The sequence below is a fragment of the Lepisosteus platostomus genome, chromosome 8 (genome assembly GCF_059453375.1).
Source record: "Lepisosteus platostomus isolate fLepPlt1 chromosome 8, fLepPlt1.hap1, whole genome shotgun sequence".
Classification (NCBI taxonomy): Eukaryota; Metazoa; Chordata; class Actinopteri; order Semionotiformes; family Lepisosteidae; genus Lepisosteus; species Lepisosteus platostomus.
The window spans coordinates 37494999-37624104 of NC_142618.1; the positions used below are offsets into that span (position 1 = coordinate 37494999).

The following is a 129106-nucleotide window of genomic DNA, read 5'->3' on the forward strand; positions in this document are numbered from 1 at the left end:
TTGTTGCTGAAAGCAAAGAACATCTTACAAAAGCTCGTCAAGTAGAAGTCTGACTGTCGTGTTCTGGTAAACATTTCTCTTTTTGATCCTCTCAAGCTGCTCTTCTGTCTGCCATCTGTGTTCCAATCTCACCTAAACAACATTTGTTTAAATTGGCATTTTGTGGGATATTATATATACATTGATGTATTTTGTTTCTTTCCTTTCTGTCTAATAACATTTCCCCTGGGTTCTATTTTATTGTATAATTTTGAATTTTTTTTAATGAACGACAGTCAAAAACTAAATTATCGCTATTAAACAAAATATTTGGATTCCTAATTTTACCAAATATTTGTATTCTTAATATGTGTATGTTTGCAAGGGGATAGGCTGTATTTCTATCCTACATGTTGAGACATGTTTAAATATGCTTTAAAAAACTGCATTTTCTGAAAATATTGCACAAGAGCAGCACATGTACTACAGCATCATAGAGACCATGGCAGATTTCTCTCAATTATATGTCATTTAATGCTTTTCTTTCCTGCCATTGTGTAAGCATATTAGTTGTGCAACACTTTGTTTCCCAAGACATGTATGGATTTTGTTACCAAGGGTTTGAGTTACACAGTCTTGAGTATTTGTTTAGAGGGAGTGTGTACTATTACAAGTCAACATGCTCATTCAGCACACAGCAAGGTGACATTGAGTTCAAAGCTTGCTTGATTTGGTGTTTATGTCGCACACACAGACTAGTGGTCTCACTATAATATAAAATAATAAAAATCAGACTTCAATAATGGCTGCCTTCATTTCAAAAGTCATAAGATTTTGGTTGGGTTTATTATGTTAGTTCACTGATAAGAAAAATGAAGCTTTAACATAATTAAAAGAAGATGCAATAAAATAGAAGTATGGTTTTGCCTTTCTAGATTTAAACATTTTTAAAAACCAAAAATCACTTCATGAAGTGAAAACACCACCATTTTACTTTACAAACATACAATACTAAGATACTTTAAGATTCATCACCTAACACTGGTGAAATTTATCATGTATGATTTAAAACTGATTTAAAACTTCAAGTGATCCCAGTTTTTTTAGTTCAAGTAAACCACTACTTTGGGACCATGTGTTCAATCAAGGAGTCGCTAGGTTACTAATGCCACAGAGTGAAAAAATGGGTGTGGGACAGCAGGTGTCAAGGACTTTTAATTTGCAATGAATGGCCAGTGTCTCCATAATAAGTTGCTGCATCTGTTTTTGTTCTCCAAGCTTCGCATTGATCAAAGGTTCTCCCTGCTTAGACACTTATTAATTACCACAGTACAGAGGAGACATGTGGGAGTGAAGTCTAACTGGGAGGGGGCTCCAGAACAGGGTAAGAACTAACAACCTTGTTACACCTGTCTATATGCATACAGCCAGTTTATTAATTAACCCTGAGTCATTAGGGAAAAACTAAGGTTGCTGCTGGAAAAGGTGTTAGTGGGACCAGCAGGGGGTGCTCACCCTATGGTCCATGTGGGTCCTAATGCCCCAGTATAGTGATGGGGACACTATACTGTAAACAGGTGCCGACCTTCGGATGAGACGTAAAACCGAGGTTCTGACTCTCTGTGGTCATTAAAAATCCCAGGGCGTTTCTCGAAAAGAGTAGGGGTGTAACACTGGCGTCCTGGCCAAATTTCCCATTGGCCCTTTCCAATCATGGCCTCCTAATAATCCCCATCTATGATTTGGCTTCATTACTCTGCTCTCCTCCCCACTGATAGCTGATGTGTGGTGAGCGTTCTGGCGCACTATGGCTGCCATCACATCATCCAGCTGGATGCTGCACATTGGTGGTGGTGAAGGGGAGACCCCATTACCTGTAAAGCGCTTTGAGTGGAGTGTCCAGAGAAAGCGCTATATAATTGTAAGCAATTATTATTATTATTATTATTATTATTATTATTAGCTCCCACCACACCCAGGAGATCATAAGAACATTTCCACACCCCCACAAGGACTCCTGGGCCCTTCATAAGCCCCAGCCTGAGGATCCACCTGAAGGACAGAGACAAAAGAAACTGGGGGAACACAGACTGCACCACTGGACACTGCAGAGGACTCAGACACCAGGGACACCACAGAGAGCAGCAGAGGGGCTTCCTCCCTCCATACTGGACACTGGACTCGGAGAAATCTGATGAGGATGCCTAAGACTTCACAGAGTTCTTTCTAGGTGTGCTGGGTCACTGACCAGGGGTGGTTTCAGGAAAAGACCCAGGGACTGCTCCTTTGGGAGACTGGGTTTTTGGGTAACTGGGGTCAATGGTATTCATGTGGTCTGTGAATGTGTGTCACTTAGAGATACTTTTAGTGTAATGGGTTCAGAGAGAATTATAGTAACAAAATGGATTGTTACAGTATGTAAGTTGGAAGTTATATACGTTTTGTCTGGTCTGTGGGTGCACTGATGGTTCTGGGAGATATAAAGAACCTGCGGCAGGGAAGAAATGAGTCCTAGTGCCCTTACAATTCCTAGGTGGAGTAGTCTGCTACAAAACTAACTTCTTAAAGCAGTTCCTACCTTTAGGGGACACCATCCATGACACCATGTGTTCAAAGTGTCGCTTTGGGTCTGAGCTCAATAAATCTTTCACATGTCAGTCCATCAGAGAGTAAGGGGTTATCTGACCTGCAAGAGGCCTGCACTCCTGCTGTAATTAGCTGTTTGCAAACGAGGGCACCAGCTGATTCTAAGCAGACTCCCTTCATAAGCCCTTTCTTCCTCATCCTTTTGCTGTGATCAGCTTTAAGGGGGGCATTAAGGGGGGTTAATGGACTTAATGGGCCCAAGGTTTGTCAAAAACATAAATAAAGCAATTACATAAACAATTACAAACCAAGTCAAGTCAAATGATAGCCACTGTGTCTCTCCTCATGAATTGTTCCTAAGCACCTTTTCTGTAGTTTACAGTGAGCATGTCACTTGCCACTGACCATCTTTATTGTGTCTGGCATCACTCTGCTGCAATGTTTCCAGTATCATTCACTGCTAATTATTAACCTTTTTCACAGCCTTAAAGCTGCCAGTTTTACACCCTGGTAAAGGCAAATAGAAGTGTTGTGAAATATAATCAAAGCATTAGTAAGCATGTGTAGACCTCAGCGTTGGGGGAAGTTGGTTTTGTAAACAGCGATCAGCTGCAGCTACAAGTTCCCAGTATAACGGATTGCTTTTTAAAATTAACAAGATGTTGGGGTAATTAATTTTTTGGAAATATTTACAGTGATATTTGTAGAATTTGTAAAGTTAAAATATTGCATTAGCTCTTAAAAAATAATTTCCCACAGCCTCTTATTGATATATAAAATAATGCCTTTTGTTAACAACTTGTAAATGAAACGGATTGCTTTTAAAAATAAAATTTACCCTATATTGGTAGTGACGTATCGTGTGGAGACTGACCAGCAATACCCAGCTCGTAAACCACTGTAAACCATGGTTTAACAAAATAAATACGCAGTAATAGCATGGAAGAATATTGGTGAGCTTCAGAATTTCCGAGATAGTTTTTTTCTAAGGATTTAATATGGGTGAACTTTTAAAGAAATACATTTAGTAAGATGTGAAGTTTTAGCCTCGGTAAACCATGAAGTGGACAGTTTGTAACGGAGCATCTGAGTTAAGAGATCGCAGAGAGTGCCAGGTGATAGGAGCTCCGAGATGAAAGTGGTGAAGGAGGAGATGATCTGCGGTTTGTTGCAGATTTTGCCTACTATTAATCTGCTCCTCCCTCCTGTAGTAAATCAAACGTTGAGTTGGAGCTGCTCACCAGGAGGGAGATCTTGTGTGTCCATCTACAGATGACTGGCAGTGTTGTCTGTCTGAGGGATGTGCAGCATTAAAACAAAGTCCTCATAAAATACAAGAGTTTTCTATAAATAGAAATACAGTACTATAAAGTTTTTATTTTCTTTACAGACTCCACCCCCAAACACATAAAATGAAACAATTCTTAGCACTACAGCCTAAACACTGCATATCGTCAGGTAGAGCTTCTCATAAATTTATATGTAGACATATTTCTAGTTGCTCTATTGTAATATCTAGAAGTCTTTTACAATTTTATTTTTATTGCTGTTGCTACTTTGATAGTACTGTAAAGACTTTACAGACTTTATGGTCATAGACATCTCCCAACATGATTTTCAAAAGCATGTACTGTATTGTACATCCAGATACAATGTCTGTATATATAAAAATAAGTGATTAACTGCAGTTTCCCTGTTAATGCTGGTAGCTTCACCTGAAGGTGAAACAGAAGAGTCAGTGAAATGTGCAGATATAAGTTTACTTGTGGATGTGCGGTGCTAGAAGAGGTACAGTAGGTGATTTTTCCATTTTCACAGGTTACACTGGTACACAGTGCACTCTTCTGGTGAGTATACTGTAAATACTGGTACAAAATCAGTTAAAACATTTTAATTTCTCCGACACTTAATCGATCTTCTTGGCTTTCAAGAGTCTTTAGCGTCTTATCTTTATATAACTACTTCAGCAAGACGAGGATGCTGGTGATCATGAGAGAAATTTCCACATTGCGCATTTACCGCAAGGTTGACCAGATCAGCTGAGCTCAGATGATAAATTAAATGCTGCTTTGGAACAATTAATTGAGAGTTCATGTAATTATCCTGTGGTGTACTTCGCTATTGCTAAGAGTTAAACCAATAATATGCTTGGGAAGTATCTGTTAAATGTAATCAAAAAATACATTTTAATACTACAGCCTCCAATTGCATGATTTCGTTTTTTTCTGTGCTGCTCTCCAGGGTTTGAAGTTCCTAATAACATTTTATTAGAGGACAGAAAAGAAGATCATATACAAAATAAATTCACTAGATGCTCATTTATTGATTAGATTATTGTTGAGGGGTTTTGATGCTTCTTGGATTTAATTTAATTTCCCTTTTATTATATAAAGGGGGTACCAGGCGCAAGTGATGGTTGGGATTTTGGGGTGTTATTTTTACTTTGTTGGGATTTTGATTTTTAAGAACTTTAATGAACACATCCTGGACCGGACACACAGACATGCACACATTCAAACATTCACACCAGGGTCGATTTTCTCAGACTAGCATGTCTTTGGACTGTAAGAGGAAACCGGAGCAGCTGGAGGAAACCCACACGAACATGGAGAGAACACAGCATCCCAGGGATTGAACAGAGGCCCTAGTGCTGTGAGGCAGCAATGCCAACCACTGCACCACCACACCACCACACCACCCACAATGTATATCATGATACATAAAATTAATAGTTAATCACTCAGACATTCCTGCCCCTCATTCAAGTCCTGGAGCTTTAGCTCGATACCAGAGTGCCTGGAGAGTGGGTCAGCCGGCCAGCTAGACAATATACAGTACAGTACAAGACAGTGGAGATCAGGAAGCTGGGAGCTCTTTTTTTCACACCTGAAGAAGGCTTCACAGCCAAAACGTTGCGTTTTCTTTCTTCTTTTTTCAGCATGGAATAAACCTATTGTTCCTTTGCAGCCTACGCATGCTATCCACCTGAGCTCTTTTTTCAATGCCCTGCAGACAGCAGACAGCGGGGCAGAGGAAATATAAAGGAACCACTTTGTATATTACCACGGTTTGGGACTGTCAGGATGGAGAAAGGTACCAGAGAAACAACTGAAGTGCTGCGCTGAGATTGTTTTTCTTCTTCAGGTCAGCAGAGGGAAGCATGTCTGGATGGTCAAACAGAGCTGATTCACAAATGTGGTGCTGTTGAAGTTTTTTCATCTGGAACAGAATGGGAAGTGACAGGACTGTGCTCCTTTTTTTCTTCTATTTGCTCATGATCAGGTTTTTAATTTGTTTGTGTGTACTGCGATACTTTAGTGTGGTTGGAAATAGCACATCAGAGTAAAAACTGCAATTATGTAATGTGCTCTTCTGTGCATGCACTGGTAGCTCTAGGTGATCCAACAGCCTGTGTTGGGTGAAAATCACTTGATGACGCAATGGGCTTTAACACCTGCAGATGGTCACTGCTATCACTTTAACATCCACCGATTAAAGAAAAATGAGAATTTAACTTTAGAATATATTAGATAGCCTAAAGCTAGCCTGTGACCGTATATACATGATCTTGTTTTACACGAGATGCTTAAGATGCATTCATGACAAATGCAGCATAATTCAAAATCATGTAAATTATAAACTTATTCCCCATAGGAATACATGCAAATAGTAAGCAATGCATTCCAGCCAGAAAGGATGCCTGGCAAATAATTGAATGTGAAATCCAACAAAATCTCAAGATAAGACAAAACTTCATGAGCAATTGCATGGGCATGCATATTTAACTTACAGTACATTATTACAGCATTGAGGTGGAGCTCCTCTTAAACCATTGTGTAGTCATAATTTAACCTGCTAGCTGGACCACAATGGGAGAACCTGGCAGCAATTCAAGACAAAATACAAGAATACCCCCCACTCCAAGAGTGGTGATCACACTAACCCCCTCATCAGGGTAACGGGATACACTAATCCACATTCCATTACTTCTGGGGCCTTTGACTTCAGAGTTTCAAGTTCACCAAGTTAATCCTGTTGTCCTCACTGCTAGGAGCCTCCAACCCCCCCAACCTGGAGCCTCCTGCTCCTACTCCATTAGGTCGCTGTTTCATACTCAGTGTCTCCACTCCCAGGTCCGCCTCCAGCCCTGACGTCCACTCCTGACTCCACCAGGTTGGGTTGCACAAACACTACTTACATCACCAAGTCTCTTCCACACTACACACCGTGCAAAGACCCACCACACTGTCCCTCTCCAACACGCTCATGCCCTTAGGTTATGAACTCACAGCTGCCAGCGCACCTCACATCGTGCCCAGCCACCACTTCACTATCTCCCAGAGGGTGCAGCTAAATAGACCCCACTCGCTTCCAATACCAATGTATTACCAGGGGGAGGGTCCCTCTATCACACAACCCACTTTGGTCCCCTCACACACACGAACTCACTGATTTACTCAAACGCGGCGGCAAGCTCTTCTAACATCGCCACAACTAGTAGCGTCTTACACCCGCTACTGTCATGCTTCAGCCTGGCACTCTCGCAGCAGAGCCTCCGCATTTGTACTTTCCCCCTTTAAACCACTTCTACACCTGCCGTTCATTCACTTATTCCCGTCAGGTGTGGTTTCCACGGCAACGCGTCTTCCTTAATCCGGGGCTCTGCCCCCACACCAGACACTCCCTGCATTGTGCCACATTACTTAACCAGATACAAATGAATCTTTTTTAAGGAAACCAAGAAATCAGACTCTTGTCAACATACACGTGATAGCCAAAATAAAGGAAACACCAAAATAAAGTATCTTAATAGCATGTTGTGCCACCTTGAGCCTCAGGACAGCTTCAATATGCCTTGGCATAGATTCTTCAAGTCTCTGGAACTCTTTTGGAAGGATACAACACCATTTTTCTGTGAGAAGTTCCATCATTTATTGTTTTGTTGATGAAGGTGGATCTCAGGGGCCGATTGAGTATTAGGGTTAGTGTTCAACTGGGTTGTGATTTGCTGACTGGGACAGCCGTGGCATACTGTGTGGTCTACATTTTTCTCATGCCCATCAAACCATTCAGTGACCTCTCATGCGCTGTGGATGGGGACACTGCCATCCTGGAAGATTCCACCCTCATTAGGATAGAAATGCTTCACCAAAGGATGAATATGAGCATTCAGAATGGCTTTGTATTTACGGGCATTTACCTTGCCCTCTGCTATTCCATGCCAGTGAAATGCACTCCAGACCATATCAGGGGCATCTGAACCATTGAGCATGGGAAACAAGCACTTGAGCCTGTAGGTTTCTTTTGGGATTCACCACACATGTACTTGTCTGCTTGTTGAGATCAGGCTGAAGAGTGACTCATCTGATCATATGACATATTTCTCCTGCTAAGTAAGCCACTACTTATGTTCCTTGCACCAGTTTACTCACATACAGTAAGTGGATTTTTAGATGTTATAAGGAGTTCATGCACTGCAACCTGAACACAGTATCCCTCTCTGTTCTTGATGGAGTGTACTTGATGAACTGCCTATTCACTCCTTAGATTGAGATTTTCAGTCAACTGATTCAGAGTTGTTTGTCTGAGTAGTCTCTGTCACCAATAATAACCCCTCTCTCAAGGTCACTTAGATCTCTAGCTAAGGTAGCCAAAAGAGTGGGCAACAAGGCCTGCCCATTACTGTATTGTTGCCCAACTCACATGTCCTCTAGACATCAGTGCCAAAAACGCATATCCTGGAGCTGCATCTAAACCTGTGGAAACAAAAGAAGTGGGAAATATATCGTCACAGAATTTAGATTTATTTACCTCAACAAATCATCACAACATTGTGCACAACCTGTTCTTCTGAAGTTGTGTCTGAATGCTTTATCTCCATTTTTAATGGCTGGGATTCTTCAAAGTTTTTGAGACCTGATAACATGTGGCTGCAGATATTGCTATTTTAAAACAGACACTTGATACTTGAACCCACCAGAAAGTGTGTGTGATCCATAAATGTCAGGTTAATGCTTTGACCCCAAGAGACAGCCAATAAAATAATCTTGTGACCTTAGGTCATATGATTAATGCTAACCTTTTTATGCAACCTTTTAGCTTTTTTAGCAAACTCACTAAAAATTAGAGACAGCTGTTGAACTCCTTCAGGCCCATATTGTACAGTAGACCTTTTGTTGGTTCCCTTTTAGGAAAGATTGAGCATATCCTTTCTTTCACAAAGAGTCTGACCCTTTCCTTCAGGATGTCTTATCTTGTTTATTACTCTTACATTTGTCTCTGATTTTCTGCACAGTGTTCATTTCTGTGTATTCTGTGAGCTCTACACATGTTCTCTCATTTTCAAGGCCATGCATCTGCAGCTGTGAACCAGCACTGAGTGTTCTTCATTTACTCCATCATGATTACACTAATGCTTGTCTTTCTAACACACACTGACGAGGTATGCTGTTCCTTCACCCAGCTGGGAAAATAATTTGCAACACAGCTGGTCTGTCCAGCCCCTGTGGTGACTTTCAGTCTTACCCTGCAAGGCCTACATGCCCAGAGTGGACAAGCTCAGAGAGAGTCTAAGAAATGCTCTGTATCTTACCACTCTTAATCTCCCTTAGCTTTCATAACACCTACTGACCTACACCTTTAAAATGTTCTGAAAGCTGACGGCTCAAATCCTATGTCCTCACTTCGCCTTAAAGTATCTATTTTATGCAGTAATCTTTAGGAAGGCTTGGGACACTCACTCACAAACAGGGTGAAACGGTCTTAAGAACACTGAACTGCATGCTAATTAGAAGAAAAGTAGTTTTAGCTTAGTGGCCTATAGTAAGGACTGGACAAACCAGACCTCAGGTAGAGAAGGTGAGAGACATTCAGGACTGGCCAGCCCTTAGCACCAACAAAACCCCTAGCTATTAATACTGCAACAAACACATATACATATACCATATACCAGGGGACTCTGCTTTCACACAACTATACTGAGTGTCGCAAGAATCTCGTGCTCATATTGTCTGACATTAACAGTCCTGAGTCATGTTGCTATGAGAGAACCATGATCTTACATATCATCAGCCAGACTCAGTGTGATTTCTTTTTCCACAGGAAGGGAAGTGTTTCATCTGACGGATATCATTAGAGTCGACAAGGAAGGTACTTCATTTTAAGGAATGTGATGCCCCAGATGGAGGAAGATATGAGAAAGGTGTTATAAAATCAGTGAGTAGTAGAGTGGGCTGTGTGTCACTAGATCAAGGACAGAGTAGAAACTCACAATAACTGTAGCTCAACACCTCTCCCTTTGCCCTCTGTCACATTGTGGGAGTGGGAGGAGCCGCGATGAACAACGGTATTTAGTCAACGCCCCTACTGAGGGTTTGAAGTACTGGTGTGAGGTTATGGAGAACCAAAAATAACACAAAAAAGGGAAAACCAAGAATAAAAAGCAAAGACAAAAATGTGCCGCTGTGCACCATGACATCCAGGCTGGGCTTACCCTATTTAACAGGGTCCAGTCTGGAAGAGCAGGGTGCACAAAGCCCAAACAAATTCAAACTTGATGTGTGAAAATGGTCAGCCTGCCCAGATAGAGATGCATGACAGAACAGGCAAAAAGAATATAAAAAGAAGAAAACAATGGCCTTACGCTTGGGTACAATCCCTCTGGGACTGCCAGTGGAAGTTCCTCCCCTTCCAGGGGTTTGCTCTGCTCGTCCATTCGGGGGGTGTCAGTTTTTTTTTAAAGAGCCTTCGCAGCTGTGACTTGTCCTTAAGTAGCCAGAACAGCTGTGACTATTAAAATAACGCATCGCCCTTCATCCAGAGTTTTGCCTCCACACTGAACATGCCCCTGCGTAATGCCACACCTCTTCTTCTCCTCCATCACCTTTCATTTCTTTCCCAGTCAGGCTCTCAACCTTTTTTTCAGTAGTTCCTGTACCATTCTTCCTTTACTTATTTCCAATGATCTTCTATTCTCCATCTCCTGTAAAAAATATTCCTCAATTGCATAAAAACAGCCATTCATTCCTCGTACAATCGCTTCTATTTTCTCCAGCAGCTCTGTGACCTGAGTGGGTTGTCCCTGTTCTGGTTGTTGAGAACATCATACCTGTTTCCACATTTCTCCAACAGCCACTTGAGCTTCTGCCCTCCTCTATGTGCAGTTCAATGGTCGTGTCACGCCCTAGGTAAACAGTACTATTGTGTGTCTCCAGAATGTCTCATTGCTCCAGATGTTTCTGAACTAAACACTATTCTGTGATTGCATCCAGATTAAGCAACAGGAGGAGAGCATGGGGTCCCAAGGGGCATGGAGACACACTGGGATCAACCACCTTTTTAAGCCAATCTAGAGTAGCCTCTACAGGCCACTGCTGTTCATAGCTGTTCAAGAGAGAAATACCAGTCTGGTGAATCAATCTGCCTCTTCACACACTCCTTAGTTACTCTCTTAGCGTCTGACTTCTCTTTGCCAGGATATTGACATTTTTTCAAACCTGAGCAGGATAGCCCAGCAGGATAGCCCTGATCTTCGAGAGAAACTGTGAATCTCAGGGGAATCAGTCTCTCTGCCCTGTGTTTCTGCATCAGGGGTTCTCTTCCCTATAAGAGAGAAAGGCACAGTTAGAGCTAGACAGTCCTGAGAGCTCAGCTACACAGCTGCGCCACTGTTCCAGTCCAGCAGCTATATCACCCTACAACTCACAACCTCCTGTGAAAAACTAAGGTTGCTGCTGGAAGAGGTGTTAGTGGGGCCAGTAGGGGGCGCTCACCCTGTGGTCTGTGTGGGTTCTAATGCCCCAGTATAGTGACAGGGATCCTATACTCTGAAAAGTGCTGTCCTTAGAATTAGACATAAATCTGAGGTCCTGACTCTCTGTGGTCATTAAAAATCCCATGGCTTCTTGTAAAGAGTGGGGGTGTTACCCTGACCAAATTTCCCCCTGGCCTTTACCAATCATGTCCTCCTAATAATCCCCATCTAAGAATTGGCATCATTACTCTGTTCTCCTCTCCGCTGATAGCTGGTGTGTGTTGAGCGTACTGGTGCACTATGGCTGCCGTCGCATCTTCCAGGTAGATGCTGCACATTGATGGTGGTGGAGAGGAGTCCCCATTACCTGTAAAGCACTTTGAGGGGAGTGTCCAGAAGAGCACTATATAACTGTAAGGAAATATTATTATTATATTATTATTATTATTGTGATATTAATACAACAACCACTGATCACAACACCTGAGCAAGCTACTCAGTAACTTGCAGACTTATAATCAGTAACTTATAATGTTCCTGTTTTGCTCCTCACAAACAAGAGTCAAACTTAGTTTAGTTAGACAGTTAGCTTAGATCAAACAGCCAGCCTGCATCATCCAGTGCCAGTAGAGATTAACTATAGAGCTGGGTCACTCTCTCTCCACATTAATCCACATCTGTAGCTTGGTTAGAAGGTTTCAACCTTTCATGTCTGCTTGAAATGTACATTTGCAGAGTTCATGTGGATTGTGAAACATTACCCACCCAACAAAAGTGTGTCTTGTTCAGAATGTTGCACTTGTCTTTATCCCAGACTGTTTCTGATATTCATTTGCACTACAGCTCCCTTAGGACAAAGAACAATAACTATTGTTGGAATTACATCTGTAGTGCAATAACAACAATAGTTAAGTGTTTAATGGCACAATAAATCAACATGACTCTGAGTCAGCTCTTTTGTCACAGGGGTTGTGACTGCGTTCAAAATGAGATATGAGATATCTGCTTACTAAACAGAACATTAAAACCTATACACGACATTCACCCCTTGCCCAACTGATGAGTTAATGAGAATCACTGATATTTGTAATCAGAGCTGTATTTCTACCTTGTAGTCTAAGTTTTGATTTGGTCAGACCTCAGAAGTTGGGATAGGAGTTCTCCAAGGTAATTAAGTTTGGTGTTGTAAGTGTTGTAGGTGGCACTATCTTATAATCAAACTTAACATGACTGGGATCTATCTGTTCCCTGCTCTGTTCAGGACTAGCTACTAGCATGTAACATGAAACAGGATCATTAATCAACAACTGGAATTTCTATCACAGTTTGCAAAAAATACAATGTTTCAGTTTTCTTTATCCTTATTGATAATGCTGTTAGTATAATATTTGGAAATATAAATCTGTGATTTTACCCTAGAAATGTTTTACACTATCTGAATGAGTACCGTAGGGTTGAGGGGTTTCCAGTCCTGTTCCTGGAGAACTAGTCAGTGTGTCTGCGGGATTTTCAGACCTGTTTACAGCATCAGCAGACAAGCTGGAAGAAGCAGTTAAATTGATCCAATTAAGATGATAACAAGATGATTTAAGCCATTAGGAACTAAGCAGGAACAAAAACCCCTGATTGGGATTACCAGCCCTTCACCAAGTAATTAAGAAGAAGTGTTAATTAGGAGAAGATGTGCCACACTCGTGATCTTTTTGATTTAGATGAAATTCTCATTTTTGTTGTGATTAAAATCAGGAAGGTAAGGTGTGATAATTAATTTTTGTATTTCCAAAAGCAGGACCTAACCGAAAGGAACATTTTTTTCTCGGTTTTTAACATCTGTACAATTGAAAACATCTACCATTGTTTGGGCCTTAAAGTAAATGGGCTGTACAAACAGGTGAGGTGTGAGACTGGGATTCAGAATGGATCAGGAAATAATAAAGTCAGAGATGAGTGCCATTAGTACCAGAGTACTAATCTTAGCAACAGAGCTGGAATATGGCCTAAGGAGTCTGAGAACGGCAGAGACCAAAAGCAGAGCCTAGGGAAACACAGTGGATGGCTCTGGCTCTGCCCCTCACTGGAGGACTTACCTCTTCCTCGCTTCTTTAAGCAGTGTACTCCCATCATGGCCCCTACTGTGATACCCCCACATCTGAGTATCCCCACACTGGGGCCGAAGCACACGTCTGCCCCACCCACAGCAAGGCTCGTACCTTGACCCAAAGCTTGACCGCCCGACTGGGAAACGAAGGTGGGGCGGTCAAGACTTTGCTGATGCTGTCTGCTGCAACTCAAAGTGTTTATTTACACTGGATCTACTCTGACCGGACATGGTGCAGTAGAACATCTCCCTGGAAACATCCCCACAGGACAGTAGCTGTGGAACTAGTGCCAATGCATGGCAAGGCCACAGTGGTGAACCACACTGCACCACTCACAACCCTGTGAGGGTTACTGCCATTCAGGACCCCAGCATTCTGGGCATGGATTTCCTGCTCTTCACAGTGGAGCAGCTTAACTTGAAGACCTTTGATCTCTTCCTGCCTTGTACTGCATGCAGTGCAACAGGTGATAATTATCACAAATTATTATTATTATTATTATTATTATTGTACAACATACCATTTGCCTTGACAACTGTCAGTTGGAACATGTTGCTTTGTGAGTATCAGGACAAGGGAAGAAGCTAGCAGGACAGCCAAGATACTAAGTAACGTTTCCTTCCTTTCTCAGGTTCTACAAAAGCCTCATTCGGGTCACCTGAATGAAGTTTGTTGTTGGAATGTGATGGAAGGGACTGTTATTTCTTCAAGGTACAGTCCCCTCATATGGAGCTGTTTCTGTCTTTTTCTTCTGGTTGTTTAGGACTGGGTTATTAAATTGTTTTTTTGGCACGTGCACAGCGATACCTCATGATGGTTACCAGTAGCATGTTAGAATAAAACTGTTCTACCTGCAAACATCCTAGCAGTTAGGGATTTTAAATTTAAATTTTAAATTTTAAAATTAAAATATGTGGAAATCTACCCAAGCTTGAATACTATGGTTTTGGCTTAACTTAAATGGCATTTTTAGACAAGACAAGAGAGATTTGGATACTGTATATAACAATCTCCTTTCATATCTCTATAATTAAAATAAGTACAAAACCACGTCAATTTCTATAGCTCCATGCTAACACCTCAGTGACTACTGTATTAAATTACAGTCACTAGTTAGTAAGTTTGAATAGAGTGGAAGCTGTAATATGTCTCTGATGACTATATTTCTGACATTTGTATTGCATCCAGTCACAGTGTGAGTAGATAATGAAGCTTCTGTTTCTTTGGACAACTGGAGAAAAACTCAGTTTCCTCTTATAGGCTACAAGATCTGCTTCTGTCTGACATCTCTGTAGCAATGCAAGTTAAAATCAGTGCACAATAGTTCTCACGCTCTCCAATTTCTTATAATGCTGATGTTGTGTCCTTTTATTCAGATCCACGTATAAATTGCTTCGAATCAATGAAAGTTGAAAAAGAAACCTACTGGATCTCTTGTAGAAGAACACAACTTGGAATAATCTGAATTTTGAATTAAAAAATCATAATCACCAGGTGATCCATTTTAATTTTATTCATACATGATTTTAAGGAATATTTTCACAGGGATGAACACATCCATGAGCACATTCTTTCATATAGTCTGGGACTGATGTTTCAGATGTTTCAGTGTTTCTGGAAAAGATATGTGCAACATTTTGTCACTCTGCAACTTACATCTGGCAGCCCACTGAAGCTAAGCAGGAGTGAGCCTGGTCAGAACCTGGATGGAGACCTCCAGGGAAAAACTAAGGTTGCTGCTGGAAGAAGTGTTAGTAGGGCCAGTAAGGGGCACTTACCCTGCAGTTTGTGTGGGTCCTAATGCCCCAGTATAGTGACGGGGACACTATACTGTAAAAAGGCACCATCCTTCAGATGAGACGTAAAGCTGAGGTCCCGACTCTCTGTGGTCATTAAAAATCCCAGGGCGTTTCTTGTAAAACATAACATAGCATCCTGGCCACATTTCCTACTGGCCTTTGCCAATCATGTCCTCCTAATAATTCCCATCTATGAATTGGCTTCATTACTCTTCTCTCCTCTCCGCTGATAGTTGATGTGTGGTGAGCGTTCTGGTGCACTATGGCTGTCGCATCATCCAGGTGGATGCTGCACATTGGTGGTGGTGGAGGGGAGTCCCCATTACCTGTAAAGCGCTTTGAGTGGAGTGTCCAGAAAAGCGCTATATAAGTGTAAGCAATTATTAAATGACTGTCCTTAGCTATGGCACAGGATGTTCTACATAGGAACTTGAGTAAAGAGTAACCTTTGGATACACAGGTATGGGTATTAGAAAACTTTAAAAAAACGTACCTTGACTCTATCGCTTGGATTTGTAGCTGTGGAGAAGTTAGTTGTACAATTGAACTTGAACTTGAACTTGAACTTTATTGCCATATGTAACCGGTACTGGTACAATGGAATTCTTACTTACAGAAAGTCTCTCGATTGTAAAACAAGTGTAAAAAACAAAACAAAGTGCAAACAGTGCATCAAGACAATGTACAAACAAACAATAGACAATGTGCAAGTAAACATGCAGACAGTTTGAATGTAAACAATACAGACGTGTAAACAATGACTGGAGACGTACAATAAATAAATTACAATGAGGTAGATGGTGATGGTGTAGGTGTGGTCCGAGGGGGATGGCTAAATGTGTTCGCCAGTCTCACTGCTTGTGGATAGAAGCTATTGAAGAATCTAGTGGTAAGTGTCCGTATGCTCTTATATCTCTTGCCTGAGGGCAGTGGGGTGAAGAGCTCATGCCCTGGGTGGTGACTGTCCTCTGTGATGGCCAGAATTCTACCACGGCAGCGGTCCTCATAGAGCTGTTTAATCTCGGTGAGACCGCAGCCGATGATCTTCTGGGCCATATTGACCATTCTCTGCAGTGCCTTTCTTTCTCGCGAAGAGGTGTTGCCATACCACACGGTGATCCCGTTGGTGAGGACGCTCTCGATAGTGCAGCGGTAGAAGTTCACCAACACATGTATTGGCATCCCCCATCGCTTGAGGCACCTCAAGAAATAAAGGCGCTGCTGAGCCTTCTTCATGATAGAGTCAGTGTTCACAGTCCAGGTTAGATCTTTAGAGATGTGAATTCCCAAAAACCTAAAGCTGGTGACTGTTTCCACTTCCGTTCCATCAATTCTGTGTTAAGCAAAGAAAAAGTGAAAACAAAATTTCTGATGGGCATCTGCAGTATTCTGTGAAAATTCTGCAATCTTGAAAACTATATTAGTTTATAATTGGATGATATTGTTGGGTTTGGCTGTTTAGTCTGTTTTAGGTTGTTTTGTGGTTTAGGAGTACAGCTGCAAGGGTAAAAATGACTAAACATTAAAAGAAACGCGACTTCTTTAAGAGGGCGGGAAGAGGAGGTCCTAAGCTTGTGATTGTCAGGTTGTTTTTGTTTTGGGGCGTTGCTTTGGGATAGCTGGGACGCCCCTGCTCTTTCTCTGAAGTGAAGGCAAAGGAGACCTGCCCGGTCCAATTGCTGATAGTAGGCAGACTCAACACTGAGATCCCGCTGGAAAAGCCTCTCGAAATAACGAAGACAATAGGCGCTGGAATGGACTCCTCTCCGGTGAGATGCAAACGAATCGAATCGGTCGTTTTTCATTATCTCTATTCAGTAATTGGGATAGGCAGCGGCTTATAAAGACAGGAGACATGTTGTAGCCTCCTCTCTGTACAGTGCAGGATGGGGAATCCAATTGCAGGCCGTGGACTAAAAAGTTTGTTTTGGAAAGTGTTATGTCTTTACCGATCATACATACTGTTTTTCTTGATAGTTGAGTGGAGTATCAGTTGTAAATTTTTGTTTTGTTTTAAATCCAGTAAGAAAATATAGATGTTTTGGAACAAGTGTTCATATTGTTGAACGCCATTAAATGTATCATCGCTCAGGTTGTTAAACTGAAAATAATTTTGAGGTTCGTGTGCTTTAATGATAATATAGTAATGGACGTTAATCATTTTCAAGGTTTGTGTTTTTTTTCATGGCGTTTATTTTGCAACTCGACCGTAAATTATGGTGGTTAAGCAGTTTTTGTTTTACTGCTTATCACTTTCGTATGTGCATTAAAGTGGCCGAGATGTTGAAAAGCATAAAAAAACATTTTTTTTTCTTCGATTGAGACTTCATCAGTACAGCCTTGATGTACTGTCCCAAGACCGTGAAATAATGACGTTATGTATTTTTCTCCTTTTCCAAACGCTTTTACTGGTAAAGCTTGAGTGCTCATAGATTTAAGCTTCGTGAAGGTGTACTGTACGTTCTTCTTGGTAAATGTTGTAAGGAGGAGCACATAACGAACTAATACTGCACAGCACATTCAGCATTTTAGCAGTTATATTTTATTTTAAAATAGATTTTGTTAGCAATTAACAGTATAATATTAAAGATGTCTAATAATCATTTTTACGTAGCTTGTATAAAACAAATCAAACTATCCTAGTGAACCCTTAGGCTGATTTTGTCATTTGTTTCATCGTTATTTAACCCTGGTTAGAAAGAAACCATTGATGTACTTTGTCCTCCTGTAGGAGTTTAAAAAACTCAAAAGTAATTTGAGGTCGATCAGAGCACTTCAGCTCCAAAAGGAATTAAAATTGCATTGCAGTCCTGATTATTTATACCTTGTGTGTTTATTCCATGACAATAGTATGGTTGTGCCAAACGCCAGATTAACATGGATTTGACCACTGGGTATTTTTTCCTCCTGCTTCAGCTCCTGTGGGTTTGTGCTGTGCAATGTAGTGATGTGTTTCTTGTGTAACAGACCATTGGAGAGTTTTTCCACACACTCTGTGAGATGGGCTTCACTGAGATGCAGATCCAGGCTGCAATGCAAGCAGGACACTTTACTGTGCCAGAGGCTACAGAGTGGTGAGCTTCTCTTTCTTACTGATTTATGGAGTTGTGTGGTGTCCAGCATTATGCGTCATTCCTCATGAAAATGGCCGTACAAGTCCCTTATTACATTTAGAATAGAGAAAGTTACTGATTTTTTTTCTTTCTCAATCATACCTCTTTTAAAAAACATTTAATAAAGTGAAGAACTCGTCATATTGAAATGTTCAGTCTTGAAGCTGATGTGTGTGCAACTCCCCAAACACAATACCAAAGAACAATAGTAATGTAAACTGTCTGGGCCTTGTGTGTGTAAGAGCCCATTGTAGACAGACATTCATAACACTGATGGTTATACCCCTAGCACAAGTGCCTTGGGATATTCAGACCTTCTAATTGATTTGGATGTTGGGGATTTGTACTACAATTGAGTATTTATCAATATGAAAAAGATTCATTTAAATTAAATGTCTTGGTGATTTGAAGTGTAGTTTTTCAGCTACAAAAAGCATCATTGGAGTTGAAATCCTTCTTGGGTACAGAACAGCCTTCAAAGCTAACAGTTAAGATTTGTTGTGAATAAGCTTTTTGTTTTAAAGTTGTTTCCAAATAGCTCTGTAGTGAGTTGATTCCGGATTACTCAGGAGTCGCCAGTGTGTGAATGTGAGCAAATTTACACCCTAGCAGAAGACCTGGTGGACTAAGTGAACTGTAGTTCTCGTACTGGCTAGCACAATCACCTTTACAATAAGAGCCCTGACTTGGATAAAGAAAAAAATGTGAATTTCATTTATAATCATACAATAATCATTTATAATCATTTTACATCATACAGAATACACTTCTGGAAAATCTGGACGGCTGTTGACTTGCCATTAAATTGAAGGCCTGGAAACATCTTGGAACACTGAGGAAAAACGATTAAGCAGACATAGAAAAGTCTGCCAAAATGTAGGGCAGAATGTCCATGATAAATAATACATACGATCTCTGTAGAAACCATAATCGTAAGTGCAAAGGGCAAGACTAGAGACAAAACTACAAATCTGCCACAAGGAACGGAAGAGATTTTGGAAATCTGTGTTCAAGATCGAGCACACTGGCAGTGAGGATGCATCGAATAGAGAATTGCTGAGAAATCATTTCAAATCTATCAATGTAAAGTATTGCTGAAAAAGTATATTCCTTTATGTATCTACCAGATTGTATTAGACATGAAGCGTGGTTTATGATTTATGAGCATTAAAAATGTTACATGTAGGTAAGACAAACCTGGAAGAGGGAGGACATTCATCTAAATTGGAGCCCCAGCTCTGAATATGAGGATGCCATATTCTACCTAAACATTTTGGGGGAAATGTTTGAATCGGTCATAGAGCCAAAGGACAAACAAGCACATAAGAAAGGTTATAAAATGGAGAGAAGGCCATTTGGCCCATCCAGCTCATTTGGTAGTTAGTAGTTAATTGATCCAAGAATCTCATCCAGCTGTTTCATGAAGGATCCAGGGTATCAGCTTCAGTAACAGGTGGTTTAGAAAGCCTAGACCTTGGGTTGCTTGTTCTCCACTCCCACAATCCTTTGGCTAAAGAAGTGCTTTCTGTTCTTGGTTTTAAACACACTTTTCATTTGTGCCCTTATGATTTGTATTTCACATCGTCATTTTTTAATTTGAGATGTGGTAAGTAAAATGTAAAATAGGGCTTGGGAAGAAATCCCAAACACTATTACAAATTATTACAGAAAACTATATACACAACCCCATTCAGAAAGTGAAGAAAAGATGGATACTTTTTTGGAATCTCTCAGTTTACCAACTCTTATGGAAGATCAAAATAATATATTAAAAGCAACGATAACACCAGAAGAATTGAATTCAGTGATTACGAGCCTCAGAGCTAATAAATCACCTGGAACTGATGGTTTTAATTCGGAATGGTATAAAACCTTCCGAGCCGAATTAATACCAAATCTTCTTTCTGCTTGTAACTCGGCATTAATTGATGGAAAAATGCCCCCATCATGGAGAGAGGCTATCATCTCAGTTATCCCTAAGGAGGGGAAAGATAGATTAGATCGTGGATCGTTCAGACCAATCTCAGTCCTTAATGTGGATTATAAAATTTATACAGCAATACTGGCTAAAAGAATTGAAAAGATTCTCCCTCATTTGATACAGTATGATCAAACAGGTTTATTCAAGATAGACAAACCCATGATAACATTCGATACATGTTGCATATCACGAACCATATTCAGCAATATAATTTAGAAGCTTCTTTGATGAGCCTAGATGCTGTGAAAGCTTTTGACTAAGTTAGTTGGAAATACCTCTATAGGGTCTTAGGTAGGTTTGGTTTTTGTGAAAATATTATCAAAGGTATTCAAACTTTATATGGTAGACCAACAGCACGAGTTAAAATAAATGGTTATTTATCTGATAGAATAACTTTAGAACAAGGGACTAGACAAGGCTGCCCTTTATCTCAATTGCTTTTTGCTCTATATATAGAGCCACTAGCCCAGTGGATACGACAAAATAGCAAAATGAAAGGTATTTCTATACAAGGGAATGAGCACAAGATAGCACTATACGCAGATGACGTTTTGTTATATCTGAAGGATCCCTCTAGTTTATTTCTAGAAGTAATGAAACTCTTAGATAGCTTTGGCTTGCTGGCAGGCTATAAGTTAAATGTTCAAAAAACACAAATTTTAACTTTTAATTTCAACACTCCTGATTTTTAAAAAAGCAAATACCACCTTAAGTGGGACCAAAGTTCAATGAGATATCTAGGAGTCTATTTACCAAAAGATATTTCTGTATTAGCAACAATTAATTATGGACCCCTTATAACTAAAATTAAAGCAGATGTATTGAAATGGAACCTAATCCCCTTTATGAGTTTCAGTTCTAGAATTGAATCTGTAAAAATGAATTTACTGCCTCGATTACTCTTCCTATTTCAAGCTCTCCCTGTAGAAGTCTCTGCAAAAACAATTTTCAGAATGGGATAAGATGACTTCTAGGTTTATATGGCAGGGGAGAAAACTTAGAATTAGATTCAAAACATTGCAACTTTCAAAAGATAAAGGGGGTATGGCTTTACCAAATTTGAAGGATTATTATTATGCATCTCATTAATTCTTGTAATCCAGAATATCAAGCCAGATGGAAAGATATTGAATTATCCCTTGTAAATACCCCCCTCCCATTTAGGCATTATTAGGTAAAAGGAATTTGGACAAAATTACTGAAAAATATTAACTATATATAACTGTATATATTAACTATAAAAAATAACTAAGGACATGGAATACGATCACAAAAGGGTATAATTTAGGTGAAGCAGTAAAGATACTCAGATGGTGCGCCTATGATACAGAGTTTAAACCAAATAAATATGATAATAGATTTAAAATTTGGATCACAAAAGGAATAACTGCATTTTGTAATATAATGGATAAGAATCAGTTACAAAGTTTTCAGTATTTGAAGGAGAAACACAATTTGGAGAATTCAGATTTTTATAGATATGTTCAAATGCGTCACTATTTTAATGAGGAGATTATAAGGGGAGATTTAGATATTGTTAATGATTGGGTAGTGAAAATAGTTACAGAAGCCTACAAATCAGAATTAGGTAAAGGTATTATATCTAGATTATATAAAAGTTTCATGGAAAGAAATCATATTCTACAGAGTTCAGGTGGGTAGCTGCGTCAATATGCGTAGGCTGCAAAGGAACAAGTAATAGGTTTATTCCATGCTGAAAAAAAGAAGAAAGAGAACACAACTTTTGGCCGTGGAGCCTTCTTCAGGTGTGAGAGAGACAGGGCAGTAGGCAAAGGTAAAGTAGCGGGAGAACAAAGGTTGGGAGGGAGGAGGAGTGAGAGGCGGGAGCAGGGGACAGAAAGAGAGGCCAATCAAGAGGTGTGAAATGAAAATTCCAATGAATGGAGAAAATTAAAACAAATTTAAAAAAAATAAAAAATTTAAACAATATTCTACAGAGTATATAAAAGATAAATGGGTGAAAGAAAGTGAAGTTAGAATTTCGAATGAAGAGTGGCTTAAAATTTGTGAATTTCAATGGAGATGTACTATCTCACATTTATGGAGAGAGTTTTGCTGGAAAAACATTGTTCGATTTTTCATTAATCCGAGTCAGAAGGCGCACCATACTGAGAAAAACTCTAAATGTTGGAGACAGTGTGGAAACCAAGGTAATCATTGGCATATATTCTGAAATTGCCCTAAAATAAAGCTTTTCTGGAAGGAGTTGCATGAGGCCCTGGAAACTATATTTGAAAGGAATGTACCCTTTACATTTGAGGCTTTATATCTTGGTAAACTGGATTTTGATTGGCGGGAAACTGACGAATATTTGTTTGGAATCCTTATATCAGCAGGGAAGAAAGCTATAACAAGAAAATGGCTTCTCCCAGATTTACCAACAATGAATGATTGGATTGAGTTAATAAGGCAACTGCAACTCACAACTGGCAACCCACTGAAGCTAACCAGGTGTGAGCCTGGTCAGTACCTGGATGGGAAACCTCCTGGGAAAAACTAAGGTTGTTGCTGGAAGAGGTGTTAGTGGGGCCAGCAGGGGGCGCTCACCCTGTGGTCTGTGTGGGTCCTAATGCCCCAGTATAGTGACGGGGACACTATACTGTAAACAGGCGCCGTCCTTCGGATGAGACGTAAAACCGAGGGACTGATTCTCTGTGGTCATTAAAAATCGCAGGGCGTTTCTCGAAAAGAGTAGGGGTGTAACCCCGGCGTCCTGACCAAATTTCCCATTGGCCCTTACTAATCATGGCCTCCTAATAATCCCCATCTATGAATTGGCTTCATCCCTCTGCTCTCCTCCCCACTGATGTGTGTTTAGTGTTCTGGCGCACTATGGCTGCCATCACATCATCCAGGTGGATGCTGGACATTGGTGGTGGTGGTGGAGGGGAATCCCCATTACCTGTAAAGTGCTTTCAGTGGAGTGTCCAGAAAAGCGCTATATAAGTGTAAACAATTATTATTATTATAATAAAGGAAATATATATAATGGAAAAAATAACATTTTCACTAAAATTACAAATGAAAACATTTGTCAAATATTGGTTTAGATGGGTTCAGTACATTAAACCTTTGAGGTCGGAATTTGTTGAGATTCATAATAACTGAAATTTAATAAGGTACATTTATATAGTCTCCTCCCTTTACATATTCCTAAATGTATACATCTTCCTTCTTTTGAATGTATATAGTTTTGTTAAAAAGTAATTGTAAAATACTAGGGAAACAAACAGGATTTTTTGACTGTGATGTGGCCTGAATAATGGTGGTTTATATGTAAAATGGTTTTGTTTTGTTTTCTAAAAGAAAAAAGAAAATATTAAATAGGGCTAAAGAAAGAGAAAAGTGGCTAAATGGTCCGAATCCCCAAATCCGTGTCCTTTGAACTACATAACAGAAAAACTTCTTATCAGGGCCAAGACATCTGCTGATTTGTAAGTCTGTCAACAGACCAAATGGTACTGCAAATAAATCTAATGCTGCAAATGCAATGTCTATGGATGCAGAGTTAAAAGACTGTGAGTGGGAATCTGTGCATACTGCTGCTGAAAATGTGCAGGCATTAAAAATAAGTGCCCATTTTTATTACAATGAGTTTCTGCACTACTTTTACAAAATAAGTAAAAGAGACTGCAGTTCCTACTGTAACAAATAAGACAATTGCTGAAACCAAGAATGGTTGTGCAGCTCTCCAAAGACTCAGAAAAACCAGTTGGAGGCGACTCGAAGAAAAGTGGCATTGAGGCAAGTGAGATCAGGGGATGAACTGACCAAATTTTATCATTTCCTTTCACATTTTTAATTATTTAACTTGCCGACTCGATGCTTGTACTGGTGCTACTGTCTTAAATTCCAAACGCAAGGTTTTATAGACATATGATCCCACTGCAGGTTGTTTCAGTTGTTTTCCACAACTGTGTATTTGCGCAGTAATCTATGGTGTGAATGCTGCAAATAAGAAATCAATACTAACATCCTTGGAGAGCCCAGCATAAGGTCTAGGCTTTCTAAACCAGAACTATGGACTGTTACACACTGACCTATTTTGTTGATGTTAAAATAGATACAGTATACTGCGTGATAATCTAGTGTGCTCCACCTCAGAGCCCCCACTTTAGTTAGGGTGCCCAGAGCCTGGGTACTGAAATATTTATGGTTGGGCTCCAATTGCATTTAGTTAGGTATAGGTAAACTGTTTGCACTATGTGATCTTGAGACAAATTTAAAACAATATTCTACTGCATTTATTAAAAGTGATAATGTTGCAAGAAATGTTGCATTACTGTTTTTTGCTGGTTAAAAACTGCAAACTGCACTGCACTTATGTTCTGTCTGTCCCTTTTCTGGGGAGATATCGTCAGTAAGGCAATTACATGTATAAAACTCTAGCATTATCCCTAGAAGTTCTTCATTTTGTTCCCCTGTGACATACTGTAGGCAGCTTTGGATAGCAGTCTTTATCAGGAATGTTTTTAAGTGGAATGAAGACTAACAATATTTTGCTCAAGAGAAATAACAGAAAGCAAGAAATCTAAGCCATGAATAGGAGAGAGTTTTGATTCTGGGATATAATCCTTTTATGGAGCAGGTGTCATCAGCCTTTCTGGGGCTGACCTCACAAATGAGCTCCAGGAATGCATTGGCTTACACCTGCTGCCCTTATTCTCTTCTAATGCTGAACTCTGCCTCTTTCTGCTCAAGGCTCTTGCAAAGCGGGAGTCCAAGACACAAGCTGGTGAAGCAGTCCTCTGAACTGCCAGAGACTGCAATCTCTGCGTTCAACCCACCCAAAGGCCAGGATTCTCCCAGCACAGCTGGCACAGCTAAGTCAAACACAGACAGCAAGGACAGTAAAAGTAAGAAATCACATGATTCTTTTACTTTTTCAGGGAACAAGTATTTATGTCTAATTGCATGATGAGTGTTATCAGAAGCAAATAAGAATGCTGTATGCATCTATGATTTTAATTAGTATCCGCTTTAGATGTAGCGAAAAAATATATACTTCAATTTTCTGCACAATTGTGCAGTGGTTAGTCCTGGGCCCTTGAGCCCTGGGTTCTGTTCTTGGGGTGCTATTTTCGTGGAGTTTGTGTGTTCTCCCTGTGTTCACGGGGGTTCCTCCCACAGTCCAAAGTCATGCTGGTACGTTGATTGGCTTCTAGTGTAAAAAATGGCCCTGGTGTGAATGTGAATTGGATGAAGCAGTTAAAAAATGGAAGGCTGGAAAAAATACCCCTGTGAACCCCTGGAGTACAAGAGCTCATGCTTACAATAGGTAAAAAAGATGGGTCTTTCCAAGTGGCTTAGCCAGCCTGTGTGATGTCACTAGCTGATTGTGACCAGGAGTTCTCAAACAGTCACTGTGGTATGGCACAGTTGATTCAGCAAAGTATTGATCTGAGTCCCTAGTCTTGTACTAAATATATTTTGCCAGGTCTTTTTGATTTATCTATTTTTTTAATACGGCCATTGGTGCCAGGCTACTTTTTCTCCATCCCTTTGATGTATAATGGTTCCATTTGTGCTGTGAATTTGTAGAAATTTACCATTTAGCTAGAGCAAGGTTACAGGAGAAAAGGGGAGAAAAACAGGCTGTCCTTTGCCAAAATGAATTTGTCCATTCTAATCTTTCAAATAGGGCTTAGTGTAAGTTCTGAGAGAAGCAGGCTCTTACTAATGGTCTCATAATTTAAGGAATGTAATTAAGCTGTTTTCTGCTCTGTTATTTTGCAGTTTTAGTATATAGCAGAATGAGCACACTGCAGATCCAAAGACCTGTAAGTGTATTGTAATGTCAGAGTGTTCACACAGCTTTTTCCACTTTTTGGGAATAGTTCTTGTTAACCATATCGGATGATTCCACTGATTTCTCAGGTGAGAAAAGGCTCACTAGTCCTCTGTACTGTAGATGTGAAGATCTGAATTTTTAAACTTGTTGATGATGATGTGATAAGCAGTGAATATGACCACTGTTTCACTTCAGCTCACACTATTATAAAGCTTTTTAATGTGTGAAAAGGCATAATAATAATTGCTTACACTATACATATACATATAGCGCTTTTCTGGACACTCCACTCAAAGCGCTTTACAGGTAATGGGGACTCCCCTCCACCACCACCAATGTGCAGCATCCACCTGGATGATGTGACGGCAGCCATAGTGCGCCAGAATGCTCACCACACATCAGCTATTAGTGGGGAGGAGAGCAGAGTAATGAAGCCAATTCATAGATGGGGATTATTAAGAGGCCATGATTGATAAGGGCCAATGGGAAATTTGGCCAGGACACCGGGGTTATACCCCTACTCTTTACGAGAAACGCCCTGCGATTTTTAATCGGGACCACGGTTTTATGTCTCATCCGAAGGACAGCGCCTATTTCCAGTGTAGTGTCCCCGTCACTGTACTGGGGCATTAGGACCCACATGGACCGCAGGGTGAGCGCCCCCTGCTGGTCCCACTAACTCTTCCAGCAACAACCTTAGTGTTTCCCAGGAGGTCTCCCATCCAGGTACTGACCAGGCTCACACCTGCTTAGCTTCAGTGGGTTGACAGTTGTGAGTTGCAGAGTGATATGGCTGCTGGCCAAGTAAGTGTATTGGGATTGACATGATTAAATTTGGTTCCATTCTTTCATAGGTGTATAAATATTTTATTTTTCCTTCTAATTCATGCACAAGCTCTACGTACATGTTCCTGAAACCCATCATAATGCAAACATATTACACTCAGCCCTTTAATCTCTGTGAAGGCCCTGCTGACAAGAGCTTAGACTTCAATGTTGCTCAGTCCTGGCAGCTCCTTTTTGTCATTCCCCCCACCTCATGGCTGGGCTGCCCCAAACAACACCTGTGCAAGATTACTGTTACAGTGCTTGAGCCAGAGCATTGCTGTAAATGTGCCTTCAGAGAGCTGCATCATAAAAAAAGCAAATTGTAGCCATGGGCTATAGGCTCACCCTGCAGGAGAAGGAGTTCAGCAGGGTGTTGGTCACTGACGGAGTCTCTGTGGCCTGTGGTCTCAGCAGGTCCAGCCTCTCTCTCTCCGCTGGAGTCCCGGATGAAGCAGGACAGGAACGGCTTCCAGGACCAGCAGAGAGAGCGTGTGGTACAGGAGGCGCAGGAGGAGAGAAGGCTCCGGAAGAAGGTACGCCTGACTTTCTCGTCCCTCGTCCCTGCTGGCTGCCTTGGCTCCTTTGTCTTGCTGACCATCCGCTCTCCTGTCTGCTGCAGGAACGAGAGCTGGTGCTGAAAAGGATTGCTGACGACCGGAGAAACCAGCAAGAGAAGTTACAGCCCCACGGCCAGCAGGAGTCCTCTCCTTCACAGGGGCAGCATCTGGGGGGCAGGATCCAGACCAGTGTGGACAACCACTGTCTCCTTATGGTAAGAGTTTCAAACCTCCATGGTTTGAAAAGCTGTTTACAGCCAGGATAGAGACATTGCCAGGGTCTCAGATACTCAACGAGTCATCTTTGTCCCTGCTGTGACCTGTGCAGATCCGCCTGCCGTCGGGCGAGTCAATGAGGGAGCGGTTTCCTGCTGATGCTCCTCTTCGCAGTGTGGTGGAGCACATTTCGGGGCGCCACCCTTCTCTGGCGGCCTTCTCCCTTCTCCAGGGGTACCCCAGGAAGCGCTTTGGTGAAGCAGAGCTGGCTTGCTCCTTGCGTTCCCTGGGGCTGACACCAAACGCTGCACTCTGCATCCAAACCACACCCCCAGAAACCCCCCTGGAGCCCCCGCATCCTGCAGCTGGAGAGAGGGAAGAGCCACAGAGTGACCAAACCGGGCCCCAGCTGGAAGAGAGTGACGAGGAGCAGCTCTTGCCTCCCCCAGCCCTGCCTTCCCCACTGTGGGAGCGGGCAGTAGAGCATGCTGGGTTACCCGGCCTGGGCCCTCCTGTTCCTGGGCCTTCTCATCACTGGGGTTAGTCTCAAAGCTATTGGACTTGCGATTATTTTTGCTGTACACAAAACTGGGTTAGTCTTTCCTTTCCCTTTGCTATTAAACAGCAAATCAAACGGTTCAGATAAATGCAAATTAGATGTTTTTTAGAATGTATTTTCTCAGAGAGAAATCTGAATAGTGGGGTAACCAGCATAAAGTTGAAGTGGAGATGATGTGGTGTGTCAATAATTCTTTAGCAAATGTTGTGGCTGTAATATTTTCTCAGTAATATTTCTTTTGTAATTATGACACTGATAATAGTGCACTTGACCTAATAGTGCAGTTAACTTTTTTCCATTACGGAACATGTTTGGGTGACTTTGGCCTCTTATGTGTAAAAGTGTTTGAAATGTTGAAGCAATTAAGTAAGTTAAAGTTTACTGTATATTTCTCAGTAAGGTTTTCAAATAAACGTTTGGACAGTGTCTCAGTATTTATCAGGACCTATTGTTTTCCAGCTAGATTCTCATTGGAATTTTTATTTTCTATTTATATTACAAAGTATAATATACTAATATTCCTATAATTATATAGGAGGATTTAGAGCTCTCTGGATTTTGTTAATTTCCTAGAACCCTTTTCTTTGTTGTTGTCTGCTGGTGGCTAGGCTTGTTGATGGACAGAGGGATATGAGATAACATGGTTGAGATGGCTGGCACTGTTACTTGGGTGTTGTTTTGTCTGGCAGGCAGGGGCCAGAAGCTAGTGACTGGTGATGCAGAGCGGGAGTCCAGCTCGGGGGAGGACGAGGGGGAGAGGTCAGAGGAGGAGCTAGAGGAGCCACCGTTCCCCTTTCCTGGTAAGACACTGTTTGCTTGCCTTTGCCCTTTCCCTGTGGTAATTTACCAGCAGCCACTCAATCAGTTTTTTACTTTTATTTAGACTTTAACACTGTAATGTACATTGATGTGCATTCAGTAGAAGCAGAATAACATTCTGTAATAACTCAGAAGCATGTTGCAGGTTGTCTGAATAGGAAATGGGTTGATTCTCAACATTGCAGTATTTGTTCTGGGTATTGCAGATGTCTAGACTACTGGAGTGTTTAAAAGCCCCCCTTTCTTGTTTGTGAGCTCTGCAACAGCAATCTTGTACATGTCCAGTGTTAACCGCAGGCTTTGTCAGAGAAGCACAAGAAAGAAGAACAACTAATAAAAATGTAATGATTTTCATCAAATCAGAATCATGTCACAATTTTGTTTTCATAGTGCCTTTTCAAAATGTATTTCCAGGATTAATTTAAATATCTTAATCCTGGTGATTAGGAGGGTTGTTAATATCCCACAGATAGGGTTCCTGTGGTAATACAAAACATGCGGAAGGTAAAATTAGCATTGAGAATGTCATCAGACCCTTCTTTTATATACAGTATTAACTAAGTGACAAATGTGAGACAGCTCTAATCATATATTTGAGACATACAAAAAGTGAATGTAGGAAGTGTTAGCTTTTTTAAATGGTTGCTAGTGAATTGCCAGGATGGTCTTGAGTTTTTTGTGGCTGTGAAGGAGCTCAGTATAGCCAAGTTTGACCTTGCTGTTCCCAGCAGGGTTACCAGTGCTGCCGTTCATCCCCGGGAACCGGCCACACGCTGCAGTAGCACCACAGTATCGCTGGCCTGACCAGGGCAACCGGCTTCGGTGAGCAAATCAACCGTGGTCTTTTTGAGTTTTCTGGGCTTCTGGTATGGTTTTAGACCATGACTTGAGTATTCCCATATGTTGATTTTACTCTTAGCCTTCAATAGCATTTTAAAAGCTAAAAATATGAGCAACCTTGCATTCACCAGAATTACAAGATGAGTATTGCAATCCTAATGGAGGGTGTTATAGCAGGGTTAACAGATCCAGTGCCTTGCAAAAATGCCCCAGAGTCTCCACCTTTTGTTGCCATCTGAGCTTTGCAATCATGACACACAAGTAGGACCATACAGTTAAAATCTTCACAAGCTACTCCAAACTGATAAACCTAAATATTATAAATATAAATAAAATTAGATTTTAAAAGAAAATTACAAGATTCTCAGTTGCATAAGTATTTAACTTCTTTTCTAAATGGTTCACTGCCTTATAGCACTGGGGCTCTGGGTTCAATTCTGTACATAGGATGCAATGTGTGTGTGTACTGTATGTATGTTTGTTTGTATGTTCTCTGCTTGTTGATGTGGGTCTCCGCTGGGTGCTCTGTTTTTTTCTCCCACAGTCCAAAACATACTATATATTAATTTGTTTCTGGGTAAATTATCTGTGTGTCTGCCCTGTAGTGGACTGGCATCCCATCCAGGGTGTACCCCTTTTACACCTGTTGCTTGCTGGGATAGGCTCCAGCTCACCTGTGGCCCTGAATTGGAAGAAGCATTTAGTAAATGATGGATAGAAGAATAGTTTGAAAGGTCACGAAATGTTATGTATGTAATCAAAGTCATTTAATTTGCTTTTAGATTACCTTTATCTGTCTCCGTAACATTCCTCTGATAGATATTTAATTCCAAGCCACATAGTGACTAAGTGATATGACATATAAACCATGAAGACCAAACTGCTTTCAATGGCTTTTATACAACACCTGGATCAAGCTGGTAGAGACCTATTGAAAAAGGACTGAGTGCCAGTAATTGCTGGCAAATGTGCTTCCACCAAGACTTAGGGGGCTGAATACTTATGTTGTAAATTAATATTTATATCTTGGGATTTTGCTAAAATTCAGTCTGCTTTGCATATAATAGTGCTGAATTTGGTTGTTATGATTTTGAATAAAAATGGTTGATTTGAAAAAACAATATATTTGTGTTTAATTGCAGTATGATGATATTAGTAGGGGAGTGGATACTTGTGAGAGGCATGGTATTATGAAAGAAATTTAGTCCTATTTATGATGTTCAAAGTCTGAGCACTACAGAATAGTAATTAGAAGATTTTGCATGTTGTTGTCGTAGAGAGTAATTGGAAAATTAAGCATCCTCGTCAGAGGGCTCAGAAGTGATTGCTGAAGCCAGTTTAAGAGTAGGACCTTTTTGCAGCATGTGATGCTGAAGAGGTCATGAATGCAGAGTGGTCTTGAGAAGTGTGGGTGAGAGGTGGCTGTTTAATGTGTCAATTTGTCCAGGAACCTGGGGCCCCATTGTGTCGCTCTCTGCACACCTCCAGTCTGTGCTGCTGTTGCGAGGACAAGCAGCCTGTGCACCAGCAGCTGCACTGTCCAGTCCATCACTGGGGTTGCTCTCCCATCCATCCAGGACATTTATGACAGACGGTGCCTGAGGAAAGCTCTAAGCATCATCAAAGACCCCACACACCCCAGCTACAGACTGTTTGACCCTCTAACCTCTGAAAACGGTACCGGAGCATTCGGAGTCCAGACTACCAGACTCAGAGACAGTTTTTACCCCCGCTATTAAAACTATTAAACTCCCAGCCTCTTTCATCTAACCTACCCTCACAGTGCCTTCTCTCTTTATCAAAACTCAAACACACATTGAAATGTACCTCTACCTCACATGTCAAGAAGTTCACTCCCCATAATTTTCTGTCCTTTATTTCATTCTGTTGATGTATGATTTTGCACAACTGATGTTGTTTTGCACATTACCAGTTGTCTTTGTCTTTCTTTTCTTATACAATTTTATGTTGTTTTTTCTGTACTGCTTACCGTCTGAGAGCTAGCTAAATAGCATTTCGTTATACCATATACCTGTGTACGAGTATAATGATGATAAACTTGAACTTGGATCACCTGCAGCTGACTGTGGGCTGTCTGTACTTGTCTCAGGGAGGGAGCAGAGGATGTGCCTTTGCCAGCAGGGGGTGTGGACAGACAGGCGGTATCGGGGGTAGCAGGCCAGGCTGCAGTGGAGCGGCTCCAGAGGGCGGCACAGCAGGACGACTCGCCGGGCACTGCAGGGCAACCTTCCCCCCCGAAGAGGCCCTTCAGGACCCCCAGCGTGCAATCCCTCTGCACTTTGGCCACCCGTGCCACTGTTGCACTCATGACAGGTCAGGGGTTGTCTCGTGTCAGCCCACTACACCTACTCTGTCTGCCCGTGGAATCTCCTGTCTGCAGTCGGGCAAAAACACAGGAGCTGAAGTGTTGCAATCATACTTGGAGTTCCTCACTTTTGGAAGAATAATAATTACTAAGAATTGCAAAAGTGAAAGTGCATTAAAGATTTCTGCTGATTTCTTTTGCTATATATAGTGTTCAGGAGTACTGCTCAAATTGGCATTAGATGTGAATTTCATACTTTCATAAGTTCTCACTTTTCATAGTGAGAAGGCAATCTTATTTCAGAAGAAAACATGGTATATGTGCTTTGCCTAACATTAGATAGCCTGTAGCCTGACTTTCTAACAAGTCCTCTCTGTGCTGAGAATGTTTCAGCCAGTCTCCAGTTTCCACAGAACCTCTTTTGGTCTTTGCTTGTGCTGTATAGTCCCAAAAAATGATTTCCAATTCTCAGCATACTTATGGAAATTGTAGTTTCTTACCATAATACCCTCGTCTCATTGAAACTAATATCTTAAATCTTATTTTAAGTAAACAGGAGAATTAATATTTTCCAATTCCATGTTTTGTGAAGCATAAGGTGTACAAAGTAGAAACAAATGAATAGGTATTTCACATACACTGTATCTTAATGGGTGAACTCCTGGCTTACTTAGTGCTAATAGGAGTTAGTTACAATCTAGTGGTTAAATACAAGTAAACAGGGACTGACTTTGGGCAGCACTGTCTTTTTAATGATTAGAAAGTTTATGAGTTTGGTCTTTACCATACAGGTTAGTGAAAAAGCTCCAGGTACGATTAAAAAAAAAAATTCAGAGGACCTCAGAAAAGGAGTTGCTGAAGCTCTTCGGCCCAGAAGTGATTTTGGAGATTCATGGTCAGACAAATATACATGTAAAACATGTAAGACTATGGTGACTTCACCCAGTACTGGCTATCCTACCAAGAGCAACCCAGAAAACCAGGAAAAACCCCAGAGTAACATCTATGTCTGCAGTCCTCTCTCTCGTGGCTAATGTCAGTGGCCTCAACCTCCGGGGAAAAAACTGAATGCAAATGTTTGAGATAGGAAGGTAGCCGAGAATAAACCATTGCTCTAAAGAAAACTTTTGACACCTATCTTAGATTATTCAAAGACCGAAAGTCGATGCAGGAGACATTTAAAAAAAAGTGACAGGAAACATTTTATTGTTTCTCTAATTATCTTTTTGGTCTATATTATATGAGAATGTGGAGCAGTCTATGGGGTTCATAAACATTTATTTGGCACTGTATTTTAAACTCTGTGCAAATCTTTCTCCAGTTGAAATTACACTATATAGTTTCCTGTTTTGTGGCCTTTCTTATTGGAATCATCTTCTCATCTCGGTAAGTCCTCCGGTTGAAGTTAAAACCTTTTCCTCCCTATCCCAGTGAGAAATAAAGATATTCTTTTTCTGCATCTGTTCACACATTTGTTCTTGCACACACAGATACTGTATGTATTTCTGTCTCATGCCTAGGCTCTCTCTTTCTCAGCTCCTAGTATGCAGTACAGCAGCAGTCTGTCGTGTCTGACCCCGGAGCTGGCTGAACTTCTTCTCACCCACATGTCTCGAGAGCGTCTCCTGCGGCCGCGCTGCCTTGAGCTCTTCTTCGGGTGTCCAATTCAGAAGTTTGTACTCAACTGCTACCCGTATTCCACCAATGAGCTGCTCAGACAGCTGCGTGCCTTCACTACCCTCAAACACCTCAGCTTGGTCTCCTCACCCCTCATTACAGGTACACAGCAGGAAACATTTGCTGAGAGCAGAAAAAGTCACAATTTGGGCCCTGTGTAGTGTAAGTCTGCATAAATGTTTAAAGGTTTCTCTTCTTGATAGGAGCCTTAGGTGTAAGGGGGCGTCAATTAGTCACAAAGCTGCTGATATTGGACAGAACCACCTTCTGGTTTCCTAAAACAATACTGTCTGTGATTTGTTGGAATCATCCAGTATCTATTAATCAGTGTATTTTGCTTATTCATGTAATTAGTTAAGGTCTAAAATGGAATTAACAACAAACATGGCTCTCAAAGACTAGGGTTGTCTACCTTTGCACTATAGTTGGGTTTAGTTTATTGGGACCAGGATTTTTCAGGATTCAGTTACTGCTCACCGGTTGAAAAGAGGGCATGCTGGAAAATTGACATCTGTTTCCACTTAAGTGGCCTTAACTCACTGGTTGCTTTTGGTGTTGAGGTGGCTTGTGAATTGGACCTTGCCACATCAGCTGCAGTCAAAATTTAGTTATCATATTTCAGGGTATTTTCCAGCTTCCAGACTGCACAATCAAAATTAGTAAAGTTGACTACACACCAAAAGACCAGGCAATCTGCATGTGCAACTCCTGTGCTCATCACGCACACTAAGGGTACTATCGCACACAGTTGGGGGAAAGCTGTTTTGTGCAGTGAATATCCAAAAGTGATGACTGTTCTCTCCAAAACAGTCAACGATTGCAGGTCGACAAATCAGAGTTTGTGGAACAGCACTGTGTATTGAAATATATATTGAAATGTGACATTGTGTGAACATTTAACATTCAGCATCTGCTGATATTTTCAAAGATTAAGCACTTTTTGCTAATATTACTCAAGACAAAATGTTCCTATCTTCAATTAGCTGTATGCACACTGATAACAGATAGGGATTTGTAGTTATAGAGAGGGAGGTTATCCATGTCCTTTATTTTATGGGCTAGGCTTTACTTTAATTTACAAGCAGGTAGTTATAATGGAGTTTTTACTGATACTTATACTGTTACTGTACAGTGCTTTCTTCGTACAGTGCTTTATACAGGATAAACCCTATTTTGTGTTGGATCTTGGTCAACATGGGAAATCAGTATTGAGGGTTTGAGGTAGGCTGAAGTCTCTCTGTTTATTCCAGATTCAGGGCTGTCTGTCCTCTCCAGCCTGCAGAAGCTCCAGCATCTCAACCTGGCTGCCTGCAGCAAGCTGACTGATTCCTGTCTCCAGTATGTCACAGGTAAACTGGAACCTTTGTCTGCTGTTTATCACAGAAGCACTTTTGCAGCTGTCTCAGACCTTGAAATGGGAGTATCTTGGAATAACTAACAACCAGGAAGCATCCATACATCCAGAGCACTGTAGGCCTGTTTTGCCCCCTCTACCATAGCTGGTTCAGATCCTTTGATACGTAAAGTATTTTTTTATCTGTATACTGTACAGTATCACTTCCCTTTCCAAAAATTCCCTTTCCAAAGAATCCAAAGTACTCATTTAACCTTTGACTGAAGTGCAGCACCAACCTGGATAATATACTTTAGCCATTCTATGACAACAGTGCCACTACACTGCAGATCAGAAGAAGTGAAACATTGCTATTGAATAGAAGGGGAAATTTAGGGAGGATGGATTGGGAAAGCCCATAGTAGGCTTTAACTAGGACACAGGAATTAACACACCTTCACTTACAAGCCGTGCCGTGGGATGCTTTATTTAGTTGGGTCCTTGGTTTAAAGTCCTGGTCCCTATAAAGGGGCATTGGACCAGCACATTAAGATAAAGCATGCTATGTTCTTACTGATCAATATTTTAAAATGCAACTTGATGATGGGTTCAGTTTTCATACAAATTAATAATATGTTGACTGTGTGACCCATGTTAATCAGTGTTTTTTCTGTAATCCTCTTCCTTGTTTCATTAAGGCCTGAAGTATCTCTCCTACCTGTCTCTGGACAGTACTAAAGTAAGCGATTTGGGGATGGTGATGTACTTGAAGTCGGCCCCCTCTTCGCTCACTCAGCTCAGTCTGAACCAGACGGGGATCACCGAGGCCACCCTGGTGGTGCTGTCCAGCTGTGTGCCACAGCTCAGGCTGCTTAGCATCAAATGCACCAAGGTAGAGGCAGCCCCTGTGTGCAGGGAGTCGCACATTCTTGGCCTGGCCAGAGCAGCTGGCTGTCCTCAAGGTTTTGTGAACGTTGTATGAGTTTGGAAGCCAGCTCTTAATGAAGCTGAATTTGATTTAGAATCTTGTGTGCATTCAAACTGTTATTCTGGAGGATTTTGTGTTTTGAGAATGAAGTGTGAAAGCTTAGTTTGCACTCCTCTGAAATTGTCTTTGATACTTTAAAGAGCATGTCAACATGCTTAGGTGTCTTTTTTAATTGTAAAGATAGTCATCACTTCACATGTGAGCAGTGGTTTTAAATAAGCACCATTCAATGTTTTCTTGCTCTAAAGCAGTGTGTAATGAGCAGTGTCCTTACTTCCTGAACCCAGGTCAGTGACGTGTCTGCTTTGGCCAAGCTGTGCAGCCTGCAGTCACTCTACCTGGATGGGACAGGGGTTACAGAGGTGTCCCTGCAGCACCTGGCCACCCACCCTGCCCTCTCAGTACTCAGCCTGGCGGGCATCCAGGTCACCGACGGCAACCGTGCCCTTGAGATTATTTCTGGTGAGACCTCTCATCTTTTGTGTAAATACTGTATGTAACACTAACTGAATTTCACATTTCAGAACTCATCACTCGGACAATTACATGTCAGCTTATGAAAGTAATAATTACTAATTACTCAACTGTACTAGATAATGTCTTGCATGGAAAAGGAACCTAAAGGATATAAGTAAATAAAAGTAAATATTTAGAAAAGTGTTTAACAAACAGCAACAGTAATGGACATAAACTTACAATATGGGGCTTTTAGATTTTCAGAAAAGCTTTTGATTAATTAAGGTATAAAGAAAGATTCATTTTCAACTTGTAGGTGGGAAGCATTCAGCGAAATGTAGAGTTGAGGATTGATCAGTAGAAAATAAAATACAGAGAAATGGTGAAATCAACATTAGTGGAGTACCACAGAGATAATCTTCCTAATTGTTTTATCAATGGTCTAAATTTCAGGCAGCATGGTGGCTCAGTGGTTAGCATTGCTGCCTTGCAGTATTAGGGCCCTGGGTTCAATTCCTGACTTGGGGTGCTCTTGGGGCGTTCTCCCCGTGTTTGCCTGGGTTTTTGCCGGATGCTCTGGTTTCCTTCCACAGTCCAAAGACATGCTTGTTGGTTAATTGGCTTCTGGGAAAATTGCCCCTGGTGTGAGTATGTGTCTGTATTTGTCTGTGCCTGTGTGTGCCCTTGGATTGGCTTCCTGTCCAAGGTGTACCCTGCCTCGCACCCATTGCTTGCTGGGATAATCTCTGGCTCTGCTGTTACCCTGAACTGGAAGAAGCAGTTAGATGGTGGATAGATGGTCTAGATTTTGGTACATTCAGTAAACTAGTAGAATGTACAGGTGGTGCCAAAACATGAGGAAACTCTGTAGAAGCGGTTAATGAAATAAAAAAAAAAGATTTATATAGTATTCTAGACTGGACAAACGCCTGGCAGATGACATTTAATATAGCCAAGTAGAGAGTGTTATATGTAGGTAGCAAAAACATGTCTAAATACAAAATGGGACACGATATTACATAAAAAAGACTTGGGTGTTTATGTTGATACATAATGTACATATTTCATACAAGGTGGGGAAGCAATTAAAAAGAAAAACAGTGTTAGAATATATAGTTAAAAACAGAATTAAAATCTCGAGGGATGTTATGTTTAAATTGCATTTGTAAGACCTCATATAGAATACTGTGTACAATTTTGGACACGACATTACACAAGATACTGCTACTGTGGAATTATTTTATTAAATGTACCTCATATAGTACATTCATGTTCTTAAAGGAATGTCCTATAACACATGATGAAACAGCTGAAAATGTTTAATCTTGAACAGAGAAGATTACAGGGGATCCGATACAAATATTCAAAATCCTTAACAACATTGACAGTCAACCCCATGGATTCCTTCAGGATTAACAAAAAAACAGGAAACGGAGGAAATCGGGAGTGCATTTCCAAGACTGGAGAACTATCTGGCCTATTGAAGCTAATACAGCTGAGTAAAATCCCTGAATGAATTAAATGCTAACTACCAAAAAGCTAAATATTCAGAATGGCCCTGCTATTTGTAACCTTTCTTTTGTTATTCAAAAAAACAGTAGCTACTAGATCTGTATTTTGTCCTCTAAAAAGTATCCTTTTAGCTTTAGGGATGTACAGTGAATAGCAAATGATGTTAATGAAAGGAACATCCAACAATGAATCGGTTAGGTTTGATTGCCAAATCTTATGGATGTACAGTTCATCTTGAGTTGCTTGGATCAAGTATTTGATAGGTAAGTTTCTAATTGATGTTCAGTAATTCTGACCATCGTTTCTTCTCACCCAAACTAAGCTACATTTATAGTGGTAAAAACACCAGTATAAACCTTTGAGTAAATTGTTGTTTGTGTATAGGTTCACTAAGCCTAATCCTTCTTGATGGTTCAGTGTGGACTGTTCTCTACAGTTCAGTTAATTAGCACCTCCAGTGCTCCTAGCCTGCGTGTCTTGTGTGTAGTGCGATCTGTGACTGTGTATCTCCACATCGGTCCCTCAGGTCTCAGACTGGCTCAGCTCACCCTGCCTGGGCGCCACACAGTGACAGACAGTGGTCTGGCCTTCCTGTCCCGACTGACACTGCTTTCAGAGCTTGACCTGACTGACTACACTCATGTCACCGACCTGGGCACAACGCACCTTGCCACCATGACCAGGTCAGCAGCCAAACCTTAAAATCCTCAACTTTCAGCTCTTCTAGGAAGACATTAGAAGAATGGTATCATGCTCTTATACACTGGATAATATCAGTGTATTACTGTCTCACCAACTTTCTTTCATCTTCTTGCATTCTGTAAAGGTGTTCTTCTTGTTTACAGCTATTCTGTCCCTGGCCTAGGAACAGCCTTGGTTTGTTTGAAAATGTACTGTAAGACTTTGAAAGCAAAAGACAATTGATATAGATGATGTAGAGAAATTGTTCTGTTGTCAGTACATCCTTTAAATCACCAGTCAATTATTTTAGAGATTTACATTTTACAGTACGCACAAAGTCGGCCAGTTGTGCCCCTGTTTCCCCCCCCCCCCCCCGGGAAATAAGGACCTGCAGCAGGCAGAACTCTTAAGAATAGTGGTTCCCATGAGATGAAAGAGAGATGAAAGAAGCAACAGGCTTCACTGGCAAGAGCCATTTTCTTCATTTCCTGAAAAAAACCCAACATATACTTGTTGCAGACGGAAACTTAAAACTAACGCTGTCCCGGATTTTGTGTTGTCTTTTCCTAGTGTGACTGCATTTCCTGCAGACACATTCTGGGCTGTTGTGATATGTTGTGTGTTTTCACCCCCTCCCAGGCTGAAGAAGCTGTCCCTTGGTAACACACTGGTGACCGACAGTGGCCTGCTGCCCCTGCGCAGCCTGCAGGAGCTCGTGGAACTGTGTCTGGACCGCACAGCTGTCACTAGCCGCGGCGTGGCTGCTTGCATCACCTGCCTGCCGCACCTGCAGGTAAAACTCTCCCTGTTCCTGTCAGCCATGGATTGTGATCTCTCTGCCCGATATGTGTCTGCCTTTAATCTGGCTTCCTTATTTATTTTTCTGACTTCATACCTAAGTGTACAGTATGAAGTTACAATTCTGACTATATTTATATTTGTCCTTCATACACAGTAGTCTCATTGTAATTATTGTCTATAATACTATTCCTATACCTGCTGGCACCCATTTCTGAGTTCCTTTCCACACTGTGATAGTGCAGATCAGAGACTGACTACAGTACCTGGTCATTAACTGTATCTTTAGTATTGTATCTAAGATACAGATGCTGGTAATGATTAGCTGTCACTGCTTATCACCCAGGTGGAGTTACACTTCACTGCTGGATGAAGTGGGTCTCCTCTTTTGTGTAAACAATATTTTGGAGTCATTCAAGATGAAAAGTGTTATATAAATGGAAATAATCATTACTACTACTATTTGTCAGAGGAGCTAAAGGAAAGTTTGCCCTTTCTTCTCTCTGTCACCCGTTTGGTGTACATCAACATTTTATCATACTCTGTCCTCTTAATGGGTATTGTTATTAAAAATATTCCCCTTTTCACTCTTTGAATTTAGGCTTGAGGATTAATGCATGGTCCCGGAATGGATCTTGTTCTGATTTCTGTCTGTATTTTTCAGGTGCTGGGCCTGGCCAGCACCCAGGTGGGCGACACGGTGGTGAGGTGTGGACTGCTGTACTGCACGCAGCTCCTGAAGGTGAACCTGAGTCGCACCCGCATCACTGATAAAGGTAGGAGCCAAGAATGGAGCAGTGGTGGCTCCTCGGGCGAAGCACTTGGGTTTTCCGAATATTACATTGTCTACACACATTAGTTATCCCTTAAATTAGCAAAGAACCTCTTAAAGATTTGTCAGGGACTCTTATTTTATGAATAACTGTTTTCACCCATTTGAAAAACAATGAAATGTTTGAATGGTAGAACAGTTGCTAATCCCCTTAAATGAACACAGCACTCAGGTTGCTACTGGTATAGGATGGGGCAGGATGGGTGTTGAAATTGAGCAGTGTCCAGGTGGAAATGAGGAGGGGGCCTGCTTTGAGCTGCTGGGCTTGCAGGGAAATGGCAAAGGCTGTGGCAGGGGAGAAAGAGCTTCCAATCAGAACACTGTGACAGCTCAAAGTGAAAAGAGACTAGAGAGAGAAGGCAGAAAAAACAAATTTTGTGACCAAATATCTGAAAGTATGGATGGCATAATTATCTTGTGATGGAATCTTGTGCTACAGAGGAATAGTCTCTGTCTCTTACTTTGCCTTTTCTGGTTTTGTTCCTGTGTTCCTGTCCTTGCTCAGTTTTTCTTACCCTGACACTTTCCTCGTTATTTTCCACTGGCTTGCTTTTTCCTCAGGCCTGAAGTGCCTGCGTCAGATGAGGCTCAACCAGGTCAATCTGGACGGCACAGGTGTGACTCTCACGGGTATCGCAAACCTTATTGCCTCCTGTCCCAACATCACCAGCATCCGTGCCAGCCAAACACGGGCACTGCCCCCTGAGCAGGTTTCTGACGACGATGACCTTGCTCCCTGATCTGTGGGCATCTGCCAGGGAAGGGGCTCTGTGGCCCTGGCACGAGAGCTGCTCAAAGAGCAGTGAGGTGAGGGAACTGGCATGGGGGCCTCATGCAGGAGCCTTCTGTACTGTAGTCCGAGGTGTGATCTGGGAAACATCTGGACTGGGACAGAACCACAGTATGACAACAATATGACAATTGATATTGATTTCCCTTTTATCCTTTTTTTAATATTATTCTTAATAGGGTGTTAAGTATTTATCACCAGCTAATATAATTTTCCATTGGTGCATGGTTGATGGTTGTAAGTTGTGCATAAGTTTGATTTCTCTGGTAAGGAACCTAGATTGATACCGATTATTAAAAGATTGTTCTGGCAGGAGACACGGCACCGAGTTAATGTTCTCAAGTTTGAGGTTCTGGTGATGGTATATTTTAAAATTTAATTCTTCCAATTCCAAATTCAGTGTGATCCTATAGAGGCACTATTGTGGATTAAGAGAACATTTGTATTTCTTCTATTTCAAGAACTCTTCTTTCAGTTTGGTATGGTAAGACTGTGGTGACATCACTTTCAGTCTTCTTCAAGATAATCGTGCATCTTGATTAGGAAGCAGGTTTGTGAAAACAGGTCTGGCTTCTGTCTTTTCAGATTTTGAACAAGCTCAGGTTGCACACTTCAAATGTATTTTTATATGGAAAAAAAACAAATTGCTGATGAGAATAGAGAACTTACTTTCACACAAAACTGTAGAGCTTGTAAAGGTGGTTTAAATATCTCAATGTTTCCCAAGGTGTAGAGTGTTTTGCTACCTTGATCCTTAAGTTTTTTTTTTAATAACTTGAACTATTTTTAAATTGGTTTTAAACTCCACTGCAAAGACGTGTGATTTTTCTTTTAAATGTGAAAGCCTAAGCCCACCCATTTTATTTTCACGAAAGTGGAAAGATGCAGCCTTGTTTGTGTTCAGTAGTTCTGTTGAAATTTTGTTTATTAAGATCTGTATTATATAAAATGTACCCCCTATAATCAAAAAAGAAAAACACCTGTAGCATTACAGGCCACCATCTTAGGAAAAGATAAAATAAACTACAGATTTCACTACACATCTGTTGTAGCTCTGAATTTAATACTAACCAGGTTCATAAATATTTCTGGTTCACTTCTGCAGCACAGAAATACTCCAGGATTGTCTCAGTAAAAAAGAACAAATGAGCTCTGACATCTGGAATTTGGGTATTTTGCTGAATCATTTCCTGGTGCTACTGTTAGGGGACTTCTTTCCTGACCCAGAATCCCTCCCCTTATTTAATCACTTACAAGGCAGGGCTGCCCATACTCTGTCTTTGAAAACGGTGATTGGAAAAGAGACAATTTGTATTCAACAAAACCATTCTCAAGGCTGGATTAGGTGAAGTTGTTTTAACTAAAAATATTGATCATTGTTTTCTTTTGTGAATTCCTAAGGATTCTTAATATTCTTTTCTGTTCCTGGTCTGCCTCCCAAATACCCACTTAAGTTACCCACTGCAGCAGAACCAGTTACATGCTTTCTATAGGCTGAACAGAGCAGGTATTTGTTACAGATACACAATCAAAAATAGAAGGGAGGTAGACAATGTAATGTTGTAAGCATGTCTGTAGTTTCCAGTCTGTATTTTGAATATTTAATGGACCAAAGGTTCAGAAATCCCATGAGCAGTACAAATCTAACAGTGTAATAATTTTAACAATATATGACTTTTTCAATACTTTGTCACTCAGTTCTGAAGCCTTGGCATGGCTTGCTCACTGCATCCTTGTAGCAAGACTTAATGCTGTACACTGCTGCATGAAGCAGAGCATGTTGATTAAGGTACCCATTTGCACAAAATGTAGTACTCTCCTGCCTTGTTAGTGTATTAGCCTTTATTAATAGTTGCTTCTGTTGGTATGTGGAGCACAGAAAGAAACCTGTTCCACTTAATCACAGACTGTTTTAATTGTTGAGAAACTTTATTTGAGTTTGAGTTTTAATGAGTTCATTCCTTTTACTGCTTTGATTAAAAAAAAACACCAAAGCAAGGAACATGCAAGGCGTGTTGCATAGACCAACATTACCTTACACTTCCCAGGACTACCTGGTAATTGGATACTGTTTGAAAAGTGGGTGTTTTGATTTCCTGAATTGAAACTTTAAGACTTTAAGTGGCATCAGGCTCATATACAGTATAACCATCTTAGCCAGATTCTCAATGAAGCAATGTGTGTATAGAAGCCTATATTTATATAGATATCCTGTATTTGAAATGTGGATTGTAATGAAGTACATAACTACCATAGGCAGATGCACTGTAAAAATCCACTCAACTGCAGAAATAAAATGTTTTCAAAAGTTTGAAGTAGTGCCATTTTGTTCTGTTCAATATCTGTTAAAATGAAAAACCTTTGCATGCAATGAATCTGTTTCATATGAAGGCAAAGAACAGAATAATACTTTGTACAACTAATTTAACAAGTTTGCTTCAGCCACATAGTGAATCCGGGTTCTTCACAGTTCAAAAATCTGTAAACAGTCCATACTGGTTAAGCCAATAATTAAATCAGTTAAGTTGGGTAGAATATCTCCAAAACCTGGTATGAAAATCACTAAGCTGTGATCTTCAACACTACTACCTCTCAAAAAGTGAACTGACCGTTGCACAGTAGGCAATTAATTTTTATTTTGCAAGACAAGTAGTTAAAAGTAGGCTTCCATGTTTTTGATGATGGTTAAAGGGATCCCTCAAGAAATTTAAATTATTTAAATAAAAGGCTTATAAAAATATTCAGTGTTTGTTAGAAGCCCCAGTGCACACTAATAACAGCTCATTAGAAAACACTAGATGGAGCAAGAGATCCCACCGAGACCACTATTTGTTAGGGACAAACAGGCTTTCATCTGTATTGTATTCTTCTTGAATTTCAACACTTGATGGAATCCTAATCAAATCACACTTCTTTTTAATAGGCCGTTTTGCTTCAGTGTATATGGTTTTTGCTCTCTTCCAATATCTTATTTTAACTGTTTATTAAGCTTCCATCCCGTGTACCAGCATATCGATGATTGTGGACCATGTCCTTCATCCCTGTCTTCTTCCTGGACTCCCCATACCCTTCTCTCGCACTTACTGTGCCAAAGCCCTTGTATTCCCTCGCATCCCTGTAAAGATCCATACCCATGTGCGGACTCTCAGGCAGCCTCCCGTTCTTCATCTCTTTCTCTGTTGCCGAGTTTCTCTAGCCCATCTCTAATCTGCTGCATTGCTTCACTGTCTCCTGCAGCCTGAGCCAAGAGCAGGGCCTCCCTGTATACATGCCTAGCCTGGACCAGCTGACCTGAGACAGAGAGAAACAGCTTGTCCACATACACTTCTTGTACAGTTAATTTTCAATTTCTGCTTCCAATCTACACCAGTTATGACAGAGGCATTAATGTGACTTATTTCACAGCCAGGTACAGCAGTTTGCTGCATCATCTAACAAACGGAGCACATGTACGCCTTTTTTCTTAAAAGTGAATTTTAAACACAGAAATTAAAATCATACCAGAATAGCAGTATGAGGTAGTATAAGCAGTTCAGACCTTAATGACTATGTGACATGTTTTTTTTTCCTTATTAAAAAACAGTCTAGCATAGGAGACAGGGCTTTGTAATATGTAATTGCCTAGGCTGTGCACCCTGATACCTGTCTCTGGAGACCACAGCGCCAACCTCCTTACCCTGGTGCAGCAAGATGCCTGCCATGTTGCAGAGCAGCACGTGCTGGTCTGGATGTTCGGCCTTCTTCGCCAGCTCCAAGGCCTGGCTCATCTGCTCCATGGCCTCCTGGTGCCGCCCCTGCAGGTCGAGCACTGTAGCCAAGTCATTCATCAGCACCACAGTCTGCACACAGACACAAATTAATGTTAGGTTATTATTTCTAATGTTTTAATGGATTACATATGCATTTCAAACATGGAGACAGAGGTTCGGTGCTGAATAGCACATGAGTATGCTCTTATGATGGCCCAGTCAGGTCAAACAGATTACACTTCAGTTAAGTCAGTGGTATACCTACTCCAGTCCTGGAGGGCTGTAGCAGTTAAGGGTTTCTGTTCCACCCCTGCTCTTGATTACCTAAATTAAGTGGACCGATTTAACATTTTCAAAAGAGAGTGATATAACCTAATGGGCTCTGTGGCCTTCAAGGACAGGAATTGTGGATCACCTCAGTTGCTATGCTTGAGGACAGCATATGAACATTTACCTTACATCCATCCATTTTCTAACCTATTTATTCAATTCAGGGTTGGAGGGAAGTCAGAATCCTGGTAAGAAACAGGAACAAGGTTGGATACACCCTAGCTGAGATGCCAGTCCACTGCAAGACACACACAGATGCAAACACGTACACACTCACACCAAGGTCAATTTTTCCAGAAGCCAATTAACCTACTAGTATGTTCATGGGCTGTGGGAGGAAACCAGAGCACCCATGTGAATATAGGAAGAACATATAGACTCCACACAGACAGCAACCCAGGACCCCTGCCCTGTGAATCAGCAATGCTAACCAGTGCTCCACAGTTCTGCCCTTTACCTATCTGAAATTGACAGATTCACACTGCTTTTAATAGTGCTTTGCAATTGTATTATACCCATCCATTTTCAGCAACCACTTTATTTATTAAAGGGTTGTGACGAGCTGGAGCCTAACCCAGTAGGCACAGGCCACAAAGTGAGAACACACCCCAGGCAGGGTCCCAATTCATCGCAGGGCACACAGACACACACCGTCATGCATGTATAACATGCAGGGAGAGACCAGTTAAGGGGACAGCATGGTTTTGGACTGAGAGAGGAAATGCACACAAACAAGGGGTGAACATACAGATTCCACTTGGCAAGATTCAAACCCAGGATTCAAACTGTGAGGCGACATAACTACTCACTGCCCCATCACACCACCCTTTGTATTATATATAAAAATAAAAGTCTTCTGTTACAATAAATACTGCAATTGTGTAGAATACTTGAATTTCAAGTAGAAAATAAAAGTTTTATATAAAAAAGTGATTACCTTCACTTTAATCTGTATTTTCAGATTAAAATATGTTTAAATTAATAATAAATGAGAACTACATGTCAAAAATAATTTTCACATATACCCTATACAGTATATATCTCCTAAGTGGTAATAACCATTACAAATTAGGCATTTTGGAAAGACACTTAAATCCTCTCCCCAAGTGGAGACCACTTTCAAGAACATGCCCCAGTACCTGAGGGTGTGCCTCCCCCTGCTCCTCGCGGCAGATCTGCAGGGCGCGAAGGTACTTCTGGTGGGCCTGATCCAGCTGGCGCTTTGTAGTGAGGTAGCGTGCGTATGAGTCCAGACACAGGCCCAAGAGAAGCCGTGTGTTGCTCCTCTCCTCCTCTGTGGGCTCGAGGAAAATGCCACTTCATTCACAGTTACAAGCCACTAAAGTTTAATGATTACTGCAAAATGAAAGTACCTCTAATAGAGAGGAACTTCATAAAGCATGGAGGGTCATGAAAATTGTTTCAAAAACACAAAACTGTAAGAAAAAACTCTTCTGGTTGGGTGCACACACTGAAGAAGAAAGGTATGTCTCTTTACCAGGTAGGGTGCCCTCAGGGAGGTCCTTCTGCTTCTCTATCTTTGCCTCCAGAGATTCAGCACAGAACTCAAAGCCATGCTCAGCCAGCTCGGGCCTGTGACAGACAGCAGCAGAGTGAAGGTGGCAAAACTGGGCCTCCAGCAGAAGAAAGACTTCACTACGTGGAGCAAAATTACATTTGCTTTTATTACTCCACAAAACAGAGCGTTTGCCCAATTCCTGTGCACAAATCGGGCATGTTACAGTGTTGTAGCAATATGAAGTGACATCACAGTATTTTTAGAGTAGAGTATTTTGACCAGCTGTATCACTGGTTTGGGAATTAAAACACCTTAGACCGCAAGGCCCTGCAACGAATTGTGAAAACAGCTGAAAACATTATTGGAGCATCCCTTCCTTCCATTCACGCCATCTATCACAGACGCTATATGCACAAGGCTTCTAGTATAGTAGATGACCCCTCCCATAAATTCTTTGCCCTCCTACCATCTGGAAAAAGATATCGCACAATACGGGCTAGCTCCACCAGACTCTGTAACAGCCTTTTCACATAGTCTGTTAGGCTTCTCGACACCCTGCTACTTACTTGCACCAACTCCAATTCCAGAAACAAGGTTTCAACTCCCCCAGTGTTTAGTGTATATTGTGTGATGTATTTTTTATACTATTCTGTAACAGTTAAATTGCACTATGTATATATCATGTGTACACTACCTCTGTTCCGGTGTCTTAGTTTGCATGATCTTATTTATTAATATTAGTATTATTAGTCCTGTCTACATTATTTCAGTGTCTTGTCTGTAATTGCATCATGGGCCAGGAGGAACAATATTTTGTTCCACTGTATCATCTGTTCTTGATTTAAATTTCTGGCCACTGATGTGTGAGCAAAGACCAAGAGAACCACGGTCAGCAGTATAGACAACGGAATCATTTTCAGAGAAAAAAATTGGAAAAACCTCTTTCCCCCCAAAACAACACTTTGCTTGATGGGATGAAGGCTGGATGAGGGAGTGGACTAAATCATTTGAAGAATAAACAGTGACAATGCTAAAACAGTGTAACAAAACTTTAAAACAGAACTTCCATTAAGTATTACCCATCAAAGAATGGTATTAATGGGGAAATACTGTGAATGGAGATGGAATAAACTCACTTGTTCTGAGAAGCATATATGCTGGCCAGCTTCAAAGACATCTCAATCACTGCATTGTCATCCTATAGAAGACAGAGGAACACACTAAGTACAGATGAAAACAAGATGGCCAACTGTTCACATTTTGTGTGGGGAATTCTGTCTTTTTATAGCCAAGCACACACACAGCTAACAGGCACATTGTGCAATATGACTATCTGAGTATCACTGAATATTTAATTTTAGAGTGTTTTTCAGTGCCTGCATGGTCCTTCCCAATTTTGGTTTGATACTAATGTGCATAATATGCACTTGGAGGGGAATAAAAATGAAATCTGAAGACTGCTTCCTAAAACTAAAGGAAATATTTTGTGGGTTTAAATATAATAGCTCAACCATGGGCCAGTATTCTCCTAGTGGTGTAGATACCAGCTCACAAGGTAACTTGCCTCTTGTGCCCCGCTGGCCAGCAGAAAACTCATAGCAGCCTTGAACAGCTTCTCTGCCTGTGACAGAACAAACCACACACGAGACTGTCAAATCATCTGCAAACACAGCACCTCAGTGAAAGCCCAGACCAGAGATCTCAAAGAGCTTCTGACTTACTTCGGGAAACTGGCCTTGAACAAGAGCAAGGTTCGCCATCTAGGAACACAGAACACATATTATTCACTAAAATATCAAGTCACCTCCTTACTGTTTACAGAAATAGGTTTGTCATTCTGGTTGACACCCAGCATTTGCTGGATTTTAATTCAGTTGAGTCTTCAATTTAAAACCATTAATCCAACTACTAATATGTTTCCTTGGCTGTAATCTGTCCTGGTGCCCCTGTAGTATATATATTCCCAGTATCTCTGGGCCTCTGTACTCTTATTATAATCTGTTGTCTCAATGACTATGAGCTCCAGGAATATGCTCTTTAAAGTTTCTCTATCACAATAAAGTGATAGATAGTGATAAGTCTTACCTGTGGAGAACACAACAATAGAAATGAAGGCATACAAAATAATTTAAGATTGTGTTATGAAGGACATTACAGTACATTAAAATATTTGATGCTTTCTTAAGAGTGAGGAATGTAAGGTGTATACCTTTCTTATACTAGTCTTAATACAAATATGTGGGATTATCTAACCCGTGTGCCTCCCTTCTATAGCATTCACATGTGTAGCAGTATGTGTGTGCAGCGCAACACAGATGTCAGCTCTGTGGCAGGAACAGTACCATGCTGTACGTGTATGTGATGGCTTGGGTGTTCTTGGCCTGGTGTGCCAGTCGGATGGCCTGGTGCAGAATCCTGTTTGCAGCCTCCAGCTCCCCCTGCATGATGCTCAGCTGAAAAACACAGTGGAGTGATCAACAAAGCACTGGAAGCTGCAGGTCAGTACTGTCAGCTAGGAGAATCTTATTCCCAAAGCCTGGTTGTTGTTGTAAGACGTCTGTCTCTTAGAGCAGTGACAAACCCCTTGCCAATCCAGAATTCCAATCCATTCACACCCAATGTAAAAGCAGTCTAGATTTTCAAACAGGTTGAAATGATCAGGTATGGTGTGGATTTAAAACCTAGAATGATGGTGTTGGGGGGCACAAGACATGAAAAATGCTGGCTTATAGCACTGAAACACTTTTTTCCATGAACTGCTGAACTGCACAAACGTGTTCCCCAGCTTAACTGGGGAAGCACTGGGCACTAGGCAAGGTACATCCTGAGTGAGACACCTGACCTTGCTGCATCTCAAACTTTGTTTAAAACATAATAAATCCAATTATCCTTGTATGTATTGATGACACTCAATTGTCCCAGGCACTTCACAGAATAAAATATAAATATAAGTAGCAACAGTAATTCAAATACACAATTTCTCCATCACAATGAGCTTTGTTTAGTCACTTTCACAATTTTCCATCTACAGAAATTAAAAATACAGGACTGTTTACTAGGGATGACAGAGAAGGGGTGAAGAATTACTTTGAACAGATAAGTTAACTGGAAAGGTGATGTCAATCAAACATGCTTCATATATTAATGTTGATAAAACCAAGGTACTGGCTACTGATAGTTATTGTTAAATTTTCAACCTCTCTCCCTTATTAAACAGCCTGGAGAGGCTGTTCAGTGTTTCAAATACCTAGAAATAGTACTGATCTGCATTTTTAAGAAGGCTAGTCAGCATATATTTTTGATCATGAAGCTGAAAGTGTTTGGGGTGAGTCAAAGCATTTTGGGGGGCATTTATAGAATGCTAGTAGACAGCATCCTTACTTTTGGCATCACAGTGTGGTATGGTAGCCTGGGTATATATTCAGGAAATTGACCAGAATTGTTAATACTGCTAGTAAAACTATTGGTCGACCAGAGAAGAGCAGAGAAACAGTTAAATCAGATGTATTATATTGCAGTTTAAAGTCAAGTTTAATTTATTATTATGATAATTAATGACCCCTCCCACTCTCTTCTTTCCAATTTTCAACAGCTACTGTACCTTCAAGGAGGGGTTTTTAAAGGCCTATGGCCATAACAAATGTATACAGGAAATATTTTGTCCTATGTGCAACTGGTATATAATAATATATATATATCTCCACCATTCTGGATAGACAATAATACCAAGATAAACCTATCCTAAGACCACAGGACATAGAGCTGTACCCTCCTTTAGATCTCCCACAGAGTGAAAAATGTCCTGATGGCTTTGACATTTCTCCACCATCTTTTTGAAGAGATATCAAATGGACACAAAACCCCCCAACACGTCATCGAATGAAATAAAAACAAACAGGATTGTGTACCTAAATACCTTTGCTCTCTTAAGAAGCAGAATAATGTCGTCCTCTTTCTTCTTTTCTTCATCTTCAACGTTATCGGAGGATTGGGTAAAAAGAGAGAACGCTGAAAGAAAACGGAGAGAAATTAAGTACAAACCCTTCCTTTCCAAATTCAAAGAATACAGCGCTTCAACTTGTGCAAGTTTTGCTTTGCTCAAAACAATGTTCAAGAGGGGCTCCAGTTGTTGCACATCTTTAAGACTCGTAGTCATATTTTATCATTTATAAAGCAAGCTGCTATAGAAATATTAAGGCTAAAACTACTTCTTAATCAGGGAAAGTCTAATAGACTAGTATTATAGTATTAAGAATCGTAACCACAAGACGACAAAACGAATACAAACCGATCTTCAATAACAAATAACAAATTATATATAAAATCCTGTTTTAATTACTGTAATGCTCCTCTATATAAAATAAATATCCAGGAGCAGTCGTCAAGAACAACATGCTCTGCTTTTTATAGCCTAGTACTGTACATATATACGACAAGCATACTCCTTACATAGAGCTTGTTACATAAAACACTGCATAACAAAAATAAAATCTCACTTGCCTAAAATTCCCCAAATTTGTAAAGTCAGACTGTCGTCACTAGCAGTTTTAGCACCAATACCAGTAGTACAGAGTGTGTATGACCTTCTGTACTGCGTTGCAGCTGCAAGTGACAGAAATCTGTCTTGTCGGTTCGGTGCGCGCCTCTCTACAGAGACCCGGAACCGAACACCCTGGGTTCGTGTCCAATCCAGTGCCCAGTGTCGAGCTCTAGCTGCCTGGACCTGGAACAGACGTGAAACCCGACTCAAAAACATCCCGGTACGCAGGCAAACGGTAAAATGCACTTAGTTGGCTATCACGTGATGGGGAAAGTACGGTGTCTCCACTGTCATATGACTATAAACGCTTAAATAGCCAGTTCTTATTTTACCGCACCTATAACGGCTACTCCAGTTTATTGAAATTATCATTTAAATTCAATTTTCTGTGTGTTTTCCTTGATTCTATGTAAGTCAATTGTAGTAGTGTATATAATGTGTTTAATCGCTCATCAGAAACGAAGCCCTTGTGGTCTTTAAAAGTGCTACGGCAGACAATGGTGTCTGGGATCACTATCACTGTTAGTAACAGCTTCAAAACAGAGGGACGAATCGCACGTGTAACCCAGGCTTTGTTGAATAACACACCTACCCTCTATCTCCTAAGGGTAACTTTGGACAAAACTAAGTTGGAGCTGGACAGAAAATGTACAAGAAATAACCATGGGGAGCTTTCAATCAGGTCTTTAAAGTTACCGAAAGAATAAATCTAGGGTCCAGAAAGCGTATAGTAAAAACTAAAGTTTCACAAACGTAGAGCAAAACGACGAAGCAGTGAATAAAAACACTTATTTTCATTGTTCAGAATGAAAACTAAACAGCGGACAAAGGTTGAAATTACAATAGGACATCACAAAGTAAAAAAAAAATACATCAGCAAAGGAATGCTTTTAGATTCTCCAGTTTCTTTTTGAAGGTCCTGCTGTAGCAATCTTACCATGATCATTGTAATTGCTATTAGGTTTAAATATTTCAAATCAAAAGTTATGGGTGGTATGGTGGTGCGATGTATAGCAATGCTACCTGGCAGCACTGGGGCCCTAGGTTCAATTTCTAGGGTGGTATCTGTGTGGCGTTTACAGTATGCTCCCTCTGTTCATGTGTTTTCCCTCCAGGTGCTCTGATTTCCTCCAGCTGTCCAAAGACCTGCTGGTGGGTTGATTGGCTTCTGTTAAATTTGCCCTGGTGTGAGTTTCAAACCCAACCCATGTCTCCCATGGAAGTTGTGTGTTTAATTGTGCAAAGATTAAACCAGAATTTATTTTACATGTCCTTATATCAGGCTATAAGGCCACAAAATCTGTTACTTTGGAAAAGTGTAGACTTTCACTTAGAACTGAATCTGGAAGTGCATTTAAAATAAAGAGAGAAGGAGGCTCTTTGTTACACATGAGGTCATAATATACAGTATTGCATGCTGTTTTTAACAGATGACCATTAATAGTCGACACATCCACCCTTAACCTACCATTTTGTCAGAGGATGGGGCTACGCTGAAGTACTTCAAGTTAATGACTTGAAGTGAATATGAAGTGAATCATTGGTTTTCAAAAAAAGAAAAAGAAGGGTAAGGGGGTAAAGGTGACAGAGAATTAAAAGTTTCATTGTGGCAAAACATTATTAATTTTAGCTACTTGCAAGGACAGACAGTAAAGACCATCTTTTCTTATCCTGTATATTAAGTATATAATTAACATTATTATGCTTAAACAGCAGTGCTGGTAAGTAAGTGTACATTAAGCTGGGATTATTGATAGGCGCTCAGCTAAACTATGTGGCATCAGGACTGATTTTGTTTAACTGCTTTTGTTGCGGGTGGTGCAGTGGTTAGCATTGATGCATTGCAGTGCTGAGGCCCCGGGTTCAATTCTAGGCCTCGTGGGCTGTCTGTGTGGAGTTGTCATGTTCTCCCAGTGTTCTTGTGTGTTTCCTCCCACAGTCCACAAATATACTGATAGGTTAATTGACTCCTGGTCTGAGTATTTGTGTACTGAGTAATATGTAATTAAGTAATATGTGCCTTGATGGACTGCTGTCCCGTACAATCATCTACTTCATGATAATATCGTAATTATGATCTTCTCTGTGATAATAGTTATTTTAACAGGTATCATGAATAAGAAATCAGTAAACACTTTGAAGAAGTAGAATTTATCATTCAAAAATGTTAATTTGCTTATTTTTTAAATGTATAGATGAGAGGAAAATGCAGAACAGTTTTCACTAAAAACCCTTAATAAACTTCCAAAGTTTATTTGGAAAATAAACTTAATTTGAATGACATTTATTTAGAACAATAGACCATTGCTTAAATTGAATTTTTTTTTTGTAAGAGACACTTTTAGACCATTTTTCAGATTACCAAGAACATATAGTGACAACAATACTAATTCTTGGCAAAAGTCAGTTTTCATGATGTATACAGTAAATGTGGTTAGAATGAGAATAAAGTCAGTCCTAGACGATTTATCATGTGAAGAAAAAAGTATCATCTCTAATGTTTTTTTTTTCATTTTGTAGATACTCATCTTTAATAGATACAAAACACTGCTCATAAATTTAAATCATGCTATAGATTTGCTATAGATTAGATTTGTCCAAGACTGGGTTATTTTTAGCATCACAATCTCCATTTATTATTATAAAATGGTATTGGGAGAAATGTATGTAATTTAAATCTAGTGCATTAATGGCATAAACCAAAGCAAAAGCAAATTTGATGCCATTGAATACACAGTGTATATATAAAATGCAAAGGAACAAGTAATAGGTTTATTCCATGCTGAAAAAAAGAAGAAAGAGAACACAACGTTTCGGCCGTGGAGCCTTCTTCAGGTGTTAGAAAGATAAGGCCGTGTCTTTCTGGCCTTGTCTTTCTCACAGCTGGAGAAGGCTCCACGGCTGAAACGTTGTGTTTTCTTTCTTCTTTTTTTCAGTGTTTAAGGTTGCTTGCCTTTATTGTTAACAGAATTAAAGTTTAATTTAAGCATATGATTAGTTAAGGAATTCATGGGTCATGTGGATATATAGGATATATCTTCATGTCCAGACAAGCATTCCCAACATCCAGTTCCATTTGCTCAGCATACTATTGTAATTGAAGTCATATTACCCTTTTCTCTACTTAACATGCAAACTTTGATTAGGCTTTTCGGTTTATTTTAAATGGTATAGAATTGGACAAACAAAATAGTTGATCACTCTAATGTGCTTTGAAAAGAAAACAGATGCAGACTGTTCATGTAAAGTACAAGCCATGATAAGTCATCATTTAGAAGTTAGGCATACACCTGTTTCTGTTCCTTTTGTCGATATTTTATTTACAAAACACAATGCATTCACACAAGACGTTGCAAGACTTAGCTCTGCAAAAGACTAACTACCAGTCCAGGTTTGCCTGAGAGTGGAAGTTTTTGAAGAGATCACTCATTTCCTGGGCCAACATACTTGTGCCGTTAACTTCAGCTGAACACTTTTGAGACAGAGGAAAAGAGAAACTATTTTTAAGATTCTGAGGTCAGTCATCTATAGGTCCAGCCCTTTGCCATCTCATAACTACACTACTGTTTTTATTTTGTTCAGTGTCATTATTTATGAGTGTTTGCAAAGCTACAGAGATGTTTCAGTTCTCTAATCTGACCTCCTAAAGAGCCACTGTTGTTGAATTGTGTGGGGTTTTCAAAACGTTTTTACAAAATCTTTTACAAAATCTTGGCCAACACAGTGACCTAACAATGAAACCTATATATCCACATGACCCATGAATTCCTTAACTAATCATATGCTTAAATTAAACTTTAATTCTGTTAACAATAAAGGCAAGCAACCTTAAACACTGAAAAAAAGAAGAAAGAAAACACAACGTTTCAGCCGTGGAGCCTTCTCCAGCTGTGAGAAAGACAAGGCCAGAAAGACACGGCCTTGTCTTTCTAACACCTGAAGAAGGCTCCACGGCCGAAACGTTGTGTTCTCTTTCTTCTTTTTTTCAGCATGGAATAAACCTATTACTTGTTCCTTTGCAGCCTACGCATGCTGACGCAGCTACCCACCTGTATATATAAAATGTCCACATCTGTTTACCTTAGGTCTGTACAGCACTAATTAAGTCACTTAGTTTTGTTTGTAGCAGAAGAATATGCTGCAGCCTGGACGTACAGTACATGTCTTTATAGTTAAGGTGTGATAATTGTATTAAGGCAAATTATGTCCTTTTACAATGTAAAAACATCCAAATATTTAGTACAATTATGGAATTTCAGTCTTGGACTTTGCAATTAATATTTTCCATTATTGTGCCTTGAAATAGTAGATTAAAGATATTATAAAATCTATTATTTCAATGCACCAATCAACTTGTGTCTATTAACCAGATCTTAGTACTGTATAAACATAATTTCCCCAATTCTCTCTTAAGTGGACCTTTATCAATAGTGATCTGAAAGTAGTTATTTATCCAACTGTTAACTACAATTGTCTGCTATGAACCTGAATGTGACTGATACAGGACCCTCACTGTCTAGCAAGATGAGCAGGTATTCTCTTGGGAGATACCCTGCTGTGTACTGCAAAATCCAGTCACAGTCGGCTTCCTTCAACGCTCTTGTGTTGCTTCATCTTTTGGCATGGAGAACAAGATGATTGAATTACTGTTTCTGTTGTAGCGTTCATTTGCCACAGGCACCGAGATATTATATTGCTACCATCTTGAACATTTAATGCCATTTTGTACAAAATGACAGTATCAGTTCTCTTCTGGTTCACAATATTTTAGACACAGAAGAGAAAAGGACCACTTACCAGGCTCCCAAGAGATTGAAATAATAAACATCAAGGATTTAATGTTGCCTTATCCAAACATTTTTCCGTACTTTGTGTTTAACCACTTCTGACACGTGTGGAAATGAGCAACTTGTGGGGAAGGAGGCAATGCATAAGGCAGAAAATCTGCAGTAAAAATATATTTGGCAATTGCTTCATTTTGAGAAAAATAAGTGAATTTTATCAATTTCTATATGGTTTTAGAATTACATTTAACACTTTGTTTTAAGATCATTCAGTGTTCTTTATCATGCTTCTTTTATGCCAATTTTTTAATGTATGTCATTTTGTTTTCATCCTCTCAAAGGATTACATTTTCCCTTAAACACCTTTCTTCCTCTTTTACAGCTGTTGTGCTCTTTTCTGACTTTCATGCTTTATTAATATAACATTGAAAAGAAAAGTAATAAAGGCCACAGGACAAAAAATCCAAATCTATGCTAGAATGAAAAAAACACATTTCTTTTCCACACTTTAATTGTAATTTGCATAATGTGCATATTTGTTCACAGTAACTGACATGGGGAGTGGATTTTTCTCCAGAGATGTCCTTAGACCACTGAAGTCCTTCTGCCCACCCAAATGATCTTTTTGTTACTAATACTTCAACAATATTAGGCAGTTACTCAAATAAATGTTTATTTCTAATGTCTTCACATCATTCTGATACAGAATACAACAGCCAGAGAGGCCAGCTCACAATGGGCACTGTTTCTCTCACTTGGTCTCACCTTTTCTTTCCGTCCATTTTATTCTTAACTAAAAAACTGAAATGCGAAGTATAATGCTTGGATAGGGTGAGACCTCCTGCTATTTCCCCAAACCACCTATACACCATCTGTAAAAACTGTGTTTTACACTGAATGTATAATGTAGTCAGTGTGTCACTATTCACCGGTCAGTCTGCGCATCAGTGTTCAGTGCAGTATTGTTCAGCAGTTCCACCAGCAGTGCTATGAGCTCAGTATATTGCATCTTTATGTTGGGAGGCAGTGAGCAGGGCTCCCCCTGCAGGCAGTGCTGCACCATGGCATGCAGGGATAAGCGCAGGCCATGCAGAAGCTCCCAGCTCTGCAGCGACAGTTCACAGCGGACCAGAGATGAGCCTGCCAGAGACACTTCCACACTGTCCTCCGCCACTGCAGACAGGGAGAGAGAAAGTGACAGAGAGAGGGATCAGCACAGAGATGGGGCAGGGTGGTGTTAATGGGGAGAGGTGGGGAGAGCAAGACACTGTACCTCGCTCAGTTATGTGCCCGTCAGCCAGCAGCAGCAGGGAAAGGGGGTGCACTGTGGAAGAGTCTCTGATGAAGACATTGCCGTTGGATTTGACAGCTGTGAAGAAGGTGAGCCAGCGGGTGGGGAAGTCCTCCGCATTCCTGTAGAAAGGGACAGGACATAGATCACAAGTAAAGTATGAAATACGATCCCAAAATATAAGCAACCACGACCCTTTACAACTGCTCCTTAACCAACATGTGATTATTATTACTGCTAAGAAACTAAGAGATTATTTTAGACATTAAACTTGAGGAAAAATGAGCAAATGCAAAAAGCATACAGGGGCTGTGCATGCAAGCTGTGTGAGGAGCCCCCTTTCACAACAACATTGCAGGTTACAAATCATATGGAATTACAAAGATTTATGACCTTTTTCAGCTAAACCAAAAACGTCTGCATACTGCTGGTTTCACCTCAACTAGTAATATTCAGACCTCCACTGATAATTATAGACCAGTACATATTTTGACCACATAATCAGAAAGGAAATGGGTCTCTAGATGCATCTGCAATACCAAATTACACCTATGGTTATTAAGGTTATTCATAGCAGATTTTTCACTACTATATTGGAGCATCGTAGTACAGTTTGGTTTCAGAAACTGTTAAGCACCACATTTTCCATAAGTTGAATTTCACTCATGAGCTGTACACACAATTAAAGTTTTACAGTGCAATGGTAGAAGAATCCTGTCCTATTCTATTCACTACTTACTGTAGCATGCATCAGCACATTTTATAATACAATAAATACACTGTATTCCACAATAAAATTAAAAAAACATCAGATCAAACTGATTCTGTATGAATAAACAGACTCATGGATTAAATGGTAAGTGGCTTGGTGGCACAGTGGTTAGCATTGCTTCTTCACAGCGCTTGGGCCCTGGGTTCAGTTCCTGGGGTGCTATCGGCTTGGAGCTTGTACAGTATGTTCTCCCAATGTTCAAGTGGATTATTTCTGGATATTCTGGTTTTGTCCCACAGTACAAAAACAAACTGGTAGGTTGACTGACTTCTGGCCCTAGTTGTGTCTGTATGTGCCTATTCTGCGATTGACTGGTGCCCTGTTTGGGCTGTACCCTGTCTAATGCCCACTGCCTGCCAGGATAGGCTCTGGACCCTGAAATGGAAGAAGTGGTTAGAATATGGATGGATGTTGCGATGGAGTAGGGAGTTACACATAAGTACACATAAAAAACACATGACATCAAATTTGCGCAAGTCTAGTGTCACTTGGAAAATGCCTATAATTACATTAATGATTAATTCTGAAATTGAAAGTTACAAATAATGATTAGTTTCTGTGTAGTCTGTACATTTCATGTGCCACATTAACTCTTTTTTAAAAAAGAAATGAAAATCTTGAAGTAATTTGGGTACACTGCTGTTACTCTGCTCAAGTGAAGAAATACAAGTTTACGTTACTGCTGCCTAACAAAATATAGTTTGTAATGGCTTAAAACTATAAGCCTTACTTTTTGCATAATATTCTGCCAACACAGGAAGAGCCTGAAATACCACTGCATCTGCCACTGACTCCTATCCCACCATCCCTACTCCACCTCAATGAAGCCTGACACACTGCAAAAGCAGGCCAGATTCAAGACAGGTAAAATCAATACACTGTCAGATTTTAAAGAAGCCGACATTAGGTTTATAAAAAAAGTAAACTGCATTGTAAGGACCCCCTCACTAGTTCTCAAATTTCCTGCTTCAAAGATTTGGTCCTCGCAGATACAGCGACACCTGCACACGTGTACACACACTCACACACTGCAGTTTTCCGCTTGGCTGCTCCTGCCAGGACAGGAAGCCCCCCTCGCCAGACAGCCCTGTGGACTCACCTGTTGACTGAGGAGCGGTGCAGCAGCACAGGGCCACTGCGTGAGCGCAGGACCAGGCTGTTGGGTCTGAACTTGCCCTGCTTCGTCACCTTGCCTTTCCGCACCTGCCGCAGGAAACACAGTGACAACTGTGTGTCAACATACCTGCGTGAGACACACTTGTGCAAGGCCAAGGGGAGTGTGGGATACACCTGTGTAAGGTTGGGGGGAGTGTGGAATAGTTGCGTGAGATACATCTGTGTTGGAGTGAGGGAAATGGGGGATACCTGGGTGAGATACACCTGTGTTGGGGTGAGGGGAGTGGGAGATAACTGCATGAGATACACCTGTGTAAGGCTGGGGGGGAGATACCTGGATGAGATATACCTGTATAAGATTGGGGTAGAGCCCAGCCAGCAGCACGGCCTTGACCAGCTCATCCTCCTTGTTGTACTGGTTATACTGGGAGGAAAGCTGAACACACTCTGAGGGGTGTGACACCATAAAGGCATCATACAGATTCTCACTGAACTGCTGAATCAACCCTGAGGGGGAGAAAGGGAAGAAGAGAGAGAATGAGACAATATAATTTTCCAAATGCTAAAACAGACAATACAAGAAAGATTTGAGCGCCAAAATATTTAAGACCCAAAAACTAACAAATATCCAAATCCTAAACTGTTCTTTTACATCTTTCTTTGCTCCTGTATCTCTGCTCCTGCTGTCCTGATGTCTGCACCACTCTCTGCCTTGTCTCTTGATCCATGCTGTGACTGACACACCTTTAGTAAGGTGATCTGCACACATAAAAACCCAGGTAGACTAGTTAAAGGTGCAAGAGGCTTTATTTTGATATTTTAGCAGATTTTTAGAAAAAAATATTCTCAGAGATGCCCCCTTCTCTACTTCAGAAACTCCGCAGTCACCCCAGACTGTTTCCTATCCCAGCCACCCTCAACAGCAGGAAACCTTTTTATAACCTAACAAACCAAAAACCACTGTTATTACATCAATGTGAAAAAAAGCATATTTTCACACTTCATAACACTGTGACTAATCACTTACTGAAATTATTTACAAACACCAGAGTTCTTTATCAGCCTCCACTGTCATTACAGTTTCTCCACAGACCAGACTACCAAAACAGACATTTGAGTCTGTGTACAGAGAATGCACAACCTCCAGATACTGTGTTATAAACGCTCTTTCTGCTCCTCTCTCACCCTGAATAAACCTCAGGCTGTTTTGGGACAGTGAATATTCTTCCAGGTACTGCCGTCTGGCCACAGGGCTCCTCTCCTGCAGTGCTGCTCTCCATCCTTGTACTGCGCGGCTGAATCCCAGGTGGTCACTGCAGCTGGACCCACTGAGGACTGCCTTTGCCTGAACACAGAGAAACATGCAAGACAACAGAGAAGCATGTGTGTCCTGCTTCTTTATTGTTTTTGTATAATATTTCCTTAAATTAAGAAAAGCCCTTTTTCTTTAAACCTTCTACCATCTGTGACAAGGCAGCCTTAAGAGAGAGGGCCACAGACGTAGAGATATTCAGCAAAGTGACAGGCAGAGATAAACATGGGCATGCAGTTGGCCAGCAGTGTGATGGACATGTAGAGACAGACTGGCACACCTGTGTAACTTGTGCCCTGTGCACCAGGCTGCTAGTGAAGGGGTCCCGAGTGAGGCAGGCGGTGATAGACAGTAGGGGCAAAAGGCACCGGAACAGTGACCCCAAGACCAGGGCCTTGCCCAGCCGTGGGTCAGAAGAGATATGGGCCAGGCGCTGACCCAGAGGTGTCAGACACTCTGAACTGTCCAACACTCCTAGAGAGAAAAGGAGAAAAAAGGGTCAGATAAGGTTTGTCCGAGAGGCCACAGCTGAGGGCTGTTACTACCGTGATAGTCCTCTCTGTATAAACTGGTGTCTTTAGTAGGTCTGTGAAGGCGGAAGGAGCTTGGGGAGAGTTTCATTCCAGGGCTCTGAGGAAGAGCCAATTACAGTCTTACTAGCAGCAGAAACCCTGATGACCTAGACAGAAGGCGATTATGAGCCAGATAAAAAGGCAATGAACCATAGAGACAAATGACATTATTGAGCAGCAGAGCTGCTGACAGTCACAGGACTGAGATGAGACTTTCTTTTTCTCCTTTATGGTTTGGTTTTTTCAGGAAGAACCTGATTTCTTCTTTTCATTCTCCCCTCAAATAAAAAGAGCTTTGCCACACCAGTTTTCTTCCAATCTAAGACTCACTGTTTTGTTACTAGTCTGGCCTGTAACAGGTGGTAAAGCAGAACAGATGGACAAACGATGAGAAGCAAGTCAAAGCGGTAGAATGTAGAAGCAGAGTTCCCAAGATATTTCAAAACTAAACTTGATGCTGTGATGGAATCACTTATGGTATAAAAACAAATGAATATAAATGGACTTAATAGTCTGCTTGTGTCAGATACCAATTATAATTTTATATAAATCCTAAATTACATCCAAACTGAAAAAAGCTTCCTGAAGTCGACAATTAAACTAATTAAATCTTAACTTAAAAGTCCATTATTGAAACCCTACTCACCTCAATGAACCCTTTAAATGAAGCCCCTATTAAATTTGTTAATAAATCCCTGGTGACACACTATTTAAATTTTAGAAACAAAGGCTTTAATTAAACCTCTAATTTCTTCCCTATCGATCACTCTTGCATTGATTGTCTCACCAATCTCTTGCAGGTTTTCAACAGCCTCCTGCACAGCTGCCCTGCCAGGGCTGTCAAGAGCCTGGGACAGGAACTCCACTGCCTGCGAGATACAACGGAATGATGACGTTGGTGACCGAATAAGACAAATTACCTGAAAGATGGGCAGAATCACCTAAACAATTCCCTTCCAGAGAGAGGATCAGGTGCTGGATATTTCCAGCTTCTTGCTTCACAGTTGAGTAAATGCAAAGTCAAAAAATCATATGCCTACTTTCATTAATTCATTATAAGCAACCACCTGCTTTTTTCCCCACTTGTCTTTTTCCCCACAGAAACTGCGATCTCTCTTCCTATTCCTCCTCACCTCTCTCAATCTCTATGACTCTACTCTCTCTCAACCCCCACCTCCCACTGGTCCCTCCTGCCCCACATCCTGTCTCTCTCCCCAGTCCCGCTCACCCTGCTGTGTGGGCTGTGTATCTTGGACTGTACCACGAGGTTCTCCAAAGGAGTGCGCAGTATCTCTGGGACAGGGAAGTGCTCCATTGTGTCAAAGTACTGCCTTGGGAACAAGTGGTAGGCGTGGCCCGGCTGGCATCGCCCTGCCCTCCCACGTCGCTGTATGACGTTGGAGCGAGAGACCCACACTGTGTCTAGACAGGAGACCTTAGAGAAAGCAGGAAGGACAGTATGGAAAGAGATGGAGTAAAGGGAGGGACAAGAGGGAGTGGTTTTAAGATGTTTTCCAGAAGTCAATCTTAGTGCCAACGTGGCTGGTTTTTCTGTTAATCTATCCATACTTTGGTGCGCAGGTCATAGCGTTGCTCCTTATGGAAGCCAGTGTCAACCACATGGACAATATCATCGACGGTGATGGACGTCTCAGCAATGTTGGTTGCCAGAACAATCTTGCGCTGCCCAGCTGGTGGGCGCTGGAATATGGCCCGCTGGTCCATCACTGGGAGGTTGGAGTGCACTGTGGTGGAAATACAATGAGATGCAACTATCATTCAAAAGTCTCGTTTCTTTGGTTGCTCAGTGGGATAATCCTCAGAGCAATGTTTGACACTAATTGGCGCTGGAAAAATGTCACCCTTTTCTCCTGAATCACCAAGCACAACTCCTCCACCAGCCCCAAAGCCCAGAACACTGTGGTTTTGGGAGCTTACTTTTTTATCACACACAGAGTACCCTGAGAGACAAGCAAGCCTAGTGGAGAGAAGGTTTGTAATTTTAATAACAATATAAAATAGCTGAACATTTTTGTTCTGTATTATGCTTAACTGAGAGAACATAAGAAAGTTTGCAAATCAGTGTAGATCTTTGGTCTACCTAAGTCTACATAATTCAATTGATTGTTAGTAGATAATTGACCTGAAGATCTTATCCAGTTGTTTCTTGAAAGAAAGCAGGGCATGATATTTAACAAACTCCTACAACCCATTATGCAAAAATATCTTCCGTCTTCTGTCTTCCCCTTTAAAATACACTTCTGCTTAGTTTCCACTTGTGTCTTCTGGATCAAATTTTCCCAGTGAAGAAGTTCAGTGTGTTGATTTTGTCAATGCCTTTGAGGTTTGCAAGAACTAAAAAGATCCAGTGTATTCAGCCTGTCAGTGCAGGCTGTTCTTTTAAGCCCCAGAATGTAGGGGTGTGGTTAGTTTTCTGTGGACATATTCAGAGCAGCAATATCATATTGGAAATTTGGAAATTTAAGTACATATTATGATTCCTCTGACTAGGCCAAAGTATCAAAACCTGCATCAGAACACAAATAATACCCATAATCCATTGCTTCATCCTCACCAGGCAGGATGATCTGTCTTCCCCCTTGGAAGGTTGGTTTCTCTTCCAGCCTCTGCTGCACCCCTCGGATGTCCTGCCACCCAGGGAGGAAACACAGCACTGCACCTGAGCAGATGAGAATGGGAGAATGGAGAGGAGAAGGAGACCTAACGCAGGATAGAGCTCAGAATGGGATAGGGCAAGTGAGGTTTTGCAAAACAGTGACAGTGGCAGTGACAGTGAGTTAGTGCAGGACAGGCAGGAAGAGGCAGCAGGTACAGAGGCACTCACCTGGCTCTCCGTGCTGGTCAATGTGCTCTATGACATCAGCCACAAGGTCAAGGTCTGGAGTTGGGTCCTCTCTCTGAAACACACAGACGGAGCACAACTCACACAGACAAGCATAGCTAAGGTTCTGTAGTCATCAGAAACCAAAATACTAAGAGCAACTTTCCCACCCTTTTGCGCACTTGTAGGCTTGCGGAGCTGTCAGTGAGGGATCCCCAGTCAGCCTTGAACCTAGAGTACTATGTAGGCTATGTAAGCGGGAGGTGGGAGTCTGTTTACACTTCATGTGTTTACCTCATGTGTTCTCATTTCCCTGTGTGCGGTTGCAGGGTTCATAGCTATGAGCCAAGGTGTGGAAAAACACACAACTGGCATTCTCAAATCGATTGGTTTAAAAGATGTTAGCGATTCAACAATGAAAAATATATACATTATATATGCTGTTGCATACCGATATGTTCATTCCTCAATTTCAAATGTTTTTACTGTTATTTTCGCTTTTTGAGTCATTTTATGAGAGAAAGCACGAGACAAACCAAACCACACTCCACTTCCATGAAAACTAGTCAAAAAGGACAAAAGAGACTACACAATTGCATATACACAAGCCAGTGAAGCTCAACTTCAGACTACAAATTCCAAAGTTTTTCATTAATTTTTCATTTTGACTGTTGGTTTCTAGTAAATAAAGTACTTTACTTAGAATTTTAGCCGTGTTTGTTGTAATTGCCCTAAACCAAGTCATGTTAATTTTATATTTACTGTACAAAAGATTTAAAGCTCTAGGTTAAATAAACACATATGAATACCAGGCTGTAGAAGCACTGGATTAAGTTAAAGACTAAGACACACACATGTACTGCATTCTTTGTCGATTGTATTACTTTAAGGATCAGAGGCTTTTCTGGTTTCTGCTCACCTTCAGCTCTGAATTATCTGATTAAATGGACAGTCAGAGACCAATAAAAGCTTGAGGACAAGACTGTAGGAACACTCCAAATAAATGATACAGAAATCAGCATCAGAGCTTTCTGAAGACCCCCATGTTTCTCACCATTGTGTCAGGAGAGGGGGGAGGGCGCCCCATCTCCCGAAGGACCTCCTCCAGGAACCTCTCCTGGACTGGGTGCATGAACCCGGGCACGTGGACGACCTCACAGCCACCGAAGTACTGTGCCAGGCGCTCGGTGTCACCTGTGGCGCTCATGAGCACCACGCGCAGCTTGGGGTTCTCCTGCAGGGCGCTCCGCAGCAGCACCAGCAGCAGGTCTGTGTTGACGTCACGCTCGTGCACCTCGTCCACGATCACGTGGCTGACTCCCCGCAGCCCCCCGTTCCCCTGCAGCTTCCGCAGCAGCACCCCCACCGTCAGGAACAGCAGTGCCCCCCCGCTGCGAGAAGGGGGACGGCTCTCCAGCCGCACCTGCGGAGGGGAGAAACAGAGGCACACGGAGGCGAAGACGATTTAATCATTTAATAATAACAATTAATAATTGCTTACACTTATATAGTGCTTTTTCTGGATACTCCACTCAAAGTGCTTTACAGGTAATGGGGACTCCCCTCCACCACCACCAATGTGCAGCATCCACCTGGATGATGCGACGGCAGCCATAGTGCACCAGAACGCTCACCACACATCAGATATCAGTGGGGAGAAGAGCAGAGTAATGTAGCCAATTCATAGATGGCGATTACCCCTTGGCCCTTAGCATGATTGTTTGGTCAGGACGCCCGGGTTATACACCTACTCTTTTCGAGGGATTTTTAATCAGGGATTTTTAATGACCAGAGAGTCAGGACCTCGGTTTTACATCTTATCGGAAGGACGGCGCCTTTTTACAGTATAGTGTCCCCATCACTATACTGAGGCATTAGGACCCACGTGGACTGCAGGGTGAGCGCCCCCTACTGGCCCCACTAACACCTCTTCCAGCAGCAACCTTAGTTTTTCCCAGGAGGTCTCCCATCCAGGTACTGACCAGGCTCACACCTGCTTAGCTTCAGTGGATTGCCAGTTGTGAGTTGCAGAGTGATATGGCTTTTGAGGAACTTTCATTCTTTCGTGGGTCATGGTCAATTAGGCATTCAAAGAAAAGTGCCCAGGAACTGGCAGTACTGGGTTAGCTCTTGTTCTGCTGCTGCTTGTTCCGAGTCCTAAAAACAATCGAGCCTGAGCTTGAGTTTGCACATCAGCAAAGCTTTTTATCAGTTTTTTGGTCTGGTTGTCATTTCTATTACATAAAATAGGTGAAGGAGACAACTACAGAAAAAGAGCCTAAGCTACATGGCTGAAGGACAGAAAAATGCAAGGAAGACCAGACAGTTAGCTCGACATACAACTAGATTCTATTTGTAAGGTGAACCTTCTACTGTTGAGTTTAGCTATGACACGGACCAGTAGCAGAAAGATTGTGGGCTAGACCCCAGAGGTACGTCCTCTAGTCTAGATGAAAAGGTAAAAGATAAGGCTTGCTAGCCCAGCTCTGCCCCAGACTCATGTCTCACTCTGTGCTCTTGTGGATGAAAGTCTCTGCTAATTGCTCTGGATACAATTCACCTACTAGACGGCTAATTATTATGTAGTGGGAGAAGGAGTCTATTGATTGCCATGGAGAGAAGATTAGATTGTACCGGACAGAAAGCTATTACAAAGAAAGGGGATAGAAGGAGCACATAATCCACATATCCGAATGTATCAATGCCCTGCTGACAAACAGTCCCGCAGTGTTATATCAGTCTGGCAGTGTGTAGTACCGGGTAATATACCCCCTATGTAGTGTAGCGTGTCAGTACATGGCAACCCACACAATGTGTCATGTTAGTGTGTCAGTACCTGGTATCCAACACAGTGCCTCAGGGCTGGCCCCAGCGCCTGTGCCACAGTCTGCGCCACGGAAACAGCACTGATCCTGCGTGGCTGAGTGACCAGGATATTGCAGTGTGCCCCCTGGCCAGCATGTATGCGGTTCTCCAGCAGGAAGCAGGGGATGCGCGTGGTCTTGCCACAGCCAGTCTCCCCAGCAATCACAGTGACGCGCCCCCCTTCGACCACCGACACCAGACGGTCGCGGTGAGCATCCACGGGCAGCTCCTGGCCTCTCCGAGGACCCGGTGCAGCCCACAGCTGTCGCAGGGCCTCGCTCCAACGCTCTGCCTCGTCAGGAGGCAGGGGGGTGTAGGGTTGCCCTGTGATTGCGTCCATCAGCATCCCCTGCTCCCTCTGCACTTCATCCCTCTCTTCCTCCTCATTTAACTCACACAGCCTCTGCTCCTCCTTCTCCACAGGGTACTAGAAAATAAAATACGAGCAGGACAATGAGAAGTAGGCTAACGAGAAGGCAGAATGAAAGAAGGCTATTTTGCTATCTACCTTTGACCTATGAGACACTGATTCTGAGGACAAAACAGACTTTATGAGAGACATACTGTAGATCATACTGCATTTGATTAAAAATATATACAGTATATGAGACACAATGGCCAAAAAATGCTGTAGATTTCTTATACAACAACTGGGAAAGTGTTAAAGCGGGTCTCCATAGAAACAATTTATTCTTGACTCAAATAATTCATAGTATAAATATATCCTACAAATAAATTGCTAGGGTGGAATTCATAGTTCAAACTTTCAGAACAAACCATGTAAAATGGCAACTTGCTCTGCTATTAATTTGTTTCATAGCATTATTGTTGTTAAGAGGTAATCTGTATATAGGAATTTTAACAACAGAAAACCTTCCTACATAACCAAATACAAATAGTCGTATCAAAAATACAAACTATCATCCAATAGAAAACTCTGTACAGCACTATAGAGTGCTGTAGCTCTAATAATGTAATAAAGGTGGACTGTAATGTATGCACCTGTAAGTCAGTGATGATATTTATACCCAATAATGTAGATGCTGGTATTTGCTAACCATACTAAAATATTAGGATAAGCACAGTGTGGAAGTAGCAAAGGAAATTAAAAAAGATTTAGATAAAATTCAAGACTGGGAAAACACCTTGCAGATAATATTTCACCTATAGAAGTATTGGATTACATGCAGTTAACAAAATATAGTAGATTTGGGAAACAGGGCTTGAAGAAGCTATTTTTAAAAATAACTTGGGTTTTTATGTTGTCACATCATTTACATCTTTCAGAAAACATGGTGAAGCAATAAAACAATGCACAGAATTAGAGAATATATAATTAAAAGAAAAGAATGGGAATTAAAAGATGTTAAACTATTATTAAGACCTCATTTTGAATATTGTGCACAATGTTGGGCAATATTGGTGACCAACTATGGAAGAGGTATATATTTTTTAGCATTGTTTCAGCAGCAATATTGGTCTAAAATGTATTAATTCAGAAAAGACACTTAAAAATGTGCTGCTAAAAAATTCTAATTTATTTTAGAATCTTGTTACATAATTAGATCAAGCGCTGCTTTATTATCTGTATCTAATATCTGTAACTGATGCTCATTTAATTGCAGATTTAAGCGAATTACAAACTTGGGGAACAGGGAAAAAAGTATGATTAGAATAGTCATAGTGAATTAAATTTTCACCAAACAAATATCAGTGCTCACCTTAGAGAAGTAGTCCCTCAGCCTGTCCTGCAGGTGCAGTGGGATGTCCAGTGTGCAGGGGCGTCTCTCTCTCTCACCCATCTGGCGGATTTGGTCCAGGTGGTACATGGCGTGGGTCAGGGGATGATTGTTCCTGTCAATCAGACCCCTCTCCTGCATGTGTAAAAGCAAGCGGTGAGACCTACAGTGGACCCCTTGGAAAGCCCACCTCCCTGTCCCACTCTCCCCTCCGCAGCTCTTTACCTTCAGTCTCAGGCAGGCCAGGGCAGCTGCTCGGTTCTCTGCCTCCATCTTGTGCCGCGCAGTGGCCACGAAGTTCATGGGTTCAGGCCACTTAAGAGTCAGCTGGCAGGTCTTTAACTTGCCCCCCAGCGTGCAATATTGCACCAGCTCCTGCACAGAGGAGGAAACAATCAGTCTTTTACTACACACCCACTGACAGAGCTCCAGCCACACACAGTAGCAGTACTAAAACTAGTCTGCATCAGCTCTGTCGTACACACAGTCTCAGTCTAATATATGAAGGTATTCTGGGCTTTCACACAATCTTTGGGTCAAATGGCATGACATTGGTGACTCAAATGGTTATGCCTTTTACTGAAAAGGGAGAGAAACACCCATCCCCTTCACTGTATATCGGCAGAAAAGAGTTGAAGCTGTCATGACATGCATTGCGACTACAAGAACTACTAATTGACTTCTGCCAGCTCTAATATTTTGTTTGGCATGCTGAATTTTACAAAAATAAAAGAAGTTTATAAATTAACAATGATTTCACAACAGTTGTGACACAGACAGAGAAAGAATGCAAAGCTGCAAGAGAAAGACACAAAGGCAGAGGCGCCTGGACGGAGAAGCAGATACACAGACATGTAGATGGAATTACACGAAAGCAACTGGACTCACTCTGACGTTAGAGGAGGAGGTGGCAACCTGGATGACCTTGGCCAGCAGGGCCTTGGGTTTTGGGAACAGGGAAAGAGCTCGCACCACCCCTGGGTCCTCCTGGGCCAACCTGGACAGGGAATGATGGAGAAAAGGAGTGGAAAAGAGTCAGTGAGAGACAGAGAAGGGACACAAATGCTGGGGAGACACTAGGCTGTACACAGTAAAATATGGGAGCCTGTAGGGGGCAGGGTGTACCTGGGAGGTGCTGGAGGGCTTGGCACCTCTTGGCTGGAGTCAACCATGAAGTCAGTGACATCCAGCGCTGCCTCCTCCCCTTCCCCACCCTCCTCATCGGTGGACAGAGAAGGGGGTCTGGGGTTCACCATACGCAGTGCTCGTCTTCGTGGCAGTTCGTTACCTGGGCCCAAAACCCCCATGTTCTGAAAATGCAGAGACCGAAAGAGTAGAATGAGAGAAAAGAGGAGGAAATGCAGGGGCAGGGGAGAGAAATGAGGAGGGAGGGAGAAAGAATGAGAGAGAGGGAATTGTTTTTGAGAGAAAACAGCAGGAAATATTTAACATACAACACACTTCCATTTACCATTTTGGTTTCATGTCACTTGCAATATAGCATTCCAAAGCCACAGAGTAAAATCTCAGTAGAAATCTGAATTAAGAGTAAGGCCTAATTTTCAGAGTTGCTCTTGCTACTTGAAAAAGTACTGCATACTAATAAATATGCCCAAACGATTTCAGTAAACTGTGCAGATAGGGAAGCCATCTATACCTAATGCAGATATTGGACAGTCACCAGTCCTCAGTAACCAGACAGTCTCAGATAGGCCTCAGCTACTGAAAAGGGCAGCACCACCTCCCATGTAACTCAGCCCTCTGAGTGTATTGTAGGGATCAGGGTCTCTCACCTTCAGGATCATGCAGGCAGCTGCAGCAGCTCGCCGCTCAGCGTCAATCTTCCGGGAGCCAAATCCCTCTGCCTCCACCCTGCGCGGCCACAGCACCGTCACCGTGGCTCTCTGTAAAACACACACACAGACCCTGTCACTACGTCCCTCTGTAATATACACACACAGGCCCTGTTGCCACGTCACTCTGTAATATACACACACAGGCCCTGTCGCCACGTCCCTCTGTAAGACAGACACACACACACAGGCCCCGTCACCATGTCACTCTGCAAGACAGACAGAGAGAGACACACACACACACATCCACACACACATCCACACCCTGTCACCAAGTCCCTCTGTAAGACAGAGAAACACACACACATCCACACCCTGTCACCACGTCCCTCTGTAAGACACACACGGCACAGGCCCTGTCACCACATCCCTCTGTAAGACATTCTGAGCTCAGTTGTTTTGTAGGTAAATTGTACACATGAATTAATTTGACTCTGAACAGGCGTTAATGTGGTTTTGTGTACAGGTGTATACTGTCAGCGAAAGCCCACCTTGACATGTCCCTCAGTGCAGCTGTACAGGATGTGCTGTGAGAGGTCTGATATTCCCAGAGCCCGGGACAGCAAATTGTGCAGCAGACTCTTGGGATGAGGAAACTCCTTCAGAAGTTCCTTACGGCCTGGACAGAGAGACACACAGAGAATGAGGGACACTCAAAGACAATGTACTCTCAAGGGAGCACACACAGTAAGATACACTTAAAAAGAAACACAGAGCCACAGAGAGAGGTACAGAGAGATGACTCTAAAAAGCTTTGTGATCAAATTATAACTGTGTGTAGATGAACCGTAGGATTTAAGTACAGTATTTTCAGACAGACAGGTTAGCACTGGAGCATTTTACAACTCCGTGATGTAAAATAAGATAGAAATCTATCTATAAGATGAAACATGACTTAAAGATAAGCAAAGTATAAGACAAGCTATACTTTACAGTTTTGGTAAACTGTACTCCGCACTTTGCGGAGCGGTGGCTCTGTGGCTAAGGATATGCGCCTGTGACTGGAAGGTTGCCAGTTGAAAACCCGCGGCCGGCAGAGGAATCCTACTCCGTTGGGCCCCTGAGCAAGGCCCTAACTGCTCCAGGGGCGCCGTACAATGGCAGACCCTGCGCTCTGACCATAAGCTTCTCCCTGCCTGTGTGTCTGTGTCTCCATGGAGAAAACCTGGGGTATGCAAAAAGGCGAATTCCTAATGCAAGAAATTGTATAGGGCTAATAAAGAAACATTATATTATACATTATACACTATTATAAAAAACAGTAAAGAGAACAGAACACTAAGCTTTGTCACTAAAAAAGGAAGAGCTCAATGCTAGCACATTTAAAGCTAATTGTAGGATAAAGTGTATATATTATATATAATAATATGAATACATACATATTATATTAAATATGATACAATACAATATTACATATTAAGGTATTTCTGTATAATTGGAATCCTGTTATTGTTTTTAATACAATATACTGGGCATCAAAAGAAATTAATCACCACAACACCATTAATTGCTAAATTTAAAAAGTTAAAACCTGGTACAAAAGCTGCCTTTTTCGTGATTTGTTATAACTGCAACAAATTCACAAAGTTATGTTTCTATTTATTCTCCGGCTAAAATTGAATAACTCGGCAAAGAAGTAACTGAAGCAACGCTGCCCTTTGAACATCAAGCTCCAATTTCACGGAAAACCGTACAGCAACGGTAAGTGGTACACGAACTGCCACCCACCTGACAAACGAGCCACAATATCACAACGGACACAGGGCATTTACGAATGAATTGTACGAAACGTGAATCCCAGTCCTGTGGACGGTCTGAAATGTCCACATTTACCTTGTACTTATTGGCAATTACAAAATAAAAGTAAAGAAACAAATTTAATTTTTTAAATTTAATTTAATGTGGAATTATCTTTTTGTAGAGCTATATCAAAGTTTTATTTCTAATAGAGCGTCTGCTCTAAACGTAGAGATGTTGCTGTAACCTTTCTACACCTGTATGACCCCTAGCAACACCGTTACGTCACGGTAAGGTACTGTACAGACTGAAATGATCCCTCTGCACTGCATACCTAGTTTGGAGACACCGTAACTTTATATCGTGATATCACGATGTCAGACTATCTATTAAATGAACACATTTCAGAAAACAGAGAAATCTGTTAGATTATGCTCCAAAGCTACTGCATAAGCTTCCCGGCTGTCATCTTACCTCGTCTCATCTCCGCCACTCGGTTCTCTTCTTCCTGCTCCTTCCCTGCCTCTATTACGAACTGTCTGGACCCGGTAGTCCGGTACCGACAGACCCCAAACCAGCTGTGTTTACAAGGGTTCCTAATCACGCACGAAATCCCTTTAATAATCCGATAAACTCGCACCCCCACGGGGAACACGCAGGGCGCCGCCATCTTTAAAGTTGGTTACTAGCCTTGGAAACAGCGTGTAGCGGTGCAGCACCACTCAAGACCGCCCCACCAGCGCCGCCTGCAAGCCCGGCGGATGTCACACACGCTGATTCCACTGCTCTATTTTACTTGAATGGTAAAGGACATTCAGTTTGGTTTTTATCATTCTTTGGTTGGTATTCCTTTTAGAGCAGGAATTGTTTATGATGCTCTTTTTTAACTCTTTCTTTCCATCCTCCCTTTATTAGAAGCTGCTTATCCCCTGGGATAATGGTGTCCTGGAGCCTACCCCAGAAGCACAGGGCACAGACACCTTGAATGGGACAGCAATCCATCACAGGGCACTCACACACACAAGCAGACAGAGACTATGAGAACCTTGCCTGCATGTGTCTGGGTGGTGGGAACAAACTGTAAGCCCAAGTGAACACAGGTAAACCATGCAGACTCCATACAGAAGGCACCCAGAATCAAAATCAGGAAAGAGAGATGTGAGGCAGCAGTGTTAATTGCAAGGGCCCCACGCTGCTCCTGATGCAGGAAAAGCTCATTTTTGTAAAGATGACTAAACCTGGATGTAGTATTCTAAATACGCTCATATTAAATCATTCTATGTATTCTCTTTATTTCCTACATCTTCTTCCCGATGACCAGGAAGACTCAGCACAAACCAGAAAAGAGTGACCGGACACATTCCTGGGCTATAATGTATAGAATTCAGCCCAGCTGACTTCTTCAGAATGAACCGTGAAATGTGAAGCACAGGACACAAGGGGAAACTCCTATAGAAAAATGAGAACAGGATGCACTTCTTTACCCATAGTTCTGTGGGAGTAGGGAACATACTACCTAGTCATGTTTTTGAATTGGATATCCTGTCTTCCTTTAAGAAATGACTGGATGAGATCCCCAGACCAATTAACTACCAAATGATTCCAATTAACTCGTACCGTCAAGGCTTATCACCAAGCTCCAAGCTCCATTTACATCATCGGGTCTGTAGTGGAGAGGGTCAGCAGTTTTAAGTTCCCAGGTGTTAACATCACAGAGGACTTAACCTGGTCTCACCACACCAACATTGTGGTCAAAACAGCACAGCAGTGCCTATTCTTTCTCCGCAGGCTAAAGAAGTTTGGCATGCCATTACATATTCCAGCCAACGTCTACAGATGCACTGTTGAGAGTATCCTGACTGGTTGTATCACTGCCTGGTATGAGAGATGCTCCGCCCGGGATCGCAAAGTACTGCTGAGGGTGGTGAAATCAGCACAGTTCATCACCGGCTGCATACTACCAGGATATCTACTCAGTTAGATGCCTCAGGAAAGCCAGGTCTATACTCAAGGACCCCAGTTGCCCAAACCACAATTTGTTTTGTCTTTCTGGAAAACGATACTGAAACCTACAAAGACCGGCAGATTTAAAAACAGCCTTTTCCCTAGGGCAATACGACTGCGTTTTTTTTCTTTTCCCGTGTTTTTTTCTCGCCCTATTTTTTTTCTGCCTGCAAGAATTACAAGATTTTGGGTAATCTTGTAAATTGTTACAATAATTTATTGTATTCTTCTTGTAACCTTCTATCAAATTCTTCCCCATCTCTCCTTGGCGAGCTCGCGGAAAATGCATTTCACTGCCGACAACCACCGCTGTATGCTGTATTGTTGTGCATTAATAAATAAACCATGATTGATTGATTGAACAATACCTCAGGGGGAGAGTACCAAGGCTCAAAGTCTCCCTAGTCTGGAAGACACTGCCCTAAACCCAGCTGGGGCTCCTGCAAGGCTGTTACTGTGGCTCAAGGCCTGGTGGTACAAACAGCACATTAACCCCCCTCTCTAACGTCTAAGACCCATCAAGACCCTGCAAATTGTGATCTCTGTTGAGCTTTGTGACACTGTAGAGACTTTGAGGAAAACAAAAAATATTTGTAATATAAATCTCTGTATTTTGTTCGTTACTTTGAGCACGCTACAATGAAAAAAAGTGCATTGAGAATTATATATCGTGTTAAGAACTGTACCCACTACCGTCTGGGTAAAACTACAGTACGCTGCTGTACGGGGAGCCGGTAAAGTTTCTCTGCCGGCAGCTCATTCACCATTGGCTCGTGCTCCTTCCTGCGGCGTGGGACGGGCAGTCAACGCGTGACGTCCTGTTCCTGGAAAATGAAGGTCTGTATGCAGTGAGATGGCAGAGGGCTCTGCGGGATGTGTGTTAACATGTGAAAAAGAAGTTTCATTTCATATGTAAGGCCGCTTCTTGGTGCTGAATCACGAAAACTGAGGTAAGATATACATTTATATCGTTATAAAAGGGTGCGTTATAAAAGGTGCTTGTGATGCGTTCTTTTATAATTTCACCGCCTTCCGTGCGCTGTTTTGTGGCTGGAATCGCAGAGCATGTGATCCTGTTTATAATTCGGGCTCAGGAAGTGAGGGAGGGTCGACTTCACCTGCACTGTCACACCGGATCCCCCAGAGAGCAGAAAATAGCAGCGCACTGAATTACGAAAGCTGTGTTTAAAGTTATCGCATGGTAGCCGTAATAATAAACAATGTGTTTGCAGGATGCGAATTCAGGATATTTACTTATACGAATATTATAATTAAAGCGTTGCATATACAGGTTGCAGGTTGAATAAAATCTCACACGTGTTCAGGATTATTGTTTTTTTATCTACAGATAGGGATTGCAGGTATTTACGGAGCTACTGATCTGTTCCTTCTGTGTTGACTCAGCTAAACCTGTTTACTTCATCATGCTCACAGGGCTGGAGATGTTCATACGGAGTCTAATGTGGTCGTGTGATTAACAGTTTGCAATTACTTGGGACTTTGTACTTTATTTTATTAATGTGTCTCCTTGATGAGGTTCACGTGTTTTTACAGATTACAAGAATAAACAAATCTGCAGCGTAATTATCGGTGTCTGCAAGCTGACACGCTTGGTCTTACCGTATGCTCTTTGAGTGTAGCTTGTGTTGTTGTTTTGTGTCAGTCGCTAGTTCAAGCGGTTGTTTTTGATTTCGAGTCTTATTTCTGTGCTTGCGGACAATAATAGCTGCTGACCGAGTCGTATGTATGTGGGCAAGCTACCGTCTTTCCTTGATCAAACGAAGCTGCTTTCGCAGCGAGTGTCTTTATTTGGTGACTCGAAGATCACCGAGTCTTTGTAATTAGCAAGAGAGCCTATGGTGTTCACAACTGGGACCCCTTTGCCTCAAGGATCTGGAGCTTTTAGATTAATTAGAGTTAGCCTGTGCCTTGCTGAATTTACAGCTATTGGTTAACTATATACAGAGGATATCTGTTCTATCAGCTTTCTTTAACTTTGCGATATGATTGTTTCTGAATTTAACGTGTTTATCAATTGGGGTAGCAGAAAAAGATCCCAAAACGGAAAATAATTCTAAAAATATTTAAAAGCAGAGTCCAGTCATTCTGGTAAGGTACATCAACTATGTGACATCACATGTTTGCAAACTAGATGTTAGCACCATGTGTGTTCTTTAAATATGTTTAATGCAAATCCTGTGAAAATTCAGATTCATCTCATGCTATCTGAAGTTCAGTTTCAGGGCTAGATTAGTTACTGTGCAGATAGGAATTGCCAGTTTTCAACTCATGAGGAAGTGTCTGTTAGGTCTCACTGTATAATTTTACTTCAGATTGTGACTGATGAGTGAATTCTCACAAGACTAGCCCAGACATTAGTGACTGTGAGCAAGTCTGTCATAGTGAATGAGTCTAATCTAAGGAATGGAAAACTGAACAGCCCGAATCACCTTTAAACAGAAGACTGCTACAAGTTACTCTAGGTCTGTACATACTCTACATTTATTTTAAGGCTGTGCTTTGTGTTAGCATTGATATATTTTCCTGCTTTATATTTAGATTAAGTATGTACAAAGTTAAAGCACTGTTATTTTGTGTAAGGTAAAATACACTCGTTGTAAAGTTTACATTAAAGTGTGATCAGAGAAAGAAATTACATTGTCTTTGGTAATCAAGTGCTCATTACATAGAATCGGAACCAGAGAGTTCCTGTAGGTTTTATACACCTGACAGGTGATTTGCCTTCTCTTTAGTTCTTTTTAGTTACATAGAATGGTTTAATCTGTGTTTACCTTTACCGGGACAAACATTCCTTGTACTTTGATAAGGAATTAGATGAAGAATGTTTTAGGCTTTGCCATAGATTCTACCAGAAGCATTTTCTATTGCTTAATCTGTAGGCTATATATCTGGTTTGAAATATTGGTTTGTTATGTTTTTTTTTTCTGTTGCCTAATTGGAATTGGTGATTATTAATCCGGATTGAAACTGTCAGATATTAAACAGATCTCGTTGTTGTGTATACGTTGTGCGGTTAGAATGGGCAGCTGTCCCTAAGGGCCTGCAGGGTCTTCTAGGCTTAATTTGTGAAACAGTTATTTAAACAGGCAGTGATTCCCACCACACCTCAAGAAATGTTGTCCCCCAGAATCCAATGAGCCAGGATTCCTGTGCACCTGCAACGGCTTGTTAAATGATGCTCACAGTACGAACAAATGGCACTCGTAACCAAAACAGGCTGATTTTTGCGTTTAATTTTCTTACAGTTGAACACCGTTGAGAAGAGTCAGCGCTGCACCAAGTGCTTTTGGCTGCGCCTGGTCCCCTATGGTTGGTGGACGACCTCTTAGGGCTGACAGCTTTTCTGCAGGAGCAGGAGCAGGAGATGGCCACCCCTTTCGTTCCCGTGCCAGTGCCTATGGAAGGCGCGGCCTTGCCCGGTGGGGCCCGACCCCGGAGCCAAAGGAGTCCGTCCTTCGGAAGCATCTCCAGCAGCTCCAGTTCCTCCAGGGGCCCTGGTGACGACGCCGGCTCTGGGAAAAAGAGCAGCCTGTCCGAGCAGTCGTGTGCCACCCCGCCGCAGTGCCAGAGCCCCGTGATCAGGACTAAGCTGAATGGGGCTGACTCTGCCATGGAGTACTCCAGCTGTGACCGGGTGCTGCCGCCAGAGGCCTCCAGCTGGGAGGAGCGGCCGGCCACGCCCACCGTGCTGGGCTATGAGGTCATGGAGGAACGAGCCAAATTCACCGTAAGACACCTGATGTGTGGCACAATTCCTGCTCTGTTTTAAAGCACTTGATTATTTTTCGTGTATTACATGTGAAACTTTAAGAGACATTCAGTTGCTTTAAGCCCTATAGTCCTGGACAGACAGTTAAATCATGTGGTTTCATGGTGTGGCCATGCGCTGTGGGGGTCTGGTTCAGGGTCTGGTTAGCCAGCGGCATCTTGAAGCATCAGGCCTTGATTGAACATAAACCTTGAACCCTCTTGCAAAGTTGGGGTTTCCATTATAGTATACAACAGGCCACTTATAACCTACCATAAAGGTATGTATTTGAAATTTGCAAATGGATAGTGGGTTGAAGTTTTAAATTAATCCACAGCTTAGTCTGATCTGCTGTTAGCATGGATCAGGCTGTTAGAGTTTTTTAGTTTTACAGGTATTTCAGGTGATGGAGACGAGTACATTGACACAGTTCAGAGATCACAGTGGCACAGTCCTGGTTGCTTCAGCGCCTGATGAGGTTCAGTATATTGGATGTACAGAGGAAGCTGCTTGATAAGAGGAAAAAACACTTTTAGGAGGGTCCCAGTCTGGATAAAGCCTTAGTGTGGCATTTCAGTTTGTGGTTCAGAGGAAAAGGGTGTGTTACACTTTCCAATAATATGCTGTCTGAATTCAATGCAGAATTTTGATCCACTGCCAGAGCAGGTTTATATTGCTGAAACACATGGGTCCAATCTCAAAGTGGCACAGCTGTTGATAAGGAATTTTAAAAATAGTATTGCAAATGAGGGTAACAGGTTTGTGCCAGATTCTTACAGGTCAAGCAGAGAAAGAAGGCTGATAATGTAAACAGCCTTAGCCTCAGTGGAAGTCACTTTAGTATAAAGTTACAGGTTTAGGCCACCTAGTAGAATCACTCTCTGTCAGAGAAAAAGGAAACTGGATGAATATGAGGGAAGACTACCAGATTTAAACACAGACACTGTATAAGCCGCCATTCTTAATAAAGTGGAGCCCAGTAAAACAGATATAAAGCTGCCTGTGACAGCTTCAGTGCAGCAACATATCAATTGTGAATTTCCTATCACGTCACCCTTTCAAAGTAAATTGTATTTTTAATGTCACTAAAATAACCTTATATCCTTGCTTTTTTATGGACATCATATGTGAATAGCAGACGTGGTACCTAAAAGAACACACAAGAAATACAGAAAATAGAAAACTATTTTTAGAAATATTGTTTATAACTTTTTGCCTTCTTGAAAAAGAATACTTCAGTGACAGATTTCTTCCTTCATTTGTCCAGTTTAAGCACGTGGCGTGAACAATCATATAATAAGCAATAATGTATAACATACACAAAACTACACAGACTCTTCTGTGTAAATGTCAGTTTTTACTTTATTATATATGTATTTGTAGTCTTTAAAAAACTTTATAAAGACATTCTTTATAATATATACTGAGAACAGTAATAAGCAATTTGTTAAAACATATTGGAAAATACTTTCATGAAGAGGTTTCAGTTCTTAGACGGTTTCGATGACAGTTGATAATTAGTTACATCTAAGTAGTTACATCCGATGTCCTCTCTCCTGCTGTTTCATGTCAGTCTGTTGATTCTCAGAGATCAGTGAGGTGCTTGAATGGGATCAGAGCATACATAAATGTTAGACCCATCTTGAATCACAGGTGTGGTGACTCACTTCAGACATTGACAGTTTAATCGTTGGTAGTGTGGCACTATGGTATAGACTGCAGTATTAGCCAAGCTCCTTCTAATGAATTACTCTTTGAAATTAGATTCCTTGTATCACCTCCTCCTTTGCTGGAAATACAATATTGATGCAATATTGACATCCTTAAAATATTCTGTTTTGGTGCTTTTTTCTAAATGACCCATAAGCACATTGTCTGAAATCTATTTTTTTAAAGTTATTTACATGCAGTAATCAGGGTTTAAGGTTGTAGTAGTTCAGGTGGGTAGCTGCGTCAGCATGTGTAGGCTGCAAAGGAACAAGTAATAGGTTTATTCCATGCTGAAAAAAAGAAGAAAGAAATCGCAACGTTTCGGCCGCGGAGCCTTCTTCAGGTGTTAGAAAGACAAGGCCGTGTCTTTCTGGCCTTGTCTTTCTCACAGCTGGAGAAGGCTCCACGGCTGAAACGTTGTGTTTTCTTTCTTCTTTTTTTCAGTGTTTAAGGTTGCTTGCCTTTATTGTTAACAGAATTAAAGTTTAATTTAAGCATATGATTAGTTAAGGAATTCATGGGTCATGTGGATATATAGGTTTCATTGTTAGGTCACTGTGTTGGCCAAGATTTTGTAAAAGATTTTGTAAAAACGTTTTGAAAACCCCACACAATTCAACAACAGTGGCTCTTTAGGAGGTCAGATTAGAGAACTGAAACATCTCTGTAGCTTTGCAAACACTCATAAATAATGACACTGAACAAAATAAAAACAGTAGTGTAGTTATGAGATGGCAAAGGGCTGGACCTATAGATGACTGACCTCAGAATCTTAAAAATAGTTTCTCTTTTCCTCTGTCTCAAAAGTGTTCAGCTGAAGTTAACGGCACAAGTATGTTGGCCCAGGAAATGAGTGATCTCTTCAAAAACTTCCACTCTCAGGCAAACCTGGACTGGTAGTTAGTCTTTTGCAGAGCTAAGTCTTGCAACGTCTTGTGTGAATGCATTGTGTTTTGTAAATAAAATATCGACAAAAGGAACAGAAACAGGTGTATGCCTAACTTCTAAATGATGACTTATCATGGCTTGTACTTTGCATGAACAGTCTGCATCTGTTTTCTTTTCAAAGCACATTAGAGTGATCAACTATTTTGTTTGTCCAATTCTATACCATGTAACATCCATTTCAGCCCTGTATGTCCACAAGTATAGCTTCTAAACAAATCATCACACCATCTATGTTCACATTAATGTATTCTCTTTTTAGTATTAATCCATAAAGAGACGAGGCTTATTGACAGCATAATTTAAATGGTTCAGCTTCAGAAGTGGTAATTCCTGTTTCCACTGCAGGTTTATAAGATTTTGGTGAAAAAGAGTCAGGAGGAGAGCTGGGTGGTCTTCCGACGGTACACAGATTTCTCCCGGCTGAATGACAAGGTCAGTGCGTCTTGTGAAACTGAATTTGTTTGTGTTTTCTCACAAGGAGAGGTGTGTAATATCGTATGAGTGCTTGTCTGGTGTGGTTGTGGGTGACTGACGTCTCAAATGCTGAGTTGAAAGGCAGCCTCACCTGAGGCATGCTGGGAAGGGTGTGGCTCACGTCAGTGTGCTGTGGTCAGGCTGCTGGTGGCAGCTCCTGTCCAGCACTGTCTGACTTTTCTGCAAAACATCCACCATGAGTAAACAGCAGGTGATGTAACAGAGCTGGCTTGTAGGCATACAGTATGTATATACAGTATTATATAGAGAAACATCCCTATGTCTTTTTTTGTCTCCCATTTGTAACTACTGAACTGAACATTATATTGCTTTAGTGTAATTGTGTTGCTGATAAATGTAAATGGAATTTTATTGAGCAGTTCTGTCTCTGGCTAAAAGGCTTTGTTGACGATTAGGATAGAGCACACTAACATGAAAACAACCTTCCCTTCTTTTTAAATTCTTAAACTGTCTTGAATTGTAAACTACTTGCTGTTTTGTACTCAAAGCTAAAGTTATGAGTGAAGAAAGACAACGCCTACTTAAATCTGACCTACCTAAACTTCCCCCTTGATTCATCAGGTGAAGCAGTTTCACGCTTCTTCATCACTGTTCCATTGTATAGGGGCAGCTAGTGCACAATGGGCACCACGCATAACCCAGAGGGGTGCTGCCCTCCAGTCGCAGATGAAGTGGGTTTCCTGTCTCTCATATGTAAAGTGCTTGGAATCCTTTGAGATGAAAAGTCCTATAGGAAAAAAAATTGCTATGCACGCAATTCAGAATTATTTAAATTACTATTATTCAAATAGGTGACCTAAAGAATAATTATGCTGTTGTATAAGAAATGAAATCGAATTCCAGCTTGCCAGAGCTTGTTGTCATACCACACTAATCCCCACTAATGCTGTTCAGCACTGGCATGTGGTTTCATTTTTCGAAAATTGGCATTCATTTAAGTTTCCAAGAGTAATGCCTAGATCTTGTACTGTAACTAAATGACAAACTTTTAACTCAAAAAGATGTAGGAGATTGGAGTAATATACATGCTGAGTGATCTTATAAAAAAAAAATGAATAATAAAAAATTGCAGTCCATCCCTTCTGTATATTGTATATTAAGCAGAAGTATAGCACAAATCTTGTATTGCTTAGTGCTTTAGTTTGGACTTGACATTTTAAGTCTTTATAGGAGCAAACATTTTCACAGTACCTAGAAGGGGTAATTTTCGTAGTGGGCCATTGATCTTTTTATGGAGTTAGCATTCATCAGCTTTCTAGGCTAAAACTTTCTTAAGCTGTTTTTAAAGACCTTTTAGCCATTTACTTTCTCTGGCTTTCATTTTCATTGATATTCATGCTTAGTACTCCACAAGTCCCTTCAGCTGGTTCCAAGCTGATAAAATCCTGCATATTCCAGTTCTCCTGGTATTTATCACTTCTGAGGCTACAGTGCGTTATCTGTGGTTGTGCTTTAGGATTAAATACACAGGTTTTGTTCAGATCTTCTTTTGGAAGAGGCTGGAATGAATTCCATCTTCCCAGTTTTGTGCAGCAGAAGAGATTAACCTAGCAGGGATTGTGTGACTGGACAGTTTTCTCTTCAGAGATGAAGATGAGATTCTGAAAGCCTGTCTGTGCTCTGACCCAGTCCCTCCACAGAACCTGCAGTTGTGCTGAAGAGAATATGCATCTAAGACAATGGTTCTCAAACTTTTTGGGCCAAGTACCACCCCGATCAAACCAAAGCATCCATGTACCACCTACAAGTCATCTTCTCATAGGAACCACAGAAAATCTCAACTACCAACATGAGCGCACGTGTGTGCACACACTCACATACACATACAATAAATATTATAATAATAAACTTTATTTGATATAGTGCCTTTAAAGGTGGCTTCTCAAAGCACTTTACAGAATGACAACAGGCACAAGAACAATTAAAAATAAACAATAAAAAAGCACTTAAGATTTCAGTGAGAGGGGTGAGCCTGTTTTGTCGAACAAAGCAGATGCGAGATCATTGGTCAAGCCTTGATACAATTCACAACAGAGTCTAACCGATTTTAAATCCTCAGGCATTTTCTTGACTGCCAAAGCCTCATGGTGGATGCTGCAGTGCGTCCACTTCATATCTGGAGCAACCTCTCTAATTCGTGCAACTGCACTGCTGTGTCGGCTTGTCATCGCTCTAGCACCGTCTGCACAAACTCAGACGCATTTTATCCAGTCCACGCCATTCTCTTAGATAAATTCATTCAGAAGGTGAAATATGTGCTCTCCTGTGGTTCTTGTTCGTAGCAGCTTACAAAACAGAAAGTCCTCGTGGGACATACCCTCAAACTCGTATCTAACGTAAACGAGCAAACTGGCCAAATCGACTACAGACTCATCTAATTGCAGTGAAAAGCATCTGCTCATCTTAACGCGCTCTCTCAGCGTACTTTTGACATCATCTGCCATATTAATAATTCTGCGAGTGACTGTGTCTTTCAGAGGGGGCAGCAGGTCGAGCTGTTTAGCAGCTTTTTCTCTACACATAATACATGTCAGCTGTTTGGCAACAGTAAACAAAGTTCTTCACAAGTAGTGTGGGGCTTACCTGTTTTAGCAATTTGCAAGCTTGCATTTTTCCCCATTTCCGTTTCAGGAGTCTGTCTCAGAAGTTAAAATACGTTTTTATTTCATGTGCATGAGAGCGAAACACAGAGACGCTCGGTGTATTTTTCTCAGATTGACCTAGGACGGTCCTTAAAATATTTTTCTGTTATCTATCACCCTTTCCTGTGCTCACAAGATTGCCATTGTTCCAAAATCACGCACATTCTCCTACCTCCCTATTTGCTGGAGATAACTTTTTTAAAACTACAATTGGTAACTTACGTTCGTAGCACGTATTCCTATACAATAGTATAGAATTACATAGTAGCTCTTTTTGTCCAGTCAGGTATTAGCGAGTGCTGTATCATAGTACATAGGCTGTACTTGACACATAAACTAATTTTATTAAAATAGAAAATATGAAACCTGTCCCAATTTTTCAGTGCACACAACAAATTTCCAGGGCCATTTGGTGTACCAGATCTTTCTGTTGCTGCTATGAATTATCCTAATGGAGGCCCAGTCAAAAAATGACCAGTTACCTGTATAATCAAGTACATAATAGGTTTCTGAAGCACAGAAAAGAAGAGTGAGTTAAGAGATCTCAAAACAGAGGTACACCAACTGAAGTCACTGAAATTATATTTCATTTGGTTTTGAGTCCGTCAGATCCAGGTAACTAGCGAACAGTAGACAAGCCACTTTGTCAAGCTAGACGTGTAGGCTACTGGAGGTGTTTTACCACAACTGGAAATCTATATAAAACTTGTCTTACAAGTTTACAAAAAAACATTTTCACATTAAAGAAAATGTAGCATTATTAATTTTTTATTTGTGGTTTAACTTGCACATAAAATACTTTCTCGACACAGACGGGGTGCCAGAATGGAAGGATGGATCTATTGGCTTTCTGCATTCCGCCTTCACATCCCGTTTTTATTGTTCCAGAGTCGTTTCTCTGTGTACTTTGTGCTCATTTGCTCTAATTCCACAGAACTGAAACGCCAGTTTAGTGTTGTTTCAGTAGCAAGAGTGTATGGCTTTGGGGAGGTGAACTGCTGTTTTTCAAAGAGATATCTCTCATGGTTATGTAACCTCATCAGAAAAGAAGGCTGAATCTTATTTTGTCTCACTGCTCATTGTCAAACTCACTTTCAGCTCTGCAGATATAAGTTTTACAGTAGAGCAGAGCTTTTTGTTGGCAGCAGGTTTGGAATTCCTTTTCTTATACACATTTTTTAAATAGCTAATATTCACAGCCTCTCATATGCCTGTCTGACTCTGAAGTACAAGGGTTGCCTTTGTTTTTTTAAAGAGTTAGGGAAGTGATTGTGCATGACAGAACAATGAAATGTTGTTTTTTAGAAGCCTGAATAAACAGAAAATCCATAAGGTAGTAATAAAAAAAAGAATGTCTGTCCTGACAAAATTCCCACTCATTGTGCAGTAGCCTTGATCTCTAGGCTCCAGTAGTCTTTCTGTCACTGGGGGTGGGGGGCAGGAATGGTCAAGTGTAGGAGCATCTTAAAGAAATTGGAAGATATGCAAAATTTTCTTCATCCCCTAATACTTGTAAAAATCTATAAAAATTGCTCTGAAAAAATTGAGCACAAGTTTCTGTTTATACATCCCCTTACATCTAAAATAATAGACATTTTTTCATATCTGGCTAGGATATTGAACTACATTTTAGCAGTGTACAGATGTACAAAATGTATAATTGATGTATTGATTTGGAATAAATATCATTCAAGTTACACAGGAGTTTCACTGGAACAGTATTTGTGCAATCTGTACTAAAATTGATTTTTTCTTTTAAATTTTACTTAATTAAATTTACCTTCTTATTTTCATTCCTGCTTTCGTAGGCTGTATCTTATTACAGAAAGAGCAAATCTTGAATTAGAGGGTGCGATGCCTAATGTATAATTAACAGACTTCAGCGGAACAGAGGTTTAAGTGCCTGTTTCTTTATAAGAGAGAAGAGGTCATTGTACTGTTATCAAAGATCCCCAGAGTATGTGAAGGCACAAGCTGCTAAATCCTTTCTTCTCAAGATCCCTGTGCTTTCTGAAGATTTCTTTTGTTCTGCGAGAAGGCTTTTTGGCTGGAGCAGGTTTCAGGGTGTGTCTGTACAAAGGTTCTGCTTCTGTTCTCATTCTTTTGTTCCCGGAGCCGCCCTTCACACAGATCGCTCGTGAGCCCAGAACAGACTCCAGGATATCTGCCAGAGCATGGCTGTCTTGTTCCAGTCTCCCTTTACCCAAAAAACAACTGTGAGACACAAGTGGAAGAGAATGAGAAGTGTATTTAAGACTGATTACAGGAGGAACTTTTTCACACAAAGTGTTATGGGAACAAACTACTCAGCCATGCTCTCAAAGTTGAAACCTAGTTTCTTGCTGTGGCTGGGCAAGATCGTCAGAATGAAATGTGTCAGATGGGCTGAATGGCCCCTACTTGCTGACAGACATTATTAAGTTCTCAGCCCTGTCAATCAGTTCCAGTAGAAACAAACCATCTGGCTCCTGCAGGTTTCTTACCACTGCTTTGATCTTTTTATTCCTGAGTTAGGATGAACTCGAGCATGGGTATGTGTCTTGGATGGATTTTACGTAGATTTCTTCATAGTACCATAGATAGATTGTTTTGTTGCCCAGTGTCATTCAGTAATTGAAAGTTTATTTTTTCCTTCCAGCTCAAGGAGATGTTCCCTGGCTTTCGCCTCTCCCTTCCGCCGAAGCGCTGGTTCAAAGACAACTATGACCCAGATTTCTTAGAGGACAGGCAGCTGGGGCTGCAGGCCTTCCTACAGAACCTGGTGGCTCACAAAGACATTGCAAACTGGTATGTGGCACATTTCTCAGCAGGGCCGTTTGTTCAAGCTTAATGAAGCGCGCAATGCGAAGCTGCAGCCGTGGCAAACAGGCCACCTGTGGGAAGCCACTTGCGGTCTGACGTTTCCTTGTTTGCTTGTTAATTCTTGTTGTGTTTCTTTCCCTGAAGCAATGCAAAGTTCTGAAAAGAAATACAGTTATCAAGCAGCCGCGAAAGTGTGTTTGCTGATGGCACTGCAAATGACAAAAGTAAATTAAAAAGAACATTTTTGTTGAAGGTTGGCACTATTTTGCAGCGGTTAGCATTGCAAAAACTCACAGTGCTGGGGCCCTGGGTTTAATTCATGGGCTGGTGTCTGCGTGGAATTTATATGCAATTATGCAATTCTATATATTATTATTATTATTATTATTATTATTATTATTATTATTATTAAATCCTTACACTTATATAAGGACCCCGTGTTAACCTGGGTTTCCACTGGGTGCTCCAGTTTCCTCCCGCAATCCAAAGACATACTTGTATGTAAATTGGCTTTTGGACAATTGGTGCTAGGTGTGAGTGTGTTTGTCTCTGTGTCTGTGTGTCTGCCCTGCGATGGACTGGTGTCCCATCCAGGGTGTCCCCCTGCCTTGCACCCATTGCTTGCCAGGATAGGTTCAGGCTCCCCTGAGACCTTGAATTGGATAAAGCAGTTAGAAAATGGATGGATGGATTTCTGTTGATATCATGGAGTTATAGAAAACCTGCTTTGTTATTCTATTTATGCCTGAAAATTTCACAGATAAAGTAGAAGTAGAAGCAAATTCATTCTTTCTTGTTCAACACAGCTTAATGAATTTCTTTCTCCCTTTAGTGACACATCAAGGCGAAAGATGACTGTGACATCTGTATAGCTGAAGGTTATAGGTTGAAGTCCTTAGGTCTGTGATTCTCAGTCCTGGTCCTGCAAGACTCCTGTATCTGCTGGGTTTTTTCTAACTGAATCTTAATCACCAGTGCTAATCGGTGCCTGTAAATGATATTTATGTTGCCCTTGTTAAAGTGCATTATTATAACCTCAGCACATAGAACTTCACTCAGTGCCAACTCAACTCCCATAGTGAGTCAGTATTTCTCCTTTAGCGTGTTGCACCCAAAACTCACAAATAAGCACACAGTTTGCTCCAGTTAAAAATTTCACTTTGCATTTTGAGATCTGAAATCAAATTTAATGACCTAAAATAGAAGTTTGAAATCAGTCGGCCTATGTCTAAGACCAGGGATGTATTGAGGTTGCCCAGGACCACAACTGAGAACCACTGTAATCAAGTATTTTTTAAACCAAGGTCTGAGTGTATAAAAAAGCCTAAACAAGCAAGAAGATCAATTACTGGCAGTTAATGGCGCTGGTGATTAGCAGATACACATACAGCAGCACAGCTGAATAACACTGACCTAGAGAGTCACAAGGCTGAAGCTCACAGACCTTCGCCACACTTACAGTTCCTTAGGTGTCAGCCCACACAAGCATATTTGAGTTGTAGGTAATAGGAAAAACCTTTCACGTGTATCTTGGATTTACAGATTATCAATAAGCCTGCGTGTTTCTTTGTTTTAAAATGTTTTGTGGCTGGTGGTACTTATGACTGAACATTTAATGTGGTTTCGAAATTACAATATTATCCAATTCTATATATTATAATGAATTCCTTTCACTTATATAAGGACACTCCACTCAAAGTGCTTTACAGGTAATGGGGACTCCCCTCCACCACCACCTGGATGATGCGATGGCAGCCATAGTGCGCCAGTACACTCATCACACACCAGCTATTAGCTGGAAGGAGAACAGAGCAATGAAGTCATTTCATAGATGGGGATTATAAGGAGGCCATGACTGGTAAAAAGCCAATGGGAAATTTGGTCAGGACGCTGGGCAACACCCCTACTCTTTTCAAGAACCACCCTGAGGTTTTTAATGATCTCAGAGAGTCAGGACCTCGGTTTTACGTCCCATCCAAAGGACGGTTCTTTTTTACAGTATAGTGTCCACGTCACTATAATGGGACATTAGGTCCCACACAGACCACAGGGTGATCACCCCCTGCTGGCCCCACTAACACCTCTTCTGGCAGTAAGCTTGGTTTTCACAGGAGGTCTCCCATCCAAGTACTGACCAGGCTCACACCTGCTGAGCTGTCTCCTATATTGAACCCTCTACCCTATCTGTCACCGGACTGTCACTTTGAAAACTTTAATGCATTGAATGATGTTTTATATAAAGAAAAAAAAACATTAAAAATAAATAAGGGCAGTTTTCAGGTGGTGTGTTTTCTATTGAGCTCTTACATTCAAGTAACTGTGATGGTATTACTTTTGCATATGAGATAAATAATAAAGATGATACTTTTCCATTAAATGCATTCTAAAACAAGGTTGATGCTCACATCTTTGTTTTCTAGTTTCTTTCAAATAACTCGAAATTATTGACAGATGAGCCCAGAGCAGACAGGTTGACAGGGCAATCAGTGCCTCAGTAGGTAAATGAAAATAGCCTAATAACATCAAAGTGTCACGGAAAATGAAAATATGAAAATATTTCAAGTTTTATTTTTCTCATTTTCCTCCTTAAAGTGTTAAAACCTAAGATATGTTCTCTTAAACTTTTAAGATTAAAACAGTGAATAAAGTGATTTGCCAGCGTTGAACTTTAAAGTCAAAGTCTTCTTTATTAAGATTCTTCTGGAACACAAAGCATGCATATAGCCATAGATTCTCCTGGACAGTAATCTGCTGCAAAGAATAAGCAACATATTAAATGTAATTATTGCACAGTTTCTGTAAATGTAATCGGTTTACTTTCAATTGGACCAGTAAGAAAAAAAAAAACTTCAAACTCTATCAGCTGTGGCATTTTTGATAATGGTTCTCAGAGAGGCTGTAATAACTGTGCTCCTTGAAACCAAAACAAAATACTGATGTTGTTGTTGTCTGTTTTTTAGCATGGCAGTGCGGGAGTTCTTGTGCTTGGATGATCCTCCTGGTCCGTTTGACAGTCTCGAGGAGAGCCGAGTAAGTCATCACCCGGGACAAGTCTACAAGGAACTCTGTCAGGGGTTTGCTCCTGCTCTGCTTCAGAAAAGAGACCCAGCTTCCCTTCGTGCATAGCTGCACATTAGAGGGGAAAAAACAAAAATATCGAAAATGTTTTTGTGTATAATGTGACAAAGTTGTTTAATAGGCATACTGTACATTTTGTATATCTCTTTATTGTTGTTTTAAGAAAATAAGATGACCTTTTTTGAGCTAGTGAATTTTTTTATTCATGATGTCTGTGAGGAGCAAATGTTTCCCTGAATCACATAAGAAGATCCTTTACTAAAGTTGGTCATTTAATTTCAAAGCCAGATTCTCAGGATATGTTGCTGTTTTATCTAGCAGAATGACTGTAGAAAAACGACTGGTGCACAGAGTGTACTGTCTTTCTATAATAAAATGCCATAAACTAGCAAATAGGAAACAGACGGACTTGCAGAATGTTACATGGAATGATAGTAAAGTCAAAATGGGCATGCCATCAAACAGTTGTGTTATGTAGACCTATGACTGTTTTTATTGCTAATCCATGAGAAAATGGATTACCAAAATTAAATTGTTTGTATTCTACCCAAAAGTGGTAAGTGTAGGACCATAAGACTTTTAAATTCATGTCCAGACAAGCATTCCCAACATCCAGTTCCATTTGCTCAGCATACTATTGTAATTGAAGTCATATTACCCTTTTCTCTACTTAACATGCAAACTTTGATTAGGCTTTTCGGTTTATTTTGAAAGTATTTGTTGTAGCATCTAATTCTTACAGCTATTTGGAAGCTATGAAAACTGACCTGTGTGTTTCATTAATAGTTGACTTTCTTGTTTGTTCATGTTGATGCTGTGCCACATTAAGCCAAGACATATTTTTGGTACCCCGCAGGCTTTCTGTGAAACTTTGGAAGAGACAAATTACAGACTGCAGAAGGAACTGATGGAGAAGCAAAGGGAAATTGAATCTCTCAAGAAGATTCTGGAAGAAAAACAGCTCCATATTGATGTCTTGGAAAAAAGAATAAAGTAATTGTCTTCATTTTATGATTATTGAAAGAAAGTCACTATAGCTGGTATTTTCAATTGACTGAATAGTTATCAACAGGCTCACTCATTCCAAAAAAGTATTTAGTGTATATTATGTGCATATTCTGAAAGCTGAAACTATGGATATCGGTACATTAGTAAGCAAAGAGTGTGACAGTAACACACTCTGCAGCAAAGTTAATGTAACAGCACTCCCGGCAAGCAACGCAACGCAAACACTACAGGGTGCACACAGATACACAAACCAGGGCCAAATTTAGCAGAAGCCAAAGTAACCTCCCAGTATGTCTTTGGACTGTGAGAGGAAACCAGAGTACCCTTCAAAAACCAATACGAATACAGGGTGATCATACAAACTCCACACAGACAACAGCCCAGGTCCAGAAGAATTCAGGGCTCCAGCGCTGCAAGGTAGCAACATTAACCACTGTGCCACTGCATTGCTCATAGTCCTTTATTTAGCATTTAAAATCAATTCCTGGTCCTTCAGTGATATTACATTTTAAGGTCTGAGTTCAATATTTTTTTAAGTTGCCTTGTAATGTTTATTCAAACAGCTCCTGGGAGTATCCTGGATATTGCTTCATAAGACATTTATAATTTTCTTACACTGTGTTGCGATATCCTTAGTGTGACCTAGGTCAGGCCTTGGCTGTTTGTTATATCTAAAAGTTAACGACCACATATGCTTAATCTGTAGTGTTAAATGTTTTGTTTTAGGAAGAAAAGTTCCTCCTAATCCCCCCCCCCAAAAAAAATTTCATATAGAGCTGACCTGGATTTTTACTGAAGTAGTCATTGAGCTTAAAAATTACAAACTTGATAGACCCTTCAAATTAAGTACCCAGCTGTAACAGGAGAAAGTGCTTCTCGCAGAAGGATTTGTTTGGCTCACCTCGTGTTTTACAGGCTCATTTCATCCAAGAAACTCATCCACCTTTTCATAATTCATCCCAGAGAGTCTCCATCCACAGCATGAATGGTTAGTTCATGGTTAGCTTTCACAACTGTTTCTGGAAATAAATAACTGACAGGTACTTTTTAATTTCTACTAATGCTTCTTGGGTCCCCGTTGTTAGCCCTTACTTACCAGAGCACTGGGTTACGAGTGCCGGTGCCTTTCAGGATGCAGTTCCTCTGTGTGCCGCAGTAACGCTGCTGTGTTTGGCAGGGATGTGCCTCTTGGCCCAGAGATCCTCCGCAGGCCGTCAGGACAGGGGAGCGAGTGCAGTGTGGACGGGGATGTGGAGTCCTCCGCTGTAGAAGCTGACCAAGAAATGGGAGAGGACAATGGGTAATTTTGCTGAGTATCATACTGTAACATTTTGGAGTATATAACTGTGATGAGCTACCTGTAATTTGTAAAGGCCAATAGATCTGTAGACTTTTCCTTTGATCTGAGGAAGCCAGTTTCCCAGGAACGAATGGGCTTGAAACCCTACCTGAGATGTAGCAGCACAGCTCTGCACAGCGTTAGAGAGCACTAGCTAACAGGACACACTCTCACATATTTTGCTCCAGTACAAAAGTTTCCCTGTTTCACTTTGGATACCACCAATTTGAAACTTCAGAGCTATTTTTAAAATGGAAATGTGAACCTGGAATTCCTGTTAGTGTATAATGAATAGCACTTCAGACTTTTGTAAACTAAATGGTATGAAATTTAGTTGATGAGTGTGTTACAATAAAGCTATGGTAATTAAATAAATTTAAACTATTTCTTGAAATTTGTAGTTTTGCATGATGACTTATGTGATCCATGTGACATTTAAGATGCAGTCTTAAAACTCTTTGAATGTTACAATTTTCATTCCAGTTTTCAAACTGTTTTTCTTTTTAATTGCATATTTTTAGGGAATATTTGGTATAGTTTTTCAGTCCTGGTCCTCTCTGACTACAGTCTTCTATTTGTGGTTCCAGCTTAAATTAGCTGATTAATGTGGATTAGTCAATCAATTGAAATATTATACAATTATTTATTTAACCCGCACTTGCTTTGCTCTACAAAACCCTTGTCCTCCTATGTGGTTTTTGTCTTTGGAATAAACCAGACTTAATAATCTTAGTAATGTGTGGCTCAGCAAAGGTTATTTTAAAAGCCAAAAAGTCTGACTTTTTGAGGATTGAGGCAAGAAAGAGGATATAATTGCTTGCTTGCTTTATAGTGGCTGTACAAAGTCAGAGCCACTAGTAACAAAACAATTTAACAAAAATGGTCATTGATCTTGTGCCAGGTTTCCATTAAGCATAAGAAGTCAAGGTTGCTTTTTGTAACAAACTGCCACAATATGATCGATTGTAAGTTCTGTGGTGTGTAGTGGCCTTCGCATGCTTCATTACAGCACCGAGTGCTTCTCAAAATCACCTTTAGTTGAAAAAGGGAGAGATCAGCACATATCCTCAATCTGTCGGCATTATGGTTTTTGGTTCTGATATGAAGGACACAAATGGTGGAGGTTCTCCATTTACAATGTCCAGGTAGTATTCTTATTTCACAAGAAAGAGTGAACTTCACAAAGAAGGCTGTAGAAATAATTATCAGTTCATTTGTGCTTATTAAAACATGCCCATTGCTGTTTACTTAAATCAGAGTTCCCCAGTCCTGGACCAGTTGAGTTTTGTATGTCGCCCTGAAACAGCTGTTTTTTGGTTAGGATCATTTGTACTGTATACTATAGATCAGTTAAGAAAGTAATCTGATGAATCAAGAGAACTCTGGGCTTTGGGGGCTGCATAGTCTTCACAGTTTGGTCTCAAATGATCTCTGTATTGCTAATTAAAAAAATTAAATTATCCCAGGACTTAAGAAATTAGTGATTTAATGGCTGCCTGCTAGATAGTGACTCTCCTAGAGACCCCTGATCTAATGGTCTTGTCTGCCTGTTATTGTTAGTAATGGGGATGCATGAAGAATTGGTCCTTCCAACATCCCTCTCCCTCCCTGTCTTTGCAGCCCTGAAGTCCAGTCAGCCAAGCTGAACCATGTGGCCTGCTGGTGTGGTCCTGCAGCAGGAAGCTCTCCTCCCGTGATAGAAGTTGCCCAGGTGGCAGAATCATTTCAGGAACATTGATTATTTTTCTTCTCCTCTCTGCGCTGCATTTGGAAATCTCTTCACCTGAGAAGCCAGCAGGGAGGAGTGTCAGAATCCAGAACAGCTTCTCCTCCCTGGGCTTTTCACAGACGTCTGCAAGGAGTCAGTGCTGTACAGAGAAGCAAGGATAATCAAGCCCAGGATTTCCCTGGTGTTTTGAGTTTGGTTTACGTTCTTCTGCTTTTCAAGCCAGACATTTTAAATCTGTGTGCTTTCCTTGCTGAATGGGTATGTCCTGTTTTGCTTTCTAACTCTGATACTCCTGAGAACGAATTAGAAGCAAGATGGAATGTGGCAATGTGAACCACACATATTTTACTATTTCTTTAATCAGCCTCCAGTTGTAATGCACTACATTGCTTCACACTGCCAATGCTGTAAATAACAAGTTCAATGAAAAATAAAGCCATATTTATCAAGTTGTTGTATTTACACCCAAAAGTCACTTATAGCAAGGTTAAAGGAAAGGTCAATTGTTAAATTTAGGAACAACTTTTAGTCACTGATAGTGCTGACGCTGCTTTCTGGAAGCAAAGAGGTGTAGATCTAAGGTGTCTTTGCCCTCACTAAAGGACAGTAGGTTAAAACTGTTGCTACACATATTGTGCTGTCTGTAGACATGTTTTGGGTTGTGGTCATTTTCTGCAAATACAGCTGAATGGAACTCAGAATTTAAATTTGTGTGATATGATACCACTTAGTCTGGTTTCGTTGTCTAATTCTAATGTTTACCAGAAAAGAAGGTGAGTTTAGATACTGTCGGCAGTTTATCAGAGTCAAACAATCTCTACCTGTCCAGACCAGTACCAGTAATGAAATGGTGGCTTCTGGCTTCTGAAGTGCCATTGATTCTCAAATTGCCTTTCACTTCTCTAAGTAAATCTGGATATGAATCAAACTTGGGTGAAACATTCTTGATAAATGTGGTTTGTGGTTTTCTTTGTAGAATGTCAGATTTTCCTGGACCTGGGCTGTGTTTTCGATATGATATTGAAAATTGTGCTCTTTATTATTTTACTTCACTTCTGCTTGCTCTAAACCACAGAAAGCCCTTCAAGCAATGGACAGAACAAGAATCCATAAATAGATAGTTGCATAAAGGACTGAGAAAAAAATCCGTAGACAAAACATTTCTATAAGGGTTTAAAGACAAGAAATGTATATATAATTGCATTCATGATGTCATCATGTATACAGTTGTATACATACACCTTGCATACTGAAGCAATGCTGTAAAGAATGCATCTAATGTACATACTCTGATCATTGATTTATACCTTAGAATAGCTAAATACATTGAAAAGCAGAAAATCTTGCAAAACGATCAGCCCCTATGCAGTCTGTGTATACATTTCAGCATTTTCTGACGTTACAGTGCTTCTGCAGTGCTTTAGTTTGATTTACAGGTGACAGGGACAGTGAATTGATTGCAGTGGTTAACTCATGGTGAGTGTCTATACAGAAGGGCACTGTGGAAGCTTTAGGTGATGTCTATTTTTGCATTTGTTTCAAGAGCAATCAATGTTAAATGAAACAGTTTATTTGTTAATTTTAAATCATGCTGCTAATCACGTTTTATCTAGTTACAGAAAAATCTGCTAGAATTGGTTTATCTACCAGAGTCTTTGTGTTGGTTCCTTTAGCTGTAACTTTTATACATGAGTGTATGAGCAGCTACTGATGATTGACTACATTTTGCTATCAACAGAAACAGCAATAGTAATAGGGTGATCCACAGAAATCTGGCTCCTCAATAATACAGTGTAAAAAAAAATGTGGCTTTTAGTCAGTGCAGTGAACTTTTCACCTAGCCTTAACAATTGTTATTTCTGCCATTGAGTGCTTCGAATGTCTTATGTACTAGATGTGTTTCCCAATCCTTGGCCTGGAGTAATCCTGTATCTTATGGTTTTCATTCCCACTGAGCACTTAATCAGGGATCCTCTTCAATCCCTTAATTGAACCAATTGATTGTTTTTTTTCCAACACTCCAGACTTGTCCCGCAAATATTCTCCTTTATATGTGTTATTTCCAAGATATATAGTGAGTAGCATTCTGTTTCATCTTGGTTTTAATTTGCAGATACAGTGGGAATAACTATCTCACACTCTCATAATGGGCATTCTAAGTGCTGAATGGACCCGTTGCCATAATTCAGCCAAGCCGTTGAAACACTAAACTTAAGTGAGAGGAGCGGTAGAACTTGCTATCTGACACAGGTTGCACACCAATTTCTAACTTTGTTCTTCTCTTTAAGAACTAAAACAGTTTTCTAAATACATGTAAACAGTTCAATTTAACAGCTTGAAGAGCCAAATGAAGAGGTTGGAATTAAAACCTGACACTCCTTGAGAACTCAGAGTCTAAAGCATTGTTTCAGAGCTGCATGTCTCTCTGTTCTGTGTATGTCCCTCTGACATTTCTCATGTGGGAGCAGGTGTTTCTGAGATTTGCTATCTGATCCCTCAAACATACAAGGAAGTGCTAACGAAAACAGGCTGATGTCCACATTTCATCTTGTCTGGTGGTAATGATAGTGACATCAATCTTTTCAGCACACATTTCAGTGCCTGGTTGTACACGAGAAATGGTCAGTTTCACTCGTACAGCCTAAACACCGCTACTGGCCTCATTGCGGGGCTCGAATCCAGGCGAGGACGTGTCCTATTCACTCAGCCGCTATATGGGAAGAGTCCTAGGAACGTCACAAAGAAGCCATATTCTGTGCAACAAAGCAATGCAAGCCTAGGCATGGTTTAATACTGACTGCACTGTGCTGTTGAAATACAGCTTTATAACTGAAACAGACCTTCACACTCACGTTTGAAAAGTTTAACAAAGTCGCATGATGCACTTTATATTTCAGAGGAATTTGTTTGAGATACATTTTGTTGGCAAGGCTCGTCATTTAGTTCAAACTTCGTTTGAAGTATAGTGCCTTTTACCTCGTGCTTCCATCCATGTACAGTCAGGCTTTCATTTTTTATGGTATTTTTAAAATGCTAATTATAATTTCCAAGTGCCTTGCTTGCCTTATGCAGTGAATTCAGATGTTTTGCTGATTTTTTTCTTTTATTAGCTATAACTGAATAGTCGAAACTAAACCTCCACTTTGATTCTCTGTTGCGTCATGTGTGATTTTTAGACTGTATGTTCAGTAAGACCTATGTATAGGACAAGAGGTTGTACTTAAATGTTATGGTGTAATGTTTTTTTTTACTTTCTGTCAAAGAGTCATAATTAAGCGATGGAGAATGTTTCTTTACAAAAGGCTGAGTAGAAAACCAGGCTTCAGTCATTCCTCAGGACTTTGAGGAATCTGAATCTGAATAAAAAGCAATCTGTTATCCTTATGACAAGACCTTATTGATCTGCAATATGCAGGGCCCAGACATTTCAGATTGTAAATCCCATATGTCTTCGATATAAATCCAGGCTCAAAATGGAGCAGACACAAACATGGCAGGAGTGGGAGCCTTGGGCTGGTGTATCATGGAGGGCCCAATGTACACTCTCATGCAAACACCTGATATTGGCATGGCAGCTGTGGTAATGTAGGTAATATGGCTGGGCTCTGTAGTACATGGCAGACCAAAATGTTGCATTGTGAACATCTTTTGGTAGCAAGGATCCACAGTGCGCATGTGTACTGCTTGTGTTCATGCAAGTTTAAACAGCATTCCCATTAAGAATAGTTTAGAAAACTGATCCCATTTTGCTTGGCTGGAGCCTTGAGCTTTGGGTGACCCCACTTTCCTAAAGATGTGAAACAAGAAGTACAACTGTGCTGTGCTCCAGTTCCCAAAGGTGAATTAGGCTGCAGTTCTTCACTGTACACCAGGATATCCTATTAGCAATCTGAAGGAAAGATTCAGAGAGAGTTTATTTTTACCACTGCTTTTTTTAAGTTTGTGCATGGATATGCTTGGGGGGATTATTTCCAGACCATTATGTCTATTTATGGGCTTTAATAATTCTTTATATTAGATAAAATCTTTTTAATAAAACAACTTGATTATGAAGTTACAACATAATCTCTTGAGTTAAATCACATGCTTGTTTATTTATTGCCATTTTCTCCAGTTACTGATTTTTGTTCAGAGATTGCCCATTGTAGTTTATTCAAATTAGAGTGGCTCTTTCTATTAATTCTTTCAGAATATTTTAACACAGGTTTTTATGTCCCTGATATACTAGTTCACTAGTAAGTAAAGTACTGCAAACAATTTGTATATATAGGTATATACTGTATAGTGGAGGACATTTTCAATGGTCTTTCCATTGTATTTTAGCCCCACCCAAATTGTTGGTGATTCTCCTGGGTCTTCCTCCTGAATGTTCTGGCTCATCAGTTCATCCTTGAACCTTCATTTGCTATTGTGATATTTTGTGCATAATATTTTTACAATCCTGTGACTGTTTGACACCACATGGGTAGAAAAGAATGGAGAAATCGCTAAGGAAACTCATCAATGAAAAATGTCATTGCTTAAAAACGTATTTGAGAATTCCATTATATTTGTATTTAGTAAATCTGAAAACATTTAAGGTCAATTTAGAGTTGAATGCTGAAGTGTTACTGTTGAGTCATAATAGAAGTTTAGGTAGGTAGCTGCATCAGCATGTGTAGGCTGCAAAGGAACCAAAAAGCTTTGTTCTATGCTTAAAAGAGAAGAAAGGAAACATGTTTCAGCTGTGGAGCCTTCTTTGTGTGTCCTACTTCCAAGCCCGAAGAAGGCTCCACAGCTGAAACGTTGTTTCCTTTCTTTTATTTTCAGCATGGAATAAACCTTTACTTGTTCCATAATATATAGAAGTCTACCCTTAAGGTACACAAGAATAGGAATTACATTGGAGGTTAGATGACTGGCATGCTCATTAGTCACTTCTGTTCTCCACACACTTCACAATAATATCAGTATAGTATACAAAGTATACAATAAAATCATATATCCTGTAAGTACAAAATAAAGGGAAAGAAAATAATAAAACTCCAAATCATAGCTCATCCAAAGCACAAGTCTTGAGGGGAAATTTAAAAACACCAAGATAGTGTTTTTTTAAATATGGTAAGGAGGAGTATTCAATGTGAAGATGTGGTCCTTAGGAAAGTGGAGGACTCTAGAGCCAGAGAAATGAAGAGAGCGAGCTGGGACAGGTGGGGACAGTAACTCTTGAAGGTACGCATGCAATGCCTCATGGGTCGAACAACGCAGTTTTAAAGGCTTTCTTATAAGGTAATGGTAACCAGTGCAGGTTTTTTAGCACAAAAAAAGTGTGTTCAAAATTTTTTAGTCCGATCAGCACTTTAGCAACACAATTCTGGATATAGATATACATATACACTGTATGTACTTCTTCAGGGAAAGAAATAAGAATTGAAATGGCATTGGAAGTTCAAATTATACATGGTTATGCTAACTGCGGGTGGCACGGAGGTTACTGAATACTACTGCCTCACACTTCTGAGTCTGATTCCAGATGTACTGTTTCCTCTGAAAGCTACACTAGCTAGTATTGAGAACAGCAGCTCCTCCCTCTGCTGGAAACTCTGGGAGAGGCCTCGCCAACAACCAGGGCATATCCTTCCTGGACCTGCATCTCTTCTGGGAGACCTTGTCCTCCTTTTTATCCACTGCCTCACACTGCTCCTATAGCATCCTTCAAGTGGTTTGACTTGGCTGAGACAGTAACAGATGGACCTGCATTTCTCTGTTAGTCTCAGCTACCACTCCTTCATCTTGCTCAGTTGCTGCTGGACCAAAGCTCAGTCAACCACCATTTTATCAGCTCTTGGAAGCAAAGCAAGGCTATATTTGCAGATCTCTGTGTCAAGACCTGTCAGACTGCTGTGCAGGCAGGAGCTGTTGTCCTTCAGAGGAGACGTGAAACTGACATCCTGCGTACCTCCTCATTATAAAGATCCATTGGCACTTACTGAAAGAACAAGGGTGTTAACTCTGGTGTCCTACTAATTCCATCTGAGCTTTGGAAAAAGTCCCTTTTAGTTCATTTCAGTGTCTCATCTTGTATGAGGTGAGGCAGCTACTGCATAATTACTTCTCCGCTGTGGGAGCTGGACTTCCATAGAGGATGAAGTGGATCCTTTCCTATGTGCAAGCACTTAGAGATGAAAACCACAATGTAAATGCAAGAAATTACTTTTTATTACAGGAAATCGAAAAAGATGGTCTTTTTAAATTATTTTGCTCTGTCCAGAGCAACGGTATTCATTCTTCTATCCTCAGGTGGAAAGGTAATAGATTTTAATGTTTAGAGTCTTAAGCCTGTGTCTCCTGGAGCTCAGCTGTACTTGTTTTTCTGGATTGGGTGGAAAGTTACTCAGCAAGATGGTTTTCTTATTAACATTCAGGCAATAGTTTCAGAGAGAAGACCAGGACCTGACATGACCTGGAGGCTTATTCTAATCTTGACTACTATTAAAAACAAAGAAAAACCCAAGGCATTAAGATGCCTCTAACTTTTTTTTGTTCTTTTCATAAATGGTAATACAGTTAGAGATGTTTTTCTTCCCTTTGTTCCATTTATTATTTTGTATTCCTGGTCTGTACCGAGTAGTGTGTTTTCCCCAGTGGGAGAATGAAGTGGCTGATTGCAGTGAAATGTAGTTTCAATTGTCTGATCTCAGCTGATTGAAGCACTCTGGTTAATTGTACCTCTGCATTTAAACACACAATAAATACAAACACATTTAAATAACATTTTCCCACTTTATATTACTATGTAAGGATATTAATTAGTTATTCAACACATGAAATTGTGTTATGAGTACTGTATGTGTGAACTTCTGTACAACATGAAGTTATAGGTAGCATGTTCTCCTTTTTACCACAAGGTGGTGTTGTTAACATACTGTGGGCTGGAAAAACTGCCTACAAAATAGTAAATACTGTACCACGGGTTTATTCCATGCTGAAAAAGGAAGAAAGAAAACACAACGTTTCAGCCGTGGAGCCTTCTTCAGGTGCTCACACTTGATCCTTGGCAGCCTATGCAAGTGACGCAGCTACCCACCTGAACTAATACTGTACCACTACTACTAATAATAAATAATAAAAAAAAAAACACAATAAAGGGTAAAAGAAAAAAATTAAACGAACATACAGTATAAACAGAAGGACAATCAGACACAGGACTGAGTACAAATGTGAGTTTTGAGTTAGGATTCAAAGAAAATAATTTGTTTCTTGAAGAGTCAGAGGAAAGGCATTCCATCACAATGGAACAGGAGCAGAAAAAGAATCGTTGCTAAATGTTTGTGATTTAGTTCTGGGCAGAGTGAGCAAAATACCGGTTTGAACTGTACAGAACCTACCTGAGGGAGTGTAAACATGGAGAGGTTCATAGATGTTTGATGGAGCCTGATTATTTAGAGCCTTAAAAGTCAATAACAAGTTCTTACATTGAATATGTGACTCAATCGGCAACTAATGTAGAGATTTAAGTTTAGGAGTGATATGCTGCAAAGGTCTGGTGTGAGAAGTCTAGCTGCAGAGTTTTGGAAATATTGCAACTTTTTGCTGAGAAGAGTGTAAGTGAGCACATAGAGTAAAGGGTTGTAGAAATCAAGCTTTGGTATTATAAATGCATGAATCAGGCATTATAGGAATTGCCTAATGCTGGCAATATTTTTAAGGTTACAAAATTAAATTAAATGTTTTCACGTGGTCAAAAAACAGGAGAGGATCAAGTGTGACTCCCATATTCCTGACAACAGCTGATGCCTGAATGAGGAAGCCATCCAACATCCAGCTGATATTTGCTGCTGTAGTGTGCTCTCACGAGGCACCAGTTCTGTAGGGTTTGGGCATTTACGAGGACAATTATTAATTGTAGCCGTAAATCACAAAATTGATTCTTTTGATGGCTTTAGAATCCAACCATGCGATATAACTCAAACAACGCACACACACAGGTACTAATACACGAGGATACATTTATTAATACATAAAATATGCATATAAACCTAACCGATCTTATCGAGAGGGTTATCAGAATACAAAAGATATATATTCCATCAGTTACGAAGTGTTACACATCAAGAGGACATACGTTCAGTATATCATTCATTTAGACCGTTTCGTAATTGAACTTGGTTACAACTTCTACATTAGATACTCAAAACAAGTACATAACTCTTAGGAATTAAATTGATATCAACTGGTTGGGATAACAATTGAATTCTCAAGCTGTAATGCATTGAAGTTGAATACTCATCCACTCTCTGGGGATTCAGATCTCCTGCGGACTCAAAGAAGCAGTTGCAGGCTTGTTGCTGTCCAATCCGCGCTGTCTGGCTAGGTGCAAGGCTGTGCTGTGCGGTTTGCGACGGTGCGCTGCAGATGCTCACTGACCGGCTAGTTAGTGTTGGCTTTAACTAGCAAAGTTTGTGCACAGGAGAAAAGATGACTGTGGGTCCCAGCAGGTCAGGAAGAGGACCGGTTCATTTCTTGATGAAGCGCTAGTTCTGAATAGTGATGCAACTGTCCACAGTTCCGACCTATTCATGAGGCTTGCTGCTGGTGCTAACCTCGAGTGGATCCTCGGGTTACTCTCTGGCAACCTCTGCTCTAGACTCTTAGAACAGAGGAAAGTTCTGGCACTCGGACACACTGGCCGTTCCGTGGTTGTCCGGGCTGAGTCTCAGGAAGGTCAGGAGGCGCGCTGTGAGAATGTCCTGCCCTTGGGAGCCTTCTGCTCCTGGGCCGTCCTGCCCTGGAATTCTCCTTTGAATTCCCTTTAGAAAAGTCCAAAATAGTCTCTCAGGCCCTCTGTGTTGCCTGTTTTTACCTGGAGGAACTTCAGCTCGTTCATTGGCTGAAAGTTCCATGGGCATCAGAGTCCCACGTGGGTTACTCGGCCCTACCAGTCCCTGATTGGTTGATCAAGGTGAGATATGAGTCACTTACTCCTGACACTTAGGAATGCAGTCCAGATGTCCATCTGGCACTCCCTAGACAGATAGGCGCCAACGGATGACCATTGATCATGATAGCCATGCTTAGCTAAGTGCATCTTCATTTAGGAGCTGTCCCTTATCAAAGGAAAACATCTTTAAATCAGCCTGCATGAATAGCTTCTCAGTGGCTGCACCACAGAGATGAAGGGAGAGATGAGGCCTCATCTGGGAAAGCACAGCAACACTTAATTCTGCCTTATTAATAAGCCTCACCGCTACACTGCCCACCAGTAAAATTTCTGTTTTGTCACTATCTTCAGGGTGTTTGATACCGTAAACCAGAGCTTGACGTCACACAGACAGATAAGTGATGGAGGCAGGAGATCGAGGGGAAAGAGGTTTTAATGTAAATCTGAGTATCATCTGCTTAACAATGAAACTGAAAACCATGTTTGCATGTCATCTTACCAAGAGGAAACTTTTAAATATTATATAATATATAATATTATAAATGTATAAAAAATATATCAAATATTTTATCATTATAAATAATAAAAACCAACAGGCCCAAGACTGAATGTTGTGACACAATGTGATTGAATGGGTGATGGGAGAATTATGAGGACCAAGGGAAACAAAATGCTGCCTGTAGATCAGACGTGAGCAGAACCAGTTAAAGACAGTACCATTTATAGAGAAGAATGTTTACAACCGATTGAGCAACACTGAATGATTTACTGTATTAAAATAAAAAAGCACTTCAAAAGAACAGCACTACATGCATAAAACACATAAAAGAAGTAAAATGTTAAAATCTCACAGTAAATACATATTAAAATCAATGCAAAAGCTTTTACACATTAACAGATATGCTAGATTGAAAGGTCTTTAAGTGAATTTTTAAAATGTCAGCACTCACAGTGTTGCTAATGCATTTGGGAAGTAGGGTCTACAGACCTCCCAGGCATGGAACTTAGTCTTTGGTAAAGTATGATGGCCATAAATATCAGATTTCTGATTAAGAGTTGGACTATAGTCCTGTAATAAATCCTTAAATTTACAATCTTAATTGGATTAAGATCCAATACAATTTACACAGGATAAACGGTATACAGTATACTGAGCTGAATATGACCCCTGGATCAATTGGCTACTAGCAACCAAATAGACTGCATGGCCTCCTAGAACTTGCAATAGCTACAGTATGTGCTTATAGTACATATGCTCCTACCATGTAAACTGTAGATTCCTGGACATCCAAAAACATATTTAGTAGATTAGAAGATTCAGCAGTAAATAAGGTGTTCCAATAAACTATCTTGATAAATCTAAGAAAATTTCAGCATCAATTTTTCAGCATCTGACAGAGCCTTACACGGGCAATATCATGCAAGTTTAAAATATATTCCCATATGACTTTTCTAACATGGGCTTAAAATGACTACACTTCAGTCAAGGGTTCTGTTCCAGCATTGAAAATAACATCACTGACGTCACCACATTTGCAGTGCTGTGTTGGGAAGGTCTCAGAACTGGACTTCACGCTGGGTCGCAGCTCTCGTAGGGTAATGAGGGTTTGTACCCAGAGGAGGGCACCTGAGGGCAGGATCTCAAAGTTTCTTTTAACTTCTCCTAGTTAATCTAAAAGTAAGATTATCCAGCCTCCTGTTTATTGTTGTACTGTTTTATTAAAACCTTCATTCCACTTAAATTATTTTATTCCTGTGTCCACTGATACCTGGTCCCTGAAAGCAGGCTCTCAGCTTGATGAGATTATAAGGAGGAGCCCCTGATGCTTGTGCCTCACCGTGCCACCCTGATGAACACAATCCTCCTCTGCTTACCGTGCACTGTTTAAAGTAAAACCAAAAGGATTCATTTACGCCATGTGTACTGGAGGAAAAAACAGCTTGGTCATTTTAATACACATATGTGTCTGGAAAAATGTACAAAGCAAAAGGGGTAAAATGTTGATTGTGAATAATTTAGATTTCGGCATAGTCCATGTTTTTCTTGGCGGCAGTTGAAACTATGGACGTGTCAAGTCTGATACAAATAAAGTGGTGGTGATTCAGTCATTACAGATAATTTTTGGCTGGTACTTTCATCAAGAGTCTGGAAGTGTTTAAGGGGAGAGAGGAAAATATCCTCTAGTGGTTTGTAAATAATTTAAACAATTCTGAGAAAAAATAAGTTTCCACCCAGTAATAAGCTCTGTTTTTGTCAACTGCAGTTGACTGAGATTATACTTAATGCTTGCTAATATACTTAACATATCATTAAGATTAAGCACAGTAATCTCAGATACAATAATATATGGCTGCCAGAATTCAGGGAGCAGACACAGTAACTGATAATCATGGGCAACAGCAGACGTCTGTTAATTGAATTGATGTAGCTTCTCAATAAACAGTGATAAAAATCCATTAAAGACATTCTCACTTTGGCTGATGACATGCACTTTCATTATTAATTAACATGAGGTACCCTTGTTAACTTTTGCATAGTGAACAAAGAAATGACCGACAGACCAGACCATATTGTTAAATTCAAAGACAACGAAAACAAATGTGTTAGAAAAATCAACTAGACACAGGTGTTTGATAAGTGGAAACATACAGGCTAAGGCATTTTGTAATGGAGTTAGTTTCCAAGCTGTGGTGATCAAAGACAGATATTAAAGAGGCTTCTGTTTCTTATTATTACTACTCATTTTGTGCTGATTTTGTGGCACCATGTTCATCTTTGTCTGGTGCTGTGCTGGAAATATTTTGATGTGAGCAAACACTTACTGTACCTTCAAAACATCTTGAAAAGTCAGAACAGGAAGTCAAGACTAGTGTAATCCTAAATTTGGTCAAAATAAGACTAGGGTAACTTGCAATGCAGACCTGCAGGTCTGGGGGGGCAGATGTCATGGGCCAGACTGTGTTGTCAGTTTAGGAGAACAGCTGGCACAGCACAAAACCTAAGGGCACTTTCAAAACCATGACCAGAACCAGTCCTTTCCATGCTATTAAAAAAAAACATCTCTAAAAAACTACCGGCTCAGGTCTCACTCTACAGGTCAGATCACAGGAACAGGTCACCCTGCACAGGTCACACTGCACAGGTCTCATCACAGGAAAATGTCACCCTGCACAGGTCACACTGCACAGGTCTCATCACAGGAACAAGTCACACTGCAGAGGTCACACTGCACAGGTCTCATCACAGGAACAAGTCACACTGCACAGGTCAGATCACAGGAACAGGTCACCCTGCACAGGTCACACTGCACAGGTCTCATCACAGGAACAAGTCACCCTTCACAGGTCACACTGAAGAGGTCACGCTGCACAGGTCTCATCACAGGAACAAGTCACCCTATTCATCAAAAACAGCCACAAGGTCTTAAATAACTATGTAGGCTAGTCAGGACCTTGGGTCAATGTATTTTCTGAAGGACAGCACCTCTTACAGCACAGACTCCCTTGTAAGCATACTGGGCTGTGAGTTTGGAAATTCTGCTCCTGAAGGAGGAGCGCCCCCTGCTGGTCTCCAACACCATGTAACATTACAGCTGAACAGGCCCACCCTGATATAAGAACATGAGAAAGCTTTCAAATGGTAATAGGGTGTTCAGCCCATCTAGCCATTTTGGTAGTAAGCAGTTAATTAATCCAAGGATCTCATCCAGCTTTTTCTTGAAAGAAGCCAGGGTATCGGCTTCAACAACATGGCTGGGTACCTGATGGCCTTTGTGCACAACTGTTTAAAGAAATACCTCCTGTTCTTGCTGTAAAACACACTTTCACAAGGTTTCCACTTGTGTCCTCTGGTTTATGTTTCACTGTTCATTCTGAAGAAATACACTGTGCTGGCTTCATCAGTGCCTTTCAGGATTTTCAATACTGGTATCAGGTTCCCTTATATTCTTCTCTGTTCAAGAGAAGTATGTTCAAGACTAAAAAGGTTCAGGTCTTTCATCTTGTCAGTGTAAGACCCTGCTTTCACTCCAAGGATGCATCTGGTTGCTCTTCTCTAAATGCATTCCAAAGCAACAATATTCTTTTTGTAACATGATGTCCAAAGCTTACATATGACATATCGTTGACAATATATCATTGGCAATATACAGTAAGAGTAAAGTTTGTCAGTCATAGAAAAGGTTCAGAGGTGCTAAATGAAGTCAAGAATATACTTAATATACCTAAAAGCACATAAAGCATATTACAGTAGGGGCGGAGATGAGAAACACATCAATAGGCAAAGGGAAAAGCGCAGAAAATGTTTTCTAGTGAGAGGCAAATCTGTCACAGTTTTGCTTTAATAATCAATGCATTTTACTTATTCTGTTAGAATGTGTTGCGTGAGAAACAGGTATAATAGCAGATATCAGTGCTTTTCTTTTCCTGCCTGAATCAACACCCCATTATTTAATTATACTCTGAACAGCTGCATGTGTCTATGGGCCAGCATAATAATAAATCTGTAAGTTTCTGTTCATTTACAGTATCACTAGTATTTGTCAGATGCTCTTGAGATTAAGTGTGTAGGAAATGGTATATTTGTAAATTAATGTACATAATTAACATTATATTAATGCCACATTCACCTAGTAATATGACAATTCAACCATGAAAACCAAGGAGATTTTTATAGCAAATTAGAGAATAAGTGGTAGACATGACAATATTAGGATGATGGATGATGTGACAGCAGCCATAGTGCGCCAGTCTGCTCGCCACTCATCAGCTATCAGTGGGGAGGAGAACAGAGTGATGAAGCCAATTCATACATGGGGAATATTAGGAGGCCATGATTGGTAAAGACCAAGGAGAAATTTGGCCAGGACACTGGGGTTAACACCACTACTCTTTAAGAAATGCCCTGGGATTTTTAATGAAAACAGAGAGTCAGAACCTAGGTTTAAAGTCTCATCGGTGCCTTTTTACAGTAGTGTCCTCGTCACTATACTGGGGGATTAGGACCTACACAGACCGTGGGGTGAGCGCCCCCTGCTGGCCCCACTGACACCTCTCCCAGCTGTAACCTTGGTTTTTCCCAGGAGGTCTCCCATCCAGGTACTGACCAGGCTCACACCTGTTAGTTCCAGTGGGCTGCCAGTTGAGAGTTGCAGGGTAATATAGCAATTTAGGCTGAATACGTTTGCAATCAATACATCTCACTTAACATATAATTTTTTTGCACATTTTGTTAATTTTCTTCTCCTTCACAAATAACAATTTGAATGTTCAGTTAGACCATTACAGTTTTAATTAAAAAGAGTTAATTTGAAAAAATGTCTGCATTATTTGTAACTCATCAAAATGATATTGACATGAGGGACAGGACAAAGTATATCACCAGATTTTCTCTGGGCTCTAGACAATGTCATCTTTTTCTGTAAAAGATGGCAGTATTTTAGTCTTGAAGGGTCAATGTCTGTGATGTGAAGAAGGCAGAACAGTTTACATCTGTCTGGTTATGTAATTCAAAACACTTTTCCTTTGCTGTTGTTGTTATTAGGAGGCCAAGCAAGAAACTTCCTGAAACCCAGTTATTATTGCTTAGATCTTTTCTTTCACCCTGATTTTCAAATTCCTATGAAATCCCAACATCTAAAACACATTAAGCTCCTGACAACTGGCAGGAAGGATTATAAAGGTCTTCAGAAAGTTGTCTCAGAGTGAAGTTTTGAAAATTATTCTTCTTGCATATCAAGCATTGTAGAGGTTTGAAACATGATGGGCTTAGTCCATGATAAAATGTTTGATTACCCTCTTAGATTTAGAAAAAAACACAAATGACTGTTAGGTCAAAAGCAGCCAAACCTTGTATAATCAAAGTAGGTTTTAATGTCATTTAGTTTCAGGGTAACAGTGATTGTGGAAATGAAGCTGATTGATCACCTAATCATGGTCACGTCATTTGAGCACAAGGTGAGGCTCCCATATACAAGGATTTAAAAAATTCTTAAAAAAAATGTCCTTGAAACTAATTAAGGTACATGCAGTAAATGAAACTTGGTGTTACCTAAAGTCCAAAATGTAGTATTGTTCAGAACATATCAATTGATCAAATGATCACCATATTGGATTTGTCGAAGAACATTCAAATAGCATTCTCTGAATATTATGGATATTTAACAATGGACAAACATTTCACTTGACCTAACTTGACCTTGTGCACATTAATAAGTCACAGCAAGTTCAAAAGGGATAAGAACACATGCATTTCTCAGCAGCTCATTAAGGATTAGGTGACCAAGGGGGTGAAACAGGTGCCTCACTCTTAGATCCTGGGTTTTATGCCAGCGTGGGGTTCCTCCTGTGTGAAGTGTGCATGGCCTTCATGTGGCTATGTGGACTGTAATCAGGAGTGTGGCTGTGTGACTTGCAATGGACTGGTGCCCTTTTAAGGGTTATACTGCACTGGACGTCCACATTGGAGAAAGCATTTAATGAAAATAGACAATCACAGAGCACAGAAATTTAGTTTTGGTGAGGCAGGTTGAGCTTCAGGTTTTGATTGCAGAAGAGGTTTATTCTCACACGCTTAGTGCATGTCAGACCCTTAATCACAGACAATGTCTCACACTAAAGTCAGACTGTGGCCATGGTGAAAATACCATAACATACAGTAAGTGTACATATACTTCAATATTCTGCTTATTCTACTTATACAATGCATCATGTGTGTGCAGTAATTCTTATTAGAATTCTACCATTCTGCAAGCCGTATACCACTCTTCACAACAGTCCAGGTAGGTTTCTTAGACTTGTGATAAGAAAACAGTGTTTGCATCAGTCACTTGCTGGAGTCCGTGTACTACAGACACATCACTGAAATATATAGCTTGACTATGATTTCACACCACCATGTGACAACACTGGCCCAGACTCCACATTATCCTCCAGCCATCCTGACACTCCCAGTGGGCCACCTTACCCTTTCTTGGTTAGTGGTGTTACATCTGGTGTCTGTGCTTGGTGGAGAAGCCAACAGGGCAGAATCTGCACTCTAAAGTACGACACCCTGAGCCTCACAAATCAACAGATCACAAAGGCAGCACTTCTACGGTCATTTCTTTCTATTTATCTGTCTATCACCAGTCAGTGTTTCTGATTCAGATCTTCTGGGTTTATTAATGAATAATCACTCACCATAGTTCTCTTACTGCTCATCATGCCTACTAATTTCACTATCAGGCACTGGAGTAATCCATTACATTCTAATTTACTGTGTGGGGCTCTGCATCTCTCATTCTTAATTCACTTCTGTCAAACTTTTCTACATTATCTGTCTTCACTAAGACTCTGCTCTGACCTTTACTCCTCTCCCTGCTTCAGCAGACCAGCCATGTTCCTCAGCCACACACTTCTTCCCCATTGTGCCTATCAAACAGTCTACCCAGGCCCACAGGCCTGTCATCCAGCCCAGTCCATCACGGTTTAGACACATGCACACGCAATTTCTCTGGCATTCAGGAATGGTTAGTGAGGTTAGTGAGAACTGAAAAGAAAACAAAACAAAAGGGAAACAGAAAAAAATTGCCATTGAGTAGAGCGGCGCCCGGGGTGGACTTATCCTATCTAACAGGGTCCAGCCTTCTAAAAAACCCTGCTGGGTGGCAGGGACCAGACTGGACTTACCCTATTTAACAGGTTCCAGTGTGGGAGAACAGGCAGGGCACGTAAGGTCAAAATAAAAAAACTCAACTTGTAGAAAAAGGACAGCCAGTCCAAACAGAGATGCATGATGGGACAGGCTAAAAGAAAAAGAATGAAGAGAAATGACGCCTCATGCTTGGGCACAATCCCCTCAAGAACTGCCGGTGGAATGATCTTCTCCTTCCGGGGGTGCCCTGCTTGTCCCTTTGAGGAGTGTTCAGTGTGCTTTTAAAGAGCCTTCACAGCTGTGGCTTGTCCTTGATACGCCAGAAACGCTGTGATTACAAAGGCAATGCATCGCCCTTCGTCCAGGGCTCCACCTCCAAGCTGAATGCGCCCCTTGAGTATATTGCCACAACCTACAAACTGAAATACTTGTATACCGACTAAGCCTTATTAGCCCAAAAGAGTAGCTTATTGTATGCAGAGCCTATCCTCACAGCTCTTTCCCTCATGTGGAATCAAACTGTCTCCAGATGGCAAAAGTCTCACTCACACCAGGTGTACTACATGCATATGCAGGGCAGTGTGGTGGCTCTATGGCTAAGGATCTGCACCTGTGGCTCGAAGGTTGCCGGTTTGTATCGTGCAGCCGGCAGAGGAATCCTACTCTGTTGGGCTCCTGAGCAAGGCCCTTAACCCCAACTGCTCCAGGGGTGCTGTATGAATGGCTGACCCTGCGCTCTGACCCCAAGCTTCTCTCGCTGTCTGTGTGTCTCATGGAGACCAAGTTGGGCTTTGTGAAAAGACAAATTCCTTATACAAGAAAAAATTGTATATGGCCAATAAAGTGATCTTACTGTATCTTGTATCTCAATGAACTGACTGCCATTTTGGCTCATGTCCACACTACTGGGCCTGGGTTTTGAACCGAGATGGTGGCTTCCTCACAGCGCCATTTTTCACTACATCACATGCTATATCAGTTCATCATGCTGTATCAAAGCAGTGTACTTCTAAACACAGTGATATAATATCTAATAACATCCGATGTGAAAACCATTTAATAGATTGTACAGAGATGGATGTTTAAGCATAACATAAATCACCTTAGGTAGACACAAGGGTGTTTTGTTTCTGTGTCAGTTCCAGTCTCATATCCATATCCTGCTTGCCTTCCTCTGATGCCTGTTTACCTACAGTAACAGTTTCAAGTAATGTCTGTTTCTCATTAATATAAACACTGTCATTTGTTTAAAACCTTTCCTGTAATAAATAACTAAGTTTAAATCATCAAATAGCATGAAAAACTTCTAAATAAAATGTTCTTCTATGCACTATAAATTCCAGTTAAATGAGGATTATAAGAAACAGAAGGGAAAATGACACACATGTTGCAACTGATAATAATAATGAAAGCAAAGCACTGTATGGTAGCTTGTGCTCTAGCTTTTAATGTAGTGTATATGTTTGTACATCTGTCTCTCTTGTTTAATTGTACAGTGCCTTAAGATAATATACCATGAATAATGCCATATAAAATACAAAATGTTATTATTAAGGCCTCTCTTCAAACCCAAGCACATTTTGTAGAGACAAGATTATTAAAAATGTTTGACTTTAATATTTACTAGTAGTGCAGCCAGAAGCAGTTTGCTTTAGTTTTATTTTATTCTATTGTTCGTGTTACATAGAGCAGCACAGTGGAGCAGTGGATCAAAGATTCCTGGAGTGCTATCTGTGTGGAGTCCGCATGTTCTCCCTGTGTTCACATGGTTTTCCTCCAGGCACTCCAGTTTCCTTCCACAGATCAAAGACATGGCGGTAGGTTAATTGGCTTCTATAAAAATTGGCTTTGGTGTGAGTATGTGTGAGTGTGTGCATGTTTGTGTCTGTTTGCCCTATGATTGACTGTCATCCTATCCAGGGTGTATCCTGCCTTGCACCCATTGCTGGTTGGGTTAGGCTCCGGCTTCCCCTAAGATCCTATACTAGATGAAGAGGGTATAGAAAGCGAATGGATGTGTTGAGAAAATAGTCAGGGAGTGAAATTGTTGTCAGATAGAGTCAGTGTTAGATCAGGCAGCCCGACTGGCTTATGGAGCTGAGAGCGCCGCTGGCCCAGCAGTGTCAATGATTATATTTAGTGTCAAATTAGACCAACATACAGTAGGGAAAACTGCAGACCCAGGAGTGCCTCTGATTCCTCACCTGCACTTTTATGACCTCTGGTTAAAGTTTTTTTTTAAACTCTGACCACCAGAAAGCAATCTCTAATACCTCTTTCTGAGAAAGTTTGACTATATGGTCCTCACAATGCATGTTGCTTTAAATTTGTGATCACCACAGCTGTGTATGCCAATTCATTGCTTGCTATCTCATAGGAAAAACAAAAAGGAACATAATTAATTACCTTATGAACAGGGAACCTCTTCAAAACACTTGTTTTTTCTTACACCGCAGGTACAGTGTTTCCATGTTTCCACCGATGGATGTATTTTAGCTTCTTATACAGTATATACAGTGTGGGATATATGGGACTATAGTAGTGATCTTTCACCAAAACCCCTCAATTTATATATTAGAATTACTGAAGTCTCATAACAAACCTCTTGATTATACTTTCCTTTGATAAATCTGACCTCTCCATGATGTTCTCTGGAATCCCTGCCTAATATTGAACAAAGATGTTTTTGTACTACTTTTCTGAAGAAAGAAATGAAAGGTTGTCAGCACCTGCCAGTTGTTTATTAATCTTTATATGGAACAGTCCCAAAACCTCAGAGGTCCTTACTACCTTAATCACTTACAGCTACAGCTGACACCTACTTCAGTTCAAACACTCTGATAGTATGTGACCTGAAATGGACGTGTTATAGCTTGTAGAAGTTGACATTTATTAATATGGAAAACAACAAACACAAGACAATGAGCATGTGTTTTGATATGAAGTAGTAAAGAATATCTAAGACTACCACTCTTAAGTGTTTGTTAGCAAGGCAATGTCACCCACATGCCCACATGCGACAAGTTCAGCTCTGCCCTGACAAGATGTGATCTTGGCCGCTCAGGGCAACCAACTGACAGGTTCAGTGTTACACGGGCTCTGTTACATATATAAACAAGCAAAAAATGATATTTATAATCAGACTCTCAGGCATTTGCATGTTCTCACTATTTTAGAACATTAAAATAGTTTACTTTCAAAAGACATGTACTGTTTTTTCTTTGTACTTAGAGTATATATTAGAAATGTCTCGCTTACATGGTCTTTGAAGCAGAATTTCTGAAAAAACACGATAACGTTGTTAAAACGTTGAAACTTAGAAACTGCCCTATATTATGCAAACAAAAAGCTATTCCTATGAAAATTTCTACAAACATTTCAGTGTTCATATTATGGAAACATTAATGCGTTACTATTACTCCACATGTCTGTGGATTAAAGACCTTTTCATCTAAAATGAACAGACTTTGGTAGCAAAATAACAATATCTTATACAGTTATAGATACAGCAAATACTTTTGAGTTAGATCCTCTATTAAATTTCCTTGTTGAAACATACTGTATGGTTTTCATGCAATGGAAGATCTGAACATCACAAATGAACAGCCTGGTTAATGCTTGTGTGCTTTCTGTGTTACACATCTAAGATGTGAAATAACTTGTGGTATCCAAACTCACATCTTTTCAAACTTTCCCTTCAATTGTCAAGGAAGAACCTGCTCCCAAATGTATACTGTTTGAATCACAATGTCGTAGTAAAGTTGGCTAAAGGAGATTAATACAGTATATCCTGGTGATACTAAACTAAAGCTCCCGATAAGGACAGAAGTTATTCCTTTAAGAACGGCTACTGCCAAAGCTATTTCGAGGGAACTGTTTTTTTTTTTCCAGAGTGGGAATATCAAAGGAAAACTTCACTAATCAAGGAACCTTGTTTTGGAAATTAAAAGACGTCTCTAACATCTTTAGAATACAGTAATTTTGGACCTCCATCTATCATCCCCAAATGGACAAGTTGATTGAACATTTCAATAAAATGCTGAAACGCATGCTCCATAAGAAGATATTCAGTACTGGGATCAGCTATTGCCTTTTTTGCTTTTTGCTGTAAATAAGGTGCCTTCTAGGAGACCACTGGGAATGTTCGACATCACCAAAGAATCCTGTTGTCACCGAAGGTGATTGAGCAGATTAGAAAACAGATGGAAGGTGCCATCCCAATCATGACGAAACACATAGAGAGCAATGAACAGCAATGGAGAAGTTACAACTGACAGGCTACCCTCCGGGAACTTAGGCCAGGTGAAAGAGGAGCAGATACAGTATATCATGTGAACTTGCACAAGGAGTGTTCACAGCCAGGCTAACTCCAGACTTAACTTCCACTAGTGGAAGATACTAATTCAGAAATTATTTAAGTTTGGCTAAAGTTATGGACTGAAATATATTTTTTAATAAAATAAAAATTATGAATTCATCATTTATGGTCATATTATCACTGAACCTAAAAAAAGGATAGGGTCAGAGCTTACCACATACACAAATAACAAAGGATAAGATAAGATCACTTAATTGGCCATATACAGTTTCTTGCATCAGGAATTTCTCTTTTTGCATATGCTACGCCAGCTTGGTCTCGAATGAGACACACAGGCATGGAGAGAGAAGCTAGGGCTCAGAGCACAGGGTCAGCCATTTATACAGCACCCCTGGAGTAGTTGGGGTTAAGGGCCTTGCTCTGGGCCCCAATGGAGTAGGATTCCTCTGCTGGCCATGGGATTTGAACTGGCAACCTTTCAGCCACAGGTACAGATCCTTAGCCACAGTGCCACCCCTATATGTTTTGCAAAGGAAGGCTTTGAAGAAGTACAAGAAGAAATACAGTTAAAAAGGGGATCATTAGGAGTCACAAAATCTGATAGCAGTAGTACCCAACCCAGATTGAAGACTACATTTTTGCACTGTTTTTGGGGAGTTTGACACCTACCACATACCAGACTGAGTTCACTGAGCTCAGTGATTGAGTAATTGAGCTCACTCATTGAGTTGATTGGCTCAATATCTTGAACTCATAAATGGCTATTGGCATGTGCCTTTTTTGGGGGATTCAAAGGAGAAAACAGCTTTTGTTACCCTTGCCAGTCTATACCAGTCCTGAGTGTTCCCTTTTGGCCTACATTGAGCTGCTGCTTAGTTCCAACAATTGATGGGTGGGATACTCCGACCACACAGGTGCTTTGAAGCAGCCTGTTTAGATGATGTTTTGATCCACATTCATTTGTGGCAAGAAAATTTATAACATGTGAATACAGTCACCAAAGGCCTACGGGATGCCAGTCTCACAGCAAACTGAAGAAATTCCACCTAAGGGTACAGTAAGTGAAGCTAACTATCTGGACTACATTATGGGAAGAGGGCTTATTGTGCTTCCAGAAAAAACGTACAAACCATAAGAGATTGGCCCACTCTAATGAGAAAGAAGCAAGTCAGAGCTTTCCAAGGCCTTGCTGGATACTATTGTAAATAATGCACAATGTAAAGACTGAAACTAAAATGGAATCTTGAACAAGGGAGGAGAACCATGCTTATTTAATTTTTGAACCTTTGCGTTATTAATAAAAACTTTGATGATATGTCCCCGAATATGTTTTGGTTGTGTCTGTCTCGAGCATTATCCAAGTTTCCGCTGTCCATGTCCCTCACTGCATCACAACAAACATAGGTGATACGTGCATTAAAGTGCATTTAAGTTTTAAGAAGTCCCTCATAAATTATTCATTCTCAAATTGCAGGTGATCGGCATTCAGAGAAATCTGAGTATTTGGCTTAAGAACTGGATATTAAATAGAAAACAGGGTACAGAGAAGAGTTGAATAATCAAATTAGGGCAATGTAATTACTGCAGTATCACAGAAATCTGTAAGAGGACCACAGCTCTATATCAGTATTATAGATTCTGGTATAGTTAGTAAACTAGTCAGGTTTGCAGATGAAACCAAATTAGAGGATTGGCAAACACTGAAGAAACAGCAAATGAAATGAAAAAAGTTAGACAAAATCCAAGACATTGCAAATATGAGGCAGATGACGTTTACTGTAGACAAGTGCAGGGATTTTCATGTGGATAGTAAAGACAAAATGGTACAGTAAAAGCTGAGCTAGAAAAGTGGGTACTTACGAAAAATAAATTTATTTTGATGCATTATTAACATTATCTAGGCAATGTTGGAATGCAATTTAAATGGAAAACCAAATGGTAGGCTACGTAGTAAAAGGCATAGAATTCAAACCTGGGGATGTTATGGAAATATACTGGAGTTACCAAGTGACCCAGAAAGTGTCTTTGCTAATAGAATGGCAAAATACAACGTAAATTAAGAACATGTTTGTTGAAGGATAGCATAGTGGCACAGTGGTTTGCTGCATTTCAGTGCTGTGGCAATGAGTTCAATTCCTGGGTGTCTATCTGTGTGAAGTTTGCATGTTCTCTTTGTGTTTGTGTAGGTTTTTCTCCAAGTGCTCTTGTTTCCTCCCACAGTCCAAAGACATACTGGTAGGTTAAATGGGTTCTGGGAGAACTGGCACTAGTGTGAGTGTGTGCGTGTTTGTGTCTCTGTGTGTTTTGTTATGGAATGGCATTTTGTCCCAGGTGTATTCTACAAAGCTGTAAAAAATACTGTGGCGAACAATGATGGGCTATTAAGGATTAATACAAACAGAACAATGTACAGGTGAAAATTTGTGAAATTGAACCCTGTTAGGATAGATCTCTAAATGTGGTTGTTCAGGACAAAAAAGATATTTGTGCTGTACATCATAATGCATCTGCTTTAAAGGTATTAACTTTCTAACTGGGGAAGAACAGGGATAATAGATTTGTTAGTCTGTGAAAATGGAACTATCCATGTTTAAACTCACAAAGTAATATGATGCTGGATGGTGTGAGGACTTGCCAGACATTAACTTTGAAAACTTAGCAAGTCATTCCCGACTGTTTTCTGACCAGAACCACCATCCTGTCTTGATGTACCACCTTCTTACATAGTCAAGTTTGTAGATGTTACAAAATAAGACAACTAACAAAACTGTAGAAACTGCAAAGGGAATTCAAGTAGATTTAGAATTCAAGACTGGGCAAACAGAGTATTTTGTGTAGTGTTACATGCATGAAAAACATAGAATATACTGTAAAATGGGAAACGTTGATCTTGAAAACCCCCTGAAAAAGATTTATGTGTTTATATTGACTACATAGAGTTAGGATCTCAATTTTATGTCTCATCCAAAGGTTGAGTATAGAGTCCACATCACTATACTGGGGCATTAGGACCCACATAGACCACAGGGTGAGCACTCCCTACTGGTCCCACTGACACCTCTTCCAGCAGCAACCTTAGTTTTTCCCAGGAGGTCTCACATCCAGGTACTGATCAGGCACATAGTTACTGAGCTTCAGTGGGTTACCAGTTGTGAGCTGTAGAGTGATATAGCTTATATTCATTCTTGTAAGATGTAAGATATTTCATTGCATGTATATAAGGTCCATAAAACTCCATGGTATTTAATTATCAAGATGCATTTGATAATATTGACTCAACTTACTGTAAGACATGATAAAATAAAATAAAAAACAATGGGTAGAAACTGAACTATTTATATAGCCGTTGGTGGGACCTGAGAGACAGAGAATGAAATGGTAACTTCTGCTCTGCTTAAACATAATGAAAAAAAAAACATGTATCACAGAGAACACAGCACAAAAACACCCAGGAGAGATAGTTCAGGGAAAGGAGACAGAAAGAAGCACCAGGTGTTTAGACCTTGTTCTGTGCAGACAATTTTCCTAACAGTTTTATAGCTCTATATTGTACATTCTTTTAACTTCTAGTCAGTTTCTGTAGCTAGTTGAGAGAGTGAGAAGCTGTAGTTGATAAAAACGTGTGTTAAACAGTGGTGCAAGAGAAACTTGGTGAACTTGTTGTCACCATGTCAACAGAGCATGAAATAGCTGGAAAACTGAATATAAAAGATCTAGTGACTCAATATTCAAAACGCAAGGCAAGAAAAATCCTGTTTTAGGAGCACAGAGTGTTTCTTATTTTGTATTTTGTAAATACAGGTTAAAGTTCATTGGGGAATTTTCTTAGTTGTTTCTAGATTGGGTGTGGTGGTAGTTAAAGCAAGATAATGAATGAATTTTGGATTTGTAATAAAAAATATAATTAACATTCTCAATTGTATGTTTTATTTGAATTTGGACTGAATTAAAATATTATCCATCTGTTGTGTACAAAGCAAATAATTAAACCTTGTTTTGTAAACTAAAGCTTAAAAGAAAATAAAGAGAAAAATGGGTAAAATGTTTTACCAACCATTTAGCTTGCCAGAAAGGGATTGGGGGTGTTGGTGCTAATTCAATGGGTGCCAGTTGCTGACAGCTTTGACAGCTATGACAACCCACCCTGACGGGTCTTGTTTCACAGCTAAGCAAGTGGTAACCCATTGGCTTGACTTTCCCATTACCTTTCAGGATGTTGAATATTTGTATCAAATCCCTTCATATTCTCATATTCATATTCATATTCTGAAACGTTGATCTTGAAAAACCCCTGAAAAAGATGTATGTGTTTATATTGACTATATAGAGTTAGGAGCTCAATTTTATGTCTCATCCAAAGGTTGAGTATAGAGTCCACATCACTATACTGGGGCATTAGGACCTTTGACAGCTATGACAACCCACCCTGACGGGTCTTGTTTCACAGCTAAGCAAGTGGTAACCCATTGGCTTGACTTTCCCATTACCTTTCAGGATGTTGAATATTTGTATCAAATCCCTTCATATTCTCATATTCATATTCTGAAAAGAATCATGTCTTATTTGTGTACAACAAAAAAAAGAAAGCATACAGTAAATAAATGTACTCAGGGCTGCTTTCAAAGATTATCAGTACCATTGGCTGTTTCTGTCCCACCACTGAACATTTTTTAGTTGTAAAAATAACAATAGAAACAAATAAGATTACATTGTGTTCCAAAACTATTTAGACTCTTCCTATGATGTCCCTTTTCGTGAAATTGCAAAATGATGCAAATAACATTGTTTACACTTAATAATTTATTCAAAACCAGAATGCTCAAACTTGAGACGTCTAAGGATAGGACATGTTACAAGTCTTTTCATAAGTTCACAGTAGAATTCAAGTCAGGACTTTGGGTCTGTTGATATTTACTTTTTTATTCTTTCTTTCTTTGCTCTGTAACAGGCCTTCCAGTCCCTGCTTAGGAGAATGCAACCTCATACATGCTTGACAACAGGAATGACTTAGAGATGTGCTACTGTATGTTTTGTAAGCAGCAAACGCAATGCTTCGCATTTAGATTTAAAAGTTCAAATTTGATCTATTCTGGCCACAACAGTTTTTGCCACATTTTTTCGGGATCACCCAGATATTTTTTGTAAACTCCACAGGGTATATGAGATACGTTTGCCACTCAATCACACAGGCCTGCTTTCTAGAGTAGCCAGGATAGTGTTAACTGATGTACATTTTCTCCCATCCCAGCCATTGAACTTTGTAGCTCTTTCCAAGTCGCCGTTGGCCTCACAGTGGCTTCCCTCCCCAGTTTGAAAGATCCTTGGTCTTCATAGTTGAATCTTTTCTTGACATTCACTGCTTGACAGAGGGACTTTACAGAGATGGGTGTATGTGTTGTAAAATCATACAAACCGCTATTATTACACAAAGTTGTCATTCAACTAAATGTGTAGTTCATTAAGGTAATGAACATAATATCAACCTTGGAACCTGAGCAGTGCAGAAGTCTCTCACAGCAGAACACAGTCCCTTGGAGCAGTTGAGTTTGTCATTGTCATGATCATGTCCTGAAAGGGACACCCAGCACACAAATAATTTGCAAACAAAGGATTGTATTATTCCTGCGTTTTCACTAGGATATCTTGTGTGACTGCACATGTGAAATTGCAAAACTAATTTAATTTGTTAAAGATTCCCGGAGGATCAGTTTAAAAAAAGTGCCTTAGCATCTCCAGACTCCCACCATCATACTGTATATATCAATTAGCACAACAAACCAGTCATTGTTATGCCCTCTGCAGCCAGAGGGCGCTCCTACTCCGTCCTGTCCCTAGTTTCCTGTGCTTAGCTGTCCTTCCAGTGTCTCTCCCTCTGGGGCTATATATTTCTGGGTCTGTCATTCACCTTCGCTCAGCATTGATGTTTGGATGTCCTGAGACCCGCCTAGCATCCAGGTCGCCCCACGTCCGCTGCCTGAGGGCATTGGTTTCTATATGACTCCTGAACTGCTGAGCCCGGGCTAATCCCCGGTTCCACCGTTACGCATATGGGTCTTTTTCCGCTCTCCTGCCTCTCCACGGTTCATCCCTTCCAACATCCGTGACAGTCATAGGTCACTAATCTTCTCCACCATGAGACTCCACCACCTGACCTCTGATCAAAACATTCACAGTGCTGCATGTTAATAAAACATTACTGTATGTAATGCACATATGAGATAAGGATCCCCCATTCCGCCGTAGTGCATATGGGTCTTTTTCCGCTCTCCTGCCTCTCTACGGTTCGTCCCTTCCGACATCCGTGACAGAATGCTGAGCCCCCTTGGCGCTTTTTTGTTTTTTCCCTGGGCTTTTATTTTCTCTCAGCTCTCCTATTCTAATCGCGGGATGCTTTTTCCGACTCCTGTGCCTGTGAGCGGGGTACGGCCCGGCTTTCCTCGGGTTGTCTTTCCTGCATCCGTGATTGAATGGTAAGGTGGCCCTGCTGTCCTCATCGCTGGATATCACTCCAGTCATCTGTGCCTGTGAGCGGGCCGTGTGCCTGGCTTTCCTCTGGTTGTCCACTCTGATATCAGCGATAGGGTGGTGAGCCATTTTTCCCTCTCCCGTTCTAATTGCTGGATATGACCTTCCTGACATCCGTGCCTGTGAGCAGGCTGCAGCCTGGCTTTCCTCGGGTTGTCTTCTGCCGATATCAGCTTTAGTTTGGTGAGACTTTTTGTCGTTCCTCCATTCTTATTGCTGGATATCACTCCGGTCATCCGTGCCTGTGAGCGGGCTGCGGCCTGGCTTTCCTCGGGTTGTCCACTCCAATATCAGTGATAGAATGTGAACATGCCTATTGCCCAGTCTGTGGTATTTTCCCCGGGTTTTTGTGTTTTTATTTTTGTTTTTTTTTGCTTGGTGGTTTGATTTTTCACTTCCTGGTTCCCCCTTCTCTATGGTCCCCCTGTCCCGTGTGTCTTGGAACTTTTGGTTCCTATCTGTTTTTTGTGATTTGTTTCCCTGGTCTCCCAGGTTTATCTTTGTTGTGGTTTGTGCTTGTGTACTTGTCTTTTTTGTTGTTTTAAGTCTCCGGAGCTCTACCTGACCCCCCCTCCCTCTACCCAATAAAGGTTTTTACCCTGGAGGAGGGGGCAGCTCTCAGCCATGGACTCCCGGAGGTTTCCTTTCAGTTAAATGTTTTTCCTCCCCCCAGTACTGTGCAGCTCACTTATTTGTATGGGCGTCAGGAGCCGCCCATGAAGTGGGGGTACTGTCCTGCCGTCTGCGCCAGAGGGCGCACCTACTCTGTTCTGTCCCTAGTTTCCTGTGCTTAGCTGTCCTTCCGGTGTCTCTCTCTCTGGGGCTACAGTATATATTTCCAGGTCTCTTATTCACCTTTGCTTAGCATTGAGGTTCGGATGTCCTGAGACCCGCCTAGCATCCAGGTCGCCCCACGTCCACTGCCTGAGGGCATTGGTTTCTATATGACTCCTGAACTGCTGAGCCCGGGCTAATCCCCCATTCCGCCGTTACGCATATGGGTCTTTTTCCGCTCTCCTGCCTCTCCACGGTTCATCCCTACCAACATCCGTGACAGTCATAGGTCACTAATCTTCTCCACCATGAGACTCCACCACCTGACCTCTGATCAAAACTTTCACAGTGCCGCATGTTAATAAAACATTATGTAATGCACATACTGTATGAGATAAGGATCTATACTTCATAATTCAAATTGTACTATTATATAATGTCTTGAAATACAGTACAGTGCATGATTTTATTTTATGCAATAGGCCACAATCGACCAACAGCCAATTAGAGAGTCATAGTTTCCGGATACCCAATCATATAAGTTGTGGGCGGTGTGCGCTTTGGGTTTGGGCTGGTATTGACAGTCAACTTGGGGAAGACAGCACGCTGATTTTCTGATTTTTTTCGATTTGAGGTAAGTCATTGGATTTTTGCAACATTTGACTGTAAAATAATCACCTATTACCTATTTTACATTATTCCATTTGTTAAACATAATCGTCGAAAAATTTCTGTTTAGATCCTATTGGCTTGAACTTGTATTGTGGCTACCTCTTGTCTTGCTTTTTTTGTGGCTCAGGTGGTCTGACAGCCCCGAGATGTTCAGAAGGTTTTTGGTCTGCGCGTGTCTGATCCATGCAGCCGCTGTGCATTCACTGTTCGACATCAAGGATCCAGAGAAGCGAAATATTTCCGACAGGGCTGAAATGAACTTGATGAGCGAAGACCAATACTCCGTCGAAACAGGTTCGACTGTTCGAGAGCTGCCTGGGAAATTAAATGTTATTTTGTTATTCTTGTAAAACAGATACTTTCACTAAAATGCAGTTAAAATGTAACTGGTACTATTTGCATTTATTATGTTCTTGTTTTAGCTGAGAAAATTTCAAATGGATTGTTTTTAACTACAATACGAGGTACCATTGTATTTCAGAATTATTTTCAGTTAATGTCTCATCACAACACGTATTGATTGCTATTTAGAATTTTTTAGATTTTAATTTAATTAGATTATATTATAAATACTTGCCATGGTACTTTCAATTAAAGAAGATATTTCCTCTTTTAAATAGATTTTTAAAAAATAATTGGCATCATACTATATACACGTCGTTATTATTATAGTTAAACGTTTACATATCGTGACAAATAAAGCTGTAAACATGTTTGGCTCTTCAAAATTTAAAAAAAAAACTTATTTTAAAATTGTATTCGTTCATAACTAATAACTAAAACAAATTTAGCAAACCAGTACCTGCATATAGGTATTAATAATTACGTTATCCAGTGTTGTCCAGTGCTACGCCTACTGTATCAGTCTTGTTGGTTTTTACCAACAGTATAACGGAACAGTTTGATAAAAGCCGAATATCGAAATCGAACTACACTGAGCAGTTCTGACGCAAATAATGCTATTGTCCCATAGGGAAAGAAATATATGGGGAATTATGTAATTGTAGAGAGTGCAAAACATATTGTTGCGTATTCAAGAATAATACCGAACACCTTTTTTTTTTTGGGAGGGGGAGCGTCTTCGGTTGTCATCCTGAAAGCTGTGTGGTATTTGTGAACTTCGGAAGTGTAACAAATAAGTAATGCAGTGTGAAGTTAAAATGAAGGCTTCGACGTATTTTTACCGGTGGGCGGAAGCTTAAGAGGTACGGCGTATTTTCTGCTCGGTTTGCTGAAAGCAAAGGAGAATTGAAGGTTCACAATATCTTCACGTTTTTCTTCAGGACAAAGAAGAGGGAACTTTTCTCCTGCTCTGTACTTTCCTGTCTGTAATAGCCGAAGCGTAGTTGTCCAGCTTGCGTTTTGTGCTCAAGCCCTCGTTTTTTGATGTTTTGACGGGCAGCATCCCTGAATACTCAGGTTTCAGAATTATAGTTTAGAATTAAGGAATCTGCTTAATTTATATGTAACGAATTGAACCCGCAAACTTGCTAAAGAGTAGGGAGTGTGTGCGTGTCTTAGTGATTTGTTCCAGACACACACCGCTCTGCGGATAAGAAAAGAACTTCAATTTTATTTTCAGGTGATGCCCTCTCCCGTCGACAGTGAAGCTGAACATCCCAGTCAGTTTCTTGGTTTTAAATATCTACTCTTCGCGAAACATTCCTTCATCCCACTTTAGCATTTCTCCTTAAGCATGTCCATGTAAGGTAAACTCTTCACTCCAGTGATAATCCTCGTTACAGGAATTCTGTATTTATAACCAGATTCAACTCCGAATTCACCGGAGCTTAACCAAGGCTTTAGTCCTCTCTTTGATCAGAATTTACGTTGTCTTGCACTTCTGAGTCGGAGAATGTAGTGTCTGGATTATTTCCACTGCAGAATGTTCTTCCGTTGTCTTTGGCACATCAAAAATCAGCATTCTGATAAGTACATAATTTAGTACACACAGCGCAAAGCAGGCTATTATAATTCTTGGTGCTGACCTCTTGTACTTTTGTTGGATGAAAAACTTGCAGCCTTTTGATTGTAAGTTGTTCTTTTAAATGTTTAAAGTGTATTAGGAAACAACACTATGTGTCGTTATAGACCCATAATTTCGGTGAATTTTTTTCCCATTTTATCAATGAAAGAGAAAAAGCAAGTCTATTTTTTGTTTTACAACATAATGCATATGTACTGACTCTTTTTTCTCATGTACACTCCAGACTTTGAAATTCAAGTAAAACTCCAAACCTAAACTCTGTTCTTCACCTTCTGAAGCCTTTCACAAGCACAAAAAGATAAATGAAGGAATGTAACAAATTTATTTAAAGCTTTACTCTAGGATGTATAATCAGATCTAAATGAACTTAATGACATCTATTTTCATTGCAATGGTGCAATTCTTAATTTGACCATTTTGAAATGTCCAGTATTTGTGTAAAAGTTTCATCTTTTTGAGATAAATTCCTGTTAGGTTCCTGACTAATGAAAAATAGCACAAATATAGCTACATAGCTTTGTATTTCAATGAATGAATAACTAAATTACTAAAATAACTAAATTTTATCTGGGTATAAAATTCTTCAAAATGAAATGTATACAATTCCAGGGAGTATGATATTAATAATCCCTATTGCCTCAGCCAAGAAGTTCCCAGCCCAGTGATCCCACTTCATTGTGTATCTATCCAGTTAGCTTGTGAATTGCCATTCCTGATGGATTGGAATTGATGGGTATGAGAGAGCTTTTAAAAGTATAAAAAGCTATATACAGTATATATAATATAAATATACTGTATTTAGAAAATATCTGATTTGAAATTTTCTTTTAACTACAATTCTTTCATATATATTTAAAAGATGATAAATACGTAAATCCTGTTAAATTAAAAAAGAAAATGTTAAAAGTTATAGTATAAAGCAGACTGTTAACATACAGGTAAACAGTAATTGCCATAAAACTCTTTCCTTACAGGAGTTTGGAACCAGGGAAAACCTAAGACTGTATTTGCCAGAAGAGCAGTTAAGGAACAGCAGATACTCCGTGCAATGGTGAGTGATATGTTGACTTTACTGCTCTTTTTGTAACTGTCAAGGTTCACAAAAAGATCTGGATCTGCGGTCTCAAGCCACATTGCTGATTTTGTGCCTTATGTGTAATTCTTTGCAATGTAATAGCAGCAGTGAATAATGACAAAAGAACCTCTGCAGGCTGTTAGCTTATTTTGAGCTAGTGTGGAGTTTTTTAAAAAAATAAATCATGGGTATTGACATTTCCCGAAAAAAGCAATTAACTGCAGTAGAGCTCACCCTTCCTGAGCCACTCCAAAGTTCTTCTGCTCTTCTTAAGTACTCAATGCCTGACCTCAAATTGGATTGCTTGCTCAGTTGGGTACCAGACTGATAGCCGCCAGTAATCAAGAGTTTTCTTTTCCTTCACTGATTAGTGCTTTTCTAATCAGAGAGAAAACTGTTGGTTTGTATTTGTAGGATTAAGAAAGTTTCTGTAAGAAAAAGTCGATATTGTGACAGAGCCTTATCGCTCTGTTATTGCCTTAAGCTTTTGGCTGTTTTGTAGCTGTATTAACTTGGGTCACATTTCTTTTGAGGATTGAACAGTATTACAGAGCAGCACTTGGAAGCCCAGTAATTGCAATTTAGCAGATTTGTGGAAAACAGTCTTATCTGCCCACAGGCTACAGGTCTGCTTACGTCATTTTCCAGAAATGAAATGTTTGTTGAAATGTAATTCTCTATGAATTGGAATTAGCCAACTCCACTGACTCAAGGAGATGAGAGAGTAACTTGACACATGGGACAGGAAACTGACTTTTGCATAAATTCAAATTATATTTGTGCTATTGTTATAATGCTCTTCAATGAGCAATGAACAGTAAACCTAGTGTCTGTTTTTGAACCATTTTATGTAGGGTTTTGGTTGAAGACAATACTTTTTTTCTGTTTTGAACGTGTTTTACTCCCTGAATAGCATAATACAGATAACATATTCTATATGTAGCACCTCAAGAGTAACACAACCTGGTTTCCTTAAAAAACATGAGGTGACCTGCCTGGGGTTTGCTCCAGGTATGAGCTGGTACACAACAGGTAGTGATGAAAATTGTAAGCTATATTTAAGCCACCCAGCCAGTCACAGCTGGGTATTGATATGCCCCCAGATTGAACACAACACTGTATAACAGAGCTCGGCCTAGGCACCTTGAGCAGCTGACCCACTTGGGAGCGTTATTCATTAGAGCTTCTTACAGCCACCCTTGTACCAGGATGAGAATAGGAGACTTTGTGCATTCTCTACCCCCATGTGTTTCCATGAGAGAAACATTCTTCACAGCTATGAAATAATGACCCAAGCTTAGATGTGTTTGATTATGTTTATTGGGTATTTAGGCAAAGTGATATTTAGCTGAACCTTCTTTGCTGAAGGCCAGCCCCCTGGCTATAGGACAAGGACCTCAATGTAGAGAGGAGCGACCAAGGTGGAGGCAGAGGAGAGATACACAGGGTGAAACTCGAAATGAAAAGAGATTTGCATACTGCTCTGAGAAATGAATGATTACAATTTAAATATGTGGGGATAAGAGGTTATGTTGCTGTCATCTTTCCCAAACATCAGTTGAGAACCATCTATCTTATTTGGTAATTAGTGACTTATTGATCCAGGGATCCATATTCATCCAGCTTTTCCTTGAAAGAAGCCAGGGTATTGGCCTCAACAGCATGGCTGGGTAGCTTGTTCCACACTCCCACAACTCTTTGAGTTAAGAACTGCCTTCTGTTCTCAGTTTTAAATGCACTTCCCACAGAGTTTCTCTGGTTCGTGTTTCACTATTGATTCTGATGAAGCCCACTTTGATGCTTTTGAGGATTTTGTATAGTTACATTAGGTTCCCTCATACTCTTTTGTTCATGACTAAAGGCATTCACTTCCTTCAGCCTGTCAGTAGGACCATCCCTGGAGCCCTGGAATATAACTGGCTTCTCCGCTCTAGACTGATTCCTCTGATGGAATAACATGGAGACCAGCTCACGTGGTGTGGGGACACAAGAAAACAGTGACTGACTCCAGTCCCAGCCCTAGTGGCACTGCTTGGGGAATCCCCCCCCCCCAGACCTTACTGGATGAGTCACTTGAGAGCCCTTATCCAACAGGATTTTAAGACTTCATTCTGTGATTCAGCAACATCCCCAGCTGAATACATGAGACACAGAAAAATAGTCTAAATTCTTAATTGAATTTAAGCTTTGTCTGCTGTTCTCCTGCTTTAAGTTAATAAAAGGACGCCTGAAGCAATCAGATCAGATTACAATCACTTAATGATTTACTCAAACAGTAATTACAAAATATTGAATTTGTCTCACTTAATTTCATTCAGAATAAAAATGGATTGAAACAGAGCTTTTTCTTTGAGATCAATTTAGCATAAAATTACCTCATAATGAGCTACATAGGGACTTGGTTGTCAGCACTGCTGCCTCACAGCTCTTCTCCTGGGCTCTGAATGCTGTTTAATTCTGGCCTGGGGAGGCTTTTGGTGTCGCATCCACGGTCTATCTTGCCTTGAACTCGTTGTCCGCTGGGTTAGGTTTACCCCAACTTACTGTGAACTTCTATTGCACAGATGGTTATTAAAATGACTTTATAATTATCACATTATTTTTCTAATATGGTCTAATATTTTCTAGTCTTTAATTTTCCTGTCAGTAGATCTGACTCAGTCTTTACCTCTTGATGTTTTCTTCAATTACAAGAGTATATATATATACCTGGGTCTCAGTTCTCTGCCTTTAAGCACTGAAATATTTTTTTTTCCATTTTAGAAACAAAAGCAGGCTCCGGATCCCCCGAGTCGAAGATGCTCCCGTGTCATGGAGAGCTGCATCTTTCACTCCCTGTGCTGTGATCCGTGTGCGTCCTGCCACTGCCGATTCTTCAACGCTATCTGCTACTGCAGACGGCTGAACCGCCACTGCCAGAAGAAGACCTAGTGACCAGATGCCAGAGCAAACTGGAACATCTTTGTTAATCGCCATAAGTGGTCATAAGTTCTATGTTCTGTTTGTTCTGAACTGCAGCTTTGTTCCCAGAGAGAGGACAGTGATGTAATTGAATTTCACAACCATCTGTGTATTGCAGGGTGTGTGGTAAAACAGCTGCGTTTTTGTATCATTTCAGTGGCATTCTGCTAGATCAGGGGGCCTGATGCCTGACAGCTGCAGTAGTTCTGTATTCTCTGGATGCTGGAGGCTGATAGGTTAAGTGTAAGACAATAGCTCTTCAGAAGAGTTCTCCAGAGCAGTCTCTTGACCTGTGGAGAGGTTTGTATATTTTATTATTGTCATGGTTACTCTGGTCAGCCTATTTAACACAACTAAACTAAA

General features: G+C 40.7%; 4 protein-coding genes and 2 long non-coding RNA genes across 10 annotated transcripts; 4 read left to right on the plus strand and 2 right to left on the minus strand.

Annotated features, from left to right (window-relative positions):
- The first annotated feature begins 277 nt into the window (after nucleotides 1–277).
- Nucleotides 278–3412, plus strand: LOC148657270 (uncharacterized). The gene is made up of 2 exons (XR_015940917.1): nucleotides 278–1363; nucleotides 1943–3412. It is a non-coding gene; the product is annotated as an uncharacterized LOC148657270 (long non-coding RNA).
- A 13406-nt stretch (nucleotides 3413–16818) lies between these two features.
- Nucleotides 16819–42373, plus strand: LOC148657271 (uncharacterized). Of its 3 annotated transcripts, none has more exons than XM_088643313.1 (17): nucleotides 16819–16984; nucleotides 18183–18289; nucleotides 25032–25186; nucleotides 27361–27482; nucleotides 27569–27721; nucleotides 27835–28261; nucleotides 28971–29081; nucleotides 29832–29922; nucleotides 32051–32274; nucleotides 33803–34045; nucleotides 35194–35292; nucleotides 35975–36168; nucleotides 36552–36726; nucleotides 38759–38915; nucleotides 39553–39706; nucleotides 40376–40487; nucleotides 41105–42373. In XM_088643313.1, exons 1-17 carry the CDS (start codon nucleotides 16970–16972, stop codon nucleotides 41281–41283), a joined length of 2718 nt encoding a protein of 905 aa, XP_088499439.1. In that variant the 5' UTR covers nucleotides 16819–16969; the 3' UTR covers nucleotides 41284–42373. The 3 variants fall into 3 exon arrangements, with proteins under 3 accessions (XP_088499439.1, XP_088499438.1, XP_088499437.1); XM_088643312.1 differs by having other exon boundaries at nucleotides 27364–27482; nucleotides 29829–29922; XM_088643311.1 differs by having other exon boundaries at nucleotides 16820–16984; nucleotides 29829–29922.
- Nucleotides 42374–43243: 870 nt separating this feature from the next.
- Nucleotides 43244–51745, minus strand: ttc19 (tetratricopeptide repeat domain 19). Of its 2 annotated transcripts, XM_088643314.1 has the most exons (10): nucleotides 51432–51745; nucleotides 50848–50939; nucleotides 49274–49384; nucleotides 48653–48691; nucleotides 48496–48552; nucleotides 48068–48129; nucleotides 46911–47005; nucleotides 46552–46706; nucleotides 45010–45172; nucleotides 43244–44624 (listed from the first exon to the last, which is right to left on the minus strand). In XM_088643314.1, the coding sequence occupies exons 1-10, from the start codon at nucleotides 51685–51687 to the stop codon at nucleotides 44479–44481; spliced, it is 1176 nt and encodes a 391-aa protein (XP_088499440.1). In that variant the 5' UTR covers nucleotides 51688–51745; the 3' UTR covers nucleotides 43244–44478. The 2 variants fall into 2 exon arrangements, with proteins under 2 accessions (XP_088499440.1, XP_088499441.1); XM_088643315.1 differs by lacking the exon at nucleotides 48653–48691.
- Nucleotides 51746–56739: 4994 nt separating this feature from the next.
- Nucleotides 56740–73039, minus strand: dhx30 (DEAH (Asp-Glu-Ala-His) box helicase 30). The gene is made up of 20 exons (XM_088643316.1): nucleotides 72829–73039; nucleotides 71109–71236; nucleotides 70558–70668; nucleotides 69890–70074; nucleotides 69653–69761; nucleotides 68990–69139; nucleotides 68747–68899; nucleotides 66997–67452; nucleotides 65215–65583; nucleotides 64164–64236; nucleotides 63894–63998; nucleotides 62888–63063; nucleotides 62547–62753; nucleotides 62106–62187; nucleotides 61027–61220; nucleotides 60620–60779; nucleotides 59784–59941; nucleotides 59418–59521; nucleotides 57529–57668; nucleotides 56740–57428 (listed from the first exon to the last, which is right to left on the minus strand). The coding sequence occupies exons 1-20, from the start codon at nucleotides 73022–73024 to the stop codon at nucleotides 57181–57183; spliced, it is 3504 nt and encodes a 1167-aa protein (XP_088499442.1). The 5' UTR covers nucleotides 73025–73039; the 3' UTR covers nucleotides 56740–57180.
- Nucleotides 73040–75153: 2114 nt separating this feature from the next.
- snx16 (sorting nexin 16) lies at nucleotides 75154–97943 on the plus strand. 2 transcript variants are annotated; one of them, XM_088643317.1, is made up of 8 exons: nucleotides 75154–75308; nucleotides 77625–78106; nucleotides 81131–81217; nucleotides 86561–86709; nucleotides 89685–89754; nucleotides 90659–90795; nucleotides 91988–92110; nucleotides 93770–97943. In XM_088643317.1, the coding sequence occupies exons 2-8, from the start codon at nucleotides 77744–77746 to the stop codon at nucleotides 93885–93887; spliced, it is 1047 nt and encodes a 348-aa protein (XP_088499443.1). In that variant the 5' UTR covers nucleotides 75154–75308; nucleotides 77625–77743; the 3' UTR covers nucleotides 93888–97943. The 2 variants fall into 2 exon arrangements, with proteins under 2 accessions (XP_088499443.1, XP_088499444.1); XM_088643318.1 differs by lacking the exon at nucleotides 75154–75308 and adding an exon at nucleotides 75525–76841.
- A 25522-nt stretch (nucleotides 97944–123465) lies between these two features.
- Nucleotides 123466–125758, plus strand: LOC148657275 (uncharacterized). Its single transcript, XR_015940918.1, has 2 exons — nucleotides 123466–123925; nucleotides 125682–125758. It is a non-coding gene; the product is annotated as an uncharacterized LOC148657275 (long non-coding RNA).
- The last annotated feature ends 3348 nt before the right edge of the window (nucleotides 125759–129106 follow it).

What these genes read in the sequence shown, in the direction of transcription:
- LOC148657271 (XM_088643311.1), top strand. An exon ending in AGAGAAGGCTCCGGAAGAAG is followed by an intron (nt 27,483 to 27,568) that starts GTACGCCTGACT and finishes TGTCTGCTGCAG; the next exon opens with GAACGAGAGCTGGTGCTGAA. An exon ending in TGGGCCTTCTCATCACTGGG is followed by an intron (nt 28,262 to 28,970) that starts GTTAGTCTCAAA and finishes TTTGTCTGGCAG; the next exon opens with GCAGGGGCCAGAAGCTAGTG.
- ttc19 (XM_088643314.1), bottom strand. Translation starts at nt 51,687, where the DNA reads ATGTTTTTGAGTCGGGTTTCACGTCTGTTCCAGGTCCAGGCAGCTAGA. An exon ending in TTCAAGGCCAGTTTCCCGAA is followed by an intron (nt 48,553 to 48,652) that starts GTAAGTCAGAAG and finishes GTTCTGTCACAG; the next exon opens with GCAGAGAAGCTGTTCAAGGC. An exon ending in CCCTGAGGGCACCCTACCTG is followed by an intron (nt 46,707 to 46,910) that starts GTAAAGAGACAT and finishes TCGAGCCCACAG; the next exon opens with AGGAGGAGAGGAGCAACACA.
- dhx30 (XM_088643316.1), bottom strand. Translation starts at nt 73,024, where the DNA reads ATGGCGGCGCCCTGCGTGTTCCCCGTGGGGGTGCGAGTTTATCGGATT. An exon ending in GGCACTGTGTTGGATACCAG is followed by an intron (nt 65,584 to 66,996) that starts GTACTGACACAC and finishes TCCCCTCCGCAG; the next exon opens with GTGCGGCTGGAGAGCCGTCC. An exon ending in CCCCCTCTCCTGACACAATG is followed by an intron (nt 64,237 to 65,214) that starts GTGAGAAACATG and finishes TGTGTGTTTCAG; the next exon opens with AGAGAGGACCCAACTCCAGA.
- snx16 (XM_088643317.1), top strand. Translation starts at nt 77,744, where the DNA reads ATGGCCACCCCTTTCGTTCCCGTGCCAGTGCCTATGGAAGGCGCGGCC. An exon ending in CACAAAGACATTGCAAACTG is followed by an intron (nt 86,710 to 89,684) that starts GTATGTGGCACA and finishes TCTGTTTTTTAG; the next exon opens with CATGGCAGTGCGGGAGTTCT. An exon ending in GTCTTGGAAAAAAGAATAAA is followed by an intron (nt 90,796 to 91,987) that starts GTAATTGTCTTC and finishes TGTGTTTGGCAG; the next exon opens with GGATGTGCCTCTTGGCCCAG.